General features: G+C 37.8%; 1 protein-coding gene across 1 annotated transcript; it reads left to right on the top strand.

Moving 5' to 3' along the window:
* Nucleotides 1-57,500: 57,500 nt before the first annotated feature.
* On the top strand, nucleotides 57,501-138,525 carry arid1ab (AT-rich interactive domain 1Ab). The gene is made up of 20 exons (XM_084130860.1): nucleotides 57,501-58,579; nucleotides 82,872-83,084; nucleotides 90,719-91,297; nucleotides 91,444-91,560; nucleotides 117,331-117,571; nucleotides 117,686-117,760; nucleotides 118,320-118,484; nucleotides 118,601-118,907; nucleotides 123,929-124,068; nucleotides 124,194-124,291; nucleotides 124,706-124,915; nucleotides 125,091-125,295; nucleotides 132,811-132,943; nucleotides 133,069-133,241; nucleotides 133,725-133,866; nucleotides 134,065-134,175; nucleotides 134,333-134,435; nucleotides 134,523-135,351; nucleotides 135,439-135,569; nucleotides 135,660-138,525. The coding sequence occupies exons 1-20, from the start codon at nucleotides 57,698-57,700 to the stop codon at nucleotides 137,562-137,564; spliced, it is 6,759 nt and encodes a 2,252-aa protein (XP_083986986.1). The 5' UTR covers nucleotides 57,501-57,697; the 3' UTR covers nucleotides 137,565-138,525.
* Nucleotides 138,526-144,179: the final 5,654 nt, after the last annotated feature.

The raw sequence follows: 144,179 nt of genomic DNA, 5'->3' as shown, positions 1-144,179 counted from the left end.
AAAAACAGTAATATTATTTATTTATTTTATTTCGAACAACAAAAAGATACAAATAAAATATATTTTTTTGTTTTTTAATAAAATATATTTTAAGATGTAATTTATTCCTGGATAAATGTTACTCCAGTCTTCAGTGTCACATGATCCTTAAGAAATCATTCTAATCTGATTTGATGCTCAAGAAACATTTCTTATTATTATCAATGTTTACAACAGTTGTGCTGCTTAATATTTTGTGTGGGAACCATGATACACTCTTTTTTTCAGGATTCTTTGATGAACAGAAAGGTCAAAAGAACAGCATTTCTTTGGAATAGAAATATTTTGTAACATTATAAAAATCACCCTAAACATTGTATGCTTTAGTCTATATTACATTTTGTACACTATATACATACAATTTCATACCTCTAATGCAGTTTACACTTGCACTTTACAACAATATCTCATTTATTAACACATAAACTAACAATGAGCAATACATTTTAATAAAAATACAGCTGCTCATTGTTTGTTCATGCTAGTTCAAAGTGCATTAACTAATGTTAACAAATACAATTTTTGTTTTTAAATATGTACTAGGAAATGCTAGAATTAACATTAACTGAGATTAATAAATATATTGTTCATTCTTAGTTCAAGTTAACTAATGTAGATAGCTATTGAAACCTTACTGTTAAGTGTTACCACAATTTTATTATTTGTCACTGTTTTTTCTATGGTGTATTTTAAAAGCAAAATGTCTGATCCAGACCACCAACAGCTTGTTTATCTGTGACAAGCTCTTTCACACTATGATAATAATAATACTATGTGATCAAATTCTTCATATTTTTACTACGCACAAGTTACTCATACAATACGATCTATGTAATGAAGATGAGTTAGATGGGTCAACATATTTTATTGTTCAATAACTAGTTCAATAACTTATCCCTAAAATCAGAGGGAAATGATAGGTAAATAACACTGATGTAGAACCACCTAATCCATGTTGTAAGCCTAAACTTGACATAAACTGTAAACTTGTCATAAACTTTGGAAAGTTGTTCCAGGATCAACACCAATGTTGCGTTTGGTGAAAGCAGGTTCTGCGTGATGAAGCATCACAATGCTGAATGGTTAGGGAACAGTTTTTTATGTCTAATATTAAAAATAAAGCATGTTGGCATGGATACATGGCTCTCCATCTCACTTCAGTGTGAGCACACAGGTCAGGCAGAGAGGGTGACAACACACTGATTTACAGCACACTCCAAGGTCAGGTTGCCCAGCAACAAACACACAGTGATAACAACTCATTAGATCTTTTTACTCCTTTCAAAAGTTTTGCATTCAGATGGTTGTTGTTTTTTGTCATACATCTTGTGGCATAATGTAATAAATATGGAAAATAATCAGGCGCTTCAGATATATAATCTTTTCCCATCATGGGATCATTTTATGGTTTTAGTTTTAATTAATTAATTTTGTTTTAATTCATTGTTTTAATTTTGAATTAAATAGCTTGTAAACATCCTTTATCACTAGAAAAAAAACATGTTCATCATGAAAGTATTATGCAATCATGTAAGACATTTCTCATTATATAGAACATTTTTGGCATAAGGGGTTATATATACACTGTAACAAAAAAAGTTGCTGCTTTAAATTTTTTAATACAATCAACTTGGATGTTTAAATTATATCAACTTAAATTACATTAAACTGACTTATAAAAAAGGTTGACAATTGCTTAACTTATTTTGTTGAGTTAAAGCAATGTAAAAACATATGTTGTCATATTGATCATATACCTTTTTACAGTGTAGAAGACCATAGAGCCTTTTCTTTTTTTTAAGAGATGAGAAAGTGTGCAGAACTGACTCAGGAATCCTGTTGGAACTTCCGTATGTGCCTCAGGAACGATGGTTCTAGAATTAAAAACACATCAGTTCACATGATTCCAGTACATTTTGTATCAAAAACTTTGAAGGGGAAACAAATATGTCCCAAGCCTTTTACTTTATACTTATATCCTTTAGGCCTACAGAATATTAGGCCTGTGATTCTTTTAATAGCTGACAGCATACTCATGTGCTATAAGTGTCTCTCACAGAGTGATTTGATTTTGTTTAAACTAGATGAGTGTGTGTGTGCATCACATGAGTGCAGAGATGTTTCCTTTAGCAGATTTTTCATGTTTTGTGGTGTCTCACTGAGGTCAACACTCACCAGTGTGTGAAAAAAAAAGCATAATTAAAACATTCACTGCAGTCTCAAGCAGACTCACACACACAAATTCTCAAGATAGGGCACAAACTGATTATTTAAAGGAAACTGTTGTCGGTCACTGTTAAAGTTTTACTTCCTCTACCCATGGTTGTTCCTTTATCAGATCAGTTTTGAATATAAACGATTTGAATTACAGTGATGTTCTACTTGAATGCAAGTGGAAACACAGTGTATGCAGAAACATATAATATGTATGCATACAGAGTGACGGTGTAGGTGTAAACCTGAGGCTTCATTTCCTTTTAGCCCTTGGGGATGATGTCATCATAATGACTCCACTTGTAGCTACAGGCTAAAAACAGCCTCTGACTTCATCAAGACCCAGTAGACAGATATTGAAGGCAAGGCAAGGCAAGGCAAGTTTATTTATATAGCACATTTCATACACAGTGGCAATTCAAAGTGCTTTACATAGAAGAAATTAAAATAATAAAAAGAAATAAGAATAATTAAAACAGTTTAGAAAAATAAAAATAAAATACAGTACAGTACAAACAGTCGGACGAACATTGGCACAGTGCTCATTCATTAAATGCATAGCTAAACAGATGTGTTTTGAGCTTTATGTCTTACCACAAATTACCACCTACCATTTTTTTTTTTAATGTACATTTTATTTAGTGTAGTAATGCTACTTCTGATTGGGGTCAATTTGCATAAACATCAGAAAATCAAATAAAACTATAATGACTGTAAACAACTGAAGGATTGTGTGCACTTTGAGAAGATCTCAGCATGTGAAAAGTTTTGCTCACATTTTCACTATCTGTCTGTAACATTTTAACTTTACATTTCCAAGGTATAATACAATAAAAACTCCCAAGTTGAATTATGAATATATATATATATATATATATATATATATATATATATATATAAAATTGGACCCTGAGTCTGTAATAAGTTTTGATTGATTGATTGATTGATATACAGTATATACATACAGTATATATATATATAGTATATATAGTAATATCTAGTATGACCCACCAGTTATTCAAGGGGCAGTCAGTCTTACTTTTCAGTATCAAATTAGACCAATCGACATTTTTATGACTCAAAAAACTTATGAACAGTCTTAGCAATTTATGCAACTGGCCCTATAGGTCAAATTTTACTCAAAAAACAAAACAAAAAAACATTTGTACTGCCTTTATTTTGGTGAATAAATATGACCTGTAATTATTAAAATGTTATGTGTATCCATTGTTTAATAGTTCAATGCTTGAATCATGTTTGTTTTTAATCTGGCCACTCACAGGCATAATGTAGCACTGCTTGATGACACACAGATCTGATACAGTAGCTCTTCCTGCTATAGTTTATGGAAGCTTGAGCCCTACGTGTTTGTCTGTGTAGTCTGAAGCTCCATATAGGATCTGGGGGCCAGCAGACCATAAAACCAGAGCAAACAAAGGGGGCAGGGCCCTTAGCAGGACTCTTTTTACTGCATTCCCACGCCAGCAACAGTGGCTCACTGGGAAGTGTTACCTGCACGATGCTGGATATCCCCCATAACCCCCTATCCACACCACCCACCAGCAGAAGCTCAACACAGCCAGTCCTACTCAAGGGCCGCAGTGACCCAGGTGTACAAACACTAAACGCTGTTCCCAGATCAAAGACACTCATTAAAGAACAATAGATACAGCCCTCTAATCCTAGATCTTTTACCAAAGCCGTGGGCCGGAGTGTTCCGCCTCCCTGTGGACACCTGAGCCATCGCCCCCTACAGGACGGTTTTGCTATTTTATCACCCGGTGAGGGTCAATCAGTTGTGCTGGAATTCTGACCCCAGTGCACTGTAAAAAAAATTATTTGATCAATAAGTTATGACAACATGTGTTTTTGCATTGCTTTAACTCATCAAAATAAGTTAAGCAATTGTCAACTTTTTTTTTAGAAGTTATACAAGATTCAACTCTTGTTGGTTAGGGAATATGTTTTTCATATTTTAAGTCAGTTTAATGTAATTTAAGTTGAAACAACTTAAAATCCAAGTAGATTGTACTTACAAATTTAAGGCAGCAGCTGTTTTTTTTACAGGTTTGTCATGAATCGCTACTCTAACAAGTAAAAGGAATAATGTCGCCACCATAGCGGCGTTGTGCTTTTCGGGCACCCCAGAGTTCGAGTCCTGGCTCATGGACCTTTCCCGATCCCGTCCCCCCTCTCTCTAACCTCACTTCCTGTCTAGATACTGTCCTATCCTAATAAAAGGCAAAATAAGCCTAAAAACAAGTAAAATGAATAGATGAAAATATTGACATGACAAGTTGTCATGTTAGTTTCCACTAAAATAATTTAAAAAAGTTTCCACTAAAATAGCATAGTTATCGCAGTTAATGTCACCACAATAAAGCTATTGGAGTTGTACACTATTGTAAGAACAAAACAAAAACCAAGACAAAAAAAAAAAAGGCAAAAATAAAAAAATAAATTAATACAAACATTTTTAAAGCTTTTTTAACCAAACCAACATGTCAAAATGTCAGTAGTTAGATTGGTTGTTTCAACTTAAAAAAGTAAGTTTTCATGCTGCCTTAAAATTTTAAGATTAGTCAACTAAAATATCCAAGTTGTCACATTTTTCAAGTTAACTAAACTTAAGATTAAGGTAGCACAAACACTTATTTTTTAAGTTGAAACAAATTTTTTTTTACAGTGTGTAAAGAAAACACAATTTTATAAATTGAAAATAATAAAATATTAAAAGTTCTTTCAAATAAAACAAAATACATTATAAAATAAAATAGAAATATTACATTTTTAAAAATAAATATACTTTTTTATAAACATACATTTTACCTAACCCTAAGCAGCCATTATTTGTCACAATGATCAGTACAATTCTATAAAATCCCTTTGTGCAGTTGTGATTGCAAACAATATTTATCTCCAGTGTATATTCACACTCTACTGTCTAATATGAAAATATATGCCGTTTCATCAGCGTAGGCGAGCGGATGGAGAGAATATACTTCATAATAAATGGAATGTCAGCATGAGTCAGATGGAGCTTCATTGCATGTATGTGCGACTCACTCACTGTGTGTGTGTGTGTGTGTGTGTGTGTGTGTGTGTGTGCGTGTGTGTGTAAAATAACTAAGTAATTTTAGAGTCAAAAATATCAGTTACCTCAAATAACACACAGACACAAAATAATCAATTTGATGAACATTTTTAAGCGTATAGAAAAGGAAAGCATTTGTTGAAAATTGTTTATGCCATTATTGCGTGACTCAAACAAAATTATGGAGATTTAGAGTTTGTCATTTAGATATTTACTTCTGATATAATCTACACTCTTAAAAATAAAGGTTCTTTATTGGCACCTTTCCATTTCACAAAAGGTTCTTTATAGTGAAATAGGCTATTTTAGATGTTTTAAATGTTCTTCACACTTAGAAAAATAATAGTTCTTTTCAGAACTGTTTGCTGAGAGGTTCTTTGGGGAACCCAACATGGTTCCTCAAGGCATTGCTGCAAACCCCCCATTTTGGAGCCTTTATTTTAAAGAGTGTACCAAAATTCACCAGCCATTTCTTTATTTTTTCCTCTATGCTCCAATAATAATAAACTCAGGGGGTTAAAAATGAGAAATCTGAGACACTCAACATCCTCTGACATCCCATCATTCCCTGGGAAAAGTGTGCTGTAACCTGTCCGAGGTGCTCTGGTGGCTGTGGCCGGCTTTGATGAAGACTGGCTCTTTGTAGTTGGCGTGGAGATGTCTTGTTAGTCAGTAAAAGTGAGGGCTAAATGGCTCCATGACAGGAAGCTGTTTACATGGGGACGCTCAACCTGCTCGCAGCCCCCATTGTCTACTGGCCTCTCTCCTACTTCATTAGCATTTCCATAAGAAAGGGCCAGTAATTACCCCCTTTCTTCTGACATCCCTTCATCTTTGACCTCTCTCTATCTCTCTGTCCTCTGTTTTCCCTTCTCTTGCTCACTTTCTTCTCTTTTTCTGGTCGCTCATAACATTCTGCAGCATGAAGCATACAGTCAAAGTGACAGACTGAAAAAGGAAATGCTGTCTTTGATGGAGCGCTCTAAATGCAAGAACATTATTATGGGTTTCCATGAATGGATCATTAAAAATATTTTTTAAAACAAATTGTTGTTTTAGTATTATTATAGCATTTATTAATATTTTGAATTAGCTTTTATTTTTGTTTTTTATTTGAATTTCAATTAAAGTTTTAGTAGTATTTTATATGCCTTTGTCATTTTTTAAACATTTCTGTTTAGCTTTCATTTTATTTTTATTTCAGTTTTAGTTTAAGTCATTTTAGTATTTTAGCTCAAACGTTTTTATTTGACATAGTTTCAGTTTTTACAGTGCATGCATTTGCATTCAATCTAACGACACTAAGAAAGAACTGTGATATTACAGAGATCTCAGCTGAGATTTTTCTTACATATGGATCACTTTCAAAAAATGTTATTCTAAATGGTGTTTTTTCACTAATCCAACATCCAATAATGTAGGCATCATCTGATCTATTTGTATGTTGTCATTATGGGATATATAGGGAATGTCTGCTGAAATGTCACAGTTTAAAAAAAATGTAAATAAAGTGACGTATACACACCAACACATACTACCATCTTTTATTTTGACTTTGGAAAAATGTGCACTTTAGAAACATTTGTTTCTGCAACCCAATGAGCACAGCATAAGCGGTGCAGTTCTTTGACGCTGTCAGCTCAGGTTAATTGGTTTTAACCCAGTGTCAGAAAGAGCTATGAGAGAGAGCAGAACTGTAATTGTCTGCTTGACCTCCTCTCGGTTTGAGCGCGCTCTCATTTTGCTGGACCCCGTGTGAAATGTGACAGAATCTCCCAAGCTTTTTTTGTCAGAGAGCTGGGTGACCTTCCATGAAAAATAGTCTGCTTTATCATACACAGCACAAAAAAAGAACCATCTGTTCTAGCTTATATTTAAAACCAGGGTTAATTATATTTATATATTCTAGAAAAGAGGTCACTTTTTCTAATATGGTATGAATATTAATAATGGAGACAGAAATGGCTGTAGCACAATGCACCTCAAGTCTGTGAGAAAGCAACCTCTTATAAAAGCAAAGTGGGCTATTTTTGATGATATTGCATCACCCTTATGAAAAAGAAATACAGAGGGGGGAACATTTTTAAAGAATATACCAGTACTTAAGTGTGAAGTGAATGCAGTGTTTTCAGACACTTAACTGAATGTTAATTGCAATTAAATGAAAATGTATATAGTTTAAATTTATATTAAATATAATAAGTTGAACTTTAGAGTGCTTTTAACCAACTTAAGTAGGATTTAAGTACATATTTATATGCAATTATTATTATTATTTTTTTTACATAAGTTCTATTTGTGATTACACATTTATAATAATAAGTTAAAAAAAATATGAATTTGCAATATTATTTTACATGTGCTTTAGTATGTTAGGCAACACATCAAAATAAGTGTACTTCTTTGAAGCGCAAAACAATTATAATAAAAAGATTTAAATGGTACTTTAAAGTAAAATTAAAGTTATTACAAAGTGCACTTTTTATGTGTTTCGTATACTCTCTTTAAGTACATTTAAGTGGCCTTTTATGTCATTAATATTATATTATCTGTAAGTACAGTTTTTAAAAAATATACTAAGGCTCGGTTTCACAGACAGGGCTTCCATTAAGCCAGGATTAGGCCTTAGTTAAATTTCGAGATTTAAGTAGCTTTTTTAAATGTGCGTTAGAAAAAAAACCCATAACTGTTGTGCATCTTGAGACAAAACATTTTAATATATGTCAGTGCAAGTTACTTTCAGTCAAAACAGCTCAAGTCTGGGACTAGGCTTAAGCCTTGTCTGTGAAACCGGCATAATATTTGAAATACACTGTGCACAATCATTACAAGATATTAGCTCTGTTACTTGTTCCTCCAAAATGTAATTGAGGAGAAACTAGCTGTAAAAAAATATATATTGTCAGGTAACCTAAAATGTGCTTCATGTGGTAATCTAAATTAACTGGTTTATTTGAGTCCACAATCTACAAATACATTCTAAAATAGTTTGCTCCCTAACCAGAGGGCGTGCATAAGCCTTATCTGATCAATGCTCGCATTATGGGACATCAAGTGAGCGTGTCGTTTTAGAGCCCAAAACAAGGTTGTAACCAAACTGTTAAACAACTAAATGAAATGGTTTTATTCAAGGAGTATATGACTGAATCAATCTTTCTATGTTGGGTTAAGCCACAGAGGACATTCTTAAGGGTAAGAAACAGCTCTTGAACTGCACAGTAACCTGTGGTGTCGTCACTCTACCAAACCCCTAACAAGAGCTTCTTCAGTTTCAGTATAAATCTCTCCAGATTAACCAAATCTAAATCTGCAGATTAATCCTTTAAGCCATAAAACCGAGAGCAGTTATTAAGGAGGTAATTCTGCCTCTCATGGGCGTTCATTAAGAGATACGGCATGTTAAGATCAGTAGATAATACTGCTAGGAAGAGAGCAGGAAGCCAGAGATCACTTCCCCTCCCCTCCAACGCCTGCGTCTCTTTCTCTTTGAACTGGGAGCGTGAGAAGGGCCGAGCGGAGGGGATGTTGGACTATGCGGAGAGAACGATCAGCCACCTCTTAATCTCGTCAGGTTCACCGCATGCACACATGCAAACACACCGAGTCCGTAGGATACCTGCCACCCGGCCTGATGGGCAAACACATCCCTATCACACCCCGACGGGGCTCTTTTCCTGTTCCGAGGGTATGCTGCATCATATACTAAAATATCAGTTTGGCACTTCCTAAACCAAAGTGTTATCAGTTGGTGTTTATGACATCTTACACTGTGAAACGTTCTATATCATGCTATTCTTATTGCCTGTATGGGTAGTTCATTTTGTACACCATATGTAACATCTGTGTTATTATTAGTTTAAGGGGCTTCTTCAATTTGATCTGTGGAGACATTTCACATAAGATTTGCACCTTTCTATAGCCTAACTGAGTAGGTTCTACATTTGAGAACTTCATCATATCTGTGTGCATGTGTATAGTATGAATGCAATCTGACATCCAAATTGTCATGTGGACTATAGAGTGAGTTGTGTCATTTGCCTGCCATTCAAGACTCCTCTCCCATGGATATTGTCCATTGGATGTGAACTTCAGAATCTTGGCAGAATTATTGTATTAGGTCATCCAGATACTTTTTTGCCTGTGGTTTTATGAAAATTGTGAATGAAGTCATACTAGCAAATACTGCTTTTCACCTGTAGTCTGGAGATATTCACGCGTATTCAGACACGTGGTTGGTGTCTAAGGCAAATTCTTGGTTTAGAGCAAAAAAGTCAGAGTTTTTAAGTAATTCACAAAGTTTCAGGAAATTAAATATTATTGACAAAAATGTATCCAAATATACTGTGTTGAGTGAAACATCCATATAGGAAATTAATATGGGTTAATCTGACCTCTTTATGCCAAAGTTGCATCAGTCATATTAAATAATATTTTACTTACTTGTATAATTCAATATTTTAGCATGTTATTTCAGATATTATGATGTAAAGAACATTTTGTGTTATCCGAAAAAATCATTTGGAATCAGTGTCAAATATCAGTTTTCCTATTTCAGATTGGAATTGTATTTATAACGCATTTGATGTATCTCACATTAATTTCATATTGGAGTGTTTATGTTTTTTGCTGTGGGTAAATCACACGAAACCTGTCAAGAACATGACTGGGATCACATTTTACATCAAAATCATAGATATTATATTTGCATGTAGAAAATGAAGCCTTTAGGACAAGTTTTTTAGTATTTAAATTTGAGTAGTTAAGTTTTTTGGCATGTTATTTTCTATTTTCAGGACAATTAAACACATAAAATTAAAATCATACACACAAACACACATTTCTATGGCTGGCGTATGTTCACTAATTGTATGTTCTATAGGATTCTTAGCATGAAACTAATTTAAATCAGTAAAGCTTTCAGATCAGTACAGAAGTTGTGGACAGCATTATTTCTCTGTTTGCGTTATGGATTTAGACCCTGCACCGCAGTGTGAGGATGTCCACATTCTCATCAGCTTTCCACTTCCTGTTTGTTCTCTCTCACCGCTGTCTCCCCGGCCCTGCTGATGTGTCCTGACTCATGTGTGTGCGTGTGTGTGTGTATGAGTGACCCCCTAGAGAGAGTTTAGCTGTGTTACCTATTACCCCTGGCCCCATGTGGACGGCTACAAAAGCTGCAGGCCAGAGGCCGCGTCTGCTCTATTGTTGAAGGGGGAGCCAGAGGGACTGAGACTGGCTGGAGCTCAATGCTGTGGGCTCTTACTGCTCTCCTCCCACTATCATCATCATCTGTCTGTTTGCTCTGCTGATGGGATTGTGTTATACGATGCTCCTGCCAGCTGAGGATGTGGCCATCATGTAATGTTAAGGGTGATTTTGATCTTACATCATTGTTATTGACATCTGGTGAAGGGTTTGAATAACAACGATTGAGGTTTTGTATCCTGCAGAGTCACCTTTCACCTTTCAGTCTTCCTTTGCCATGATTAATCTATCTTGTGGTGTTACCTGAGAAGAAAATGATTCAGTCAATATCTTATAAAACTTAGAAATACAGTCAGCTAATTTTATTAATTATACAGTCAATGCAGAACTCATAATTATAGAACAAAATGTTATAAACTTATAATTATAGATTCAATACATTATAGAATGTGGAATTATAGAGTTAAAATATTCTAGAACGTGTAATTATAAATGTTACAGAACTCGCAATTATAGATTCAATATGTAGAATGTGGAATTATAGTCTAAATTGTATTGAACTTGAAATTACAGTGTGAAAATGTTCTAGAATTTGTATTTATAGGTTTAATAGATTATAGAATGTGGAATTATAGAGTAAAAACGTTATAGAACCTGTTATTATAGATTCAATATATAGCTGGTCATAACATGGAATTTATTATAGCGACAAACTGTTATAGAATTTATAATTATACACTATTACAAAACCTGGAATTATGGAGCCAATATAAAGTATTGTAGAATTTGGAATTATACACTTATTATGTCACATAATTCACAGGACTCTACACATTGTTGTCTGTTTTTGTATATCTCGGTGGCTCTCAACCATGGGGTCAGGGCTCACTTGGGGGCCTCAGCAAACTTCCAAGGGGGCCACAGAATGACTTACAATTATTTAATAACTATTGATTTCTATTAAAGAACATACCCAATCAGAATCTTGAATCTTATAGAATCACAAAATGAATCTTGGTTAATAATTTTCATATATCAACACATATACACCAGTTTCTGTAAATAAAAAAGTTTGAAAAGTAAGCAGCATGGTGTATGTATATATATATATCGTTTATTAACAGAAACTGGTATAAATGTGTTGATGCATTCAAATTATTCTTCTATCTCAAAGAATAACTGTAAGAAGCATTTGACACTGTTTGTGTAAATACTACTCATCCGTAGAATTTGTGAGCCAAAGAATTTTTCAAGCTCAAAACTGTGACGAACTCCTAAATGTGTTTGAGGAAACTGTTAGGAAAGGCGGAACACTACACCTCTCTGGTTCTACATTTCAGACACACAGCTGTGGATCTGTTCATGGTTGGGTGACACTTCTACAGATCCCTCCCGCTCACCCTGTTCAAACTGTCCCTCAGTGTTTATCACTGAAAAAAGCATGCCGTGCACATCTGTACAAATGGGAGAGAGATTAGAGGTTTTAATTGGCTCGGCCTTCCATGACTCTTGACTAAATCTGAGTAATGTGTGTACACACTACTGGAAACAAATAAAATTGAAAGGACTTGTGTTAGTGCTTTGAAGCCTTTGTTGGACATCTAAAGCAGGTTTTAAACACTCTCTTTGAAGGCTTTACAGTGTTCAGGCTGATACGCTGATATATCAGTTTGTTACTATGTGTTAGACTATACTACTTTAATTAATACTTATACCAACCCGATCGCATGAGAAAATGTAAATACATGGTTTGGTGAATTGATGGGGAATTTATGAATAATAAAAAAATCTATCTATCTATCTATCTATCTATCTATCTATCTATCTATCTATCTATCTATCTATCTATCTATCTATCTATCTATCTATCTATCTATCTATCTATCTATCTATCTATCTATCTATCATCTTTTTGTCCCATTTGGTGCTCCAATTAGTTTACTGAATATCACTTTTAATAGCCTAAATGACAAGCAATAAACTTAGTAATGATGGTAGCTGAAAGAAGAAAGAAAAGTGCAGCTCATTTTGACCAGCAGTAGATAGTGGACGTTACATCCTGCAGAAAATGTGTAGGCTGCATCATTTGTGACAATGGATTGTCACAAATGCTGCACTAGCTTCCTCTGCTGGACAAACAGTAATATTACAAGTCCTAGTCAATTTCATTTTTCAAAGCACTATATTGACATTATCGATTTTCATACAAAATTGCAAAAGCGTCAGTACATAAAATAAACAGTGACATGATAGATAGATAAATAGATAGATAGATAGATAGATAGATAGATAGATAGATAGATAGATAGATAGATAGATAGATAGATAGATAGATAGATAGATAGATAGATAGATAGATACCATCATAGAAATGTGCAAAACACTAACTTCAGAGTTAGTAAAAAAAAATAGACTAAATAACACCTGAAAACAGCTGGTGTGATGTGCGGTTTGATACAAAAATAATTCTTCCAGTCTCACAGGCAGAAACACAAACAGGGTGATTAATCTTAACATAGCTTGTCATGAATGAATGAATCCAAACTCAGAGTTGCTTTATTTTATTCATGAACATTATATCCCTCTATACACCTCTCACCATGTCATGGAAACACACATACATCACATTAAATCACTGCATGTGCTGATAGTTAATCCTATTGAGAGTATTGTGCAAATGTTTACACAAAGACAGAAATAATTGCTTGCCAAGGCAGGAGTTCTATTACGTTTAATTAACTTACCATTTTTGCCTGGTGAACAATTTTGAGTCTCACATTGAAGGGACAAAAAATGTCATAGAGACTTAGAGGTGGCACTTTTAACTTGAGCCAGTAGAAAACCACATAGCAACCACTCAGTACACCCTAGAAAGAGCATAGCAGTGCTAACAACCACTCAAAATACCTTAGCAACCACTTAGCAATGCCTTATCAAATACTTATAGCACCTTTGATTAAAGCAAAATGTTAACAAATACTCAGATTGCAAATGCATAGCAACACATCACCCCCTGACAACCACTCATAACACACCCGGAAACACATTGCAAAATCCAAACAGGACTTAGTAACGCCCAATCAACAACCACTGATGATATGCCCACAACCACACTACAACATGCTCACAAGACTCAATACAGTCAGAACTCCCTGACAACCACTCCCAACATCCCTGTAACTTCAGTGCAATATGCTAACAAAACTTAAAAAAGTCAAACACCTTGGCAACTACATAGCAACACCTTGACAACGACTCACAACTCCCCCTTAACTTCAGTACATTGTGCTAACAAAACTTAAACAGTCAAACACCTTGGCAACTGTATTGCAACACCCTGACAATGACTGACAACTCCCCCTAAACCTAAGTACAATTTGCTAACAAAACTTAAAACAGTCGAACACCTTGACAACTGCATAGCAACACCATGACAACGACTCACAACATCCCCGCAACTTTAGGGCAATGTGCTAAAAAATAAATAAATAGTCAAACAACTTGGCAACCACATAGAAACACCCTGACAACCACTCACATCAACCATGCAACTGCATTGCAACATATTAACAAGACTCAAATCAATCAACACAGCAATGCCCTGACAACCACTCACAACATGCCTGCAACCAAATTGCAGCATAATAACAAGATTCAATACAGTCAGAACTCCTTAATAACTGCAAAGCAACGCCCTGTCAACCACTCACAACATCCCTGTAACTTCAGTGCAATAACAAAACTTCAAACAGTCAAACTTGGCAACTTCATAGCAACGCACTGACAACCACTCACAACATGCCTGCAACATAATAAGACTCAATACAGTCAGAACCCCTTAACAATTGCATAGCAACACCCTGACAACTATTTACAATATGCCCGCAACCAAATTGCAACATACTAATAAGACTCAATACAGTCATAACACCTTAGCAAATGCATAGCAACACAATGCATACAGTAGAGGTCATTTCAAAGTGTGGATTGTACTCAGAGCTCACTGTTTACACATTCAGCGACACAGAGGTTTTTTGATGCTCAACAACAGCGCTATTGATCCATATGTTAAAGGCCATTTTTCCACTCACTACACTTTCAGCATTGCTGTCTGGGGTCCTGTGCTATTTTTGTCCCTCTACCCATCCTTCCCTCCTTGACTACACCCCCACCCCTGCTCCTTCGTCTCTTGTCATCATCCCTCCATCAAGAGTGCCTCCATTCTTCATGCTGCTTTCAGGCCCTCAGAAGCATGACAAACGGGTGCATTAGTGGGCTAATTAAGGGAGATCAGGGAGTACGAAAGTCTTATGAGGCGCCCAGGCGTGGATTTCCAAATGAAAGCGCCCATAATTTGCATGAGAGGTAATTGAATTGCCTGCAGTGAGAGGTGAAGTGAGTGGGAGGGGAATGGGATGGAGAATCTGGCTCTGTGCAATAATATTCCAAAGAGCCCTCTAAATACTCTAAATGCCAAAGGTTTCGCATCAACTGTTTGGTTGGCACCTGACTTTTACTGGATATATTGAGCTTCTTGACTCTGTTGTGCAAACATGCATTCTGTTTGTGTATTGAAAATCTGCCCTTGGAATTGATTTTCAGGGGCATTTTTTACTTTATACAGGATTTTTTTTTTTTTACTTATGTGAAATACTGAGTCTGCATGATTATGGCTATTTATAATAAAACATCTAATAATTTAAAACACGAAAGTTGCTCAAAATAATGCACAAGATACAAGCACAAGATACTCAAGTAAAACATCACATAAAAACATATCTGCTCTTAAAAAAGAATTTGATAGATTCTCACTTAAACTCCCCAGGTTTTGTGCTACAGTGCTATGTAGCAGTCAAGATCTGTTATTGTTTCATTTTCATGGACTTTTAGTTTGTTTTTCAGTTTCCTGTTTCCTTTGTTCCATTTTCTCACTCATCATTGTTACCATGGTTTTTGATTAGTTACTCACACCTGTTTCCTTTTAGTTCATTACCTTGTGTATATATTGCCCTAAGTTTATTAAGTTCATTGTATTTTCTACATGTATTCTAAATTATATTTTCATCTAATGGCAAAGCTGAATTCTTATCCAGCGTTCAGAGCTGCATGATCCTTTAGAAATTTTATTTCTGATTTGGTGCTCAAGAAAAACATTTATTTTCATTATCAATGTTGATTTTTTTTTTCCATGTGACATCCTGATATACCTTGATAAAAACATTTAATGTCAAATTTACTTGAAGTATGCATAGCCTACTTTCCAAATACATTTCTGGAAGTAGCTGTTGTACTCATGGTCACTAGAAGAGCATCTGAAAAGGATGGTTCTAACCTAAATTTGGGTGGTATGATTGGTTGAAACTATGATTGTTTACATGACAACAATATGCTTAAAACGGAGAAATCTTTCCTTTGACTTTTCCGTGTACAGATAACACCATTGTCAAAACGATCCCCATTCACGGATCCGCAAAAACGACTAAAAACCCTGTATTCTGCTTCCAGGCCGCTAGATGGCGATGAAACACTATAGACTGAACATGTAATACGCATGCGCATGACGTCATCAGAGATTCCCGTTTTTGTTGTTTACACGGAGACCATTTTCAAAAACTTGCACTTTGAAACCCGTTTTCAAAAGTTTGCGTTTTCAGGCACCCAAACCGCCTTTGTCGTGCAAATGAACGGCCAAAACGCATAAAAAGTTTTGTTTTTAGTTGAAAACGGTGTCATTTAAACAACCCCTAAACTGACATTCAAATGACAAATAGATTAGCTTAAAAAACTAAAACTATCTATCAACAAAAAAAAATGCAAATGACAGGTAGCTTGATGATGCCACCTCAAAACTGAAGCTAATCAGTCTGCATATAAGTGTGTCTGAGATATTGCCATGATGACTATTGAAATTAATTTTTCATCCCTTACTCTGTTGACTTGCTGTTATTTCAGATAAGCACATGTGTATGCTACTGATTTGCATTTGTTGATTTCTAAGTAGACTGCACCAGAAGGATACAAGCCAAAATACCCTTCCCTGACCTGCAAATTTAAGGACTGGAATGGAAAAAATAGCGATTACACTTTCAGGATTGACAATTACATGGTGGCAAATTAAAAAGAATCTTCTGAATTAGCAAGATAATTGTTCAGCGTCTCTTTTAATGGGCTTGTCAATGATTACAGTCTGCCTCGGCCAATCAGATCACACTGCCACAGGAGGGTGAGAGGAGGGAGGGGCTACCACACAGTGTGATAAAATGAACATGTCAATCATGTTAATTTCAATGAGTAAATTAGAGAGAGTAGCTCATTGTCAGCATGAATAAATCTTGATGTGTTAGCCGTGACCTGGAGTCATGATGGGATGGTGAAGGATGGATGCAGATATTCAAATGAGAGAGAGAATATGAAACTACTTGATGAGTAAACTAGTTCAATCATTTTTCCGCTGATGACTTCGTTTAATGGCGTCAGTAAAACCTTCCCACTTGCCTTACATGAGAATCACACCACAAAATGGCAATTCCCCTTAATTAGGTCGACCTGCTTCATCAGTATGTATAGTGGTTAGTGATTGTTCTGTCTTCAATTGGTGTAACTTTACAACAACATAGGCTCCAGCCATTTAAAACATTATTGAAATAAAATGAAAATTGTTCAAATGATTTATGTGTACATAAACTGCAACAAAATAGGAATTGTCTTTTCACAAAATGAATGAGGCATTTTCTTGTGGCATTGTCTATGCAACATCATTTCTATGCAGTGCATTTCAATGTCCCATTCATACATTGCAATACAATTGGTTATTTGCATTTCTCAATTCTATAATTGCGGTTCATTTCACATCAACAATAACACATATCACATCAACAAAACAATATACTTATTCAATAAACTGATCGTTGGTTTTGGTTTAAGTATTTCATCTTACATATCTACCAAGATTACCCATAAAACACCATTTTGATATTACAAAAGAAAGAATGTTTCCCTGGTGAATTTGTCAACTAGAGGACAATGAAACTGAAACACTGGGCAATAGAGTGTTGGAGGTTTCACGCCTATATATGTGCGGTTTGGTGGCCGATCTTCATGATTTTACATTCCATCAGTAAGAGCAGAGTGTGAAGGATGAATTAGAAGAGCAATTGCACAGCTGTACATAACATATTGCAATCCACACAACATAATGGAAGACATAACAGAGTTCAAAAGATGAGAAATTGTTGGTGCACATTTCACTGGCTCATCTGTGACCAAGAGCTATGGTATCCAGGGTAATGTCGGCATACCACCACGTAGGACGACCCACATCCAGCAGGATGTTAATGCAAGAGGAAGCTGTCTGAAAGGGATACTAACCCAGATTGTATACAAAAAACATAAAACACAGCTGCCCAACTTACTGCAGAATTAAATGCTCACCTCGACTCTCCTGTTTTCGACAAAACTGTTCGTTGGGAGCTCCACAGTGTCAATATTCATGGTTGGGCTGCTTTAGCCAAACCTTTGGTCAGTTATGCCAGTGCTAAATGTTGGTTCCAATGGTGCCAACAGTGCAAATCTTGGGCTGTGGACAATGTGAAACATGTTTTGTTCTCTGTAGCCTGAACTTGGGGCCGTGTATCAGCATTATAATGCACTAATACACACAGAAAGACTTGTGACAGAATGGTTTGATGACCATAAAAGTGTTGTTGAACATCTCCCATGGCCTGCACAGTTGCTAGATTTATTTTTTGAGCCACTTTGGGGTGTTTTGGAGGAGCAAGTCAGAAAACCTTTTCCTCCACCAGCAACATAGTGACCTGGACACTGTTTTGGAAGAGGAATGGCTCAAAATCCCTCTGGCCACTGTGCAGGACTTATATTTGTATTGTCAAGACGAATTGATGCTGTATTGGCCGCAAAAGGAGGTCCAAAACCATAAATTATTGTGGTCTAAAACCAGGTTTTCTTTCAGTTTAATTGTCCTACCTGTATGATACAAATAAACTGTATTCAAAAAAACAATTTGTTTAGTTAAATTAATGCAAATGAGCTAAAGTAACACGATTTTTTAACATTTTGTCACAACTTAATTTAATTGTGTTAAATCCACCCAATATATTTAAAACTGAAGTTTACTTAATTCCTTTGTGTTAAAACTACATTAATCATTATATATATATATATATATATAGGGACTACATTCGGAGAGTACATTTAGTGATTAAGTTTGAGTTTTTCAGTAAAGGGAAAAACAATGTTTAAAGTTTAGTTATGTTGGACATTTATGGAGTTTTGTGGAAATTGGACAGTGCTGACACCAGTCTTTTTTTATAAATTCATTATATGAAGAGTTCAGATGCAAAAGCCTCTAAGTGCCATCTGAAATTTTCTTCTAGAATGATAATTTTTATCAAGCTTGTATATTTAAGTTCAGTAATTTCACTTAAATGACAATTAATAGGTTTAAAATTAAAATTAAAATTTAATTAATTTAAAAATTAAAATTTTCATTGCCATTTAAGTGAATTTACTGAACTTAAATATGCAAGCTTGATAAAAATGATCATTCTAGAAGAAAATTTCAGATGGCACTTAGAGACTTTTGCATCTGAACATATAACATATACAGTATGTGTAATGATGAATAAAACGGCATGTTTAAAAAATAAAATTAATTAAACCTCAGTAAGTTAGAGCAACATAAGAAAATTTAGTTTGACGAATGTAATAATGTAATAAATGTAATAAATTTTACCAAGACCAACTAAATTGTGTTAACCCAACTAAACTGATTTAATTAATTAATTAAATTGTGTGTAAAAACTTTCTTCGATTAAATTGTTGCATAATTCTTCAATTCAATAATTGTTCCGCTGATGAAAAATTATTGAATTGAAGAATTATGCAACAATTTAATCGAAGAAAGTAGTTTACTCAAGTAGTTTCATATTCTCTCTCTCATTTGAATATCTGCATCCATCCTTAACCATCCAGGTCATGGCTAATCTTATCTGGCCAACCCTGTCTTAACCATAAATTTGAATATATATTTGAATTAAAATTGTACAATATTTCAAACCAGACCAGTGTACCCAACATAGTTCACAGTATTAATATACTCCTTGACAATAGTTATTGTAGATAAAATATTGAACAAAAATAGGACACTAATGTGTTCATAATGTCCAGCTCAGAAACTAGCTATAACATCATATGATGCTGCATGGTCTTCAAAAATGTTGTAGTGGCTTCCTTTAGTTTGTACGATAAAACTATGATTAAAAGGTAGTTGCAATGCAGGACAAAAACAAGTCTCCCTTCCCACAACCCATTGCCACATCAGTTCATCTGCAGGAAATGCCAAAACAGATGCAATTCGTCCCATTTACCACAGGGGGAGTAAAAAAAAACTAAGACATGGCTGCTTCCGAAATCACACTCTCTTGAGTATTTTGAATAAGTACTTACTTTGAAACCAGTGAAGACATTGTGTAACAATATTAGTGGCTCCTACAAATGAACACGGCAAAAAAATGGACACTTCAAAAATTATTAATTTAAAAGACATCAAGGCAATTTCAAGCAAACCGAAACATTGGGATTATTATTATATATTATATTTGATTATAATATGCTTCCCCTCAATGTGTAAATGATCACCTGGGCTTGTTTCTGTTTTGGGTGGGTTTTTGTCATGTGTTTTAGTTCTGTGTTCTAGTTGTCAGTTCGTTGCTATGGTTATTCATTGTTTGATTCATTTGCACACCTGCTTTTCATTTCATTTATTTGATTAGTTTGGTCAGTGCTCTGTGTTTCTTTTAGTTCTTTGTTTGTTATCAATCAATGACCTATCCGTCATATTTACATTGGTTGTTCCGTGGTTGTTTTCTCTATCCTGACTTGTTTATTAAATGAATTCAAAACTGCTTGCGATTAGATCCTGCAGTCATCATTACCTTCACCCAACTGTAACAGAATAATGAACCTTAAGAGAGGGATGCGCTGCACTGTAAACCTGAGATGATACAGAACAAGACATAATCAAGTTATCACACAATTCTTCTGGCAGGATCATTTTATTTAGCAAAATATCTCACCATTCACTGATGCGTCCAGGTCGCAACTGCTGTCATGTTTTGCCGCAGGACAGCAAATGCGAGTGAAATTTCTGTCATCTTTGCAGGACTGTGATATGAAGAGTGTGTAAAGTAACATATTTTAGCAACTGTGCGAATAGTGAATAGCACATAACAATACCGCACAATACCGATATATGAATAACTATGGGTTCAATGTGCGTCACATGGCTAAACTTATGTCATCGTTTTTAAATTCCTCCGTTTTCACAGTCCACACACTACAAATGCGTTTTTCAAAAAGCTCCACTTTCGTTGCTAAAAATGGCATCTCAGTGTGGACGGAAGGCCAAAACGGAGAGAAAAAGATGCATTTTCAAATTAATCGTAATGTGGACAAGGCCAGTGTCTGTTATCATTACTTTACATTGGTTGTTCCTATGTCTCTTGCTATTAGATCCTGCACTCTTTACTTGAATCCAACTGTGACAACGTTGTACAAGTCACTTCCACAACAAGCAGCTTTATATTTAACCTGACCGTTTCGAGTGTTAACCGTTTAACAAACTTGAATCTAATTTTGTATTTTTTTTTTACTTGTGTCCCTCACACGAAAATTGACTATTGTGTGGATTTCGCCGAACAAAAGGCAAATATGAGCACACCTTTAGAGTTTTGTTTTCCTGTTGGCAATGTCTTATTTAAGGCAAAAACTAACCTTTATCACAATTAACAGAGGGGATGCATTTTAAATGATTTCACTTTTCAGTTTGTCTTTTTCCCCATATCCAGAGGTGCAACTTCTGATGTGAAAATCTGGCAATTAAGTAAGAAATATTCCAGGTGTTTCTACATTTTTTCCTTAAACTAATAGAAATGTGTCTTCAGGCTATCAGTCTCCTGGTGCTGATTTTATTATCAAAATGAACTTCAATAACGTCCCCATGTAAGTTAACTTTCAATCTTTCACTGAGCAATAGTTAACTTTATTTGGCTATATATTTATTTATTGGCTAATTTATCCTGTTAATGTTTGTGTAAATAATCAATACATTTTAAGCCTGAGCAGCTCAGGCACTTAAAATATGAGCTTATCTAGACTAGGGCATATTACTCCAAGGTGTACCCAGAAATACTTGCTAAAATTACAACAAAGCTAATTTATTACATTTATATTTATATTTATTCATTTAGCAGATGTTTTATCCAAAGCGACTTAAAGGTGAAGAATACTTGGCCTTATATGATGACAAGAGAAGTGCTAGTAATACACATTTTCAGATAAAACGAGAGATTAAGAAATAGTGAAGGCATAGGGGAAGTTTTTTTTTTCAGCAGGATGCAATTACAGTAAGTGCAGATGGAAGAGATGGGTTTCTTGAATATTGTCAGGAATTCTGCATTCCAGATATGGTTGGGAATCATTCCACGAGCAAGGAACAGTGAACAAAAACGTTCTGGAAAGTGATTTTGTGTCTCTCACTTTCCGTCCTGAGGCTTCTGGAGGGGATGTAGAGTCGTAAGAGCAATATTTTATTGAAGAATTTAATTTAAACTGAATCAAATAGGCAGGATTTTTTTATTTTTTTCCCATAGCTTCTCATTTAGCATCAACATGCATTTGACACAGGCTTCTTTCTGGTCTGTTCTCCATTAGCCATGGAACAAGACTGTAAATCAGGGAGGGTGTTTTGATAACGGGATACTTCATTGTCTACAGGAAGAAGGAAGAGAAGGAGAGAGTGAGAGGTCCATTGATCACGCTTCGGGTGGCTGTTCACGTGCCGTGGTGCGTTTAAGAAGGAGAGAGAGCGAGAGAACGAGTGGCTCTACAGGTCCTTCAGTAAGTGGCCTTTTCCTCCAGGACCATTGAAGAACACAAGAGGCTTTAGAAGGAGTGTAAGGAAGGAACCGGCTCTGTGAACACTTTGGTTTCAAGTGCGCTAAGAAGACTTGGCGTTTCTGTTGAAATGTGATTTAGCACCGAACTGTAATTTATTCAACAAAGAATGATCAGCTTATAATGCTTGCTTTATAATGCCACCAGTAAACAAATGCAGACATTTCACTAAATTAGAAATATGAAAAACTGGGGAAAAATGAATTCATATGTATTCATTGTCCTTGTGAAAGATAATCTGTCTTCCAAGTCTCAGTGTTATTGCAAATCCCATCATATTTTCCCAGAAGATTTAGCTCCATCCATTTTTCCTTCTAACTTTATGAGTTTTCCAGCGTCTGCCACAGAGGAGCGTCCCAGAGCCCCAGCATCATGCTTCACAGTTCAGACTCTGTTCACAGAGTTATGTGCTGTTGTGTTTGCAGAGCTGTTTGCAATGAGATCCGAAATGTATGCCTTGGGTCTCATCAGACTATAGAGACTCTACAGATGTTGTGTCTGACATTTGGCCAAACATGATTTGAGATGTGCATCTACTGTACACTATACCAGTCAAACATTTGACTAAATATATCTTTGTCATTATCTTCAAATCCTGTTTAAAAGCATGATTCACTGCTTTATGAACCTCATGAAGTTGGTACATAAGTGTATCAACGTTATGAGGTTCATCAATCAGGCTGGGTATCGATTCAGATGTTCCAATTCGCAAACTCGCAAACTCTCAATTCGATTCGATTTAGATTCTCGATTCGATCTGAATTGTAGTTATGAATATAGTGAATGAATATAGATTTAATCCTATATTCATATAAAAGAACATAAGTTTACAAGTGGTTACTTAATAACAAGAAATTAAGAGCCACAAACCTGTATATTAAACTTTTTTTATTTTAGGTCCACTTGAGTACAATAAAACAGAACCCAACTCTATATTTCAAATGCTATGAATAGACAGGATTTTGATGCAAGATGAAAAATCGATGCTGAAAATTGGACAAGTCAGAACAGTCGCATGCCTTGATCAAACAGGATCAGGTTATTTTATGTTTAAGATAAAACAATCATAGAATCTCACAGCATTAGCTGTAACATGGAGGCTGTAAGCCTATGAACAGTGTAGGAAAACTAATACTGGCTTTTGGGTGATACATAAATAAATATGGAAAAAAATCGACCACATTTAAAAAAACGATCAATCGAAAAATATATGGGTTTTTTTTTGCCCAGCCCTATTCATCAAGCAGTGACAGTGAAAAGTATTTGAAGTTTCTTCTGCTGTAGTAATTTTTTGGACGATGCTGAAGATGGAAGGAGTCTAGGCATTTTTATTCTGTAATAAATAGAAAAACTGCAAGCAGGTGGACCTGGTGAAGTAATATATGATCTGGAAAAGAGGGTGATTTACAGATGAACAGACATGTTTATTGTGTCAAATTAAGAGGGTAAATACTTGCATGAAGATGAAAAATGATGTGAAGACTCAATGATGCCTCAATTTTTTTAAGACACATCATTCATTAAAGGGTTAGTTCACCCAAAAATGAAAATTCTGTCAGTAATTACTCACCCTCATGTTGTTCCAACCGCGTAAGACCTTCGTTCATCTTCGGAACACAAATTAAGATATTTTTGATGAAATCTGAGTGCTGGATCACTTCTCCATAGGCTGCTAGGTGACCGAAACTTGCTGGCCCAGAAAAGTTATTAAAGAGATCGTTAATATAGTCCAAGTGACTACAGTGGCTCAATCTTAAGTATATCAAGCGACGAGAATACTTTTTGTGCGCAAAAACAAACAAAAATAACGACTTTATTCCACTATTCATTTCCTTCTCTCTGGGCCTCTAGTTGGTTCACGTAGTGTTTTTGCGCTGTGCGTCTGTGTTACACGTCACCACGTAGGCTCACAATTGGCCAACGCTGGTCATGTGTGTGATGCGTGTTGACGTGCAACACAGACGCGCAGCGCAAAAACACTACGAGGCCCAGAGAGAAGGAAATGAATAGTGGAATAAAGTTGTTATTTTTGTTTGTTTTTGCGCACAAAAAGTATTCTCGTCGCTTGATATACTTAAGATTAAGCCACTGTAGTCACTTGGACTATATTAACGATCTCTTTAATAACTTTTCTGGGCCAGCAAGTTTCGGTCACCTAGCAGCCTATGGAGAAGTGATCCAGCACTCAGATTTCATCAAAAATATCTTAATTTGTGTTCCGAAGATGAACGAAGGACTTACGCGGTTGGAACAACATGAGGGTGAGTAATTACTGACAGAATTTTCATTTTTGGGTGAACTAACCCTTTAAAAGTGTCGTTTTATGTCATGCAGTGATAAATGCTGTTATGTTAAACTTTCTGTTTAAAAACTGGTCAGCAAAAACTGTTTTCAACATTGATAATAATAATAAATGTTTCTTGAGCTGCAAATCAGCATAGAATGATTTCTGAAGGATCATGTGACACTGAAGACTGAAGTAATGCTGATGAAAATTTAACTTTTTGACACTTTCATCTTAAAATATATATTTACAAAGAAAAAAAGTTATTTTAAACTGTAAATGTATTTCACAATATTACTGTTCTTACTGTATTTTTGATCAAACAAATCCATCCTCGGTGCACAAGAGATTTTCAGATGGGAAAGTGCTTGTGAAAATATGCAATATTTGTATGTTGCATGGAAAAAAACACAGGATGTGCCTTGTCTTGTGCATATTTTGCTGATAAAGTTGATATTGCATTCATATTGATGCTTATCAGAAATGCAACATCTTTTCCTTTCAGCAGTTTTAGTTCACTTTGTCATAATAAAAGTTTACTTCCGCGCTTCAACCACTAGATGGCAGTGTTGAATGCACCAGTGTAATTATTGCTTTTACATGCTCAGACACTTAATTACACCCCTGAAAGATATTGCTGCTGTCTGAAATCCTTTATGGATCTTATCATCGCTGTATTTCCTGATAGAGGTTTCCTTTATGCTGTCATTGCGTTTCTAAATTGTAGAACCACCATTTAATTAATTGAGGCGAGAGCACTATAAAGCATCGCTCAAAATAGCACACCCTCATCACAGCCCTTCTTCTTGCCAAACACCCTTCTCTGGCTTTCTTTTTTTACTGGCTTTCTTCATTTAAACTTGTTTCTTCTACAAATATTAACATGCCAACATGACATAGAAGAAAGCAAGAATGAGCACAGTTTGAGACATTGTTGAGATCTAAACAATTACTGGGATTTTTTTTCTCTCAGGATATAAATCACAGGAGACTCCATTTGCACTCCATTTAATCTCATTGCTGTCTAGAAGAAATATCTGAAATATTTACACTATTGCCTACATTACTCCACAAATATTGAAGGAGTGAATGAAAACGAGTGAGGGAATTCGGACACTGAGAGCGCCGGCAGGGCTGTTGCTTTTGCATAGTTTGTGCTTGTCGTTTAATAAGTATTTGGCAGCTCAAATAGTAAGATGAAAATATCTTGATCTCTGCCATGGAAACTATGTATAAACCTTAATTAAACAATTTAACAATTGGCACACGACCCTCACAATGCATTATGGGTATTCTCTAGCCGTTTAGCGTACATCAGTTGTACACTTGTTATTGCGGTGCATTGTGGGATTGAATGAGTGCACTCGATAACGCCCACTATGGTTTTGGACACCACTACAAATCTCTTTCCCTTCAAATAGTGCCCTATTTAAGGGTAGCTATAGGGGGTGATTTCGGACACAGCCCAGGTTGCTATGACACAACTCCAATGACCTCTGACCTGAAATCAGAGAAGCACAACAGAGAGCAGGTGAGGCTCACGCTGACAGGTGCGTGAAATCAATGATTCACTACTACATCCCAGCAAGCAATAGCCGTCATTTCACCGTCTCGGGTAACTACAGACCTGATATAGTCCGGCTATGAGTAATCCACTTCTAGCCAAAATAACCCTGAATTTGGTTACATGTCGTTTTTGCCAAAATAACTTACGAGATATTCCATCATGTGAGCAAAGTCAACAGTGATTACAAGGTGTTTGGTTTCATTTCTTTGACATGTTCTATGCGTATTCTTGGGCTATGGTTAGACATCTATAAAATTTTCACTGACAGCCCAAATTCTGCCTTGTTTTTAGCCTAGACGTCAGGGCTGTGTTTGGACGGCTATTAGATATCTTTTAAATGCAAAATTGCTTGCTCGGTACTGACAAGCTGAAATTAAAAACACTGAGCAAAACATGGTAAAATGTGAGTAGGCCTTAAGTTAAAGTATAGCCCATAACTTTGAAATTTCAAACCTAAACTTGATTTTTACATTTTCTGGGACTGCCTGTGCAAATCTCAATGTCATCGTCTTAGTGCGTTGTGGGTAGTTGCAACGATGTTGCTATGAGGTTGATATATGTTTTGGGCTGTTGTTAATGAGTTGCTATGTAGTTGCTAGGGTGGTTGCTATAGTGCCTAGTTAGGTTTATTTTTTATGCTTGTTTTATTGTAATCAAGCAAAAATCATAAGTCAGATCATCACATTAATAGAACTCTTCTACATGCAGACAAGCTGAAATGCAAAACATGGTAAAAGGTGAGTATAGTCCATAACTATGAAATTTCTATGCAGAAGTCTCCAGCATCATGGTAGTGTTTTGTATGTGGTTTCCAGGATGTTGCTAAGATGTTTTGGACTGTCTTAATGAGTTGCTATGTGGTTGCTAAGGTATTCAGGCTGGTTTCTATGGCCTAGGTCTGTTTTTTTTTTTTTTCTTGTATTATCGCCTGCAGGTACAAACAGGGCCTAAAACTAACCCTCGCCAAATGTAAAAATCGGTGTTGGTGAGAATATGAAACGGTGTAATTGTTATGAATTGACACCGCAATATTTTTATCACTGCTAGAAATGCAATGTTGTGAAAACATGAACGTGAACAAACGTGATCAACGTTTGGGACAGTTGACGGGCCACTGCTGCAACGTCATGAAAGTTTAAGCCATGCCAACTGAAATATTGAAGCGCAAGAAGACGCCAACGGGAACTCAGTTAGTTACTCCCTGTGTGGGAAGTTTTCCGCAAACATCCTAAGCGCGCGTCCAGAAATCCAGCAAGCGAAAACTGAATTGAACTCTCTTTTACATCTTCTTGCACTTGAAAATTCCCGTATTGGTGAGTATCCCTTATAAACATAGTCAGTTGTGTCTAAGTAGACATAAACAGTTGAGAAAGAAAAAGCTCGTCTCAGTATATTGGATCCGTGCATTAGCTCTTAAAGTGACAGCAGCCTAATTTCTTCTGCCGTCTGTGTCCTTAATGTTAATCAAACACCAAAAGACAAATACAATTTGTCTTTTGCTGCTCTTGACTGAATTTGTAACAAGGATTAATCTGTTTAATTTATACAGTGAAGACTATGTGATATTTTGCATATGATTACTAAATTGTGAATTTTCATTGGTATCCAAACTTTTGGTGTCATAACTGCCTGTTTTTGCAAAAAAAAGTTTCATGCCTGGTAAAAAAACTAATATATATTTATAAGTCACTGCATGGCCATTGGCAGGTGTGGTAAAAAGTGAGTTTTAGGCCCTGGGTACAAATCATAAAGAAGATTGGTTAGAAAAGTAAAAGAACTCTCTTCAACAAGATGTACAATTTGAGACATCATTCATGTCCGTAGCACAGACGGCACAACCAGAGTTATACAGGTTTCATTAAATCCCTAACTGTAAGTATGAGCAATAGTAGTAGTGATGCTAGCAAACACCTCTTAAAACACCTCAAAAGAATCAGTGCACAATCCTCAAAGCTGTCCTTTTTTGCATTGGTTTTTTTGGATTGCAAGGTAAACCCTGCTAACATGACATATACACAAAGGGATTAGTCTTGTATGACCTGATTTACACCGCAGATGCACCGGCCCGCTCTCCCTTTGTCTGGTTGGTGTTTTTGTTTGAAGGTAAAGCAGAAAGATCTCCAGGATTTGTACATTACAACAAAGGAAATGTAAACTATGCCCTATTTCTTTTCATAACACACCAAATATGCTATACTCCAAACAGACAATAATACGAGGCCGGTTATAAGATCATACAGACCAAAGATGGGCTTCAAGAACTACACCGTTTTACCCACGACATCAATCTAGCTCTGAATTCCAGGATTATGTGAAATTAATTCAGTTTTAGCGGGCTGTGGAACAGATGGCTGTTTCATTCAGGACTCAGGCTGGTTTTGTTGCCTGGCAATCTCTTCCCAAACCAAATCAGAGACCGTAAACTGTCACTTAGGGCCACTGGAATCTCATTTCCCACCACAACTCCAGCCATGAAATCGTCAGTCTCTCCTCACGTGGAGCTGCCACTGCTGCCCCCTGTTAAGATCGCTATGCAAAACAGCAAAGGCCTTTGGATTAATTGACATTTCATGAAATTATACTGAGCAAACCCCTTTTAAGATAGGGCGAGACTGAGGGGAAGATATATCGCTTACTTTCTGTTCCGGACCTTTAAATCCGAATGCATTGTGTTAATAAATGTTATAGAGAAAAGTTTGAAAAGAAACTGTTTTGAAGACATGACTGAGGTCAATGGAGGAAAACTGAATCTGATTGGAATGCATCTTGATAAATGCAAAAAAGGAATAGCACCCTCATGTCATTCCAAACTATGTCATACTCTGGAGCACAAAAATAAGTTTTAAAGAATATTCAAGTTACACTTTTCCATACAGTGACAGTGACCACATGTGTTGACCTCTTAAAAAAAAAAAATGCATCTAATAGTGCAAATGACTTGTGCACTATATTATATGTTTGCCAGAATGTGATTTGAGAGCTGCAGCGGAACTGAATATTTTCTAAGAATAACAAGTTACATTTTGTATGTTAAAAAAAGCTTCACGACTTCAGAAGACTTGGAATTATCTTTTTGTCTTCCATGAAAAAACTAAAACTAAAAGCATATTGGTATGGAATAACATGAAGATAAGTTAATAATGGCAGCCATTTCATTTTTAAGTTTTTTAACTATAAAATATAGAAATATACTATGTATAAATTTCAAATAGGCCCATTATCTTTCTGAAAAAATACTGTAGTTGTGCTATCAGATAGTAATATGGTACTATATTAACCACGCTATTTACATTGTACTCCAAGGTACATCGAAGAATACCTTAAAACATGGTAAACATGATAGGCTAATTCTTGTTCACTTCAATTACTTTTGCTTAGTTTTTATTAATTTTACTTTATGTTAAAGTGTTGTATAAGTGTTATTTAAAAATGCATTATTTATAACAATAGCCTCCCTGATATACACAGCAATACAACTCTCAGTATAACGTGTACAGAGGAACACTTTCTATCACACAGCTCTACTTCAGCTGCATTTCTCTCTGCTTCAGTCTGCTTTAGTTAAGGCGGGAGTTTACAGGAACAGCAGGCAGGCCCGGCCACATCACGCGCGGAGCAACACAGGAATGCATTGTATGTGTAAGAGACAGGGCAGATGAGCGAAATAGTGCCTAAGTTAATTAAAATCCTTCCTCTCTTGAATGTCTTAAAAATACATAATGGTCCGTAAAAAACATGCCACGTAATATTTTATGGAAAGGTTCTCTCAGACATACTAACAACACGTCGAGTGGTTTCACTGCATTAAAAAACACTCACTGTCACACATACACACAAGTGAGGCGCGGAAGAATCCAGAAGGTTGTCAGTGCGTGCTTGGGCCCTGAAAGCACACACAGTAAATTGAAGCGAGGATCAAACTGAAAACCCGGAGTGGAGTATGATGTTATCAAGTAAGAAAAACCTCTGATAAAGAAAACTGAGACCTTATTTTAAATCATAATCGGTTCCTTTAAGTAATGAATGAGTATAATATAAGTCATAAATAGTTGTTTTTATTATTACGGTCGTCTGAGCACATGTGGAGCGTCTTTAAACCTCCCCAGTCCGAGCTGTAGGCTGTAGTCTTTGGGGAGAAGGATTCTCTGTACTCTGACCTCTAGATACATTGATAGTTCTGTTAATGCATCGGGAATATGCGTGAGCGCGCACCTCGCACTGGTGAATTAGACGAGTTGTAAAGTTTTAGAATTGAAATAAGTCAAACAATTCCTAGACGTTTTCCTTGAATCTACTAAAAAGGGCATCCAATAAGTTATTTCGGTGATCAGTATTTTATAATAGTAAAATTATAAATTGAGAATTATAAAAATCAGATGAACGGGGGAGTCCTATGAAGTCTCTCAATAGGTATAGGCCTGTTCCCTTTTTTATACAAAAATAATTATATTTAGCATAACAAACGTAAGTAATTTTGAGACATTTCAGGACAATTAAGCTAATTTTACCTCACAAATTTTCATTTAATCACTTTAAATATTCAAAATGTTTATTGTTTCACATTAAAAGTATACCAAATAAATAGTTACTGTTAAAAAAGTTGGGTAGCTATGTCATATTAATGGTACGTTTAATTATCATATAACAATGCAAAGAAAAACTGTAAATGCCCATTCACACCGTGGATGATTAGCCTACTATCCATTAAGGAAAACGATAAAGATTAAAAAAAAAAGTCCACACTATAATGATAACGGCAGAGAGAAATGATATTGATGGAATCACTCACTTTCAGAGTGATTTTTTTCCAATTGATGAATGATAAAAACAATGACAGCCAATCAGAATCCATTCTTTAAAGAGCTCAAGCATTTAATGCGGCAGATGACACAACTGCAGCACATAAAAAGAACAATATCGTCCACTGGTGTGGACGCTTATATAGTTATCGTTAAAGTTATCTTTATAATTATCGTTCTTGGTGTGAACGGGCCTTAATGGTCTTAATTAATTTATACTTTTTTATGAAATGGCTTTTATGAATGCCTTCTTCATGTTAATAGGCCTACATTGGTGTTAAGACCTGTGAGGAACCCCTGTTTGGTTTTGGCATCCAATCACACTAGACAGGGGTTCCTCACATTCATTTCTGTCATTTCATTCAAGTATTTGGGATTCCCGGCCAAATCTTTCTGCTTCCTGTTGATTAGCTCCTGCTATTCTGGCTCCAGGAGCGTCTGCCAATAACATGCCTTTCTGGCACACGAGGTCTGTGAGGCGGCTCCTAAGAAACGGCTGGTCATGTGGAATGCGACAGGAATTCAATCAAACATTTGGGTGCCTCTGAACACTGTGGCACCATGTCACCTTTTACTTTATACCTAAGAATAAAGAAAAGTCAGTTCCCTATAGTATAACTAGACTTTTGGACCTTCTCTGTAAAGCTACATGCTGACAAAATTGATTGTATGGACTTTATTTATGTATTCAGTGGACGTCCTGAAAATGTACAGATGAGTCTCATCATGAAAACATGTTCAGGTCACATTTCAGCCAAAAATCAAAAAGAGGGAAAAAAAAAGCCTATTTGAATTGTGACTATTGTGATATACCTTTAATGGTCACACTTTAGATTAGGGTCCAGTTCTCACTAACTAACTCTTAACTACGACTTTTGCCTCAATAAACTCCTGCTTGTTAATAGTTAGTAAGGTAGGTGTTAAATTTAGGAATTGATTAAGGATGTAGAATATGGTCATGCAGAATAGGGCCTTAATATGTGCTTTATTAAGTACTAATAAACAGTCAGTATCCTAGTAATACACATGCAAATAATCAACTAGTAAATAGTGAGAATTGGACTCTAAACTAAAGTGTTGCCATTTTAATTAAATCCCTTTTTTTCCAACTTATGATTCTCAATAGATTATCTAATAGAGCATTTTTTAACTGTATGACAGTAAAATATTATAATACAATGATTTTCTATGCATGTAAATCAAAAATGTTGACATAAACAAACAAGCTAAAAGCTAATAACTTGCTCTCGCAAGCCCATATCAGAACTTTCTTATCAAACTACACAAATGTTGCACCGTCACACTCAAGGCCTGGACGCTTTTTTGTCTGCGTGATCGGCGGCTAAGAAAAAGGTCAACATCCTTATCCTTCACGCTGGATGTGTTTTGATTCTGCCTGCATTACCATAAGCCACATCCATCCTGTTTTATCCTTAACACCCCCCACGTATTCCCCTCTCTCCATTCACCGTCCTTGGCCTCTTCCTGATTGTCACGTCTGGGTGACACAAAGTGCTGCCACAACGACTGGGTCACCCCTCCTCTGCTCGCCCAGCTGTCGGTGGTTACATAATAGCAAGGCCTTGTTGTGCTTGGTGTCTGGCTTTGTGCGACTGTCACTGAGCATGATTGCGAGTGAGATTAAGCAGTGGGTGAGAAGACGCCACGAAGGGGTTTCTACCTGGTTCCCAGCAGTGGAAACACAACACACAGGCTCATATTTGAGGGCTGTGGATGAAATTAGCTCTTTTAGCGCTTACTATCACACTGCGATTTGTTTGTGATGTCTCGCCTGTCATGGTGTCTTAATATCTTGAATATAAAGGGGGAGAAAGCACACCATGAGCACCTTTTGATTGTTTTTGACCTTTGGTTCCATTCTTTTTTGGGAAACAATGCGATACATGTTGCGAGGAGCTGATCTATCTTGTATCTTTTTGTGGATGTTGTGTTTTTGGTCACATTCATATTACAGCAGAATATGCATTCAAAAAGTTTGCTCGCTGAATTTGATTAAATTAAGGAAAACTTTTAGTTTGACTTTTAGAAGATGGCTGTGTCTCATGTGACCTTGTTATTTGTACACACTGTGACTATACAAATCACAACATGTAAATAGGAAAATGTTGGCGTTATTTTGTCACTTTTGTCTCCTTAGTCTTTGTGCTAAGCTAGGCTAGCGGTGGGTGCGTCAGACAGAGTTACGGCACGCACAGAGATGAAAAGGGTGTGTATGGCCTTATCTAACTCTGGGGGATACGGTGAATAAGCTAAAGTCCCAAAAAGTCGGCGTGTTCCTTTAAGTTCCTGTGTTAGATAATAACTAGCAATGGCTCATGTTAGAATAGTAAAGGTAATTATGTTAATTATAATTATTAGCAACATATGTGGTGAGCAATTAGAGACTGTTCTAAAAACTTAGTACAACGACTCATTGAGTGAAGCAACACACTAGTGATGGGTCGTTTATGAATGATTTGTTCATTTTGTGTCTGTCACGTGACAAATGAACTAAAGACTTGCGAGATGAACTAATCAGTCGTGTTGCTCATAATTCGTCTGCATTATAATCATTCAGAATATGATCAAAGTTTGCGGATGTTAATTTCTACAGGGAATTGGGCTATTGAAAATTAGGCTAACCAATCATTATTACATGTTCGGGTCTTAAGCGACCCGGATATCTAACACGGATGGATCTCTACCTGTCACAATAATACAAAACTCTCCTGATATTAGAGTAACAATTACAGAAGAATAAAATAAAGCATATTTTGTTACCTTAAGGAGCTTTGAAGGGTTTAGTTTGAGCAGATGTTTTATATCATCATCACTGTCCTCGTCAGAGCTCATTTCCCAGTACATTCAGCATCTGGCTCATATTCACCATCTTAAACATTTTGTCAAAACTATAATTTTCAACATCTTAAAAAACAACATTTTGATCGCTGAACCACCATCAAGTGACAGTGACACTATAATATTTGATTGCTTTCAGCACTTGCTCTGCAGTAAATCTCTGAGCCATTTCAAGTTTTGCTGATGATACTTCCTATTCTTTTGTTTTCTGCCTGCGGTAATTATGAGTGAAATGTCACCATCATTGTGTATCAGAGATTTCCACCTTGTGGAATAAAGGTGAATTGCACTTATTCAGTTATCAAAGATTAAATTATTGTTGTGCAGAAAAAAATATACTTACAGTATTACACACCTCGGTTGGTTAACTGATACAATTTTTACCAAAACATTATGTGAAAACTGTCTTGTTATATTGTTTATAATGAATTGACTGAGGAATACTAAGAAGATTGATGTCTAACTTGAATGAGGAGGAGGATAGTGAATGATGTCTTGGGTCACTAAATAATGGAATGGAGTGTATGGAATGCAGGAGTCACTCCTGAACACTCACCAGTTGATAAAGTGATAAACATAGCAACGTTTTGGTGTTTCTCACAAATGTAATAAAGAAACATTAATACGAACAGTTCAGTGGTATTTTTTTTTTTTATGTATTATTTTACAACAATATTTCGCAAACTGCCTCTTAGACTATAATGCAGTGGTTCCCAATTCCAGTCCTCGTGACCCACTGCTCTGCACATTTTGTATGTCTCTCTTATCTGACACACTCAGTTCAGTTCATGGAGTCTCTCCTAATGAGCTGATGATCTGGTTCAGGTGTGTTAAATAAGGGAGACATACAAAATGTGCAGAGCAGTGGGTCACGAGGACTGGAATTGGGAACCACTGCTATAATGTATGGGCACCTCCAGATTGGTGGGAACAGTTTGGTTCAGTTCACACTATGCAGATTTAAAAACGTAATTAATTTAATTTAATAGTTACAACTTTTATTTTTTATAGGTATGAATTGTAGGATGTACTTGTCACTTGTGTAAATAATCAGATTCTCTTATAGTACATAATGGGATTAAACACTCACAACATTAAAGTTACGTATGTGTACAAAACCAAACTTTTTGTTAATGCAGTGACGTAATTAAAAGCATGAGACAGTCCATGGAGAGCATGCAGCTTAATGAGCAAAAATCACATACATACTTGTATGTTGAGGACAGTTGACTGATAATTGCTGGGTGATAATGCTAAAGTAGTTTAGTCTGAAATAGGTTTTGTGGTTTACACCTCTGGGTACTTATTTAGGGTTTGATAATTTCCTAGATCTACTATAGGTCAGAGTTTGATACATATAAGGGACTGAATATGCGGCCTGTTCAATAGTACTTCAATAGTACTTCGCCAAGAAACTGCATGGTTCACTTGTCCCTTCCTGAACAGTTTCCTCAGCTGTCAGTTTTAGTGTGAATTTGCATCATTGCAACTGGCATGTTATTCTGTTACAGCGTTCCTTTTATATCAAGTGGACAGTCAAAAAATGCATCCAGACATTCCCAAACCAAATTTTTTATAGGTTGTACATCAGTTTTGATTGCCACTTAATGCATCTTTATTGAAAATGAAGATCCAATTGAAGTGTTTGCTTCAACTTTGCTCCGTTTGATTAAATTGATGTTTATCGCTGTGGCAGATGGCAACCTTTCTACTTCATTCATCTAATTCAGGGATGTATGCGAGCTTCTTGTAAACCTTCTTTAATAACACGGTTATTGAGCTTGAAACTATAAATAAGGGAGTGGAGGGGTGTGGGCATTGTCAATTTACAGCAAGTTTCCCTGATTTCCCCTGGGCGTGGGTTGTTAATTTAATGCAAGATGACATTGTGGCCGACCACATTGGTGAGCAAAGACAACAGGGAATCCTAAAGGCCTTTTCAAAAGCAGTCCACCACTATGGCCTTTGAAACGCTACTCATTTGTGAGCAGATTTTACAGCTAACCTGCATGGCAAGAATCGTCAATTTACAGCTGTCCTGTATTGAGCACAGGAAGCTGTTTTCCCCCCCATGCCTCTCTCCTTCTCCGTCAGATCCAGCCCAGCTTTTCCCTCTCTCTACCGACCATAACAGGGAGCCAAGCCTTACATTAAATCTGTGTTTCTGCATAACGGGGCCTCTAGTGTTTTTTTTCTGGGCTGCTGGGCCTCTCTGTCTCTCTCTTTTGCTCTCCTTGCAGAGCAAGTGCTTTATTGCCTTATACAGGCAAATCCAGCTGTACTCTTTTTATCTCTCTTTGCATGCATATATATAAAACACTAGCTCTAAATGATGCTCAGATTATAGGCTATTTTCTTGTTAATAGTGTTTGTTCAGGCAAGCATCACTTTTATCAATGCTCATACTTAAGGTTAATGATTTTAATTAACCCTTAACCTTAAGTATACAATTTTTGCGCGTAGCTCCCGCACCATTTGTGCTACAGACATTAATGATATCTCCGATTGTAAGGGGAGATGTGTGATTGGATGGTTTTCATCGATACACTCTGCAGATTACACCTAACAACCACTGAGAACACCCTAGCAACCACTTAGCAATGGCCCAGTAATCAGCTAGAACTCCCTGGCAACCACCTTGCAATTGTGTAGTAACTACTAAGAACAGCCTTGCAATGGCTTATCAACTAGAACACCCTGGCAACTACCTAGCAATAGAGCGGTCAGTTATGGAAGTAAACATTCCATTTGTTTTCTCCATAGGGAAATTGGTTTTGAACAATATAACTTATAAAGCCTTAAAGACAGACCTACTCTGAGCTACGAGATTGTTAAGCGATAGTATTTGCTTCTGTTGAAGCTTTCAGCTCTCATTATTTCAGCTTAGTTTTAAAATAATCGTGTTTGACAGTGGAATTTGTGGTGGAAAAACTACATTCCCATGATGCTTTACAGAAAATTCCACCAATTCCCTTCATGGGATTGTAGTTCTTTCCATCACTAAAGCCATTAAGATCATATAGCTTTGTGTTTTTGTCTGATTTTCAAATACTTTTTTGCTTCAAAGTTTGTAATATTGGGATTCACCAGTTTCACCTAGCAGCTGGTTGGCTTTGTTCGTGGCTTATACCGCTTTAACCAAGACTTTTGAAATCCCTATGGGAAAAATAAATGGAAAAATACTTACGGAAAAACACAGCTGAAAAAGTGGGAGGGCACTAATGCACTCTATGGTCTAGTAACTACTTAGGACACCCAAGCAACAGCCAGAACACCTGGCAAATACCTAGCAACGGTCTACTTAGAGCACCCTAGAAATGGTCTGGTAATTAATGAGAACACCCTGGCAACCATTTGGCAATAACTTAGTAACTTCCTAGAAAACCCTAGCAACAGCCTAGTAATTAACTAGAAGAGGGATGGGAAACTCCAGTCCTGGAGGATCACTGTCCTGCACAGTTTAGTTCCATCCCCAATCAAACACCCCTGCCTGTATTTTTCCAGTATCCTGCAAGACCCTAGAAATGGCCTAATAATCAACTAAATCATCTTGTCAACCACCTAGCAATGTTCTAATAACTACTCAGAACACCCTAGCAACAGCCTATTAAATAGAATACCCTTGCAACCTCCAAGAAACAGCCTATAGTTACCACCTAGAACACCCTAGCAATTACATAGTAACGCCCTGGCATCCACCTACAACATCAAATCATCACTTTTGGATGGGTGCGCACCACATGTAAAAATCTTTTAGCCTCATTGTACTTTTTGATCTGGTTGGTATATTCACTTCTCTTTAAGATAAGCTGTTTTATAGCACAAATTAAATTGACTTGAATAAGTACAAGCTTTTTCATGTCAAATCTCCCCTTTCCATATTCTCTCATCTAAAAATGTCCCTCTGCTGCCAGAAAAAAATAAACTGAGGATTTTGCAATGTAACCTTGTTTCTAAAGCACTCTTCTTTATTGTTGCAGCTTTTGTTGTGATTGTGGCACCTACTGCCATCAAAAAGAAAAGATATCAAAATGTAGTGTTTTCTTCTTTCTTTCTTTCTTTTTTCAACAAAATACAATCCCACAGCTTCTGGTGAATCTGTGAAGATGCTCATGAATATTACTCACTTTATTTTGAAAGTCAGTCATTCTTCATTAGAGGACATGCACTGACAGCAAGAGGTTTATTTGTTTGTTTACGTGCTGCAGTTCTGTGCAATGACCCGCTTAAAACAATAGACGGTGACATCTGAACATCAGCATCATCAAGTCAATTTTTTGTTTTCATAGAGGGGCAAACATGACAAACAGTGGCATTTGCCAAGCAACTCCATAGTGGGCATCATGCCCTTTGCCAGGCACCATGTTCAAGGGTTGGATGCCAGCATTGAGCTAATGCCCGATTAGTTAAGAGGCAATCCCAGCATCCTTTCCAAATGAGCACGGATGCTGTCCAAAGCTTGGGGATCCCAGATATTTCCAATAACACATGTCAAAGGTCAAAACCATCTGGCCATGATAATCCAATCTGAATCTGCATACTTGATTTAATTGAGTCTGATTTGGAAGGAAATCAGTGAAATTCAACAGGATCGATTTAAACATGATAAAATGTATTAAACAGAGATGCGAGTAATAAGTGAAATAAAATTGAATTAACCAAAATAAGTCAATGTTCTAAATCGGTCTGAATCCCTTCTGCATGTGTAATATTTTGTGTAGCCATGCACAGTTGATTGAATTGTGAAAACTGTGTTACATCCCACAATAATACCAGGTGGTTGGAGGGGAGGTGTTGAAAAATAAGAGCAATTTGAATGATTTGGTTTTTGGTGGTTGCCAGTGTATTACAATGGTACAAAACAGATATTAGTACCTCAATAGGTTGGTATATTAACATTATATCAGTTAATGAAATTCGGGTTTTACTGTAAATTTAAGTTCAATCTGTAAAACCTAAAATGTTGGTTTTCCTAAAATTTCTGGCAACAACAGCTGTTGTTTTATTACTGTAAATTTCACATAATTGTTTTTACAGTGAAGTTATTACATTCTGATGAAACGTTCTTATTAATATATCAATATTAATAAGAACGTTTCATCAAAATGTAATAACATGTTATAATGTTATAATAATTATGTTATAATTACAATTTCATTTTGAAGAATGTGGACTGCTGAATTGTTTTTCATTTATGTTGATTGTAATAAACTAACAAACACCGGGATGGGGAAACATTTATAGATCTCTTAAATCTGTTTCAATTCGGAGAAAATTCGCAGGCGCAGATTTCACTTGTGGAAATATGTGAAGAAAAACCCTTGTGAGAGGAAGTGTGCTTAATTGTATTGACTGTGCACTTGTAGTGTACTTCAAATCTTAAAAGTATTTTAAACTGTACTTTAAAAAAAAAGCGAGTTCACTTTCATGACTGTTTCTTAACAAACTTAAGTAGACTTTGTCTATAAAGTGCACTTTGTAATAATTGTTTTTCTGTAGCAATTTGGAGGTATGGTTGCATAAGTGCAATGGTTCATCAGCATTTCAATGAGGTATTAGAAACCTTAATCCTGCCCACCTATACCTCTCAACCCTCACCTTTTCCAGCCTTGCCCCCAGGGCAAAACTTCACATACTCCCCCAAACAAAGCCCTCAAGGAGTATGCAGACCCCCTGTGGGGCCGCAGCACGTTTTGTTTTCACAGTTGACCGCATGCTGGGTGGTGCTGGAGAGTTCAGCATGCGACTTTATGCCTAAAGTGTGCCAGTCCATACAGAGATATCCCAGCTGTCCCTGCAGTGGACCACACAATGACCCTGTTGATTAGGGTTATGTGATTCCCAAATATGCCAGAGTAGCCTACAGGGCAAATAAAATATGTCTACTAGATTTTAAAAAATAACTAAACTTAAGAATATGTGACTAGTGCTTGTCTGCACCATTATGTTGCCATGTCGTCGCTAGAATGTTTTTGGTGGTTGCTAAGATGTTGCTTGGGTGTTGTTTAGGATCCCACACCTGGTCTCTAGATATATATTGATTCCCTTATTCGGTGTGAGATTTGCTTAATTGCTTGATTTTCTTTTGCTAGTGCTACCTTGGTTTCATGTATAAACAATATATTTTCTGTATTTTTTCTCTCTCGATTCCTCTGTACCGCTGTATTAGTCTCAGTCTCCATACCGTGCTGCCTCCCCTCCCCCTTCCTCACGCAGATCAAACTGCGCAGTTAATATATTCCCTGTATTTGAATTTTTGGGCCCTGGGTGCACAGCGCTGCTTACACGGCAAACAAGATAAAGTCTAAAGCAGAACCCTACATGAGCCCAGGAGCACAAAGGCACTTCTGCACACTAGCATCCTCTTGAGGGACAATGAGCGATATTATACTAAAAAGCAGGCAGAAGCAGCAGTAAGAAAACTGAAACACACTGAGTCGAAAGTATGTGAACGTAAACGCTTGCAGCTAGCTACCCTTGTGAAAAAGAAGTGCTTTGACTGTGCAATTTAAATCGTAAAAGTATATTTTGTAAAAACAAGTACTTGCAGATAATTGTAAGGGATCATCTGTATTTCTTGTCTGTTTGGGTTGGTTTTGCACGTGTTTAGTTCTGTTTCCTGTGTTTCTGTTAGTTGTTATGGTTCCTCATTGTTTGATTATCGTTTGCACCTGTTGTTCATTTCGTTGATTGGTTTGTATTTAAACTCTGGGTTTCCTTCTGTTCATTGTCAGTTCTCGTCGTGTGTTTAACAGTTGTTTTGTTTCACTGTGTGTTTTGAATTGTGTTAAATATAGATCCAAACAGCTGCAAATAGATCCTCTCTCACCTTTATTGCAACCAGACGTGACAATAATAAAATATTACTGAAATAAATGGCCAGTTAAAGAGAGTATACTTTCATGTTTTTAAGTACACTTTTAAAAAGTGCAATAATATCAAATTAAAGGTTTTACTTTAGAGTACACTTGAAATCATTACGTTTTAAAAAAATTGTAGATTGTCGAGATTATTTTGATGAATAGCCTACTAAATAACTAAATGACTAGATAATAATTTTATTATCATGCATTGTAATTCAATATTACATTTAAAGATAATAATACAATTTTATTTCAAGTTATATTATATTCATCATTACAAATGTGTAATTAATTACAAATCAAATGCATGACATTTGAGTTTCAATAGAAATGGCATTAAAGTATGTTGTAGTTTTCCATAAATGCTTGTCAGTACATTTGGCAGTATGTTTTAAATACAATAGAAGTAATTGTGAAATTGAGGGTGGGTCAAAAAAGCACTCTAAAGTTCAACTTATTTTCAATATTTTGATAAATAAAATAAAAAATTAAATTTTAAACAAATTGCAATTAATTTGCATGTGTCCGAAAACATTACTTTCCGTTCACACTTGTATTCATTTCAAGTATTTTCCTTAATGAGTACTCTTTTTAAATAGGCTAAAGTGACACAAGGGTATTCACAAGCTTGGTTTCATCCAAATGAATCAGAATGAAATTCATAATCGCAAACGATAAATTGAAAGTATGTGTTGCATTGTCTGCAATACCACAAGGGGTGCTATAGTGGGCATTAAAGCAAACTACTTCTTCTGTGGTCAGTTTCTCGATTAGGTCAACTACTGTCATGGTGCAGCAACTTCAAGAGAATCTTGCTGAGCAAAGTTAGTAAGTTAGTTAAACAGTAAACATATTTATAGCTAGCTAGCTGAACATTGATATATCCGGTTTAACGGCGCAGACATTTGAACCTAACTCTATCGCTGCCTTGAGTACTTGTTACTATCACAGAAAAGCATATTCACATCTTCATTTGCGTACTTGTGTAGAGCACATTTATCGCCACACTCTGGCTTCAGAAGTTTTTTCCATCCTGGATAACAAAGTCTTTCTTTGGGCTGTCGCTGCTTTTTACTAGATCCATCCAGAGTGTGACTAACCCTTTTCAGAGTGTCGGACTCAAGACTGACTGGTGGCTGCTCAGTCTTCCCATCTGTACTATGTCGATAGCATTCCAGGGGCTGATCTCTTACTGGTCATTTGAACCATCCAAAGCTCAATTGACACTTCCTTGGCTTTAAGATTACAGGGATTATTCATCTGCCCGACAAGTGCCCATCCAAGAGTTTTAATGATCTTTGGAGATGCACAGCAGATGTTGTCAGACAAACCAGCTTGTTTTGGTTGGGCCATTTGAAAATGTTGTATATGAAATAAAGGAGAGATGATTATGTTGTAAAACATAGGCTACATTTTATTGTCACTGCTGTGGATTGAGAAGCACCCATAGGAAATTTGTGTTGGTCAGAGTAGATGCAAATACAATTTTCAGTTATGTTGTATTGAAGAATAAACTTTTTTTCAGATTATTATTAATTCGTTTTTAAATAAGAGACAATTGAGACGCATGTTGACATACAGTGCAGAGTACAGAGCTGTAAAATTAATAGAATAGCTCAGATCATTTGGTCTGGGAAGAATTTGATGACAAATGACGTAGGCTACTGACTTTTGATTACAGATTTTTCTGAGAAGCAGCATATTTAAGCAAGTCTCAAACTTGGTCTCTCTTTATCTCGATGTCTATGAGACATTAAAAAAAGAGATTTCTGTGATTTTTATTTTCTTCTGGAGAATCACATGGAGCAAAGCACATGATTAAAAATAAAACATAAACAGAAGCCAGAACTGCCTTCTATTCTATAGCTATTTTACTCACAGTAAAAAGACAGTTCAGCACTTAAAGACTGGTTTGACAAATGTCATTTTCTTTCCGTTGTTGTATTTCATATTGAAACAGGAAGGTGGACTGGTCTTTAAAAAAAAATAAAAGAAAAAAGCAAATATCCTTTTATTTAAGACACACCAACAAACTATGTTTTGCAACTTGCACTTTTTTAGCAGCCTATGTGCTGTATTTTAGCAAAACTATTTATTTAAAGATGTTGATTATAAATAGAAACAATATATTTCATGTGCATTTCAAAATATAAAAAATAGGGTGTTGGAAATAAACACCCTCAAGCCATCTATATACAATAGGAGCGAATGAATGATATTTTTTTTTACTTCAAACACTAGTAGCAGGAAGTACTGGGGGAGGGACATTCTAGAGAGCAGCCATTTGATTGGACAAAACATTTCATACACCTCTGAGCAGGAGATTGTGTCATTAGTAGTTTTGCTCCATTTTCTCAGATTAGTTTTGTTCACTCTTCAGTACTTTGTACACTGGATTACTTTAAAGGAATAGTTATTTTACTCACAGTCAGGCCATCCAATATGTCTTTTCTTCTTCTTCTTCTTCTTCAGTAGAACAGTAAAGAAGACTTTTAGTTGAAACTCGTCCTTGGTGATTTATATAATGCAAGACAATGGCTACCATCACTTTGAGAGTCAAAAAAACTTGGCAAAAACAAAATTAATACCTGACCGAAACGATCGGTCTGTGCAAACTTACTAACTTACTATAAAGTTATTACCTGTAACCCACAGCCTCACAAACGGTCCTGAGCGCAGTCACGGCAGTCTGGAGCGCGAGCTTCCTGTCGCATAATAACATTGAGAATCTGTGAAAAGTCAATCTTCCCGCTTGAGATCGCGCAAGCGAGTGTAATTTGAATTATTATATAGTTTGTGGCATCCAGGATAAGCACAAGTACCATTTTGATGAACAATACAACAAACGCGTCCCCTCTCTGTTGTAAACAAACACAGCGTTACAGCTCACGTGTGAGTTTGCTCCCGCGCATACGTCATTATGCGTCAGGAAGCTCGTGTTTTAATAATCTGCCGCGAACGCGCCCAGGACTGTTTGCCGAGGCTGTGAATTACAGTAGGTACTACCATAATGTTGTAAATAATGTTCAGATTCTTGCTCAGACCGACCATTTCGCTTCATAAGAACTCAATGTATCACCAGGGGCCACTGGTATTAATTTTGTTTTTGCTAACCCTGCATGTTTTGTTTTTTTACTCTCAAAGTGATAGTCATTGACTTGCATTATATGAATCACCAAAGGACAACGGTTTCAGCTAAACAACTTTCTTTACTGTTCTACTAAAGAAAAAAATACACCTACATCTTGGATGGCCTGAGAGTGAGTAAATTAACAGTAAATTTTAATTTTTTTGGGCGAATCTTTAAAACTGATAAACATGAACTAAAAGCCACAAAACTCCCATTATGATTTAATGGAGTCTAAAACAAGTGAGTAGTACTCTTAACCTTGCAGTGTTTTGTCATGTCCAGGAGGGTCTCCTCATGTTATCTGCATGTCCCCTGAGGGATGGATCATGGATGATACCTTCAAATTTGTCTCGGACTGTTGATTACGAGAAATATGGGCATTCCTAAGAGTTCCAGTGTGAAAAGCCCTGGGCGAGGTGAGTTTACCTTAAAAATAGAAAGAGGAGTCCCTCTCACAGAAAGATCTTACAGAAAGGACAGTGCTTTATGTAACCTGAATATGTAGGCCTTCTATTAGCTTTGTGTTGGTGTTTGTCAGCGTGACAGTTACAGATTTTTCTGGTATATTTTCACTCTTTGAAATGGATGACATGCCGATATGATGTGCTCAGGCCACACTTCTCAGCTAAAGAGGGATAATGTTTAGCGATAAAGCTGTCAAAATGAAGATTCTGTCATCATTTACTCACCCGCATGTCGTTATAAACCCCTAAGACCTTTGTTCATCTCTGGAACACAAATGAAGAAATTTTTTATATTCTGTCATCATTTTTTCCATCTATTGAAACTAGTCCAGGCAACCACAATTTTAATGCTTCAAAAAGTTTAAAAAGACATTGTAAAAGTATAATCAATATAAAACGAGTTGTTAATTTAAATTCTTCGGAAAAGAAGTGAACGTGTGATAAAGATATTTCATTTATGTTTAAATTGATTTGGAAATGACATGAGGGCAAGTAAACGATGGCAGAAATTTCAGTTTTAAATATACATTGTTTTAGGTTATTATTAAAAGCCATTATTTAGCCATTTTTAAGTCTTCTTCCCAGAGTGTTTTGATAGTTAAAGATCATTCATTGTGCTATAGCAGCTGCCATAGCACTATGTCAGTTATGTAAATTTCAGGTGTTTCAACCAAATGCTAAAACGGTTCTAGAAGCTCATTGTGATACACAATATCACCAATAACGTCCAATGAAAATGAGATTGAGAGAGAGAGAGAGAGGTCTGGTTAGTTTGGTTATCTGCTTGTCTGCACTAAGTAAAACACTTTTTTTAAAGTTAAGTTTTATATTGGTCAAATTGAAAATCATGGTTTCTGGTTTAAAACTGTTTGTCTAAAAGCAAATAACACTCCCCATAGCACCGGACTGTAGATGTGAAGAACACATACTGGCTATCTTTACTGAGAAATGCAGAAATTATTGGGGGTTATATTCATTTTTCTCTCTTCTTTTATTAAAACATAACTGAAAATATGATGCATATTTTAAAAAGACTTAATTAAGACCATATAAAAAGCCACAAAAACTATTGTATTGACCTAAATTAAGTAATATTTTTTCTTATATCTAAAGAATGAATTGATTTTATTGATTAAGTAAGTATATTGAATTATTAAGTATATGAAATGAAGAATAAGTATATTGCCTTCATAGTGAATAATCTTTTTGCCTTTGGGAAAATAAATATTTTTGATTAATATTAAATTAAAGTATATTAAATTAAAAGGTTTGATTTAATTCTCCATATTATAGCCTAAATATTTTGAGAAAAACTAAATTTGGCAGTAATAATTTAGAGTAGGCTATTTGTTAGTATTTGGTCCAAAGTATCTCTTTTTTTTTTTTAGTGTGGGAATGAGCTCAAATTAAATTGCTCTGCTCAAAGTGCCACTTCCTTCCTCTGCACACTCCATATGATGTGTTTTACTGCTACCCAACAATCCAGTGGACGGAGCTCATGCAGCCACGCTGCTGTTTGTATGGAATTTTGTTCACTCGGAGAATAGTGTTCACACCCAGGATGTTGCTTAACGTGCACAAGCACAGTTGTGAACTCAGTGTGTTTTTATGCCAAACTTGACTCCACTTTTGTTAGAAAATTCCACTCTGGATTGAGTTGTCTTGACAATCCAATGGCTCCATTCCCAGACTGGATTCCACAGGGTTTACAGAAAACGGGGAAAAAAGGTACCTGCCATGAGAACTCTTTTTCTCATGCCTGACTGACTGTTTTACTGTCCTTTGACTGGGTCATAAATGATGATTAATTTACAGTACACTGGCATTATCTACTCTTGGTTAATATTTGTATTATTATTATTATTAAAAAAAAATTTGCAGACCAAAAAAACCCAACTGTGGTTAAAAACCCTTTCTGTGAACTTTAACCGTGTACGGTTTGAGGAAAACTGCAAACGTAGAAAGCATGCAAAGTTGTGTGGTTAAGTCACACTATGAAGACAAAGCTATAGCCTCAGATGCTTTTGGTTTAGGATCAAAACCTGTGGTTTTTACCTCAGAGCCCTATAAACACAATGTGGTTTATAAAGTGCCAGCAACAAGTGGTTTTGAGCATCATATAAGAAAAAGAGTGATCCGTTGTCTTTTGAAAAGCTTAAAAGTGAGAGATTTGATCAAATGTTACCTTTGGTGACATCTTGATGCTCTAAAGAACCACTTGACTAAATCAGTTGCCACTATAATACAGAACACGTCACGCATGTCTACATTAAAAAGTCATTGGTGTTTTAAGCTGAATACTGTTGGTTATCTCTTGGCCTTTTTGATTCCCTTCTATTAGGCTGTGACCATAATAACAGTGGTGGCATAAAAACTGTTTGGACATCTTACTTAAAAATGAATAAATATTATGTCATTGCATTAGACAACAAATGATGTGTCATTTATTTGCAAGATAGCACAAACACAGTTTTTTTTAAGAAAACATTTTACAAAAAGATGCCTGTTACAGTATTTTACAGTAAATACTGTTCAAACTGAAGCCAAGAAAAAAAAAGTATTTGAATGCTTAAAACTATGAATTTCATTAGACGTCCAAAAATAACACAAGGACACATTTTAAGTTAAAGGTGACATATTATGCCCCCTTTTCACAAGATGTGATATAAATCTATGGTGTCCCCAGAATGTATCTGTGAAATTTCAGCTCAGAATACCCCCCCAGATAATTTATTATAGCTTGTCAAATTGCCCCTTTTTGGGTGTGAGCAAAAACGCCCCGTTTCCCTTTAAATGCAAATGAGCTGCTGCTCCCTGCCTCTGTTCAGAAGAGGGCAGATGCTTTACACGAGCTTCGGATACTCCAGCAATAACAAAACACGTGAAATCGCGAATCTCACTCATCCAAAATCTCAGAAATCGCCAGTAGCGGAGTGCAGCCTTATGGAGAGACTCTTCGGAAGATGCACCTGGACGTTTCTGAATGGTTAGTGGATGCATGTAGGCTATGCAGTTGTTGTGGAGTTACATTGATTCATCTAATCGACTTGCATGTACCGTCATCATGTTTAACTTTTACACAAGTTGACAGTTCCATGAGGTCTTTATAAAACAGCTGTGACATTTTTCGGTTAAATAGTGTTCTGTGCTTGTCTGTGCAGCAACGACAGAACAGTTTGCATGCTTTGCTCCAACTTTTGCCATTGCGTTAGAACTGGTCAAACTACTTTTGTCACTTGTGAAAACCAAATGGTGGTGCAGTGGGAGGAAAAGTGCAGATTAAGGGGCGGTAATATATTAATATCCCCTTCCTACGTCAAAAGGGGAGTGAAATCTGATTGGCTTAATTTTTGACATGCTTGCAGAGAAAGGCTTACCAAAACAAAGTTACTGGGTTGTCACTTTTCACGTTTTCTGGGTTGGTTGATGCACCGGGGACCCGATTATAGGAGTTAAAGCTACAATGTGTAATTTGTTTAGCTGCTTTGGGTCGCTAACCTCTTACAATAACAAAGGCGTAGATTGATGACACGCAGTAAATAAGCGGAATTATGGAACTTCGTCATGCCGATAGATCTAATAGTGTTTATGGGAAATAATGTTTATGGATGAGTGAATACATTGATGTTTTTTAACATGACTGTGGTATGAAGCCGGTCGCGCTTGCTAATGAGAGACGGCCACACCGGGGTCCCGGGGATATAAAGGAATGAGGACATTTCATTCTACCGAACTACCCGCAACTACCCTCGTCATTGACAGGCAAGTGACAAGGGTAGGGACAAATTCTTGGAAACATTTAGGATAATGCAAGTACACAGTTGTAAGAAATATATAACACTGTGCAAGTGGTTTTTGGATATTTTGATACAAAATTCTTACATATTGTACCTTTAAACAGAAAAAGTCAGATTTTCATGATATGTCCCCTTTAATATTTTCACAAAAAATAAGTTTGTTTTACATGATAAAACAATAGATATTGTGCTCAAATTCAAGATGGAGGAAAAAACCCTTCAAAACGTCTGAATCAACTTCTGTTAAAAAATTTAATAGATCTGCGTATTACATTTGTGTATTATAATTGAAAACTAATTGCAGATAATATATTAAATAAAAGGCCACTTAAGTGTAATTTCTTGACTACACTGAAAATATTTTTGTCAGTGTACAATGTACTTCATGTGGTAATATCTACAATAAAGGGGTTTGTTAAAATGCAATAAATTATTGGTAACACTTTACAATAAGGTTTCATTTGTTAACATTAATGAATGTATTAGCAATGAACTAACCATGAGCAGTACATTTGTTAATGTGTTAATCTTTGTTAACGTTAGTAAAAAAAAAAATACATTTCATGTTACTTCACAGTGCATTAATTGTTAACAAATACAACTTTAAACTCAATTTTAATAATGTATTAAATGTTGAAATTAACATTGACTGAGATTAATATATATGCTGTAAAAGTGCAGTTTATTATTAGTTCATGTTGTTAACTAATAACCAATGCTAAAGCTGCAATCTGCAATTGCAGTTATTCATGGAATTATCAACTTTACGTGGGTTGTGCCTCGGCATGGCACAGCGCGGATGAATCCTGTCATTCGGAATCACAGATTCTACTTTTTGAAAGTATGACCAACATAAGAATTTTCACCGGAAAATGTCATCTGAACAAGTAACATACACTTTTGTTCTGACCAACTAAGGGGAAAAAAGCATTGCAGTAAATCACGCTGATTAAATCGATCGCTTATCATATCACGTCAAACTGTGCAAATATACTTTGTTCTCAAATTGTTAATGTTAACAACATCAGCATTGCGTGACTACATTTAATGCCCCTCTGATATTTATCCTTGTTTTCGCATGGGCCCGGTTGCAGTCTCTTTTTTTCTGTAGCCCCTCCGAAGTCCGAAGTCTTTTGCATTTTACAACGGGTGAATCTCCAGTTGTCACTGGTGATTGTCGTTTAAACCTTTCTGGATCCGCCATCAAATTGATAAGTTTAATTATATCAAGTGCTGTGAGAAAAGGCTATAAATCTCCACCTCCAACATCCTCACACTCATAGGCCGTGTGTCCACCAAAGCGTTTTTCCACGCGGCTGGCGTGTTTTTTCAATTGTTTTCAATGGGAACGGCGCGTTTTTTAAACGCCATGAGCGTAACGAGGCGCTGAGCGTCTTTTTCACGCTGAAGCGCAGAGCGTTCGGCGTTTTTTACAGGTCGCCGAGAGTTGAAGAATGTTCAACTTTGGGTAAAACGCTGCGCTCATCACTGTCACTTTTTACCCAACCGACCAATCACAGTGGAGGAGGGGCGGGACTAAAACCTCACCGACCAACTGTCACAACATTCTTTCTGTACAACGACATCAACCAGCAGAGCTAACCAAACAAAATGAATGAAAAATAAATTTTTAGTATGAAACAAATTATCTGCGAACTCAGTTACAAGTAAACTGTGCTGCGGATATTCTGTATCATAGCAACGAAGCGTCTCAACTGAAAAAACACTGCGCTGCCAAAACGCTCTCAAGCGCCCACAGCCAGGCGTTTTCAGCAGAGCGTCTAGCGTTTTCAGCTGGCTAAAAACGCTTTGGTGGACACACGGCCATAGCCTACTAGCCGAGACACCTTCTTGATGTTTACAGATGTGACGTAATGACGCAAAGACATGCTCGAATTTCCCGCGGAAATCCACCAGTAACACTGGAATTAAAAACATTATTACAAGCTTACCGTTTTGGATCGAGCTAAGGCAAGCAGATAGTTTTGAACACTGGCTGGTTATGTACTTGCTCAAAAATGTATGGATAATTTTTAACCCAAAAAAGTTACGGACTGCAGCTTTAACTAATGAAACCTTATTATAAAGTGTTACCAAATTATAACTGACTGAATTCAACCAACTTGTAAATAAAACAAGGTTTTACTGAAGCATAACTGTCAGTAGATATAACCTGCAGGGTAAGTGTGATATACTCTTTTTGTTTTATATGATGAAAGTTATTTTCCATCTTGATGTAAATACACTCACAAAAATGAAGTTCATTCATAATAAATCAGTTTAGTTGGGTAAACTTAATTTAGTTCTACTACAAACCACTTTTTTTTATTTTTTTTATGTTGATTTAACTTAATTTTTTTAATTAATTTACTGAGGCTTAATTTTTAATCAGGTAGAGTTATCATCATTAAACAATGTATATAATGAATTCCTAAGAAAATACACTGAGTGCCCACAGCAGCACAAGCACTACTCTTCAGCACAATGCCAACCACAAAATTCAATAACAGAAACTCCTCTAAATGTCCAACATAACTGAACATTAAACATTAACAAACTACCAACATCTTTTCCTTTTCTGAAAAACGCATAAAATAACACTTAATCCCTAAATTTACTCTCCTAATGCAGTCCCTTGCAAAGCATGCTGTCTTTCTCAAAAGCATAGTGAGCTAAGTTGATTGTATGTGGCAATGGTTCTACGATCTACTTAGGCCTACGATGCTTTTGGGAAACGCAGCCCACTTAGTTATGTCAATAAACATTATTTATGCAGTTTTAATACAAATGAATTGAGTAAACATCACTTTTAAATAAGGTGGATTGAACACAATTAATTTAAGTTGTGATAAGATGTTAAATTGTGTTGTTTTAGCTCATTTTAATTAATTAAACTGAAGAGGCAAAAAAACAACAACAAAAAAAAAACTTTTTTGAGTGTATATTTGTTTTAAAATGCCAATTATGATTTTCACTTTTATGCAACATAATGTGTATAATAACCTCAAATCACAATTTCTCATTGAAGCAAAATTCACCAATCAGCAAGGAGCAACCAATCAAACCTTTTCTCCTTCTTTGTCCTTCAGCAGATGTTCTTACACGAGTCACGACTATACTACACTCTATAGGTCTGGTGCAATCAGTGTGCATTTGTCGAATGTGTCTATCCTGTGCTTTATTGGAAATTGTATATTGGGTCAATGTAACTCAGTTAAGTTAAAACAGCGTTCCCTTGTTTTATGTTACATAAACATGATTGAATTAGGTAACAACAAAAGTAGATTTTAGGTAGAATCTGGTAGAAATACCTCAGCAACAACCACACGTTCACTTTTACAGTGTGTTTAACACAATTAATACACTTTTAAAAAGTGCACTTTGTAATAATGTCAAATTCAATATTTAATTTACAGTACATTTTAAATCATTGTTTTAATAATATTTTGTTGTGTTTTAAGGAATTACACTTATTTTGATGTGTTGACTAACATACTAAAGCACATAAAGTACTTGATTATGATTTTAACTGTAGTTTATTATTCAATATTACATTTAAAGTTAACATAATACATGACATTACAAGTTCATTAATGACATTGAAGTATATTTTACTATAGGACACGTGTGTGAAATTTATGAGAACTGACTTCATACATCCAATAAAAATCATCTTTAAAGTCCTGTAGTCAATAATTTTATCCATTAAACTCATCTTTGATCATCCAAAATGACATATTTAAGTGTTTTTTCATTGAAAAAATTCTTCATGCCTTAAAATAGCTTGAATGTTACTCTACACCCTTGCCTCATTTAGGATACACGGTTCTATGAATATGCAAATTAGCCCCGCCTCGACTCACTCACACCAGCTCAGATATCCACTCGTTGACGATCACACGTTGACGTGATTGGTTATAAGGTAGTTTGTGGCGTCAGAAACACCAGCGATTTCAAACCGCGTTTTTGAGGCTGTCTTTGGTTCACTGCAGTTTTAAGGAGAAAATACTCAGCAATGGTGTTGACTTATGAATTTACACATGGTTTGTCTTCAAGCATATTAAAAACACCACATAGATATATAAACAACATTAAAAACTTGATTTTCACAACAGGGGGACTTTAGGAAATGTGAAGAAATGTGACCCAGAATTGTGAAGCTATTTCTGGGAAAAGCACTAGCAGCATTTGTGCCACTTGATTTCATATTTCAGCGTGCACACATTTTACTGAAGCCCAATGTTTAATTAATTTTAAATGTTATTATCTTTGTAGTTAAAGTTGCTGGCTTACAATTTATGTAAGGTGAAAAATATAAATTTTAAGCTAACAGACCTTCTCTTAACTCTAATCAGTGGATGATCACAGCTTATCAACAGGTTGTTGTGATAAATAGCTTCCACTTACTATTCCAGTGAGTGTATGTGCTTAATATTTAAGTAACGGCGTAAATCTTGTGAATACAGTGTATTTTTGGCCTAGGTTCCTCTTGGATGGGTTCCAGGCTCGTCATCGCGGAGACCGGGGAGAGCCCTCGGCAGCGGACCACAGGTGATGCATCACGCTCAGACTCATGGGTAGGTGGTGGAGGGGGACAGAGTAAACAGTCGTAGATCACAGGCTGTCACAGATGGGCTGTGTCACGGTGCCCATGCGGCGAACTCACAGCCAGAGGCCTGGTGATCTGACTTTGAGAAAGCTTTTAATCTGAGTTCATTAGAAGGGTTTCACAGCAGAAATTAGAGGTAAAGACACTTATGCAGAAGCTTCATTTATCCTTTGACAACTATGACTAAGAGAGTGAATGTGAAATCCATGTAGGTGGAAAAATCTCTGATTCATTCTTTTCAAGTGGGGGAGAGCTGGTGGCCAAGCATTTCTGTTGCTATACAACCTGGTCCCTCAGTCTGAAAGCCCAGGACTTGCAGCCAGAGCCAAATGTTTCAAAGAAAAGTGGCCCCTAAAGTCAATGGCATTCAATGAGCCCTGGATCTAAAGGCCTTTGTGCTGGATTCTTAGCATTCAACTTAAATCTTCCCATTACAACTGCCTATCTGCTAATCATGTTCATTCTTTTTGTATTCTTTTGTTCATTGGCAAACAAACATGTCCATGAACTTCATTTAAAAAAAAAAAAATTTTTTTTTTTTTTTTTTAATCAAAATCTAGATTTTAGCTTAACCCTCCCTTGCTAAAAAGAAGTATACTTATAATGGAAATAATACACTTTACAAGAATAAATTTAAGAGCAAAAATGGATAAAATGTTTTCAGACACTTAAGTGAATGTTAACTGCAATTAAATGAAAATGTATTATAGTTTATATTAAATGCAGATATTTAAACTTATAAGTGTTCTTTTGACCCACTTAAGTAGACTACATATTTGAAGTAGCCTACACTACAATTGCAAATCCAATACGATTATGCACACTTCATTTTCACAACGGTTAAGGAAAAGTGTGTATTTTATGTGCTGCAAAAATGCTTTATCCGTATTATAATGACTCTTCCCCCTTCATTATAGTTCATTTTATATGAGGGCAAACAAAAAAAGTCTTAAAGCCAATGTGAATGTCAAATAATTCGACATATTTATGGGCAAAACAGGATATTCCCCAAGAAAAAGTGTAGGGTCGGACTTTTGTCCATTACAGAAAGCAGTCTGGCTGCATGTAAGTATGCTAAAACAATGCCTAATTAAACATGTTCCTATTGGTTAACATTATCCGATAGCCACGTACCATATGCGAAAAGGGAAAGGGAAATCATATATTCTGATAAAAGATTACAAATAAAAACACATTTTTCCCTGTGAATAACATGCACCAATGAATTGTACACAAGACCAGGGACACACATTAAGAAAACAAATAGAGTCAATTTTGATTTCATGTTGACTTTTAAGCACCTATTGTTATAGTAATTTGCTAGAGTAACTGGAAAAATGCTTTGAAACAAACATTAAATTGGTTATAAATGCAAAAAAACGCTGGAGAGAGTTCCCAACCCCCTCTGCTGCCTGCATGTCTACATTCTAGCCGCACTACACTCGCAATTCTGCTGATATAGTCAGCGACTGACCCCCCTCCTCCACCTCGACACACACTCAGGCTCATTCGCACCAAGCACACACACACACATGCGCACAAACATGCGCATTTAAAAAAGATTTTTGAGTCTATTTTACTTTATAACAGTAAAAACTTGTTTATGAGCACTGACACGGGTCAGGCTACCTGGCGTCTTTCGCAGGCGCAGGTTCTGCATTGTAGCGAGAAGGCGCTGTGCGTGTTTGCTGCCCATCCCCCACAGCCAGATAGCAAAGTTCTGCTGCTTTTGCAAGCACAGAGCCAGCCGCTGCTGCGAGAAGCGAGGGAGAGAGAGAGAGAGCGAGAGAGGCAGAGGCAGACAGGCAGAGAGAATGAGAGGGGGTGGGGAGAGAGCAGCAGTGTTTGAGTGGGGGAAAGAGCATGGCTGTTTCCATTTGGTTATTTACTTTGCCCTGCCTGTCTCTAAGCTCTCTGGTATCTCTTTACCAAACCAAGTACATGTTTCGCTGTAGAATTTGGTGTGCCAGATTTGATTGCTGCGGCCTACGCAGTTTTTTTTCTCTCCCTTTCTCAATGGCTTGCGCTGCATTTCACTTTTTTTCATTTTCACTTCCTGCTCTCGGTCCATCCCCCATCCTCTTTCCCTTTCCATCCCTCTCTCTCTCTCTCTCTTTCTCTGAACACATGCGCACATACACATTAGCACACAGGCTGTAATTTCATGCTGTCCTCTGCACAGATCAAGCATAATTCTGCTGCAATAAACCCTCTCATTTGCTGTCTGAAATATGCAAGAACACACTTGGTTCTAAACGCTTGTTTATATTTTGTATAGTGTTGTACATTTCATGTTATAGTTCTGTAAATATGATGTAACTGTTAAAGTAGTATTTTTTGTACAATTGTATTTATTCCATTCTTAGCGGTGCCCACCAAAGCACAATTTGAACAATCCCCTAATTTAAGCATTAAAGTGTGAAATGTTTTATGTTAAAATACTTTGTCCTATTCCAGCTTAATATGGTGAGATGTGTATGATTTCCCTGAAAAGTGTAAACAACGTGGCACTGTCGGTATCCGCAATGTTGTTATTAACTAAAATTAAATGTCATTTGTATTAACTATTAAATATATTTTTTTTTGTGAAGATGAAATTAAAATATAAATATTAAATGAACAGATTAGATGAAGTGAAAAATTTACTTAAAATTAAATAAAAAATAGAAATGTTGCTTATATGTGTTATAAATATTATTTATAAAATAATTTATATGAAGTAGGCCCACTTAAATTACTAAAACTGAATAAAAAATAAAGCTAAATAATATGTAAATAAACAAATAAAGATGACAAAAGAACATACGAAAATTACAAAAATAAAATAAAAATAAAAACAGAAGCTAATTCACGATATGAGTAAATTTTATAGTATTATATAAATAATACTAAAATAACAGTGGTATCAGGACAAACCCAACACAGTAACATGACTTCAACCAATGGCGTGAGTTTGGGGTGGGATAATCCTTTTGGCTGACCAATGGCTGATGGGAGGAGTGTTCATGAAACCTGTTTGAAAACAGTCATTATTCTCGAACATTCTGTTTGGTGACAGGAGTGGCACCATAATGACACACTTCCCCTTTAGAGATAGGTGTGCGAGTCACACAATTTTGTGTTATGGACGTGTATGAGATTCAGATTGAGAAAAGGTGTGCTAAGCGATCAGACTTTGCAGATGTTAAATGGGTGAAAATGCCATATACTATAAAAGGAACCTGATGCAAATCGACAGAACATAATATCATAAATACATAGAGGTAGGCCAGAACCCAATGGACCCTTTTCACAGTCTGTGATGATGTGTTTCCACTGTTATCAACATCACAAATCTAGTAAAATTGTTCATATTTTCATTTTTTTTTTAATTAAAACACATTTATTACGCTATTGTGTTATATTGTTAGTAAATGTAAAAACGAATTAACGCTGCTGCGAAGGTGTTTCTAATAAAATGGAATGATGGCAAATTTGACACCTTTCTCTCTTCTAACCAACATAATCGATCTTTCTTTTTTCCTCTTTTTTGAAAAGTCGTGGAAACTCTATCACAGATTTTTTTCTTTTGCTATTGGAGCAAATGGAAATACAAAAATTATATTTGCTGTCATCTCCCGTTAGCCGCTATAGAAGTTTACCTAATTATAATGACTTCCGCTTCTGATAACCCCGGAAATGTGAAAAGGGTCCATCACCCAGCAACCCCTCGGCAAAGCACTCAACACCATAGCAACTGCATAGCAACCACACTGGCAACTGCATAGCATCCTGGAATCCCTAACATTGTGGCACTGAGTTTTGCATGGGCACATTTTTTTTTTTTTAAATTGGCGTGAAACGGAAGTTGAGATCCCTAATGTGACATATATCTGAGCGAACGTCTTTTTGAACAAGAAATAATGTAAACTCTTCTTTTCTCATTTGTATTCTGATGCCATTGAACATATTGCTAATACATTTTGTAGACTGTATACAAAGTTGTATGTCATAAACATGTCATCTCTGTATGTTTTGCAAGAAAAGAAAAGAAAAACAAAACAAAAAAACAACAACAACAAGAAATAATGTAGGGCAGACTTGATTTTGTCAATGGGGAATTGTCCCGCCCGTGTTCCAGTAAACACATCATCCGAGAAGTGAAGAGATGTTGCTGCAAGTGAGAGGATAGGCTACGTTATTTTGGTTAAAGATTATGAGGGCACATGAATAATAATAATAATAAAAATAAAATAAAACATATTTAAAACAGTTAAAATTGTTCATTGCACTCCACCTAATTAAAAAACAACAGCAACTCTAGATTCATTTAATACAATACAATCTCTATGTTATGTATTATTTCATAATAAAACCCAAAGTTCACACGTATTTTGTGTTCATTCCACGAACTGGAGCCAGAACTTGTGAAAGTACCTGATGACATACTTCTCCCTCTCGCTCCGGATCCGCATAGCGCTCCATGACGCATTTTGCATGTGACCGCGCGCTTCGGTAAAATGGCTGTGTCTCGCGGAGCCTCGTGCTGGTTTGATCGGTTTCTCTCTCGCGCTCTCGTTCTGTAAGAGGCCCCCCCTTCACATACACACTCACACACACATTTGTGTCGGTTAAATTCATTCCCGGGACCTTTATTTATATTCTCCAAGAAACTTTTTATACTCGAGTCGCATTCGGGAGAGAAGACCGAATTCGGTCTGAAAGTCGAAGGAATGATACGGGACACGGGCACGTCTTTATAAGAGCGTTGTATTTATATTCAAAGTGACTCGCGGTGAAAGAGAGGGAGAGAGAGAGATCATGGCCGCTCAGGTCGCCACTCTCAACACTAGCCCGCCCGTCGAACTTAAAAAGCCGGAGCGGGAGCCGCAGGACGAGTCGGTGCTCGGAGATAAGCAACAGGAAAGCAAGGAGCCGCGCTCCGACGGCGGATCCCCGGGCCAGAAGGAACTACAAGACGGGGCCGATGTGGGAAATGCTGCCGGGGGAGGAGGAGGAGCAGGAGGAGACCCTGACATGAAGAACGGCAACGGGAACCCGTCCAGGGTGAACAATAACAATAGCCAGAATGATTCCGAAGGAAACAACCACCCCGGCATGGCTCCCCACCACACGGGCGCCTTCCCCCCACCTCCATACAGCTACAACCAGCACTACAACCGGGCCCCTTTTCATCAACATGGCGGACAACAAAGCCCTGGCATGGCAGGGCCGGCGGTGATGGACTCATACCCGCCCAATTCGCACGAACACGGCTACCCGAACCACTTCAACAACTACAGCCCCTTCCCAAACCGGACTCCGTACCAGCAGGGCCAAGGCTACGGCATGAATTCCCCGCGAAACAGCCAGCAGCCGACGGCCGGGGGGCAGCCAGGCAAGCAACCGCCGCCAGGAGGAACTACTGCTGCTGTTGCTTCCTACAACAACCAGAGGTATAACATGGGAACCCCTCAACCCACGTCCACCCCAACGCTGAACCAGCTTCTGACTTCTCCCAGCTCCACGAGGAGCTACCAAAACTACCCGGCCAATGAGTATAGCGGCCAGGACGGGGCTACCAAAGGACCGGGGGACATCAGTAATCAGTACGGTGGCGGCCATCCGGCCTGGCAACAAAGAAGCCATCACCCTCCTCCAATGAGCCCGGGAAGCACTGGACAAGCCCTCAACAGGACCCAGGTAAACTTTGCTTAACTCGCTTGGCTAACGCTAGAGCTGTGTGCTTCGGTACGGGAGTCTGCTATTGTTTCTTCCGAGGTGCGTCCAAATTCGCGTACGTAGACACTATGTATGCTGTTTTGTATTATATAAACAGTGCGAATAGTGTTCACTGAAAAATCTAAAAAGAACAAGTGCATTTTAAATACCCGGATGATGCACTAATTTCACCGAAAAATAATGAAGTGTGGAACGCTGGACACCTCATGCACCCAACGGTCGCAGCTTTCCTTACTTAGCGGAGGTGGAGGGGCTTTCAGACTACTGCATGACAAAATAACCGTATAAAATTCATACAATATTAGGTTGAGTACGTTACATAGTGTAAACGCATAGTGTATAGTATGACATTTGGGACACAACTTGAGTCTGCTCTAAAATGGCTGCCTCTGTTTTTCCAGCGAACTCAGTCCATGTAAGCAGCTTTTATTGTACTGTATTTCTGTGCCTTGTTGGCTAGTTTTGGGCTGGTTGTGCGAGACAGATGTCCAGAGCTCGGACAGGGCTGATGGGGGCACGAGTTTGCATGCTGAAATTGAAGTAATGCTAATTTTTGAGGCAGGGCTCGCTGCGTGCATGCAGCAAAAAGTCCAGCTTCGTGTAAGCCAAGATTCACATGATTTGATAATAGTTTTGTCGGGAAAGTTTTGAACGTTTTTGAGTAAAGGTTGTTGGTTTGGTTTATTCTGTTAAGATATTCAAGTTCGTTAACGGCTCGTTTATTAGCCCCCAGACTATCATAGTAACTGCTAGTTAAAAACCGATGCTAAACACATCTTCAGCCCGAATATAACACAGTTCGTGGGGTAAAAGTGAACATTAACGCCGCATTAACAGTTAAGATCGGTTTGATTTGAAACGCGTCGCGTTTGGGAGTGTTTTGAGGCGTTTTTTTGGGCTGTACGCGTGTGTAAACAGGCTGAGTGATGTGAGTAAGTGCAGCGGGCTGCTTTGCTTTGGGATTTGAATTATGGAGGTAAAATCCTTCTGTCAAAGGCAGAAGACAGTTGGTCTTAGGTTGACACGCGAGCTCAAATCTGATTGGCTGCCTCTTCTCCTGCGCCTGGCCATTTATAATTGCACCTAATGCAGCAAAGAGCCTCGCCGAAGAGCTGCTCTACTTACACTCACTGTGTGCATGGGCGCCTTTTAAAGCGTTTCATGTTTTAAATGTATGCAACTTTATGATTAATGATACTTTTTTTTTTCATTTTGAGTCACTTTTGCATTGAAACAGGAGAATCTGATTACTGGTTTTTCATTTATGTAGCATTTCATAAACGGGTCATTCATGCACAAATCTGCTTTGTTTTTAACAGTCATGATTAAGGGATTTTGCAACTTTGCTTTAAAATGTGTGCAATATAGGCCTAGAGCACATTTTAGTGATTCAGTGGTTTGCAGGGTCTGCAATGTCCAATGTTAAGAGGTATTTGCATTTCATAAAAAGGCATATCTTAATGAATGTCATTTACTAGGTTGCATTATGAGCTTTTGGCATTTGGATTCAAGTTGCCTGCATCCAGGTTTTCTGATATTTAGAATGCTTCTAACTTATTTGTTTAGGCACTTTGTTTTGCAATACTAGCCTAAACAGATTGTGGTATTTTTATGAGAATATTTGTAACATCATAAGGCCTCAATTCTTTGTTCATTTAAGAATCTTGATTGCCTATCTGAATCTCTTTTGATATGAAACTTAATTCTTCTAAATGACATGCATTTTGATGTTAACTTCTTTCATGCATACTATTTTTCTTTGCATGTCGTGAAATGTTCATTAGCAGTGTATTATTATTACAGATTAGTATTTGTAATATGCAGAATTATATCATAACTTGAAAACCATGTTGTAAGGTTACAGGGATGTTTATTTGCAGCCAGGTTTCTTGTTTAAATTTCAGGTTGCAACTCATTAGATGCATTAGGTGGAAGCGTTCCTACTATATACTGTGTCACTGATCCCGGTCCAGGTAATATTGAAAGTAGCATGCTTGTTCAGACTCAATGTGTGTCTGTGTTTACAAGCAGTGTAGGTGTTAGCCAAGTGTCACTGCTGTTATACTACCATCCTGTCCTCATTGTCAAACTCTTTCTCAGGCTCACACCTTTCTTGAACCCTCAGACATTTATCTTGTTCTGAGATTCTTGTTTTTGAATAAGAGAATAATGTTTAAAGACTTGCTCGTGTATTTTCTGTGGAAGTGAAGTGTTTTAAGACCCTCAGCCAATGCAACACATATTTTTTTAGTCTGTCTACTATGCCATAACCTTGATGGGAAGACGAGAATATGTATGTCCTCCTCTAGAGTGCTTTAATTTTCAGATGAGAGTTTTGTGGTGATTCTTTCTGTTAATCAGCGCTTGTGCCGGATGAAGCGACATTCTCTCTTTTTAGATGAACAACAGGTGATTTAGTGTAGATGTGACTCATGAATGCACAAACTTATTTCTGAGTTTGATTGTACACAGTATAGTTTTAAGATTTGAACATTTCTTTTGTGAGCAACTTTTGTGTAGGTAGCTGAAGACATTGTTAAATGAATAGATATTTTATAATATTTATGTAATGAATATTTAATATGTTGAAATTGAAAATTGAATCAGCTTCTCTGTGGAGTTCTGTAGGTGCTGGACCTTTTTGGACCTACAGTAGTTAGATACAGATGTGCATACAATTTTTACATAGATTACTTCATTTCTGCATAGATTTGTGTATTTATAGTTCTAATTTGTGGTCCAGATAAATTGTGCGATGTTAAAGATTTTCAGACTGCAGATTTGCATGAATGATGCAATGGGCGACTTGAACTTGATGATGGTGTGGCATTTTCAAAAGCAACTAGCCGTGGCGTGCATATATCTGTGCTAATATTAAAGTGGGACTTTTTTGTGTACAAATAGCAGAACTGCAAGTTAGTTGAGTGTCAAAGTGCACTAATCAGTATTAATTAGCCGAGAGATATATGTATCTCAAAGATAAAATGAGTAAAAGCTTGAGAGGAAGCCATGAACAATTTTCTTTAGCTGATTTCTTTTAAAGCCATAAAATATGGAATAAATATCTGTGTTTGACAAATATTACTTGAATGCAAAAACTGAAAACTATTCAGATTTGTTGTAGATGACACTTTTCTTAAAAAAAATGAAAATACTATGTTTTCCCCCCCAATTACTTAAAGAGTAAATTTTATTTATTTTCATGCACCACTATGTTGACTGAAAAGCTATTGATGAAAAGTAGATTTACAAAAAAGCAATATTTAGTTTTTAAAAAAAAAATTAATTTAACACTATTTATTAATTTTACCATATATACACCAATATTGCAGATTAGATAAATTATTAATAAATGTAATATTATTATTTTTTTCAGAGACTTCTGTGAATGTTTTGAGTGATTAATGTGGATTCTTGACAGAGTTTCTAATTTATTAATGGAAATGGACAGTCTGAATAGATAACTGGAAATTAATCTCTGCTATCAACATGGTACTAGGGTTGTCACAGTACCAAATTTCAGTAGTCGGTGCCAATACCAGTCAAATTTCACGGTTCTTGGTAGGGCTGGGTGGTATGATGATATCATTACCACGGTATAAAATGTCTCGTTAGAGATTTTGCTATATCGTGTACATCACAGTATTTAAATAAATAGCACTATTGACAGTTCAGAGTGATGGAATGCGTGAATGAGAATATAAAGAGCGTGCCTGATGTTACAAAGAGTTATAAACTCAATATATCATGAAAAGGATCCTGGTGCGGTGCTCTTGCTGAATGACACACAGCGCAAACTGGCGCACAGTAAGCCGCGTCTCAGCATGCGATCGTGAATCCAGTTCTCTTTCACTTCTTATTGCACTTGATTGGTCAAATGCACACATAATTGTCAAAATGTGTGGAGTATTCATGTAAACACAGCCGGTTATGTCTCATGTAAAGGTAATCAGTTGTGTGTAAACCGGATGTGTGTCAGTATAATGGACCTGTGCGTATGGTCTTAGTGACAGTAGCGTAATATACCTGCTGCTCTGCATTGTTTAAGGGTTAGTTCACCCAAAAATGAAAATTATGTCATTAATGACTCACTCTCATGTCGTTCCAAGCCCGCAAGACCTCCGTTCATCTTCGGAACACAGTTTAAGATATTTTAGATTTAGTCCGAGAGCTTTCTGTCCCTCCATTGAAAATGTATCAAAGTAGTCCATGTGACATCAGTGGGTTAGTTAGAATTTTTTGAAGCATCGAAAATACATTTTGGTCCAAAAATAACAAAAACTACGACTTTATTCAGCATTGTATTCGTAGTTTTTGTTATTTTTGGACCAAAATGTATTTTCGATGCTTCAAAAAATTCTAACTAACCCACTGATGTCACATGGACTACTTTGATGATGTCTTTATTTCCTTTCTGGACATGGACAGTATACCGTACATACATTTTCAATGGAGGGACAGAAAGCTCTCGGACTAAATCTAACATATCTTAAACTGTGTTCCGAAGATGAATTAATGTCATTAATGACATCAGAGTCATTAATGACATCATTTTCATTTTTGGGTGAACTAACCCTTTAATGTTAATCAAAGAAAAGAGAAAATAACTTACTGCTCTTGACTAAATGACTTGTTTCAGCTTAGAATAAATGTATATTGAATTCACACAGTGAAGACTGCAATATTTTATTTTTTACGTTTGTTACATTTCTGTACTAATTCTAACTATTGTACCTGATAAAAATGGTTTAATTCTTTTTTTATATTGTTTGTCCTATTGTTTGTAATTTGCTGCTTTTTTCTTATTTTTAATAAAACAAATTATATAAATTAACACAAAATTACTATATCATAATATGGAATACAATTTTTCATATCGTGAAATAAAAATTTGTTTGTCGCCCACCCTTAGTTCTGGGTACTGATTTCATTACCATAGCTAACACTATTGTAACCATTTTGTTTTAATGTTTTTTTAAAACATGTAATATGTTTTTACTGAATTTTTTTTTTAATAAATGAAATTAGTGAATTTTTTTATACTATTAATGATTATAAGTAAATACATTAAAACATTAGCAAGTTGCCTTCAAATATTGTTCAGTTAAATCTTTTCTGGGACAAAAATGGTCTTTGGGGATAGCGGATGAACACACAGACACACACACACAAGAAAGTACCCTACCCATGTGAACTACGAGTCCAGTACTGACAATAAATCCAAAGTAGATGCAAAGAAATAGTTTGTAATATTAACGTATCCTATTTATTCATGAATATAAAAAATAATCAATGTCAGGACACATCATAAAACATTTGTTATCTGTAAAAAGTCAATGAGTGACTGATTTGAAAAGTTAGTAAGAAAAACACTAGGGCTGTCAACTTTAGTCGTTTAGTCGACTAATCGGTCGATGCCGTCTTGGTCGACTGACATTCTCATTGGTAGACCAGTCGCATAATTATTATATATATTTTTTTCACCAATAAAGAAATTTTCATTGATTTACTCCTTGATATTTATTCCTTTATAAGCAGTTATATATTACTGTATTCTAAATATAATTAGCCTATGTTTTATCCCCAACTTTAAATGCTTTAATTTAGGCTATTTTGTAACAGCGCCACAGTTTAGCGCACCTAGAACTCTCGGGAACCGCACCTGTGGCTGGCTGCACTGATGCTTCGCGCTCAGTAAGGAATATAGGTAGTAATCTCTATGTGTCTGTCTGTCCGTTTGCATTTTGATTATTTCGAGAACCGTTCATCCAATCGACTTCACAAGGGAGTGCAGTGTCGCATTTGGTGCAATATAGACAAACACGTGAGACACGACACGTTCAGAATTAATAGTAAACTACAGAACAGCGCGAGCGGGAAGCGGCACACCTCACGCAAGCAGGTTAGGCTATATTCTCCGAGAACGGACACTGCACTAGTGATATAAAACGCACACAGTCTGTTAACTTAAGCAATACTTTTAAGGTAGTCTAATATTTTTCTGACTAACAAATTACTGACACAGTAAAGGGTAGATTTAAATAAAGAAAAACGAAATTTAAATAAAGAAAAACGAAATTTAAATAAAGATAAAAACAAAATTTAAATACAGAAAAAATGACATTTAAATAAAGAAAAATGAAATTTAAATAAAGAAAAACGAAATTAAGTTAGCCTAAATTAAAAACGAGTTTAATTTAGATTGATAATAACGGGTAAAAAGTCTAATACATTTTGTTTCTATTATTCTATTTTCCACAATGTCAAAGCAACAGCAGCAATACAAGCTCAGACATGCACTTCGGTCCATACAAACTCCGCTGTTCTGCGCTCTAGCCAGAAAACATTCGTTATTGTTTTATAAATGCTCTATGACAATTGTTTAATAAATGTTCAATCAAAATGCAAAACATCGCGTCTTTTTTTATTTATTTTTAGTCGACTAATCGTTGTGCAGGGCAGGACTTTGGTCGACTAAGCATTTCTTTGGTTGACTACAGCCCTAAAAAACACTCACATGAGCGTTTTAAAGCAGCCGGCTATCAGCGGGTACCAGTACTGCAGAAACGGCAGTTATCTTCACATTTACATGATAAAATTAATCTTTGGTAGGACAAAGATTCATTTTTGGGCGGTTGCCAAAATATTAAGGTTATAGGAAAAACCCTGATTGCATACTTTAAGACTTAATGCACAGATCTATTTTGACACATCATATTTTTTTTGTTCTGTCTATTGTCAATCATCAAAATTTCTGATTCAAACCCACATTTTAAAAAGGTTTTCACTCCCCAAACTTTTTGGTGTGTACTTAGCAGCATGAAAAATAAAACTTTTGTTCAAATAATGTATGGGTTATAGAGAAAGCGAGGAAAGAGCACTCCCTTTATAATCAATGAAGCTGATATGACTTAAGTTCAGTCGCTGCGCGAGTGAAAACTCGTTTTATAATAAACAATCTGTTTACTGCACATTGGATCTCTTATTTATACTTTGTTAGTTATAACAAAATTAACAATGTTTATACTTTGTTAGTTAGAACAAAATGATGCACAACAGCATGCTGAATGAACTTAAATGCCTCTGATTGGCCATTGCATTCACATGCTAAACAAAATTGTCTCGGATTGGTTGCAATCAACGCTGCAAAAAACGTTGTAAATAGAAACATTTGATGCTATTCAACGAGCGCCCACACAAATAAGCACGGCAACGTTTGAAAGCAGCCGGCCATCAGCGGGTACCGGATTGACCCAGTGCTGCAGAAAGGCTGGTACCGTTACGTTTTAACAATTTAAGTATCGACTTGGCACTGACAACCATATATGTACCGAATGATTTATATTTGCATGGTAGTCCAATATTCTTCAAAGGATGCTTTTGGTTTACCATGAAGCATACAGGTCTGTTTGAATATTAACTGGATGCCCTTTGAACTGTTCTAAGACTAGCCTTTCTGACCCAGACCTTGGCATTGACCCATCAGACTGCCCTGAGAGCAAAGAGTTTGTTTAAGAGGGAGAATCCTATCCCAGCATCCTCCGAATGAAGGGCATGGTCTCAGTTGCCTGCGGGGTAATGAGTGAACTGTTGCTGCCACAGCACACTGTCTGCACTGCTGAGTAATGAATCTCCACATGCTGCCTCACTGTGAGTGAGTGTGTGTGTGTGTCACAGATACTTAGGGAAACAGAGCCGGGAGGGGGGTGTTTTTGTGAATGATCCTTTGCTGCCTGCCGGTGACAGCTGTGCGCCTGTGAATGTGGGTGGGTGTGTGAGCATGCACATGTTAGCGGACGCTGGGAGAAGCACTCTGACCGGCTCATGCTTCATGCACCACCAGCGATCCGTCTATCTTTTCTGGACTGTTTAGGTTGACCAAACTCTGCACAAATTGGCCTCTTGTACGCTTGCTTTACCCACGCAAAAGCACTCATGTAGCCCTCAAACTGTTCTGCACATCACATCCATTCCTCATGTTTCTCTCTCTCTCTTTCTTTCTTTCTTTTTTGAAATACTTGCTCACACTTTATGCCAGTTTGCATGCTCCTATACACTAGACGTATCCGACTGTGCTGGTGATTGGGAAGTACGTAAAGTGATTTTTGAAAGTAAACATACATTTAAGATGCAAACATGCGGTAGGGATGTGCAAAAAATATATACTTTCAAAATGGACTAGTCACTGGATTGCCTGAACGAATAGTTGATTAATCAGTCTAATTTACGCTGGCTTCACTTGACCCCGACTAGACATATTATTGTGGGAGTTTTTACTGTGCAAACTCAGTGGATCTCAGTCCTGGTCCTGGAGGATGCCTGCTCTGCACATTTTGGATGTCTTCCTGTGCAAGTCTCGTACCTCTACTAATGAGCTGGGTAGAGTTGCACCAGCCATTCGTCATTCGTAAGTTCTTACTTAAACTGGAATATAAATTCCAGACTATAGGCTTAGTAAATACTAGTTAGTTTGTAACTAACTCTACTTTTTTCTGCACTATTCATTCTTAAAGCAGAACTTGTCTAGTACATGTAAAATCTTACAGAATTAATGTGTAGTCTCACAATGACATTTACCTTCAATGATGAATTATTAATGATAAATAATTGTTAGGTTCAATGTACTTATTGTGTTGTATTGCAAAACACTTCTGCTGCTATTGAGGTGGGATACGGCAGGTTTGGTGGTATGGTTAACATAAATGACACGTTGGAAGGACGGTTTGTCGTAAAGATCTTTCAGTTTTATTTTCAATTCCAGTGTGTTTGATGGTAGTTTTTCTCAAAAGAAACCGAAAGCTTGTGAATTTACTCTCAAAGCAGCAAGTGGCAGATGCTGAAAACACTCAACGTGTCACGTGTGTGTGTTTGTGTATCAGATGAAACAACGCCGTTCATTCAAACAGACACATGCAGAAATTACTTAAGCGACATGCACTGACTGGCTCTTGTCACTTTCATTTTCACTGTGTGATAGGCTGTTAGACTAATCCATATCAAGTAAAAAATGTCCTTATGAGCTTATCGTTATCAGCATAAAAGTTTATCACGATTTCGATATATTTGTTGGTTTTTCATTGCAATGTGTCTTTGTTTGTTTGTTTCCCTTCCTTTCTTCTTTGGAAGTTCTACATGTACGTGCAATGAGAAATAGGCTTGGGCGCCTGTCTTAGAGCCACCTTGGCACAATCAATTGCTTGAAATGGTGTACTAATCATTTGCCATAGCATACCGTTGATGATGAGGTGTTCCCTTTCTCCTCTGTGATTGGGGAAATGTCACATTTAAGCAGTTCCACAGGGCTGTTTGGAAATGTGAGGGTAATGTATTTTCTTTTGACATTTACTTTTAAAATGTAGCAGATTAGCATAGTAATTTCCTTCTTCAAACTTATGGTCCTGGAGTCTGCAGGCTTCATTTACATGACACATATATGTGTGTGTTGTGTGGAGAACCGAACGCCATTAACCTTTTACGGGCTTCTAGAGTCTGCCACATAAATCACACTAATCCCTAGTGATATCAGACCACAACTTCAGTGAGAAAAGTGGTTTCATGCCCTTATTTGCCCGTTTGCTTTTTGGGTTATATCGAAATAATGCATGCCTGAATACTGTAGGCTAGTTGTTTGAATTACAATCTGAAATATTTTTACTGCTATTGAGCACTTAACTGTACTTGTATATGGCTCAAGTGGCTTTTACTGCTTTTTTATTTGTCGTCTGTCAGTGCTGAATGTCATTCTCGGCCCACACTCTTGTTTTGAGTGAACTGTCAAAACGCCTATACAAATAATCTGTAGGATTTTTGACTCCCTGTTGGAAAACACACTCTTGAGTGGCCGTTAAAATAGTTTTTTGTCGTGGATATTTTTGCGGTATCAAAAAGGTGAACTTGTGGTCTTCATTATGTTGTATGTGGAGTTACAAAGTCTTTCCATCCATATAAACATCGGCCTAAGGATTTGAATGCCCACAATCCAACTGTATCTGAGAAATATGCAAAGACTGTGCCGCTAAACAAACCTGTTGTTGTCATGATGACCTGACAATAAACTAGCGAATCCCTGTAATAGCATAACTTTGTCCTCAGGACTGTGCCTTTTTAACGTCTCTTCCTGTAACAGCTTGCTGAGGGCATCACTAACTTGCAGCTGTCACCACAAAGCAGTGAAGCTAACCATCTTCTCCTGATGTTTCAAAAGCACTACCTGAACAACTGGCCTGGCTGACAGGTCCAAATCAACGGAGTAAGAGAAATATGCCGTCTCTGCTGTCGGTGTAGTTAGCTTTGGTTGTGTCTCCTAAAGCAATGCTTATTCGGACAGTTTTTGATTGACATGGACAGAGTGCACCTAGAAATGCATGCCATTTTATCACATGGTGGCTCCATATTCTCCCACATTGGTCAATCATGTTGATATGCTATGGCTGGATGCTAGAAATCTGTCTGGTGGAGATTTTGCTTTTCTTTTTCCCAACGGGCCTACTGCATTTTAGATTATGGGTGGCACTTCCGATTTGGGAAAGTTCCACTCAAAAAGACTAAAACAAATCATTTCAAATCATAAGGTTGCGCTTCAAATAATCTTTATCCGTCAGTTTGGCTGAATGGGCTGTAAAATTTCCTTCATGTTTCCTTCTAGCTGCATTATTTCCCTCCTGATTATTTTCTTTTTTTCCATTATTCCATCTGTAACAGTATAAATAAGGACAACATATACTGCACATTTGTGGTCTGCTCTCTTAAATTTAATTTACTAGAATGCACTAAGAATCTCGTTTTTCTCCCCAAATCCTCACGTCTCATTCCAGGTTTGTTTTCACATGGATGTTTTAAAATGTAGCCTAATTGTCTCCTCTTTTCAGTTCTAATCCTAAAGCAGTTGTTTCTAAATGTTTCTAAAGCAGGTAAATATAATATTTATTGTCTATCACAATTAACTTTGAATTATTAGCACTCAATGTTCCATGTGTGGTAGAAATTTAAGGAAAGGGAGAAAGGGTTAGTTCACCTAAAAATGAAAATTCTGTCAGTAATTACTCACCCTCATGTTGTTCCAACCCCGTAAGACCTTCGTTCATCTTCGGAACACAAATTAAGATATTTTTGATGAAATCTGAGAGCTGGCTCACTCCTTCATAGGCTGTTAGGTAATCTAGCTGCCATCCCAGAAAAATTATTTCAATTTTTCAAATTCAATTTTAATGAATTCAATTTTTGGTTTGCAGAATTAGTCAAATGAGATTAATTGACTTTTATAATGTGTTTAATTCACTGAATTATGCAAAAATTGGTGTTCAAGCCCATTCACACCAAAGACGATAGGCTAACCGTAATCAAAGCTATAAAGTTTTAATAATCTTTCTAATTCTATGAGAATAGCAAACTCAGTACCACAGTTGTAATGCTAAAGATGGAGAGGAATGATATCATTGGAATTGCTGTCAGAACAAAAATGTTTTTGACAGCCAGAATTTAGCCGATTTTAAAGAACTTTAGCGCTTTAAAGGGGCAGATGACAAAACTGCAGCGTGTGCTTTTAATAAACAGAACATTATCGTGTTGTTGTGGACAGAAACCGTAATGGTTATCATTATTGATATCATTCTTGGAGTAAGCGGTCCTTCATTCCATCATTATTTATTATAATTTATTATAAATTATATAGTGAATTTCCAGGTTTCCCAGTAGCGAAAAGAACTATATTTGTGATATTGATAAAATTACTCATACCACTCCTTGTACATATGTGAAATGCTGGATGTGAATATCAGCAGGTCAGTTAACATCTCTGTATTACTTTACTGAATTCTTGAGGGCGTGTAGCATGCAAAGTTTTTTCCTTTGCTCCATTTCTTCTGAATTCTTCAGAATAGTTGGAGAAACATTAGGGGTGTTGAGTTTATCTGCAAATGTGTCAGTTGTTGACTGTAAAAGCAGTGTTTCTCCTCAGCGTGCTCGTTTTTCCAGGCGCGCATCTGTTCATGGTTGCATAGCAACGACAGACGCCACGGGAGAGCAAGCGCTTGTGGAAAGGAGAAAGCGATCCGAACTGAGAAATTGGTACTGAGAACCGTGGGTTTTCACTGGTATTGGTACCGAATACTGAAATTTTGGTACCGTGACAACACTATTAGGTAGTTATAAATAGGCTAATCACATACAGACCTTTTCTACTCTTAAGGCATTAAATATACTGTAGGCTACATTCTCTTATCACTAAGTAGAAAGACATGTTCCGATAACTTCCACATTCTCTGACGATGAAACGAACGGTCGCTCAGGCGCACTTCAATAAAGTAGGTCAGCTACGTTAATATCGAGGAAGGTCTGTAATTGAATAAGGTTAGGATAGCTGCGTTAATATTCTTTACTGGGTTAATTGCGAATGAACTGTATGGTAACTGAGGGAGTGACATAGAAGAATAGTGAGTATTTACTTTTTTATACATGGGTTTGTTGTTTTGGGACAACTAATGGCCCCCCCACAATAGCATTCAATTACCAAAGAGCCTTAGAGATCTTCTATGAAAAGCCCAGAAAAATTAAGTGCTCACAGATTGGGTGTGGCCTTTGCCATTAAGATAAAATTTTCAATAAATTGTAAATAATCTTTTTCTGGGTTGTGCCGTTTCATTTTTCCCCTATCAATTTCTACCTTATAGCTGAAAATTAACACAAAAGAAAAACATGAATAATCCTGTTTAAAATTCTAAAATGAAGGTTTCTGTTTGTGACCAGTTCAAGGAACGTGCTGCAATAATCGTGCCTTGAATCTGTTAATGGTATGTCATATTTGTATGCCTCAAAATGTCCGTTTCTATCCACAAAACTTGCCAGAAGTCATGGTTTAAGGGGTTATTAAAAAAAAAAAAAAACTTCCGGAGGTGCATGCCCCCGGACCCCCCCAACCCCCCGTGCGGGGCTCGGTAACAACCTCCGGCTCATAACAGCACCGCTGCTGGAAATTTTTTTAGGGGGAAACACTGAAAAGTCACTAATAATTCCTCCTTCCCGTGTCGCCACTGGTGGTAGTTTTTTCAATTTATAGCTTTGATATTACTCAACCCAGTGAGTTGTAATTGAGAATTGAAGGAGTACAGCTTTCTCCTACAATGAGCCCTTTACTCAACAAATGAAGGGAATTTTCTGTTTAAATTGCTGTTGAGAAGATGGGACTTGTCTCAGTGAGTACAGAATCTCATTTGCAGTCACACTCCCAATGTGGAGCAAATCAGGGAACATGAGTTGAAGCGTTCGTTCTGACTTGTGTTTTCAATGTTGTTTGAGCTCACAGCATGTTACACACGTGGAACTGTATGGTTGGACACACGGAATTTTGAAAGGTTTTGAAAATTTAAAAAATGTAACAATCGAAACATTAAACTGATTTTATGCTTTCAGGTACCAATAGTGTGAATCTCATGAAAATGATCATGAACATGTAAAAACAAATCAAATCTTAGTGCTTCTAAAATACTTATATATCGCAATATGATTTTTTTTTCAATAACGGTGATATGATTTTTAAACACATTTCTGATATTTCAATTAGGGCTGTCACTTTTGTGAAAAAATCCTGTTCGATTTTTGAGACATAAGTGTTCATTGAATCGATTGTAAAATCGATTTTCCACGTCTAAAGAAATCCACGGACAACTAAAAGGCATTAGGACGAACGTTAAGAGGGCGCTTGAGACGCACACAAGTCAGCAATATTCCTGATGATTTATTGGCGTGAAGTTTCGTGCACAATGACAAACAGGAGTGCAACATTCTCGAAAAACAATAAGCAGAGTGGACTGCCATAACATCAATGAAAAACATTACTGCAGGCTTCAACATAGCTGTGTTTACGATTAGAAATGTCAAACAAATTTCGCCTACATAGGCTATTGTAGACTGTAGCCCGAATCTGTATCTGTATGCATGAGACTGTCTGCATACCGGCAGAATTCACAGTTTTGTTGTAAAAAGAGACACATTATGCAGAAGTATAATTTGCTGTTATGCGTGTTTGTCAGAGCCTGCAGTTGCTGTGTGACGCGCGTTCCCTGCGGGCGTATTGTGACGAGCTGGACGCGCTCCGAGAAAAGACCGTTAAAATCGATTCCCTATTTTTGTTTTCGAAACTTGCGTTGGTTGGTCCGATCGACTGTGCAATCGATTTTCGAACGTAAAGTGACAGCCCTAATTTCAATATACATTAGAGGCAAGGGCTACGTTTACATGCTACCAACTGTTTTTACTGTGTGATAAATATAAGCAGCATGGCACAACGGTTCATATGTTCATTGTTATGACCAGAAATGGATAAATATTAAATCTGCTGTTTAAAACAAATAATCAATGTAGGAGAATAGTAATCATGTGCAAAACAGCGGGAAACTATTTTGTGCAGTGTGCGCATGTCAAAAAATCAATTCCGATTTGAAGCTTGTGACATAGCCTACATCAACCTGATCACTTGTTTAGCACTCATGTGAACACTACATTCAGGTTCATCAGTCGGAATGAATTCAGGGTGTCATCAACACTCAAAATGTCCCTCAGCAACATTTGTTTTTGTTGTTGCTCACTTTTTCTTTTCTTTTTTTCTACAGCAACTCTGAGCACTTTTCATATTCTTTATTCTGGCTGAAGCACTTTTGTTTCAATCTATAAGAATGTTTTACACGAACATTTTATCACGAAATTCAAACAATAAATGGTGTTTTGACGCTCTTAAATGTGACAGATCGCTGTCGTGCCTCAGTTCAAGCAGCAGTGTGGAGCGTAAGTCCTTTTTCTTCCACTTTAATACAAATTATATCAAGAAAAACATGCATGAATATCAAAAGGTAAGTTGAAAGGTACAGTACAACTTAACGAAATCTGTATCATGTCTCATGTAATCACTTAAAGATGTCAATAAAACAGCTTGTGAACAATATCACAATGTTGCATTTACCTCAGGAAAGTCATCCGTTTTTTAGTTAGCTTAAAAAACAAACAAACAAAAAGCAGGAGGAGATTTACTGTTAATTATATATGTATGTTTGAATAAATTTGCCATGACAAGTGCTTATGAAAACTACCTTATATGTGTAACTGAGTTTTATACAAACATTCCAGCTTTTATTTGAGTGTAAATATTATATCTAGAAATAAACAGCTTAGCAGTTGAATATAATAGCTCTGTTAATTTTAACCTCTTAATATTATAGTGTACCAACTGTGAGGTTCCCTGTATAGTTTGCAGCATTATTTGAGAGATTTTTTTTTTATTTAAATCATCAGCCGATATCATTCTGAATAATTGGTATCGGCTGAGAAATTTTATATCGGTGCAGCTCTACTAACAATATTTAAAATTTCTGAGTTAGGTTAGTAGTTTTTGGTGTCATAACCTTATTTATAACAATAACCAGTCCTTTTTTAAAAACTTTATCTTTTTTTTTTTTTTTTTGTGGTGGGGCTAGTGAATTTTGGCAAGTAAAAATTTGAACCACTTCTCCGACCGCAACCCTCTACGCACACCTTGGCAATAGAATCGTGATTGGCTAGTACATGTTTTAGTTTACTCTCCAGACTGATATACTATATATATATAATTTATCTATCCAGCCAAATCTATCTTCATGAAATGGCACAGCTTTTTAAATATCTGAACATTAGGGCAGGGCGATATGGCCTAAAAAAAAAAAAATCTGTTTTACGATTTAAATCGATTTCTTTTCTTTTTTTTTCAAAACATGTTTTAACTTAATTTTGTTTTGATTTTTCCCTTCTGGGATTTGGGGTTAATCAGAAACAACAAGCCAAAAAGACAAAATGGCAGGCCCTGCCTTTGTAACCAGTGAAAATGAAACACAACATAAATACATAAAATAAAATAAAAACGCATCACAAGAAGTGTATTGTGATTGTCAAAACATTTGGTAACTAAACAGAATTTTATTAAGTTTAGTGACGGGTATGCTACGGTTTTATTATTGCTTGACGCAAATTTCACAATTTCAATTAAATTCTTGTGTATTTGATTCTGATCTTGATTCAATATCGATTCCTTTGGATAAATATTAGGTACAGTAGATACGTTATTTTTTTCCAAAAAAAAAAAAACCCTCACCTAATGCTGGAAACATACAGAGCCCTGTCAACTGGTATTATTCTTAAAGGTTAAAAATAACATCTCAAATTAAATATAATGCGTTTTTTATAATAACAACATTATAATATTTTAATGATATAGGTAAAAATATAATAAATATGTAATATAGTTATCATATTTAACAAAATACTCCTCTCTATAGCAATTTATTTTTTTTAAGTCCAACTAACGTGCTAAGCCCGTACAGAACTACGGGAGCCCAGAGGGGACCGTCGGATGTTAAAGAGAAAACCGCTTTTCATTCAAACGAGTTGACGTAAACTACACATTCGAGTTAATCGATAAAATCGATTTATCGCCCAGCCCTACCAGTAGCTAATGATAGGCATTATTTAGTCGCCCAGAGTGAAAATTTAGTTGCATATGCGAGTGATTTACTTGCATTGTACTGGGCCAGTAGAAAAATCATAGTGTTGATCCCTGAAATATTTCTTGTTTCACCCAAAAAATAGAACAAAAACTTTATAACCCATTGTTAAATCACTGTTCAGTGTTTTATCAGTCTTTGTTCTATATAATTTACTTGTGCTATTGCTTTTAATTTGTTGTTTTATTACTGACTGTTCACTGTGGTATTGGAATTGTCTAAAAATGTATCTAAAATTGTGATGTCATAACCTTATTTTTTTTAGAATACAGCAAAAACAAGTGGGCAAGTGAAAACCACTGACACTGACTTGTAGTACTCTCTCCTTCAGCACGTTTTTATGTATTTAAATGTGTTAAATACATCAAAATGTAATAAATATATAAAAGCATCCAAATTCTGTATGAACCTAGCAATAGTGTGGAACCTAGCACGTTGCTTACAAGTTTCAAGGATGCCGTTTTGGATATGACCGGATCCTTTACGCTACTTAAGAGTAGAAATCTTGTTTCCACGTGCATGTCCAGCGCTAACTGTTCCACACTTGCGCTACTGGATAAACCTGCACTGGAGTGATGTCATTTGTATTAGTGTGTGTTGGTGTTTTGGCACAGCGATAGTCCTTTGCTGTAGGCTTGGACTGTTTGTTCGTGTGGAGGATTAAATTAGCAGCAGTTGTTTATCATCCGTACCCAATCCATCTGTCTGGCTCAGTAGAGCCGGCGCTATCTGTGCTATCATACTTCACTCCAACGCCCGACCTCTCAAACACACACACACGAAGCGGTCCACACCCCCTTCCCTAACAGACAGTGAGACATTCCACCCGGTGTAACCTCCTCTGCCAAGAGTGCTTGGCTTTCCTCTATGCAGATTAGCCATGTGCTAATTGCAGTTATTTTTTTTTTTTCCCTGCCTTTTTGGATAGAGAGTGAGAGAGGAAGGAAATCAGCCATGGACGAGCGATTGATTGGTGGAAGAGGATGAGAGATGAACCGAATAGCATGAGTGTCTCTGAGCTGTAACATTATTTTAACAGAGAAGAGATGTCATGTCCAAATCACTTAAGAGATTTACAGATCCTAATGACAATATTTGAATGTGTTTGAAGTCATGGAATCAAAATGAACTTGCATTCAAAAATTTGAGATCAATTAATAAATTAATAACTTATTCAACAAGGATATGCATTAAACTGATCAAAAGTGACTATAAAGACTATAAATGTTTTGTAAATTATTAGTTTTTTTTTTTTTTAAATGTTCAAATACAATTTTCTTATTATTTTTCATCTAGTTAATTGCTGATAAGTAATTCCTTCCCTGCATTTATTTCTCCTTAAACATTCTGCTTTAAATGAAATTTTAATACCTGTTTCAGGTTTCATTTGATTTAATTTCACAGTTTCATTTCGATTTCTGTATGGTTTTGTTTTTAGGAACAGCCAGGGGTGTTTCAAGAGAAAATCCCATGACTGGCTCCTTGTTATTGTTGCTATGAACTAGTATCATTCATTAAAAAAGTGAAAGGGGATACTCTCGCCCTCAGTGAGTAATGCTGCAGTGGGAAATCCTTGAATTCCCCTCAGGGATCAATAAAGTATGTCTTGTCTATTTAAAAATGAGACTGCGAGATATGGTGCTGCTTATCTTTGACCTTGCCTGAGGATGAATTAAAAGCACTTCATTTCTGAACAACTGTTATTCTCTCTCGCCGTCACATCCCAGCCTCATTCCCGCACTTACGGGAGCCCTGGGGTAATTCAAATACATAATGCTGTGTGAAAGCAACCTCAGCGTTTTCAGACTGCATGCAGGTATGTGCTCACAACTGCATGTTTACCACGGTCTTAGACAGAAAGAGGATTTAGATATCTTTTGACCTGCTGTCTTTATTTGTGAGCCATTCCCTAAAGGCAACATACAAAAATTAATTTGTTGTTCTTTTTCACTGGATAGGTACTTATTTAAAGTTCTCCTGTGGTGGAAATCAAGGTTTTAATGTTGTTTATATGTCTATGTGGTGTTTTTAATATGCTTTGACAAACTCAAATTGTGTAAATTCATGTCAACACCATTGCTGAGTATTTTCCTCTTAAAACTGCAGTGAACCAAAGATGGCGTCAAAAACGCGGTTTGAAATCGTGTCAACAGCCAGCAGCCATGTCACCCTGTAGCCCAAGACTGGTTGCCCACTGAAGCTAAGCAGGGTTGAGCCTGGTTAGTACCTGGATGGGAGACCTCCTGGGAAAACCAGGTTGCTGTTGGAGGCGGTGTTAGTGTGGCCAGCAGGGGGTGCTCACCCTGTGGTCTGTGTGGGTCCTAATGCCCCGGTATAGTGACGGGGACACTATACTGTCAAAGAGCACCGTCCTTCGGATGAGACGTAAAACCGAGGTCCTGACTCTCTGTGGTCATTAAAAATCCCAGGATGTCTTTCAAAAGAGTAGGGGTGTAACCCCGGCATCCTGGCCAAATTTGCCCAGTGGCCTCTATCCATCATGGCCTCCTAATCATCCCCATATACTGATTGGCTTTATCACTGTCTCCTCTCCACCAGTAAGCTGGTGTGTGGTGAGTGTTCTGGCGCAATATGGCTGCCGTCGCATCATCCAGGTGGATGCTGCACATTGGTGGTGGTTGAGGAGATTCCCCCATCTATGTGAAGCGCTTTGAGTGCCGAGAAAAGCGCTATATAAATGTAATGAATTATTATTATTATTATAACGTGTGATCATCAACTAGTAGATCTCTGAGCTGGTGTGATTGAGTGGAGGCGGGACAACTGCATATTCATAGAACTGCATATACTAAACAAGGCAAGGGTGTAGTTACATTCAAGCTATTTTAAGGCATAAAAAAATTCTAAGAAAAACGCTTAAATATGAGATAAAGATGAGTTTAAGGGATAAAATTATTGACTACAGGGGGTAGTCAAAAACTTAATGATGAGGCATTAAATCTTGCATATTCTGATATGCTGATGGAAACTTGGGGTCAGAAATTTACTCAGATCTTTGTTCAGACATGATTCTTCTCCTTTATCTACTTCCATTATCCTTTTGGTCAAGGGCCTCACTGATCTCAGCCATAACCTTGTCTGGACTGCTTTATCACGGCTTGTAGATGCCATCTTCCATTCTTATACAAGTAAACACGGCTGTACTGTCAAAAATTAACTCAACACTATCTCCAGTCTGGACTTGTGGGCTACAAAACTACATCTCTCCCATTAATCAACATGAGCAGACACTAGAAGCATCCGCTGCGGCCCATCACTCGTCCATCTGAAATAACATTTAATTTTTTTCTCCTGTTCTTGTTTCTTTCTCATATTGATAGAAGAAAAAGTGCCCAGATTTACTTCAGCTTCTGGAGGAGCAGTGCCGATTAAAGATTTGCTGTGGTCACTAGGGTTGTGCCGATGGACGATATCATTGTCCATCGTGATGGCTGACCGACATCACGATGGAGAGCCACCATCGTGATGCCACGCCCCCCACCCTGTCAGACCAGCCCAGGCTCACGGCAGTTCATGAAATGGTCACGTAATTGATTCGTGTACACCAGTGGTTGGAAACAAGTCTCTCACCTTTTACCAACAAACAATCGGTAAAAATAATAAGACACATCAACAGAGATCGTCTCTCTGCAGAAAAAGCAGCCAATTACAATTCCTTTGTTGTACAGCCTACCGAAGTTAATGAAAAGTTTGATGATAATAATATTCAATTTATACCAGCAAAAGTGCGTGTTCAGTGCTGTTCGTGAGTGTCACGAGTCACCACAGCAATCAACTAACCGCTTACGTTTCTGTGGTAACCTACAGCTCCTGCACTGGATTCAAGCTGGCGAAAACCATTCTAGAACAGCAGCGAAAATGTAAAAGTAGGCTATATAAACTATAATATATCCTTTTATTGAAACGGGTGCTTTGCTGTGCAAAGTGACATTTCGAAACATTTCAGCCGCAGGTACTTTCACTTTTGCCGCAGAGACCGTTTATGTCTTAATGTCGTAGTTTTGATAATCCATGCAGATTTCAGTTGACGATTCTGTTTAACGATTCTGTTTATTGATAACGAAACATGAACGAATGAGAAAGAAAAGAGCAGGATGTGCTTTATATTGAAAATAAATATTAAAAGTGCATTAAGTCGCGAAAGAGAACTGAATTCTACTGACAGGATGCTGTGCGCGCGCTCCGAGCGCAGCACGGACAAGTAGCCTTTGTCTTCGGTTGCGCGCTTAAACTGCCAAATAAACACAGAAATATATCAAAATGCCAAGTCGAGTATTCCCGTAAACACAGTAGATGTAAGTACTGTGTGTATTCTCTCTCTCAATTAATTCCATGCAACTTATTTATTGTTTGCTGAATATATGTTTGTTTTTAGTTGTCTATGGACCTAATAATTACTACTGTTGAAATTTTTGAAAGCACGTTTTTAATAATAATAATATTATAAATTAACCCCACCCCACAATATCATCGTCCATCGCGATGTTTTACTGTAAACATCGTCAACTGCCAATTTAGGGGACATCATCCAACCCTAGTGGTCACAGCTGTTACCACTTCAACTGTCCTGCCTTGTCTCTCTGTGCCTTTACTGGTCCTAGTGATCTTTGAAAAGTATAGTCCAAGACAAAGAATAGCTGAATTTATAAAATGACCCTGTTCAAAAGTTGATGTACCCTTGATTCTTAATACTGTGTGTCGTAACCTGGATGATACTGGATTTTTGTTTTGTGATGGTTGTTCTTGAGTCCCTTGTTTGTCCGGAGCAGTTAATTTGCCCAAAGTTCTTTAGAAAAATCCTCTAGGTCCTGAAAATTCTTCAGTTTTCCAGCATCTTTTGCATATTTGAACCCTTTCCAGCAGTGATTGTATGATTTTGAGATCCATCTTTTCACACTGAGGACAATTGAGGGAATCAAACACAACTATTAAAAAAGGTTCAAACATTCACTGATGCTCCAGAAGGAAACAAGATGCATTAAGAGGAGTCTGACAACAGCCGGTATGCTCCACACGGAGATCTGATCTCACCATCATCACGTCCATCTGGGATTACATGAAGAAACAGAAAAAACTGAGATGGACTAAATCCAGAAGAACTGGGGTAATGTTTTCAAGATGCTTGAAGAAACATTCCTGCAAAGCTACAGTACTGTGTTTAAAAATGCTGCAAAGTGAGGATGCTTTCAAAAAAAATATAATGTCATAAATGGATTTTATTTATCAATTAACTTCTATTAACTAAATCAAATCAATATTTGAGTGACCATCCTTTGCTTTTAAAACAGTTTTTGTCCAGGTACGCTTGCAAGTTTTTCAGATAGCTTTGCAAGGAAGGTTTCTTCAAGTGTCTTGGAGCCATTGCCCACAGTTCTAGATTTAGTCTCAGTTTTTTTCTGTTTCTTCATGTAATCCCAGATGGACTCGATGATGGTGAGGTCAGATCTCCGTGTGGAGCATATCGCCGAACGAGAATCGCAGCACAGATCAGCAGCAGGAGTCAGATATAATTTATCACGAGAGTGAGGAACTGACTGACAAGGTGACGGCAGAATATTTGGTGACAAAGCGAAATGTAAAAGCAGAACAGAGCGAGCGTTTTCAGTTCGTTCCTATAGAAAAACACTCGCTCTTTTCTGTTCGTGCGTGGACACGTGTGGCCATGCGCATTTCAGTTTCGCTGTCAAATTAGTGCCAATTCGAGGCGGATTGCTTGAATGGTGAGTTCATAAGCCTATTATTCTTAATGAAAAACACAACAACAAAACAGTGCTGCTCCGCACCATTATGAATACCCTTGTGGATGGGTGCATTTTACTTTGCCTTTTAAATTAGCAATTTAAAAGGCGCCGCAGGTGTTACCGTGTTGTCACACATCGATTAACCGGTGGGAAAATATCCTCACCGTCACATCCCTGCTATATATATTAAAAAAAGGGTGAAATGATACACACATTCGTATTGAAACGTTCAGTACGAGGCTTTCGTTTTGGTACGCATTACAAACAGAACGATTCGTTGGACCATTTTTCCTGCCGGTGCGACCAAAATTTTGTTAGCAGTCGCGCTGGCGCGACCACCACAACGTTGCCGAACATCAAATGGCAAACGTAATGAAAGCGGAATGAAGCTGCGCTACTCGTTATTTTGTGCTTCACTGACCGTTAACCGTATATCTCTTTATAGATCAAACAACGCTGATGTGGAAACCAGGAGAAACATTGTGCCATGAATAAACTAGTTATAGGCTTTAAGTCCACAGATCGGCAACATTCACCATGGAAGTTTGGCAGGAATAGTAAAATGATTTCAAGTAGGCCTATGTCACGCATCTTTTTCCAGCACTTTAAAACCCAAATATTATCCTGTTTAAATGTTATTTTGAATGTGATGACCAAAACATTATTTGTTCATCCTTCAAAGATTACCCCCATTTATAAAACTAAAAGTTTCAAGATGTAGGAAAAAAAATGTTTTTTTAAAAGGAAATTTCTCTGGCATTTCTTTCTTTTTGCCATATCAAAAACGTACCGAACTGTGACACCACTGTGTCGTACCGAACCGTGAATTTTGTGAACTGTTACACCCCTAATTTATTTTATTTATTTAGTTAGTTAGTTAGTTAGTTAGTTAGTGTGTGTGTATATTATGTTTGTATGTTTGTGTGTCTCATGTTTCATTTACCTCACTGTCATCAGTGAACTTCTGTCAGGCAAACGTCGGCATTAATTTGCCTGGTTCAGCATGTTGAATCGGCGTCGGGTCATCAGTGAGAGAGTTTGCTCGGATTCAGTTTAGCGAGTCGGTGCACGAGAATAAAAGCAAGTGATGAAAGACTGCACAGACAGAAGGCAGTTCTAATTTTACGTAATCTTGCCTGAGCATTCCAAAATTTAATAGTTTCATAACGAGCTGCCTTGAATTTAGAAAGTAATTGATAATTAAAATGGCAGGCAAGTGCTGGTTTGTTTACGTTTTTAATATCTACAGTCCTAGTTTCGGTCTCCCTTTTTGATTGATTAATATATGATACCTGCTGCAGGCGTGAGAACGCACATGACATGATTTCACAATTTCAGTTGATGATCTCAGTTTCTGCCTAGAAGTGGAAGTGTCCCTGTCATCTTTCCCTAATTCCCAAGCACTGTATTCTTGTAGTACCAGAGACTTTATTCTTTATCTCTCTCTGTCTTGTGCTGGTGTTCAGGTCACCCTTCAGTCATCATACACATTTGTTTCCTCTTGTCTGTTTTCAAAGGGAAGTTCAGTGTTCATCCAGTCTCCAGCCGCTGACACTCAGGATGGCCTGGCAGATAGAACCGCTGCTTTCATTCTCTCATTCATTCCACGCCAATTTCCCCTCCCTTCATTGGCACTGTTTTTGAAGCGTACAGATCTATTTTTGATTTTGGGTGGTGTCCCTTTGCTATGCTCTAGCTAATACTGTTGTGACATTGTGATTGTTTTCATTCTTAACAGTGGAAACAAGCCTCTCTTGATATTGATCACCATTGACTTCATTTTAACCAGAGATGCTTAAGTGAATGCTTCAGAAAATGAATGATCCAAATGCTTGGTGTGCAGCTGGATCAATCGTGTAAGGAAGCTGAATCGTACCACAGTAATTTCACTTCCTGTATGGCACTAGCTGATTTTGAACTGTGCAGCTGAATTATTAGCTCTTACCTTTATTCATTTTCTTTTTTCAGCCTCCCGTCCCCATGGACCAGGTGGGAAAAATTCGAGGGCAACACTACGGTGCTGGAAACCCCTACTCTCAGCAGCAGGGACCTTCCCCTGGCTCCCAACAGGGTCCTCCTTACCCAGGACAAGGTTATGGGCCCCCGGGACCCCAGAGATATCCTATGGGCATGCAGGGCCGCACTCCTGGGAGCATGAGCGGAATGCAATACGGACAACAGGTCAGCTTAATGTATTTATGTTGTGGTGTTTTGTGTCATTTTGATGCATTACATAGCTTTGAGTTGTTTTCCTGCCAAGTAAAATAGTCAGTTGTATGGCAACTATAGAACACGGTGCTCAACGCTACGGATTTTTTATCTGGACCCGCCACGCAAAAGTCATAAATAAAATGCTGACGAACAGGAGAAACACTCTGCAGCAATACAGTCAGAAGGCTTTTCAATCTACAAATCACCATCATTTACCATGGATTTACTGTAGTAACACTAACTGCACCATGGTATTGTGGAGGAAATGTGGGATATTCAGATCAAATTTTACTATATTATTAATGTAGACATGTTTTAAATGAGTAATATAATTACTGTGTTTTTTGTGATTTTAAGCTATAGCATTTGTGCATTTATTCTAAATGTATTTAGGCTACTGTTTTTCATACAAATACCATGGAAACCATATATTTAGATTTTACCATGTTAGTGAGGGGCTATATGCATGGTTTTAACTGTGGTTATCATCTAAATGCATGTTACTATGGAAGACCAATGGTTAATTTTAAGAAAACTCTGAATATTTAAAGGGGTGGTAGAACGCCTTTTTTCGAAGGCTTGATTGTGTTTGTGGGGTGCACTGTAACATGTGTTCATGCTTCGTTTTTAAAAATTCGCATTATTTTTCACATATTTAACCATTATTCTACACTGCTCTGTCCCTCCCTGTAAAAACGGTCGGATGATTTCCGCGTTCTATGAAGCCCCCGCCCTTCAAAATACGCAATGGGCTCAGATTGGTTAGCTGGCCCAGTGTGTTGCGATTCGCTAACCGCCAAGTGCACGTTGTTCGGACACGTCACGCCCCCTTATCTTTACCGGTAGTTTGTGCTTCAGTAAAGAACGGCGTCAATATTGCCATACCAGTTTGAGCCCGAATCAGACCCAGGGAATGTTAGTGGAGAAGATCGAGCAGAACCTGTTCAAGAACGGCTGTTAAAGGACGTTTCAGAAAGGTATGTTTTTTGAAGATCACTATATGACACTGTTACTTTTGTATATTTAGAACGATTGTAGCTAAATATCTGTCGCCTGAACTATTAATCCAATACGAACACTAAACATTGGCTTTACAACAGTAGCCAAATCAAACACAAAACCATGTTTAGCATGCCTGTAGATAAACAATACATAAAAGCTATAATCAAAGAATAATTTACACTGATCACATAAACGACAACACAACAACCATGAACATTCCAAGTTTGCTGCGCTGGTGACATTAAACAGAAGTTTGTATGTGTTTGTCGGATAAGTATGAATTAACGTTAGCATTTAACAAACTGGTTTGTGGAGCCAAACAGCGTTGTCCTTCGTTTACTTCCTTGCTACAACGTACAATTAACAATACGAACTATTACAGGAAAACACAACGACGAAAAATAAATCATACTTACAGGTTGTGGCCCGTAAACAGTTTCTGTTTTTAAAGTTGGAACTGCTCCATCTTTCAGGACTAGCCGTTGTGCGAATCCTTCATCGGAGGAGGGGTTTATGTAAATATTGGGAGCAAGCCCGCAGGAATGTCGTGTAGTCCCTACTGGCCGTTTTTTGTAGTTCTTAGAAATTGATTTCTTTAAAAGCAAATATCTCCCTTTGCTTTAAACTTTGAAAGTTATAAATTTGCAGATGTTGTTTATGCTCAAACAGCAGCATTACACACTAACTAAATTTAGAAAAGTGAAATCGTGTTTTACCACCCCTTTAAATTTGACCATATAAAAAGTAGGTTTTTACATTTTTTTTTTTACAGATTTTACTGTTTTTGTTAATGAACATAAATGTACATCAGCATCTTAACTCAAGCTACTGTCAAATGTGCATTTCTAAGATATAAAACATGTAATATTAATATTGCAGCCTGCACTGCAAACTGTGCTGAAGATGTCATCAAAGTCAGGCAACACAAACCTGTGTCATGATTTGAAACAATATCAACCACATGTAGAAACTAAGAATTGTTTTTCTATTAAGATATTTATTGTAAGGAAAAAAGTCTGGAAAAGTGCAAAGAAAAATGTTCTTTGTCATGTGCTTGTCAAGTGCTTGTCATGTTCTGACAATAAAGAGTAGGCTAGTTTAAAACCACTATTAATGGTCTGGTTTCTACAGCTTTCACTTAGAAGCAAAAATCTGCTTTTAAACTTGAAAGAAATAAAGATTTGACATGCATCGTGATAATTATCAATATCGACTGATATGAAAGATTTCATTGTGATACATTTTTTTGGCCATATTGCCCATCCCGACAGGTATCCTTGTATATTTAAATAAGGTTATAACACCAACATATTAGATAACCATGAAATTTTACAATTCTCAATTGTAATTTCGATACCACAGCAAAAACTGCTAGCCTAACAAACACAAATTATTAAACCTTATTAACGACACTTAAATCAATTTGCAATAGCACAACTAAATACAATAAAGCACTATTTATTAGGGCCCAAGCCCTGAAAGGGCGAAGGCCCTATTGTTTTCGGTAGGATTATTTTAAGGGCCCAAGCCCTGAAAGGGCGAAGGCCCTATTGTTTTCGGTAGGATTATTTTAAGGGCCCAAGCCCTGAAAGGGCGAAGGCCCTATTGTTTTCGGTAGGATTATTTTTTTTTCGACTTCTCGAGTACTTTTGGGGCCCTTAACATGCTCAAACTCTTGAAACTTTGCGCACAGGTCAGAACCCGCGGCCATCAGGGCCGGGCTGAAGCTGGTACCCGGGCGTGGCAGGTGGGCTCAACAGCGCCCCCCTTGAACCGGGTCCAAAAACTTGGTCCATATATCAAACACGCTTGCATGAATTAATATGAAACTCTGTACACATATAGATCTCATCGGGCCGAACCACTTCCACACTCTGTTATTAGCTCTGCCCAACAGGAAGTCGGCTATTATGGGTTGTTTGAAAAACGCATGCTGTGGAATTTAAATAAATATATATAAATATAGCTGCGAGCAGCGATGAAGGGCCAAAGCCGGCGGCACCGCCACCCCGGTGCCTTTAGATAACTAAAGGCACCGGGGTTGCGGTGCCACCGGCTTGGGCCCGTATTTTTTTTTTTATTATTATAAAAAAATAATTTCACATACAAAATTGCACTTTCTATTTAATTTAATAGACACATAAAATTTTAAAGAGACCCTTTCCATCACTCTTCTGCAGCACTTGCTTGTGCATTAATGCCACTACGTCACGTAATATAGACTGCACTTTAAAACAATTTTCTGATTTTTGGTACAGCGATTTTAACCAAGGGTGACAAGGAACGCAACATTTTTGTGTAGGGCACCCAAAAGTATGCAGCTAGAATACTCAATTTATGGATTTTACAAAATATGATTCATAATTGCAGGAGCTAATTCACATTCACAAGTTTGTCAAATTAGTTTTGACACCATTTTATCTCCATACTGTAGAATTCAGGTGGTTCTGGTCTAACCATTCGGTTTATTAACATAGTGGGCAGACCCTTAAGTCTGCTGCCAAATTTTATTTCCAGGGTCTCAGCTTGAACCTGAAGGCTTCTGACAGTCCTAAGACGTTCTTGATCATAGCAGCATGAGCTCATGAGTCTTTTCATCTGCACTTTCAAAGAAGGTTGTTATGAGGTCACAGTGAGCCTCGGGTTTGTCACATGGGGATTTCCTTGCAATGGTGTATTTTTGTATGTGGCAGTCTTCAAGTGTCTGCCTTTCTTCATCCTGTTGTCTGTGCACTTGTGCTAGGTGCCCCATTGTGCTTGTGTTGAGTAAGCAGATGCACTGGAGTGCCATCCATTTGTAGACTGGCGTAGAACATGCTCCTCAGGTTGTTTTTATTAAACCTTCCTGTCAGAGGTGTTTTTCTTCCCCATTTTTATATTTCCTTTTTTCCTTGAGAGAGAAAGTGCCCAGCTTGTCACCATCAGGCTTTTGTCACACAGTACATTCACCAGCAAGGTCAAATTTTTTTGTAGGCTGACTAAAAGTAATGAAATTCAAGCATTTCCCTGAAAGCCCATGTATGCCCTGGTCGTTCAAATGGATAAGAGCTCTGTAGAAAATACTGACCTCAGTCTTAGTGAAACCTAAAATGTATTTTTGCTGCCATTGTGAGCCTTTTGAAAAAAGTGGAATGAGAACACATCTCACAGTGCAACTCACATTAACTGCTATTTTGCACAGTTACTTGCCAAGTTGATTCTCATAATTCAGGGCTCCAGACTGCGACTAAAAATATTAATTTGTGAGTGATATTTTTGCTGAGATCGCCACTGGCGACTATATAAATGTACATGTTATGATTTAAAAATGTTGTCTTTTTACCTGCTGTTCTGTGATGAGTAGCCCATCACATCTTTTGTCTTGTTGACGTAGCCTAGTAAAATGAGACGAGGCGCAGCAAAGTTGCAGTGGAAAAAAAAAACGAGCGCCAAAATTCACTCGGGGACAGCAAGGATCATCGTTCTGTGTCAGAAACGCGCGTCAAAACAAAAAATATCAGGCTATTTCAAAGAACTTTTGCCAGCATGTGAGAGAGAAAACGACGGAGACGTAAGTGCAGGAATAAGTACAACAGATAAACATGTCAGATGTGTGGACGCAAACTAATCGTTAACAATTCTAGTTTTTAATTGATACTGAATTGGATTCTTATTCTCAATATCGTTTAATCTTTGCTGTTTTCTGTTACTGCCTGAACTTCACATTATTTGTCACGCAGCCATCCATAATCGCAGTAAGATTAGCAGTTTTGCACTTAATTGTCACCTTTTAATGTATTTAATTTTATTAAAAAAATGAACAAACTTTCAGCTCTCAAATTCTGTCAATTTTATCACGAAATACAAGCAATAAATGTAGTTTTGGTGCTGTTTATGTGGCCTGACAGATCGCTCAATCAGCATTTCGACCTTGGAAAGAGCTTGTATAAAACAGCTTGAGAACAACCGTCACGTAACGTCAAATTTACCCCAGGCTCAGAAAAGCCATTCAAAGCTCATACACTTGTTAGTCAGCTAGAAAAATAACTATAGAAAGGGGCATTTTACAATATGATCACACAATCCTCATATTTTTACTTAACCTGTTGTCTACATGAGAAAGAATGGAAGGAGCTAAAAATGAAATTCAACAACGTCTGTATAATTGCTTATAAAGGGCTGTCTTTCACCAAATTTACCTCTCAGATACTAATGAAGAAAAATAGATTGGGTGTGTGTAGGCATGTGCCAGTATCAAATTTTCATGCTGCGATTAATTGATTGAGCTTTTATCACGGTATACGGTATTATCACAATATTTTAATTGCTATAATTATTAAAGGTTAAAAATTAACAAATTAAATTAAATACAATTTGGTTTTCATTATAATAAATTATGACAAGTAAAAATATAATACAAATGTAATATAGTGCACATATTTAGCAAAATACTCCTCTCTGTAGCTATTTTTTCTAGTCAACTAACGTGTTTGGTCATTAAATGGCTTTCCTGAGGTAAATGTAACGTTCTGTGACATAATTGTTCACCTGCAGTTTTATTGACCTCTTTCCGTGGTTGAAAAACACTGATTGATCGATATTATGTATGAGGCGTAAATACCTTTCGGTAAGTTGTACTGTATCTTTAAATAAAAAGTAACAGATGATCGGTTTACTTGAACTGAGGCGCTACAGCAATCGGTCACGTCACATTTACAAGCACCAAAACGGTATTTATTGTCTGAATTAATAAAATGGACAGAACCTGAGAGCTGAGAATTTTTTTCATATCAAAAGTAACCTGCTCTGTCTAGTCTGTCAGTGTCCTCTTTGCTCCGTGATTTTTCTCTGCGTGAGAAAATGGATGTGTGGCGCGAGAGCGTGTGAAAAGTGTCGATTGCGTGAGTCTCACGCTGACTGCGTAGAGTTGAAGGGGGATAAATCGTCGGCAGCGTTCCTCCTTCCGCCATGCTTCTCTATGTGAGGATTGTTTACATTAGACTAGAGTGCGCACTGCGCCGCATGCACACAGTGCTTCATGTGGGGATTGTTTACATCAGAGTGCGCACGTGTTTCACACAGCATATACACAGTGTTTGTTTAAGCGGTTGATGGAAAATAAGCTAATGCGCATTCTATAAATATAAATTCTGATCTATTATTTTTCACGGTATTTTGAAGTGCCCGCGATAACAATATCGTGCATATTCATTACCGCGATTTATCGCATTACCGAATACCGGCACATGTCTAGGTGTGTGCAAGACATACGACAACGTTTATAGGATGCATTAGGAGGCCACCAAACTATACTCAATGGCCAAGTGATGCTGACATTATTATGGTGACTGGCTCAGTTTCTGTGTAAAGAACAATTCTTTGTAACTGTATATGAAGTTGGAAAATAAATTCAGTTCCTACTTTAAGTGAATCTTAGTTCTCAGGACATCCACAAGATGGATGAAAACACTGATGCTGTAAAAGATCATGACAAACACATGACAATTTAAAAAAAAAAATGTTTTGTGGCACTTAAAAAAATAATTTGGTGCTTATTTATTTTGTTCCCTTATATGAGCCAATGACTCTAATTGTTTTTTTGTTTTGTTTTTTTTTTGGTCTGGAGCCCTGTAATTATATTTGGATTAATTACATTTCATTATTTTCATGTTATAACCTGTAACTGAGAATGAGTAATGTTATGAATTTTTTATTTTTTTTGGTTTGGCTTTTATTTTTGAATGGTAGTGATAATTTGCTCTAGGGATTGTTGTTGTTGTTGTTGTTTATTATTATTATTATTATTATTATTTTATTTTTTTATTTTTTTCATTGGAAGCTTTAATTAGCTGGTGAATGTTTATTTGTAGCAAGTCTGCTGTTTTGCAGGTTGCAGACTGCCCCTGCACAGACTTGCTTGCAGACACACAGTCCACCCTACCACTCATCTGTTTCAGTTTTATTTACGGGTTACGCTGGCTCTAAATTGAGTGTCAGTTGACCCCTCTCACTAAATGTAAACAGTGTCCTACCGGGTAACTTTTTCAAGCAGTTCCTTGGGCTAAACTTTCCTCCCTGCCTTCTCCTCACTCCCTTCTGCTGCTATCGTCTGGCCGTTTGCCCACATGCCCATGAGAAAAGCTTGAGTGAAAAGCACTTCAATCAGAAGTTTTGAAATCACAGAATAAAACAAAAAATGCCATGATTTAATAATGAAAATGATAATAGTGAAAATATTTATAATAATAACACAGCCTCTCCACAATTGACTGCAAGCTCAGGTTCACTTTTGAGTGCAACGCCTACATCTCTAATCCAAATGTACATCACAATACAGAAGAAATGATCTATTGCTATAGCCAATTCATTGCAATTTGGTTGTTTGTCATAAGAGAATATCTTAGTCTTGTTAAAATAGAATTGATAGTTTGTGAATCAGAATCAAATCATATTAGTAGCAAAGACCTGCTCAAGTTTGCGTGCCTGGTGATCAAGAATTAATATGTATACGGACAGTTACAGATGGTCACAGATATATCATGTCCCTAGTTTATAGTTTTACGTTGCAAAATTGATGTTTGCTTGCTAATTGGAGTACTTGGTTCTTATTGTGTTCTCTTTAGATGAGCTATGGACAGCATGGCCCAGGTAGTTATGGTCAGAACCAAGGTGGCTACTATGGACAACAAGGCCCTTCACCTCACGGAGGCCCCCAGCAATCTCCATACCCCCAACAGCCCTCCACTGCTCCAGGCTCTCAGCCCCCTTATTCCCAGCAATCCCCTGGTCCTCCCCATGGCCAGAGTGGGCCCTCTTACGGGCAAGCTCAGGGCCCCCATGGTCCCCCTCAGGGCCAACCTCCATATTCCCAGACTCCACAGTCACAGTCAGGACAGCCTTCCTACCCCCAGTCCCAGGGTCCCCCTCAGTCACAGGGTCCTTCTCAAGGCCAGCAAGGGTCTCAGTCGCAGCCTGGATACTCTCAACCACCCTCCGGTCCGGTTCAGCCTCCTCAGCAGCAGGGACCTTCACAACAGCAGCAGCAGGGCCCACCACAATCACAGCCACCCAGCTCAGTGCCACCTCAGTCATCCCAGCAACCTTCAGGACAGGGTCAGCCCTCACCTTACTCCCAGACCCCTCCGCTGCAGTCTCAACAACAACAGCAGTCGCCCTTCCAGCGCTTTCCTCCGCCACCTCAGGTAAAAACAAAAATAAATCTGACAGGTTATAACAGTGTCCAAATACTTGGAGGTGCTTCAATGAACGCTATCCTTACACAAGTGCTGAGTTTGTTGCCCTTCTACAAAATGATTCTACATTTTGTCGTCATCACTTTGTTCCTCAGGAGCTTTCTCAAGACTCCTTCAGCTCTCAATCTTCAGCTCCTTCCTCCAATCAGCCCATGGTGTCTGGTAAGAGTGGTCCAGAGGAGACCATGCAGGGACGACCTTCCAGTCTGCCTGTGAGTACCACGAATGTTTCAAACCAGAATAACGTAATGCCGTGCTAGCTTTCAAACAGTTTAAAGTGCTTGAGAGGTAAACACTCTTGCATCAAGTCTATGCAACTGCTTTGGTTACTCATCAGACTAATTTTAGATTATTTACCACTGCTAGCTTATGCTTTTGTGCCTTAAATGTATACAGACTTGTTCAAAATGTCTTTGTCTTTGGGATAGTGATTGGCTGGAAGGCAGTAGTCATAGCCAGTATTACACAGGGATCGGCAGGGATCAGCTCCGTGGCTATAAGGTAGTTTACGTGGGAACTGGCATTGAGCCTTTAATCAAGATTTGTGAGTTGTGAGGCCTGTGGTAAATATTTTACAATGTGTTCCTAAGTCATGGCTGTCCTGTCCTGCTCCAGTAGGGCCACCATCCTGCACAGTTTAGCTCCAGTCCTAATTAAACACAACCTGAACCAGCTAATCAAGGTCTTTAGGATTACTTAAACCCTCCAGGCAAGTGCATTGATTCAGAGCAGGTTGGAACTAAACTCTGCAGGACATTGGCCTTCCAGGAGTAGAATTGGACACTCCTGCCCTAAGTGCATCAGAATCGTGAAATTACCTGATGTTTTGGATTTCAACTGGGGTCAACTGCACTTAAGCAGCATATAGCATAAGCACTGCCTGCTAGACCACATCTCTGATATACTTGTTACTTTTGGATGGGTAGAAATTCTGAAAGTCTATGCTGCTAAATTTTCTGGTGGTGTTCTGTACAGCCTTGCATGAAAACGATTGCAGCAGGGCTCGGCAATAAGGACTGCCCGATGGCCTGGGGCCATTGTGAAAGATGCTCGGGACAGTTGACGGAATTGCCCTGATCAGGCCAGTGCTGCGTCATTAAGAAAGTTAATTTTTTGCATGTGTTTTTAAGTCGTCAATTTAAACGTTCAATCGATTTTAAGCTATTCAATCGCAAAAAGATGCGAAACAGAACTTGATCCAGTACTTGTGTGCTGTTTTCTGTGCACGCACACATAGAGAGCCTAACAGCTCTTGGTGTGGTTGCCAGAGTACGGAATGGAGTTCTCATTCGCATCGTCTTGTGCTTGCACGGAAAAATACACACACAACAAAAGTATGTCAAAATCCTGGCGAGTATTCTCGTGAACAGCCTTTAACAACGTCTTAACGTTAAACAGGTGAGAAACTAAACGCATGCATTGGCTCTTAAAGTGACAGCAATATAAAAAGACAAAAAGAAAATCACTCTCATCTTGACTAAACAACTTTTATAGCTTTAACATGTTAATCTATATTTGATTTATACAGTGAAGTCTGTGCAGTGTTATTTTACGTTTGTTTGGTTTTTCAGTTTCTGTAGGTAATACTTAATGCTTAGAATACCACTGTGAGACCTACTGTTTAATTTGTATCTTTTGTTCTTTTGTATATTTATTTTTGCTGTTGCCTGTATTTTTTTCTTTTTCTTATTTTATTATTGACTATTCACTTGTCTTCAATATTGTTTGAAGTTTATTGTAGTTTTTGCTGTGGAATCAAAATTGAATTGGAAAATTGTGACATTTCACTGGTATCAAATTTTGGTGGGTTATTTATTAGAATGTTACATGGGTCAAAACAACAACATATTTATTTATTTTTTTTTTTATTTTTTTTAGACTATTATTTTATATATTATTACTAGACATTATTTTGGCAGGGCAAGTAAAAATTGGAACCTCTGGCCCAAAGGGCAAATAGAAGAAATCCTTAGCATTGTGCCTTGTGCATCATTCTTTGAAAGAACTTTTGTTTCATTTCGCAACTGAGTGTTATTGTGTGATCTTGATTTGTCTAATTTACCCAGCATAAACCTTTTATCATGCTACATATTGGTTACTAGGTTTACGTACAGTCCAAGATCAGCGTGGATGCCAAAAGTCGGCTATGCAAGATTAGTTGCTTTTGGAAATCAGGTCAGCAAAAACCTGGAGGTTTGCACTTCACTGTCACTGTGAAAAAACATGCAGGATATGGCGCATGCGTGTGTTTGCATATAAGGTTAGCAGATACAAATAGCTCATTCAGAGCAACAGTGTGTCCAAAATTTTCAAATAAGCTGAGAATTAATGAGAGTGAGAGAAAGTGTCTTATAGAGAGCTGGCAAATGACTGGAGCTCAAGGGCTTGAGAAGGTAAAAGGGGGGATGAGTGAGTGAGAGAGAGAAATGAGATCGTTTGGTATCTGCCAGTGGGGGATGCCCTCAGGATGTGATGATCTCTTTATTTATTTATTTATATATTTCTCTTACGTAGCCAGTGACTGAGATTGGCCGAGATTTTATTCAATCCAAGGAATCCCCATGGTTGCCTGCAGGAAAGGCAATAATGTAGCCCTCGATTGACCCCTTCTACCATCAACATCTCCCTCATGCTCTGCTCTCACGGTAGATTAGCCCCTATTGCTTACTTTAGCCTGGCTGACACCAAAGGTAAAACCCCTCCAAATCACTACCTGACCTGCATGGGAGTTATCCAGCTGTGTAACAAAACTACTAGAAGCTTAATGGTACTGCTATGCTGAGAAAAAATACTGGGCATATGCGTATTGTTACTGGGTTTATTTGTTTTAGCATCTTCATTTTCCACTCCTTGTAGTCTAAAAGTCTTTAGCCATACTACATATATATAGTGCTTCCACCTCCTGGAATTATTAGACTTTTAAGATCTTTTAGATTAAGTCTTCATTTGTTGGTTTTTGAGGACTGATTTCATGAACGTTAATGTCGATTAAAGCTGCCAACTGCTGAGACATTTCAGAGAGTGAATAGGGACCAGTTTAACTGGTTCAGCTGGTTTCCTGACAGTTGTTGCTTCACACTGCAACGAATGAACAAGTCTAGCAACTGTACACTTTGTCAGCTCTCTGTGAACTGTTTGTTCTCATGCATGTTTTGCCGTCTTCACTGAAGGATATTTACAACATTCTTTAACGTTTGATTTAGTTGTGGCTGCTGTAGCTGAATTTCTAAAGCCATTTCTTTGTGTAAATCAGTGAAATCATTGCACACTGTTCAAAGAATAAAAAACTTTGTCCTTTTTAATCTTTTAAAAAATGCATCTCGCTCCACCTATTAAAAAAAAATCTGTTTCGGCTGATGTCACTGAGGCCACACACATAAACGTGAAACGTGAGTATAAGGCTACTGATTTTAGTATTGCTGTTCTAAAATCTTGCTAATGGTTAAAACAGTAACTTCTCTAACCTTCAAAACACTCAACCATGGTGAATGAAGATATATTCTGTTGCTTGGCTTGTCATGTGCTGTTGGATAGCCCTGTCCACAGTAAAGCCTCATTAGATAAAAACCTGTCAGGTTGCGCAGTATTTTTGCTTTTAAAGTGTTATTTTAATTAGATTAGAGTTGGATTGTTGAAGTGTTGTGTTTAGATTAATTAATTGAAATACTTTTAAATCATCCTGTGCCCCCTCATGGATGTTTGCTGAGGCCCCTATTGGGCCCTGGTCGAGAACCACCATGTTAAAGGGATGTTAGTACCTTTTTATTAAACCAGTACAGCGCACAACCACAGTTCACTGTGCCTTATATAACCTAGTGCACTGATGCTTTTAAAAGTTTTTCTGCTGTAAATAAGTGTGAAGCCACATTCAGTGATTGGCAATTATATTGACAACAAAAAACATTGGACTTGTGGGTTTATGCTGGCAAGATTCTACCTTCAGACAGCTTTTTCATGAGCTTGCATTTGTCTTAGTTAATACCCATTTGGCATATTCCTCTGTAGACGCACTCTGGTTTACCATAATGTCTCAGTCATATGTATGCTGATACGTGCCAAGATCGGGAAAGACAGAAAGCTGGAGCTGATCAGATACTGGGGAGAATCTGAATCCAAAAAACTGATTCCCCAGATTGTGTCTTCATAGGCAGAAAGACTGGGCATCTTTTGCTGTGATCCTGATTAATTAGTTTTGAATTATGTTTTTTCTTTTTCATTTCCCAAATTAATCTCAATGCAGTGTGGTTCATATCAGTCGAGGATCAAATCAAATCCTCTTCCATTTGGTTGATGATAATGGTGTTTATGTCCGCATATATGAGTGAGAGAGATCTGGCGGGGGGAGATTTCCAATAGCTTGGGATTTCAATGTGGGATGCCCTGGAAGTGATATATCCTATTTGTGTGTGAGAGAACATGAACACTTCCTTCAGTCTTTTCTAATCTCCTCCAGTTCCTTTCTGATGGGCTTTTGTGCTCCTTCCTCAAAGTGCGGCTAATCCGAAGCAGTATCCGCCTCCTCTCTGTACTTCTAAACTCCGCCGTGACTTCAGGGGTCTGTCACCCCCGGCCCCTTGTTTCCCCCGCTGCCTTTATATATCACACACTCTTCCTTTCTAAGGAAATATCCTCAGTGTCCTGTAAGTGCTCCGTTTGAATCGTCCCTTAAACTTTGTCCATGATCTTTTTGCAGGATCTTATTCTGAGATGCATAATAAGTAAATGTGCTCAGGCCTGGAGGGGAAGGTCACATGCTTGTCACATGCTCGTTCGTTTTTTCCCTCTTCCTCCCATTGGAAAGGTTTTATGGAGTAGTAATTCTGACTCACAGGGGCACGGACCGTTGGGAACGTGAGAGGCGCGAAGAGAAAATTTGGGTGGAATACAGTGAGATGACAATAAAACTCCACAGTAAGGCCTGGTATCGGCCACTAGTTCATGATACACATCACAATATCATATCATATCTTATATGCAATCTTAATATGTAAAAAAAATATATAAATATTTATTTATTTATTTTTATTTTATTTTTTATTGTTGGATGCCCGTCAATCATGTGCAACTGGGCAACACTCTTGCAATGCACATTTTAATTCAGTGTTTGCAGATGTGGTTTAGAATTAATAACTGGTTCTTATACCGAACTAGTTCCTTAAAAAAAAAAAAAAAAAAAAGTTGAATTATGTAGGAAACACTGCTAGGAATGAAAGCAAATAGATATTAAGTGGAGAAAGAGGGCGTCAGGATGGATTGAGGCAGGAAATTGATAATGAAAAAAGAAATGGAAGTAAATGGAGGAAAAGTGTATTGGAAAGAGAGGGCAAGCAAGTTTCACACAGGAACCCCAATGGCTGACATCATTTTAAGACCACCCGCATTTTCTCCAGCACTCCCACCCTGACAGACCACGAGTGCCAAGTGCTCCAGTACTGTCGGATGTCTGCGGCTCTTTCCATCCATCTTTCCAATCTTTCTGTCCTGTTCATTTTCACTTAGTTTCCCATCTAACAGTTTTGTCTTTGTTGCAGTTTCCTTTTTTTTATGCTCTTTGTTGTGCTGTCTGTTTGCAGAGTGGTGTATTTATGGGCATCTTTTTACTCTTCAAATTTTTTTTTGGTATTCTGTAGCTTTTATATTTATTAATAGCATTTGCTAAAGCAAGCCTAACTATTACTCTTGCTCATGCTTAGGGTTAGGGATTTCAACAATTGTTGCTCAACCCTCCACTGTTTGAGGTATGAACATGAATGATGCCTCATAAATTGTGTCTTGAGATGGGGAGAGATGGTAATTTTCCAAATAATCAGATATAAGATTTTTGCCCGGTGGAGATTAAAGGAATGTTATGGAAGCCCGTTTCCACTACGAAATTAAAAAATAAAGTAATAAAGACCTTTTAATATCACAATTGTAACTTTATTTCTCCAAATTCTGAGTTTATATCTTGTCATTTTTAGTTAATATCTTGCAGTTCTGACATTTTTTCCTTCAAAATTTGCAATAGAAATGTGCAATTCTGAGAAACAAGCCAGAATTGAGGTATAAACTCACAATTGTGATCAATCCTATTTTCCTGAGTATTACACAATTATAGATTTATCATAATTACAACTGTTCGTATATATTTTGAGTTAAGGTAATTACAACCTTGTATCTCATATATATATATATATATATATATATATATATATATATATATATCTCCATCTATCTGTATGTGGTATCACGTTGGCACTCTCGCAATGTGGCGGCGTTTTGCACTTTGACATGCACTACTGCAGTGTTTATCACTGGACACCAGATTGAAGTATTTAACTTTAAAATGTAAAAAATTTTCTAATGGGAAACAGACATTTTCTCTTGACAGACTTATGAACTAGATTACAATGTAATTAGTTTATAAGTCTATAATTCTGCTGCAGTCTCTTTTTAACTTTTGCTCTCTGTGTGATCTGAATGTTGTTCAGAAGGCAGCGGTTCAGCGTAGATCTCGGCCTGTTTTGTGATGGCTGTGCCTTTGCAGTATTCAGAGTCTGGGGCGTGTTTCCTGTTGCTATTCTGGGTCTTCCTGTGTGCGCGTGGCTTATTCATGTTCATGGGCTTCAGGTTGCTCTTGTTCATGCGCTCTCTGTTGCACAGTTTTTCCCTCATTCTGTGTGTTAGCTTAATTAACAGAATCAAGCACGGTGCAAGAAAAGCTGCAGTATTAGATTGCATTTTGTGCTTTTCCAAGAGATTTTTTGAAAAAAAGGATTTGTGTATCAAATACATTTTCACTTGTATTTTTGTCTTTTCGTGTTCTCCCTCCCTTCGTTGTCTGTCTCTCGCACTCTTGTTCACACACCCACTCTTAGCCCTCCAGCCCCCCCCCCCCCCCCCCTCTCTCTCTCTCAGCGCTTCTGCTCGGCTGACGGCAGCACAAAGGCCGTGTCTCACTGCAGCACTCTCTCTCTCTTTCTGTCTACTGCCTCTCCCATTATTTCTATTTTTCCTCATCTTTCCTCTTCCATACTTTTCTGAATTGCATCAATCCAGTGTTTTTATTTAGTTTTTTTTTTTTTTTTTTCTTGTAGATTTGCAGATGGGGTTTAGAATTAAGAACTGGTTCTTAGTCAGAATCAGAACTAGTTCCTTTTTTTAAAAAGACACCGTCATCCATAATATTCATGATGTTCAGTTTCATTAGTGGCTCTTAAGTGTCAGCCTCCATCCTCAGGGCTGGGTGGTATGGTGATATGTACCGTGTGGTGGTAGAAATGTCAACGGGAAGATTCTGTTATACTGTTTACCTTTTTATATCTTTGGTGTGATTTAATTCAAGCGGCAAGCAGAAAACTATAGTGTGGATACAGATGGATGCTTCCAATGTAGATTGATTATAATGAAAGTGCGTTTTCATGTAGGGATGTGCTGCTGTAAGTAACAATTGCAGTGCTGTATTACTATTGGAATTTTACTGGTTTGCACATTTATTTTCGTAAACTACTTAGAAATGTGGCTTATGCAATCCTATTTCTAAAGGTCTACTGAATTAAGCCTGTTGTTTTTAACTTGTAATGCTGGATGCACCCATTCACAATATGCTCCTGATCGCATTAATGAAAATTTGCTGGCAAAAAAGGTGCATTGTCTATTGTCATTAGTTTAGCGATGTATGAAGCACCATTCATACAGAAGTCACTTTGAAACCAGCCAGCTTTCTGTTGGTCAACACAGTGAATCTTTGTGACCAACTGAACCTGTTGCTAAATCTGTGTGGGGACATATTTTGGCATAATTTGAAATTCACGATTGTGTGAATTCCTATTGAAATGGCTGTGTTTTGCGCACAAAAATTTGCTGAATGGTAAATGTGACCGCGCTTATTTATATTGCAAATAATTAGTGTTGCACGATTAATCATATCGCGATGTCAAGCCTATGTGATTATATGACGCAAAATGCTGCGATTTTATGAAATTAATAAATGCATGTGTGGACATGACAACCCATTCTCTCTGAGAGCTGTTTGCCCATTTTCTACATACAATATAAAGAAGACCAGACAGTTTCAGTTTAGGCAGTGGCACGTGTGGCGAGTATGGTCACGTCATATGTGCAGCGCGGAGAACAGGTGAAGATGGATGCCAAGCAGACGGAGACTGAACTGGTGTCCAGAAAAAATTCTACCTTTATATGGCGATATTTTGGTGATAAGATAACTGAAACTGAGCAGAGAGAGCAGGACTGCAAACTCTCACTCATTCAGCGTGAGACTCAAGCAATTGACACTCTTCACACGCTCACCCCACACATCAATTTTATAACGCAGAGAAAAATCGCGACGCAAAGAGGATACTGACACCAACAGACGAGACAGAGCAGGTTACTTTTGATATGAAACTAATTCTCAGCTTTCAGATTCTGTCAATTTTTTTACGAAATTCAAACTATAGCGGTTTGGCGCTGGTAAATGTGACATGGCAGTCAGATCGTGGTCGTGAACCGAACATCTCTTACTCTTCACTAGTTAATAGTAAATAAACACGAATGAACAACTTACCGAAATGTTTATGCCTCACATATCGATCAATCAGTGTTTTTCAACCACGGAAAGAGGTCGATAAAACAGCTGGAGAACAATGTCACATAACGTTACATTTACCTCAGGAAAGCCATTTGATAGCACGTTAGTTGGCTAGACAAATTATATATAGTGTATTTTGTGAAATATGTGCACTATATTAAATATTTATTATTTTTACTTATATCATTAAAATATTGTAACATTTTTATTATAGCCTAGTAAAAATCACATTATATTTAATTTGAGTTATTATTAACCTTTAATAATACCAGCTGACAGGGCTCTCTGTATGTTTACAGCATTAGGTGAGTTTTTTTCTTGAAAAGGATTTATATGTACCTACTGTCGCTAATATTTATCCAAATTAATCGATATTGAATCAAGATCGGATTCAAATCACAAGATTTGAATTGAAATCGTGAAATTTGTCAAGCAATAATAAAAACAGTAGCCTACCAGTCATTGTACCATGTAAATATTGTAACATGTTATCACTAAACTTAACAAATTTCTGTTTAGTTACCAAATGTTTTGACAATCACAATACACATCCTGCTTGAATGTTCAAACTATCTTATTTTCATGAGCATACTTGTTCTTATTTATTGTTCTATTTATTTTATTCTATTGTACTATTTAGACTAACAAGTTTGCAGTAATGCGAAGATGTCATTATTTCATTTTGTAAAAAAAAATATATATTTTAATTTGAAAACACTGTGCATTTAGTTGTTGTTGCTAGTTTGAGTTGAGAAACACACATTTCAGCATTATCACTAATCTGTGTACGTTTTCCTTGATAACAAAGCAAGTTGACTCATGAAACCATTTGTTTATTATATCGCTATCGCAATATTGGCCTCAACAATCGCAATATGACATTTTCCCCAAATCGTGCAGCCCTACAAATAATCTTATCTATCAACATCCAAATAAAAAAGAGAAAATAATCAAATGAGAGAAAGTACATTTGTGACCCCGCCTGTGAAAACCCAGCTAAAGTAAAAAAAAAAATTGTGATTCACAGTTTTCTACGTAAAATCATCCTACATAATGTAAAGAACATTCTGTGAAAATATAACCTTGATACTTGATATCTTTAATATTGACTAAGACCATCATCAGAAAATCATGTTCTTGAGAAATTCCAATGTAAAAACAAGTAAAGCTAATTTTAAATTTTTTTTTTTTCCCCAATGCATTTGAATCATAATTATCTTGACTATATGCCATATACCACATTACAGCTGAAATTCTCCCATTTTCAATGAAATTATGATAGTTATGGGAAAATGATCATATGTATATTAAATGACATTTTCTACTGATATTTCACTTTACTAATACATTTATACAAATCTTTACAGTGAACTGACTTTGTAAATCAAGTTCATGACATTTTCTACTGATGTTTCATTTTACTAATAAAGTTATACAAATCTTTACAGTGAACTGACTTTGTCAATCAAGTTCTTATGGTTAATATACATATTCTCAAATTCTGGGTACCATAAGAACTTGATTTACAAAGTCAGTTCACTGTAAAGATTTGTATAACTTTATTAGTAAAATGAAATATCAGTAGAAAATGTCATTTAATATACATATATAAATTAATTAATATATAAAACATCAATAGAAAATGTCATTAATCTCTTTCTGGACTGTTTTGTAACATTTGTAGTAAATCCGGGACAAAAAAAATATTATTAATAATTACTAGGCTAGATTAAAAATCCCAATTACTCTTTTCAGCGTGAGTAACACATTGAGAGATTTTTTTCGTGGCTTATTGTGCTTCTTAACGTTTTTTCATTCGTGGATGTTCTATTCGTACAAACTGAAACGGAGGATAATTACCATTATCCTCCAGAAAGTAATCCTCTGTAAGACCAATTAAGTCATAATTTGGGACATTTCCACCGAAATGTATAGCATACAAACTGTTTAAACAATCAGCTATCTTCTGTTCCTCGCTCTTCGTGTGCCACCATGTCAGATAGGGAATTAATCATCCCAATGCATCGGCATCCAACAACCGAATTGTTTCGACACATAGCAGGCATAAAATGTCCTTAAAATAAGATGCTTATCTTGGCAGAATATGGAGTTACAAAACAAATAAGCTGTTCCTGAAATTTCGGTGATGACACGAACAAATCCACACAGAAATCGGAACCCGGCTTAAGTTGCAATTTTCTTGCATTTCCCGAGACTGACCTGATTGTTGCTTGTGTGGATTGATATTAAGGTCTGTTTGCTCTCTCTAATTTTAGAAAAGATGTTTCTGAACCAAATGATACAAGAATCAGCAGGTGTTTCTGTGACGAAAGTAAACCAGAGATGATTAAAATCAATGTTTAGGAAGCCAACTTTCTTTTTTTTCTTTTTTTTTTCCGCTAAATATTAAAACGTAGTGTCAATAAAATCATTAATTTCAGTATTTATCATGTATCTCAAAGCCCATTGTATAATCTATCATTTAGGTGGGGTCACATTTTATTTGTAAAGTATTTATTTGCCTGAAAGATACCCGGGTTTTGTATTGAAAAATGTCCTACATAAATAACTGTATTATACAGATATAAATTTGCAACTGTGATATGATTTGAAATCTATGAAAATGCAGACGAAACATCGCACTGAAATACTAGAAAGCCATACTTATACGGCAGTATTTCCTACACTACTTTTCAGGCATGTTTGTTCTTTTTCATATACATAGGCCCGGTTTCACAGACAGGGTTTAGATTAAGGCCTTAGTTCAATTAAAACATTTAAGTAGCTTTTTTAAATGTGCCTTAGAAAAACATTACTGGTGTTCATCTTGAGGCAAAACAATTGCTCTAATATATTTTAAGATATGTCAGTGCAAGTTGCTTTCAGTTAAAAAAAGATCAAAGATGCATTTTAGTCTGGGACTAGGCTTAAGCCTTGTCTGTGAAACCAAGATATGTTAATGTAAACCAGGTTAATGTATTTAGTACTTAAAATCGTACAAATACTTAATGATTTGGGGTCTGTAACAATTCCTTAAGTGGATTTGAAACCAGAAACCCATTAAGTTGCTTACGATTCCTATCCTTATTTGCAAATCTCAGTTCTCTCGTCTCTTATTCTCGGCCTACAGCTCCAGCAGTTTTTCCGTGTTGTATCCGCATCTCCGGCCCTCTGCTCTGCTCAGCTCTGACTCTGGGGCCGCTCTTCTGTGGGAGGGGCGTTGCTCTGGAGGAGAAGAGGCAGACAGGCTGTTTTTTTTCCTCTGTCAGACACCCAGCCCCCCAGTATCCACCTCTCCTCCCTTCTCTCTCCCTCTGTTTTCACCCAGACTGGGCGGCTGCCTCCCTTACAGAAGCATCTGTGGTTCCCGCTACTATTGTGACCCACACAATAGACCCCCTAATGCACTCATACAGAGAACCCCTCCCCAATGAGAGAGAGAGAGAGAGAGAGAGATTAGTCCAGATGCTTGTGAATAGATGTTTTTATTTGCCGCTCTGACGGTGGTGCCCATATGATGTGGTTACGTTTGGCTTACAAAATTGTTCAGTGTGTCACTAAAGGATATTTTTACTTGTGGAAACCCTTAGTTGTTACAGTAATCTGAACATATTTTATATGGTACAGTTATTAACCAAAAATGTAGGATAAATACCTAAAGACATCGAGAGTATTCATCAGACTTTGGCTGTATCTGAAAGCTTAAAAAGGCTGCCTTCAGATGATGCATCAAGGCATGTCCGAATACAAAGTTAGCTTCACTTCCTGTCTCCTGAGATACCTTCATCTGATCAATTTTTGAAGGCAGCATAGATGTGTCCTTCGCTTCCTTTGATATCACACAATCCTGTGCTTTCCATTCTGAAACAGTTGAGCTAATAAACAAAGATGGCATCTGAAAGTAACGGTTGGTGGTCACTTTGTGTGTAAATGTACATTTTTGACAACGTTTTCCACTTTTGATGTAATTTCTATCGAGAAATTACTATTGTACTAATTAAATATTCTCTTGGTTTTCACCAAAGCTCTCTATTTTGCTGTAGATCATTAAACTGTTACGTTGCCTCAGAAGTCTGCCTGAAATCAGTTTCGTACGATACCTTCATGTGCAAACGCTGCCTGCAAAGTCATTGTCTGATAGGGCAGCGAGGCAACAACTCAACTGCCTACGTTTTTGGACGCAGCCCTTGGCTCTATGGCTCCAGCTTTGATTGGTTTACTGGTAAATCCAATCACAGACATTCAATCACCCTTAGAGAGAGTGACCATGGCATATAGCGCAACAGTCAGGTTCCGGAAAAATCCCATTCATTTTCCCTAGGGAAAAATTGAGTTGTAGTGATTAATGTGTAAGAGGTTTCAAGACGCGCCAGGAGCTCTGAGGTTAAGTGATGATATACGTTTCCGAAAAAGCCGATAGTCAGTGTGATTTTTTTATTTTATTTATTTATTATTTATTTTTTTTATATTTTTTTTAACTCGCTTGTACTACGTCATCATCAACCGTCATAGTTCAATTTCAGTACTCAAGAACACAAGTACAGTGGACTCATGAAAGTATACCCAGATGTGTTCTGGATATCGAGGATGCATCAAATGCAGACTTGAGAGAATCGAACCGTTACAAATACCAGAAGAGGCGTGGCAGTCGAAGTACGGAAGCCTGTAAGCTTTAAACTTCTCGTTCTCACTTAAGATATTCCCCCCGTTGCAAGCTTGCAAATATGTGACGGCTCGTGAAAGTAAACATTTGTCCGTTTGTTTTGCTTAATTTGAATAAATTGATAACCTAAAGAAAGCCTGCAGTATTTTTGTTTGCATATTGAAGAATCTTAACATTGACCAAACATAGGTAACACATAGGCTACTCATTTTCATAAATACATGCGGTAAAGTAAAAAAGATATCAAAATATATAAAAGCAATGTCTATAATAATATGAAAGAAATGTTTTAATAGGTTATGACACTTGTTTGTGATTGTTGTATTTATTGTGATATAATACCTTATACCGATACCTATATCACTGGTATGTACCGGACCGAATCAGAACGCAGATTTCAGTGCATCATTTCGGTGCCACTTAAATGCCTGAGCTGTCGAGGTGGCGGCAAGGGACTGTCTTTGAGCGAGTCGTTAAACCGTTCATTCAACCAACACGTTCAACAACGCAGATTCATTGAAAGTCTAATGTAATGAAACAAGGTGTTGAAATTATTTTACCTTTGAGCGCCACTTTACAAGGCTCGGCTGAGCAGCAATGCACTGCTTGGTCAACACTGAAACTGATGTGTCACTTCATAGAGACCAATGGCATTGATTTAATGAATTTTCCAGCGCTGACGCCATTCATGGGAAATACCCTTAAACGTTAAAAGGATGATACGATAAAGATTTTGCTCTCCGTGGACATGGCAAACTTATTATTTTTTTTATGAATATATGACTTGACCGGAAGGACAGACGCAGGTAATCACACGCGCTAAGTCGATCTCTCTCGTTCACTGTCTGTTTAGGCTTGTTAAGTGCAAATCCATGGAGCCCCTGTACAAATCACCATGATAAACAGTCTTGTTATCATTTATTTATTTAACATTCAATACACATCCACGAAGTGCAAAACAAGGGCATAGCCTCATGGGAAAAAAAACAACAAAAAAACGTGAATATCGCGGTTGCATGCATTCCTCTACTAATGCCTATTATTAGTACTGTAACTTATTTAGTGTTAAATTATTGTAATTGGATTAGGTGGCTTAGGTTTTATTGTGAATTTATGTAAAGTTGTTTTTTTGTATTTCTTATTTTTATATATTTAAGTATACTTTACACTTTTAATATATTGTTCAATTAAAAAAAAATCCTTTAATGTCATCCATTGTCGTTTTGTGGCTCTTTTAAGTATCAGTTCAGTTACCATTTAGGCGCTGGTACTGTTTTAAAAGTATCAATTTGGCACCGGTATCGTTAAAAAAACACACAAAAAAACGGTACCCTACCCTATTTATGATATGCTGGGACGGTCAGTTGAGCAAGATCGCAGCACATCTCAATTCTCACAAAGATCGCATCCTTCCAAGTTCGCCTAGCAAGACTGGTCTCAACGAGAACACAAGTCCGTTCTTAGAATTGAGAAACAACCCCAGTATAGAACTCCATTACCCATAATATTCAAAAGAGATCCACCAATCAGAGAATCAAAATTAGCAGTCTTTACTAGCAAACCTATTTTGTGACTTGATGTATTTTTTTATTACTTAAATTAATTTCACAATGATTGAAATTCAGTAACAAATATACACAGATGTTCCAAAACAGGCTTAATTTATTTTTATTTTTATTTATCCAAGAGCAATTTTGCGCCTGCACTGTTCATGGTGACGTTCAGTCCGGGCCAGCACTCCAGAGGGGATTAGGGGGCGTTCACATGGGACGCAGTGCCAAGACCCCTGGGGTCTTGAAGTGTTTTTTATAGAATGCATGATTTAACAAGAGTATTTATAACTTGGCACAAGATGCTGAAACAATGCAACAGCCAGTTTATTTGTTGAGTATTTGAGATGAGAAAATTGCCCTTGGAAAGATCCGTAGTTTAGGGTGACGTGAGGATATGATCATGGAGTGTCAAAAGTGAGTTATCAGCTATTAGCAAAGCTCAATAAATGAAACCAAATCGCTTATTTTCTTCTCAATGTCTTTCTGAGCTAGTGCAACTTGTAACTCTTTACAATGTGAGTGGAAGGGCTGCACAATAAATAAAAAAAATTAAAAATCGCTATATGGCTCCTTTTTAATTAAATATACTCACTGCACGTTTTGAAGCACAGCACCGTAGCCACAAGCAGCTCATGATCTGATGTTTTCAGTATCTCAGACTATATATCTTTATTATATAATTATTATATAGGGCTGCAACAACTAATCGATAAAAACGATAGTGAAAATCATCGACACTGTGCATGGAAAACTTCCGCCAGTCGCTTCAAATTACAGCACTGAGTAATGCATTTCTATGGACAAAATGTATCTAAAGACAGAGTGAGCTGCTGCGGGAATATGGTACGTGATCCAAGCTGCCCAAAACATGAGAATTCTTTATTTTAATCTTCAAACTAATGCATTTAGCGTAATGTTTAACATGGCTTGTCCTGTCAGGTGCTTTGACAGATGCGTGTGCTGTTTAATGTATGATGTTTCCTCAGCGCAAAACTTTTATTTTACGGTTATATTCTTATCTGTAAGTGTAACACATTCACGAGTATTTCCATTTTGCATGAAGGTTCGTCCTGACAGTCTGCGTTAAACAGACAAGGACATATTAGAGAGGGAGACAATTAATATTCAGTGCAAAAATGTTCATCCCGCTGAAATATCTGTTGTTGGGCGTTAAATTTAGGTTTAACCCTCTGAGGTCTGAGCTGTTTTCTGGGCCCTGGAGGTGTTCTGACATGCTCTGACATTTCTGGTTATTTCTGTTACTTGTGACATTTTCATGGCTAAAGTCTAATTACACTGTATTCAGCACAAACTCTGCTACAATAATATATCAACAGCATGTATGTAAAAGTTTGTAGTTTTGAGATAATGACATTTATGCGTGGTTTTTGAAAATACAAAAAAAAATTCTCACTGAAATAAGGCCATGAAACCCATACTGATTATTTCTTCACAAGACTTTTGAAAATTGTATGACGTAGCCTAGAATATTTGCTGCAAAACTATGTGAAAATCACCCTGACTGCTCATTCAGATAAGACAATATATTGATTTAAAATTTTTACGACGTGTTTTGTGTGAAAAAGCCTTATGCGAGAGCTCATTAATATGTAAGCTTTTCTCACCTGAGAAAGACAAAGAACCTCCCCTAACGGCCCTATTAGGAGCTATCAGGCCCCTATCATTCTGAGCAACCTTGCACAATACTGTAAATGAGGAGATTTAAAAAAGAATGGCTTTTAAATTGTTTGGATTTATTTACAACACAACATAATCCAAAGATACACAACAAATGCCAAAAAAGCACTTCAAAGACAGAGACCTTTGTGCCATTCCTAAAAACACTGTACATACCTTTCATTTCCAAGATTTTCACTTTACCATGTTCACGTACTGAGACTCATGTGAATGTTGAAGTCCTCAGTGGCATCTGGGACCTGAAAAAAAAAAGTGAACATACTGATATCAAGAGAAAGGCCTGCACGATTTTGGAAATAAATATTAGATTTTTCTGGTTAAAATTGCTTTTTAAAATTCCTTTTTAAAATTCACAGAATACACACACACACACACACACACACGTTTCCAACGATATATAATATAATGAACACCAGGTTTGTTGTGCCTTGTAGGCATAAGGTATATGCGCAGTGCGGATAAAATAATAATAACAATAAATAACCTATAGCAGCCTATAAATCTTCCAAAATATTTCAGTAACAACTAAGCTAGAGAAAAATATATTGATTATCATGTTACTTCAAATGTTTCCATCCGTTATGATGATATGAAATGAGATAATAATAAAAACATGAAGCCGTTTGGTGCGTTTTGCTTTCATCCAAAATATGATACATTCAAACGCGATCGCTTGCAAAATATGATACATTCAAACGCGATCACGCTCAAATATAAAACATTATGGTTACCATAAACATATCTATGTTTGAGCAGATATCCACAAACACAGTAAACACGGGTCTAAATATTATAATATTCCCCATATATCTAGCAACAGTTCAACTGCAACGTGACATTTATGCAACAATAACAAACTAGGCTATGTAAGAATTTCTTACCTTATCTTTCTTGTCTTCAAATCGCGTTCTTCTTCTGAGGTAGCCTAAATCCAATGTAAGCTCAGGCACGTCTTTCAAACTCGACGAAAAGTGAAGTGAAGTGTTTTGTTGTTGAGGTAACGAGCGCGTTCGCGTTCCATGTGGAGATTTGCATGTGAATATCTTTTGCGCGAGTAGGCGTGGCCAAATTAACTGTAATGAGCAAGCGTTTGAGAAGCTGGACATCTTGTTGGTTTTATACAAATTACGTAAACAGAGAATATTTGTTTTCGTTTTGAATCCGATTATTTAAAAGTACACACTTAAATGTTTATAAAGGTATATGGCTCATAAATGTGTGACAAGTATTCGCTGAGTTTTGTTTCAGTTTATAGACGTGCTCAAGAAAAAAAAGTTCACCGCGACAGAGAGGCAGAACGCACACCCTGTTTATTTTCTTTATTTTACAAAAGCACAATGTTTTGATTTGATTGTAAGTGGACACATACAAAAGGAGAAATATCACAGATTCTTTTTTTATATTTCTTTTTTCTGTATGACCATAATTGATGGAGTAATTTAAGTTTATAGTGCTACAATGTGGAGAAAATCCGGCAAAACGCGCCCGCGCGTTTGTCGACCTCAGAGGGTTAAAAGTCAACATGTAATTCAAGTATTTTATGAGAGTAGTAACTGTAAAGAGATAGCAGCATGTAATTGAATATAAATATAAGGATAAAGAAATGACAGTAACAGGTTACTGTGTCCAGAGTGAATGTGTGTGTTGCTGCAGAACATTCCTCTTATCTGTTAACACTGAGTTTGTGTTTTTCTTTTTCTTTATTATCTTTATTTTTAAACTGTCCTTTTGCTTTATAGCTCTTTTTCATATAGCATATATATATTCACTATGTTTTCATAACATTCAGTTGGCACGTTTGTTAGAAAGACAGCATTGGGCAGGATGTGTAGTAGTTGTTTTGTCAACAAAAGAAAAAGAAAATCGGGCCTTTTTTATCCGATTAACCGAAGAAATAATTGGCCAACTAATCGATTATCAAAATAACCTTTAGTTTCAGCCCTATTATTATTATTATTATTATTATTATTATTATTATTATTATTATTATTATTATTATTATTTGTATTAGTAGTATCTAACTTGATGTGATTTATTTATTTATTTATTTATATATATATGCAGTGCTTTTTTTTTTGCAGGACATTACATTTTAAATAGCTAACTTTCCCCAAATTGCGCAGCCCTGGTGAGTGGTGCTTGCCCATGCAGACGTCACTGCCACAATGGTTGCCAGCGCATCGCTAGACGTTTGCTAGTGTGGTGTGGGTGGTTGCTAGGCTGTTCTGTAGTTTTTAGGCGTTCGCTTACTGAAGTCAAAATAGCCCACCTATAAATCTGTATGGTATTCTCGTCTCTAGCTATCCATTGAACTTCTCAAGCCATATCTAAAGCCTGATCACATCCTTTGTGCACATCCCTAACCCTAACATGAGCAATAGTAGCAGTGATGCTTGCCTTCGCGAGAGGAGTATCTGTGTATGTGCTGAGAGTGAGGCAGTAATGGCCGCTGGTGGAGGCAGGGCCCTCTCTCTCTCTCTCTCTCTCTCTCTCTCTCTCTCTCTCCCGTCACTTTCACAATCAGTGGGCTGGTAGCGCCCCCTCATGGCTGACATCTGCACAGACACAGCACACTGTACTTGGGTCCTCCTTTACTTGGGTAGAGATGTTTGTACTGCTCTGATTTGGTTTGAGCAGCAAAAATGTGTGTATTGATAATCTACAATTAATCTGCTGTATGTGTGCGTGCGCACGTCCGTCTTGGTGTATTTGGGTTTGCTTTAACTTGACGTCTTCGAGATGCGTTGCTCATCCAGATACTGTGATGCTGTGACTGTGTTGACTGTGAACGCCTGTGTGTGTGAATGCACTGTGACCTCAGCACCAGAGAATGGGAGCGGAGGGGGAGGGGGTGCTCTACTTTGCACTAATGTGTCAAGCACGTGGAGACAGTTGCTATGGCAACCTCACAGATGCAGCTGCGCGTGTGTGTGTTTTTCTTTTCTTTTTTTTCTGTCCCTGTCTTCTCCCTCCCTCTCTGCCTTTCCTCATTCTACTGTTTTGGCAACAGATGAATGGGCATGTGTGTGTGTGTGTGTGTGTGTGTGTGAGTGTGAACAGGAAAAGGAGAGGGAGTGGATAGCATCCTGAGCCAGCAAGGGTCAGACAGAGTCTGTAGGTGCGTCCCAGTTTGCGTACTTATGCACTAGTCTGTGCCGTTTTGTAGTAAATAGTGCACACACTGAAAATCACAAAAAGATCAAGTGAATTTTAAATACCCGGATGATGCACTCATTTAACCGAAAAAGTGTTGAACGTTGGACTTTTACTCAACTGTTGCAGGATTCCTTGCATTAAGACTCCAATTCTGGATGACAAAATAATCTTATACAATTTATACACTAGGCAGTTGAGTACATGGGGCATAGTACAAGTGCAAAGCGTAGAGTGTGTCATTTGGGAAACAACTTGTGACTGCATTCTATACCGTACATCCCTCTGCACATTTTCTTACCTCTGACAGGATTTTCCTTCACTTCATTGTGACTGGGGTAAATAACCTCACAAACAGCATTTGCCACATCAATGTATTTCTGTTCAGTTAGTATACTTGAGTTTTTCACTATGGTGTCTGTGAAACTACCTTACATCACAACTCACTGGCCTGTTTTAAGATAAAAATATATTTAGATTATATTTAGAGTGCAGTCCTTTGCTTTTGAAAATCTTATTGCCACAAACCGATGTGTTTTAAACAAACTGCATTTTCTTTGTTTTGAGTTGATAGACTAGTCGGGCTGGATATTGAGACATTTCTAGAGATATTTTTTTTAAATAACCAATACCGATTATTTGCGTGTTTATGTGCCTGATAACCGATATAGAACCAATATTTATTTTACTTGTTTTTGACAATCATAGCAACAGCACTGAACTGAATAAACTGTCTTTCTTAACACTTTTTTTTCAATAGTGTAATTTCACTCCCTCCTTGCATACAAAACACTTCTTCATCAATAAATAGTTGCCTGAAAGAGTGCAAAAAATAAAATGGTGCACTGTCACTAAAGTGTTTTCTTAAAGCTTTGATCAGGTGAACAAACGGGTAACAAATAAAGCATGTAAAAAAAATTCTTAACAAATAAAAAAAAGCATAAAACATTTTAAACTGCCTGAAAAGGTGTATTCCAGCTTTGAGATGCACATATTTTGAATTGGTTTTGAAACCCAGCCAGAGAGTGAACAATAGGAGAGGCAAGCAGAGGTGAAGGCTGGAGGGTCAGTCTGTAAATGCATGCTACAGTATGATGAATTGCTGTGTTCAGACAGTGTAACATGTTGCTCAATGCTGCTCTCATGCCATGAACTGAGCTGCTACTCTTGACCTCTGTGTCGTCAGGAGAGCCCAGTCTGACCTCTCATGACTCCCTGACATTTAGAGATCACGGGGTCAGACAAGTTCATGTGACTCTCCTGTCAGGACAGAAGGAGTTAAGAAACCCTCAGCCATCAGTCAGATGACTGGTCTTGTGATAGCAGAGTGTGCCTGTGTGAAGCCACAGTAAAAGAGTGAGTGTGATAGAACGGGCTGGCTTTGAAGAGGATTGGATGTTTCAGTATTTCCCAGTTTGTTTGAACTTGAGATTAAATATTAAAGTCACAATAATCTAGCATTTTAGCTCTTAAATTTAAAAGATAACTTACAGTAACAATACAGTGCTGGTTGAAAATTGGCAATGTCTGTAATATATGTAAATGAACTGGTTACATGCACCCAGATATATTTGTTGACAAAGGTCCGGACTGTTGCTGAATAGGTGCTATGTAATCATTGGAGATCAAACACAGATTTTTGGCTGTTTGAGTTTTGCTAATAATGGATTTATGCATGGTAAAATGTATTAAATCATGCTGAAATTATGATATATTGATAGGTGAATGCATTATCAAACTAGTTAAAATTATTAGGCTAATAAACTCAAGTCCTTGGACATCTTCAGAGTTCTGTGGTTTCGGATCCTGTGTGTGCTTAATATATAGGAAAACATGCATATAAATGTGACATCAGTCCCATGATGCTTCCTGAAAAGTCTTGTGTTTTTCATCCGTTGCACTTTCCACATTCATTTAATTGAGTTCTGTGAAGACCTAAACTCGTGTCTGAGCTAAATTAAATTGTAACAGTTCTTTGGTAAATTGCAGAAGTTTCCTTGATGTGATTTGTTATTGGGTTAGTTTACACACACACACACACACACACACACACACACACACACACACACACACACACACACACACACACACACACACACAGTTTCTGTCCTCAGGGTCTCCATTAATTAATGCCTTCTCTTTGGGATCAGTGATACACTCTTGGGTAATAAACACCTTCCTCATGGGTCACATATACACAGGAATCTCCTAGTAGACGCACACATGCCAACATTAACACATCCACAGAGGATTGTTTCCTGTTAGGAGAGCAGACCTGGGTCATACAAACTCTCTCCATGGATGCAGTAAGCGTGTGTGTGGCAGTTAAAACAGGAGCCTGAATCAGCGTTCTCCTCCTGTCTCTCCCTCTAGGGTTCCTCCAGCAGGTCACGGCCCAAAAATAGCAGCGGGCGCCGTTTCAAGTGCAAAACCGCCGACTTTGGGGCCGCAGCCAGTCTGCGAGTGTGAGATTTCTATGGGAATACTTGGCTAAGCTCCAGTCGGGCTCTTGAGTGTGTGTGTGTGTGTGTGTGTGTGTGTGTTTTTCTCGTTCCACTCCCACTTTTTTTCCCTTTCCCTCTCTGATCTGACTGGCAGATGAGCTTGCAAATTTTCACTGAACACATGCTCTCCACGTGACGACAGTTTAGTGTGTAAATATTCCCACACACACGAACTCCTCCGCTGGGAGGCTTTATGACTGACTGCCAGATTGATTTCAGCATCACACCCCATATGAACTCACTGCTCATTTTGCTCAGGCTTGCTTTCAGGCAGCCAGTGTTCTGTAATGGGCAAAACCATCAATAATCAAAGACACATGGTAGCACCAAATATCCATGTTTATTTCATGTATATTGAGCGAACATTTTTCATATCTAATAGTTATTTTATTTTATTTTTTATACTTGTCATGTTGTATTTGTAATGCACCGTTTGTGTAAATGTCGCTGATGTTTGCCCTGCAACTAGATTTATTTTTGAGAAAATGTGAAGTGTTTGCCTGTCCAAAACTTTGACGCAGTAATGCTAGTTTGTTGTTGGTGCTATCCAGATCTTTGCTATTAGGGACTGATCAGGATGTTTTGAGTAGCCAATTCGTTACCCCTTATGTTGTTATAAACCCATAAGACTTCTGTTCATCTTAAGAACACAAATGAAGACATTAATATTCTCTCATTGTTTGTGTTCATCCATTGAAAGTTCAGGCAACCAAAAAGCTTTAATGCATCAAAAATAGGGCTGCACGATTATTGTATTTGTCCTATTGTTTTTACTTTGCCCCTTTTGTTCTTATTTTTAATAACAAAGATAAATTAAAACACCTGAAACTAGGGATGGACGATCAGTTATTTTTGTTATTTTAATTTATCTTTATCACGATCGTGCAGCCCTTATCAAAAAGTACAAAAAGACATTGTAAAAGTAATCCATATGAACCAGACAGTTTAATCCAGGTCTTTGGATCAGATACAGTCACTTTATATGATGAACAGATTTAATTTAGGCTTTTATTAACACACAAACATTGATCAACGCTCATCAAATATGGTAAACATAAACATGCTTGCTTGCTGCTGTAGTCAGTGTTCAGCCATACACAGATTACATGACCCATATACACAAATTATAGGCCAATTATGATATGATTATGATTGTATATTATATAAATTATAATATACAAATTATATTATTATTGTTGGTTGTATGGACATAAATGATGTGAGAATATTAAAGATATCTTCGTTTTTGTTCAGATGTCTTTTAGTTTTTACAACATTTATAATGATAATGATGATGACAGAATTTTCATTTTTGGCTGTGCTATAGGCTATGTGCACAAGCGTCGCGACGAACTTCTGCTATTGTCAGAAGTCGGCATATCAGTTTCCGGTTTATGGCTGTCTTCATCGGCATCCGCTGTAAACAAACAAGATGAGTGCTGCTGTTGTACGAAATAAAGAGATACTATGTGCGTGACACATCTAAGTTTCTAAGAACTGTAGGTGGATCTTACGGCCGTTTCCCACATACTCCGTGTGCAGTGTGTGTGTGTGTGCGGTGCAGGAGCAGCACGCGCTATAGTGCTTCACATATGGTGCGTTTGCAGTGAATAACTGATTCACGGCTGTACCACAAACACTTACTATTTTTATTTAAAATCCAGAAGTTACGCTGCAACTTTTATTTAATAAAATGTTTTTTCAGCATTGCGATTCTCTTTGTACACATATAACCTACACTCTTTAATGGACGCATGCACGTTTAAACACAATTTAAACAACGTAGGGCTATTATTCCATGCATTACTTATATTAAGTTGCTCAAGCAAGTGGTCAAATATTTAACTGTAAATTGACAAAAACAGCCGACTCTCATGCCTTTTCTTTTCCATTTAAATTTTAATAAAATAAATCTTGCATGTCACAAAGAACTTTTTTTTCCACCTCCACGAATGAGACTACAATTTATTTAATTAAACGCATTTATGGTGAAATTACTACATTTTCATGTCAATCTTTGTTAATTTTGACCACGAAACATGCGCTGTCACTTTAATTCAGCGTTTGCAGCACAGCAGAAATAGACTCGGTGCGGAAACGATCTAGATCAATTGTAATTTGTCAATAAATTGTAGTAATCTCACCATAAATGCATTTAATTTTATAGGCCTACTACTATTTTTCACAGTCATCTTTTTACTTTTAGAAGACCGGGGTAAAGCAAGGTAAACTACAATTTACTTCAACAAGGCGACATAATGATCAACACTCTCATTCGTGGAGGTGGAAAAACAAGTTCTTTGTGACATGCAAGATTTATTTTATTAAAATTTAAATGGAAAAGAAAAGGCATGAGAGTCGGCTGTTTTTGTCAATTTACAGTTAAATATTTGACCACTTGCTTGAGCAACTTAATATAAGTAATGCATGGAATAATAGCCCTACGTTGTTTAAATTGTGTTTAAACGTGCATGCGTCCATTAAAGAGTGTAGGTTATATGTGTACAAAGAGAATCGCAATGCTGAAAAAACATTTTATTAAATAAAAGTTGCAGCGTAACTTCTGGATTTTAAATAAAAATAGTAAGTGTTTGTGGTACAGCCGTGAATCAGTTATTCACTGCAAACGCACCATATGTGAAGCACTATAGCGCGTGCTGCTCCTGCACCACACACACACACACACACACACACACACACACACACACACACACACACACACACACACACAAACAACACTGCACACGGAGTATGTGGGAAACGGCTGTAAGATCCACCTACAGTTCTTAGAAACTTAGATGTGTCACGCACATAGTATCTCTTTATTTCGTACAACAGCAGCACTCATCTTGTTTGTTTACAGCGGATGCCGATGAAGACAGCCGTAAACCGGAAACTGATATGCCGACTTCTGACAATAGCGGAAGTTCGTCGCGACGCTTGTGCACATAGCCTATTCCTTTAAGATTTAAATTGCAATGACAAACATCTCGGAGAGGGTTTTAACATATCTATTATTATGTTAGTAGTAACCATAAATGGAAGCAAGAAACTCATCGCAATATGCTTGAAGTATAACCATAGACCTTAGTTAGGGCAGCGTCATAGTATGTTTTCGACAGGAATGAAAACAAGGCTGTGAGGAATAGAGTGCGTTCAATGGATTGTACTGTTGTTTAACAACAATCCGATTGTTCAGCTGAAGAAATGTTTCCGGGGAGAAAAAAGTTCTAGGACCTTGATGCAGTGTGTGCTATTGTTAACCTAGTTTTTATCTGCGTTAAATTCAATATGGTGGCTAACCTGACTAAGGTCTATAGCGTGCACATGCTTATTTGATATAACATTGCTTAAGTGTTCTGAAGGAGCTTTGTGTAACATTGGCCAGCACAAGATAAAACAAAACTTACGACAGCTGTGGAAGATCCACTGGTGGAGTATTTGTTATTTGTTCGTGAGTTAGACAGTAGCAAAAACAACTAATCAGAGACTGATATTGGTCTAAATATAGATAGGCCTATCATGGTTCTCATCTATGGCTTTAATATTTCACAATTAATTTGATAGAATTATGTAATAAGAAATTCTTTTTTTTAACAGCGAATGCAAAAGTTTTGCGAGCGAACGCAAGAGCATTAAAATATTTATTTTTGGGCCTTTGTAGAAAGTACTAGCATACCTCTCGATTAAATCACATGATTTTATGTATTCAAGTCTGTAGCACAAATGGTGTGGCACAGGGACTCGGGGGTTTGTTCAGATTGCTTAGAATAAGCAACAGTAATGGTGAAGCATGCCTTATCACACAACACTTTTTCATTTCCTCTTGTTCTCCTGTGCAGGATTTGTCGGGCTCCATCGACGATCTCCCCACAGGCACAGAGGGTGCTTTGAGCCCGGGCGTGAGCACATCAGGTGTGTCCAGCAGTCAGGGTGAACAGAGCAACCCAGCACAGTCGCCTTTCTCTCCCCACACCTCTCCTCACCTCTCGGGTATCCGTGGCCCCTCTCCCTCACCTGTGGGCTCCCCTGCCAGCGGCCCGGCCTCGCGCACGGGACCCCTCTCACCTGGAACCATGCCTGGTGGGAACCTCATTTATATAATTTAATTTGATAATGCAGTATTTTTTTTTGTTTTGCTTATTTTTTGAGATTGAGATTTTTATTTTTAAACTATGTTGTTTACATCACCTATAGGAAACCAAATGCCCCCCAGACCTTCGAGTGTCCAATCGGATGGTATATTACATTCCTCCATGAGTCAGGATAGAGGTGAGTCTTGATAGTTTTTTAAATTACTGTGACATTTTATGATTTTTACAATTTGACTAAGGGCTGCACTATTAATCAAAATAAAACTGAAAACGTGAAATGGGTGAGTGTGATTACAAATCACAAAGCCTGCGATTTAATTAAATGTATGCGCTGTGTGCCTCATCGGCAGCGCGCCGACATATAGCGCCTTTGCGCTTCTGGCAACCCAAGTTTGATTCCCGACTCCCGATCCTATCCCTCTCTCTCTCTCTCTCTCTCTCTCTCTCTCTCTCTCTCTCTCTCTCTCTCTCTCTCTCTCTCTCTCTCTCTCTCCCTCCCTCCCTCCCTCCCTCCCACTTTGCTTCCTGTCTATGTACTGTCCTATGATAAAAGGCAAAAATGGCAAAAAATAAATCTTTAAAAAAAATATTGGTATTGTAATTTTACAGTAATGTAAAGTAAAATAATTATATTTATCTTTAATATTTGTTTTATTTTACAGTGAAATATTATTTTGTTTTTAATAATTAACGTCAAGGCTAGTTAACCATAGCATAACTGTGTCCGCTCTCTGCAGTATATATGAGGAACCCTCAGATGCCATACGGCTCTCCTCAACCCGGGTCAACTTTATCCCCACGGCAATCATCTGGAGGCCAAATGCATAGTGGGATGGGCTCCTTCCCCCAGAACAACACCATGGGTAACTATGGACCGCAGGGTGCCCAGTATGGACCTCAAGGTGAGAAGCTTTGTTTTGATTAAATATTTAACTGATGATTTTTAAGAACATCAAAAACAAATTTCACTTTTATTACTCTAGCCTAGTTTACCTTAACCTCAAAATCTACTTAACAGGTTACCCGAGGCCACCAGGTTATGGAGGCATGCCAAATGCTAACTATCCAGGTGGTCCTGGCATGAGTGGCTCCATGAACCCTATGGCTGGGCAGGGTGGAGGGGGGCCGTATGGAGGGATGCCTCCAGGACGCATGGGTCCAGGTCAGATGGGTACGAGGCCATACGGCCCTGGCATTGCCCCCAACATGGGCGGCATGCCCCCTCAGGTGGCATCTGGAATGTGTCCACCACCGGGAATGAACAGAAAGCCTCAGGATCCTGCTGCAGCGGGCATGCACCATGGCCCATCCAACTCCATACACAGGTAGAGTGCACCACATGCTGCTTTTAAACTTAAACTCATTGAAAAGTGCCGTGCAGAATACAGGCCCTCTTGGACAAAAAAAAAAAGTTTGGATCTGATCTGACAATGCCAGTTCTTCAGTGTGAGAACAAGCTCATTGGTCAGTGCCATTCACACAAGAGTCCATTCCACTTACTGTCAATGCAAATTTAAAAAATGCTTGATTATAGGGTCGTAGTTGCCATCAGCAGGTAGTTGAGTGTGATCATATACAGTAACAATAGCCATTTATATTGCGGAAAATATTTTAACGTGACTTCAAGAAAGTATGCAATCTAATTAAAAATAACACAAATATATTTATGAAGCACTCAAAACTGTCATTGAAGTAATTTGCATCACTCAGTTAAATGATCTTGGAAGTCGGGAGTTTTTCCAACTGAGCATCTATAATGACACAATTCCTGTAACCCTGGTTGGCAGAAATTTCTATTCTAACCCCTTAACCCGATTTTGCTTCTCTGTTCGCGATCGGATCATTTTAAGCAGCTGAACTCCGTGATCTTTCAAACAATCAGTCCAAAAACAGCGCTTGTAGGTAAAGAAAACAAGGCTTATTTCATCAGAGATGTCAGATAGAAAAGTGACTCATGGCCAGTTTTCAGTGAATTATTCATTCCAGTGTGTTTCTCGCTTTAAATATTCTGTCAAACTCTGTGATTGTTTCTGAAGAGCGTGAGCCCTCACGCGTCGCACTGTGTGAAATACAGACTGAACGGAACGTCAAAACATCCCACCATGGCCAGATGATATGCAAACTACATTTCTCAGCTGGATAAAGCAAACCAGCTTCTCGCTAGTAAAGTTTTGATGGATGCGAATTGTAATCAAGGTAAATACGATTGCAGAGTCGTACAGTAAGCACGCGTGAGTCCGTTATTATTGATGCGCAAACAAACCAAACCGTGAATGTGCGCTCTTGATGCACTGATCGCACATTGCATTTATGCATTGACAAATTTTAGTACATTCACGTTGTTTTTGCTCAAGCATTCAGGGTAATGTTTTTATCTGTCATGTGTATGTTGCTGTGTTTAGTAATTCTGAATGGATCCGTGTACTGTAGTAGGCATATAATGCAGTTATGTCAAGGCAGTTGGTTTAAGTTTTTTTTGGGCATCTCCATGTGGTCCTGTTCAGGATCCAACTTGACATGTCTAAAATGTAAACAAGTTCTAAAAATCTCTAAACAAGCTATTTGCTCTTGCACTGTACACATACGATACACTGTGAATTCTGACTTTTTTTTCTGTACATTTTTTTTAATCTGTGTGCTTTGGTGTGCATAAATTTATGAATTATATGGACTCCTTATACACTCCTGAACAAAATCTTAAGGCTGGGGGAAACATTACAAGTATTCACATTTCGCGCTGGTGGATCGTAACCGCGTTGTAAGTACTGCTTCAAAATGCCAAAAGAAGAAACGAAAAATGGAGAATAGGCAATTTATTGAGAACTGCATTTAAACTCAAACAGGCTGTTCATCAGCTCCGATCAACTGCCGAGATTGGACGCAGTAAAACAGTCATTTTACATTTCTTAAAAGATCCTTAGAGTTATGGGACAAAAAAGTCAAGTGGTAGACCCAAAAAAATTTCACCTGCTCTGAGCCGGAGGATCCGATGGGTTGTCTGTGAAGACATGGGCAGATCCTCGACCCAAATTAAGGCCCTTACTTATGCTGACTGCAGCCCAATAGCCATAAGACGTCATCTGCGAGAGAAGGGCTTAAAGAACAAAAAACGTCTTCAAAGGCCAAGTCTCCTCCCATGCCACAAACTTGCCCGTTTGGAATTTGCAAGGGAGCACCAAACATGACACATTGAAAGGTGGGGAAAAAATGTAACCTGGATGGTCATGATGGCTTCCAACGTAAGTACATGACAAGGAGATCCAACTGGATATGTTTTCTACGTGGCACAGTGGAGGAGGCTCCCTCATGATCTGGGGTGCTTTTTCCTTCAATGGGAAAATGGAGCTTCAGGTTGTGCAGGGGCGTCAAACGGCGGCTGGCTATGTGTACATGTTGCAGCGGGCATCCCTCTTGACTGAGGGCCTTCGTCTGTGCGGTAATGACCGGGTCTTTCAACAGGACCAACACTGCAGTTCACAACGCCCGCCTGACGAAGGACTTCTTCCAGGAGAATAACGTTGCTCTTTTGGACCATCCTGCGTGTTCCTCTGATCTAAATCCCATTGAGAACTTTGGGGATGGGTGGCAAGGGAAGTTTATAAAAACGGACGTCAGTTCCAGGGCATGGATGCCCTTTGTTAAGCCATCTTCTTCACATGGAGCGACGTTCCCACCAGCCTCCTGGAAACAGTCGCATCAAGCATGCCGAAACGAGTGTTTGAAGTGATCAACATAAACATTGGGGCTACTCACTACTGAGTCCTTTTTTGACACTTAGTTCTGTTGTGAGTTTATTTTTGGGCTATGGCCTTAAACTTTTGATCAGCTGATGAACAGCCTGTTTGAGTTTAAATGCAGTTTTCAATAAATTGCCTACTCTCTATTCTTTGTCTCTTGCTCCTGTTTCTTCTTTTGGCATTTTGAAGCAGTACTTACAACCCGGTTACGATCCACCAGCGCGAAACACGAATATTTTTAAGGTTTCCCCCGGTCTTAAGATTTTGTTCAAGAGTGTATTATTTGGTTAGCTGTCCTTTTGTAGTCTCCAAATTTCCTCTTTTTTTTTTTTCTTTTTTTTTTTGGAAAGGCACCTGCATTTACTAGCTTGCAGGAAATAGTTTTGTGAGAATCACCCTTCAGTCTAATGGTTTACTTTGCTGGATATAGCAAATTATGGCAAAATTATCATGTTAAACAAGATAAATGGTCACCGTTTTGTGCTCGTACTCATAAAAATGTTCTGATACCAACAGCCGATACCGCTCAGCAAGTGTACAGTGTTTGTGTCCAGACAAAGAAACACAGACAACAGAGAACATAATGGGGGTAAAAAAGAAAGCTGTCTATGAAGTAAATGTATCTAATTAGTGGAAAATTAAACTAAATATATTAACGCCTATAGCTGTGGTACGCAAGCTGATAAGGGAAAAATCGCGCAGTGGAGTAAGCGACACAGACACGCAAGCTTGTCGAGCGCATCCCCTTTTCACAGACATCACTGGAATGTTTGTAGTAATGTCAATTGCAAAGAACTTAAAACGAGGCATTAGGGGTGTGACGGTTAGTATATAACCGTGAGACCGACGGTTATAGTTGAACACCGTCATTACAACTCTATAACCGCCAAAACCGTGTTATTAAAATATTTTTTACAAACATTTTTTATCATAGAGAATGTTTAAATACTAATTAAAAACAATTGTTAACAGTCTGTGTTATTAATGGTCTACGTCGTTTTCAACTGTATTTGTTTCTTTGCCAATCAGCAGAGCATTGCATCGTCCATAGACCGCAACACGGATGGCGGGCGGGTGCGGCTTTGAAATCTGGTTAAAAAACGTTGGTGCGGATGTTGAGTTTTGTGACGCGGTTGCGGAAGAACTAATACCCCATCCGCGTATCTCTATTGATAACAACATTGAACACTACACAAATATTAATTTTATTCAAACTAAGTTGTCCTATAACAGACGAACGTCGCAACCCCCCCCCCCCCCCCCCCGTTATGTTACGAACCGTCACATTTGACTCACGTCATAACCGTCATCACCAATTCTGAAACCGGCACACCCCTACGAGGCATGTATTAACGTAAACTGACGGTGTAGAGAGAGAGAGAGAGCGCACTTCTGTTGCATGCTCTTGATTGCTGATCATTCATGCAGCACACGTGTCATTTGGATTAAAACTAAATCGGATATGCAAGTAAAACATGAACTGTTACCTGATTTATGTATAACGAGTGGTTCCCTACATTATTACAGGACGTTTGCAGGTCCAGAAGTTTCATGAACGCAAACAACAACGCAACTAGTAAAAATAGTCGGTTATATCTCAAGTAAATGTAGACTGTATATTCATATTGTGCCTGTGCATTCGGTCTTAAAGGTACAGCACTCTAATAAACCTGCAAATAAATCACTCAATGCTCTTATACAGTGATGAATATGCAGTGATATTTCACATTTGATTACTTTGTTCTATTATATTTATTTGTGCTATTTATAATTTGATTACGTTCTTATTTTATTACTGACTGCTTGTCTTTAATAATGTTTTAAATTCACATTATGCTAGTAGTTTTTGCTGTAGTATAAATTTTATCAAAAAGTATCTAATGTTTTAAATTCACATTAAGCTAGTAGTTTTTGCTGCAGTGTCAGAATTTTTACGTACAATGCGAAGTCTAACACAACCTCTGGTGTTGGAATGCTCACATAGCTGGATCTCTCTCGTGCCTTTTGGAAACAAACAGGTTGGTAACATAATAGGCAAGTGTATGTCGTGAGTGAATGATATGTAGAGATCACTTGGAAATATTAATTTATCGCTTTTCTTTAAACGCTTTTATACAACCCTGACTCTGTGGAAGTCCTGGTGCTCCATATGTCGATCCATCCCTGCTCACTTTACAATGAAATTCACTGCATTACAGCATCAGTAAAGTTGGAACACGTATTGATTCATTTGTTTGAGCTCAGAATTATAGATTTCGATTAGCTAGTATTGTTTCCCCACCCTCAGGTTAATGGGTTTTTTTGCAGAAAAAGGTGGAAATAAGACAAATAATGCAGAGTTTGCTTGATATTACATTTAAATTCTGCAGTCGCAAAACCATAACATCCTGGAGGGACTGCCGGTAGAATCAGACTTGCAGCAGAGATTTTACATTCCAGGGGAGCACAGCTGGAGTCAGTCTGATCATACTGTGAGAGCTGAAGATGAGATCATAACAGTGAGAGTGAAGGCAGTGTGTTGAAAGAGACAATGGAAGATCATCTGAGTCATTCATACCTTTTAAGATTTTTCAGTTAAGTCAAATTTTTTAAATTCGTTTCTCTCCTAGACCGCCTGGATTTCCCAACATGAACCAAGGAATGATGGGAGCTGGATCTCCATATGCACCACCCATGAACAGCATGCAGGGTATGATGAATCAAGCAGGACCGTACCCCATGCCTGGCAACATGTCCAATAACTCTGCAGGTAAGCACTGAACTTCCTGTATTTTTCTTTCGTTTTTCTTCACACATCAGTTTTTGTCGGCACATTTTTCTAGATGTTTTCTAGTGTTAGCCCACAATGACAATGTTTTTCAATTTGTCTCATAGGCATGGCTCCCAGTCCAGAGTTTGGCATGGACAAACTCAACCAATCTCAGAAGTTGAATAACAAAGTGGATGGGACTCCTAAGACTGAATCAAAAAAGGTGAAGAGCTATTAATATTTAAATGGGTCTCGGCCTTAGTTTTGTTGGCCGACATGCCTGTCTTAAGCTCAAGGACATGGGCCTCTCTGAGCTTTGTGAACAGCGCTTGACTGATCATCTGTATGGAGGGTTGTGAATGCCGGAGAATGTACATGGGGAGGAATGCACATTCAGGGGTTTTGAAATTGCTCCCTGCAGTCCTGGCTTTATACATCATTAATGAAAATGCTTTTCCACTGAAATGCACATTGCACATATACACAGTGTTGATATATCCGTGTATTGATAGTGTGCTCCCCCTCCCCCCCCGGTGCTTCCTGTTTATGAAAATTGCATGTTTTTTCCCCCATAACTAAACAGCAGGAATCTACTATATGCATCCATTTTTCCATTTTTGCTTTTTCATCCTTGCAGAAGTCGAGTTCCTCTACCACCACTAATGAGAAGATAACCCGTCTGTATGAGCTGGGTCCAGAACCAGAGCGGAAAATGTGGGTGGATCGTTACCTTGCATTTGCTGAGGAGAAAGCAATGGGCATGAACAATCTCCCTGCAGTGGGCCGCAAACCCCTTGACCTCTTTCGCCTCTACGTGTCCGTCAAAGAGATTGGCGGCCTCACTCAGGTGTGGAGATGAACTTCTCCTGATATGGTAGCTGTAAATTACAGAATGGTTTCATTAGGAGTTATTTGTGATTTGCATATGAAATGCTTATTTTGGTTTCTGTTGACTTTGGAGTTCACTAAATGTCTCTTCAGCCTGTCACAGTCATTAAATTGTGTCTGTCTGCTGTTACCAGGTGAACAAGAATAAAAAGTGGAGGGAATTAGCCACTAACCTAAATGTGGGCACATCCAGTAGTGCGGCCAGCTCTCTGAAGAAACAGTACATCCAGTGTCTCTACGCCTTTGAGTGCAAGATCGAGCGAGGGGAAGACCCTCCACCCGACTTCTTCAACACTGACCCTAAAAAGAACCAGGCCAAGGTTCAGCCCCCGTCACCAGGTCAGTGCAGACATGCCCAACAACTGGAAACTGTTTTTTTTTTTTGGGTCATAATACCTTGATCTGAAACTAAATCCAATGTCATGCCATAACCAGGTGTGATGCAAAAAGGCATATTTCACATGCTAGTTCTTCAGTCTTTCATTTTTGCCATGTTGCACTGGGTAGCTCTGCTATTGTGCAATCTTATTGGTCCACAATCCCTCTTCACAGAGATGTGTATTAAACATCAAATATGTTCTCACTATTTGTGAGATTTGGTGCTTGCTTTCAGCATTTCTCTTTCTGGTGTAAGATTACCACAGTGTTGTGCAGATTTGGAGCATATGAATTTGAAGGAAAGGTTAATGTGTTGTTGTTCTGAGTCAGTTTCCCAAATGCAGGTCCAATGTTTTCATGATGTCCAGGAAAGCTGACATAATCAGACTTGAAAGACGATAACTGCCTGGACATAAACCTCTTCCCATTCCCCTCATAATGCACCTGTAACCAGCTAGATTAATGTGGTTGTAAATGTGACATTATAGTGTGCATGTCTTGTTTTAATGGAATTTTTCTTTGATGTGGTTTAATACAGCTGGTAATGTTTGTACGCCAACATTTGACGTTCATTTCTTGTGTCGTTTATAGTGATTTACTGCACTGCTAGCTACCTCTACTTTCTGCTGCGATATCATAGTTTATTTATACCCTTCTGTCTTCAGGGCTGGAAATATATTGATGAATTTTGCTGCCGAAATTAAAGTTTTCATTTTGCCAAAAACAGGAAATAAAGTTTGGACAGTTCAATTTGGGTAAATGGGTACTTGAACTTGGTATTCTGTTCAGGGCATTGTGCACTCAGATGAAAATTAAATCAGTTTTAGTAAAGTTTTTCGGCAATGAGCTGCCTCTGTGTTTTAGCCAAACAAGTTCCTACTTCACCATCCTTTTTGGTAATGAAGTGCATCCACACTGCTTAATTGTTTACCTGTTGTAAGTAGTGTTGTCAAAATACTGAAATTTCTAATTTCGATACGATACCTTGAAGTATCGATATTCAATACCTTTTTCAAGACCACGGGGAATTTGCCACAAATAGTAGATATTTTTAATATTATCTTGTCATTTTTTGTCCATCCATTGAAAGTCTAGGAAATAATTTTTTTCTAAATGCTCTAAAAAGTATGTAAGCATATAAATATGAATCAAGTGCTTTAAAGGGCACCTATTATGCAAAATCTACCTTTGCATGGTGTTTGGACATAAATGTGTGTTGGCAGTGTGTGGACACAATCAACCTACATTGATCAAAATCCACTGCTTTTTTTTTTTAAATCCCCATTAAACCAAAGCAGTCATTAAACATGCCGTTTTAATTCTCTGAGCATGGATGGATTTAAGAGTGAACATAAGTCTTAATTTTCTCCAAAGATCCGAGCCACTGAGGACACACAGTGGATTAGTTTTATTTTTGAAGGTAATGCGCCCCAAAATATACCTAAATTCATTTATGTCTGCACAAATTATTTCTCTCCAGACTGCTTTGTGAACGAGGGGCAATGCAAGGCAAGCTTTGCTAAAAAGTTGTTACTCGAGGATGGATTAGTACCAACTGTTCGTGATCCAGCTTATGCCGAGTTCACTGAACGATTTTTGGCCCGATTTTCTCTCGCCGACAGGTTTTGTGAGATTGCCGACAAATGCCCGAAACCATAGGCAAATCGGTGCTCGTTCATGTGAGTGACAATCACGCAGTGTGAATGATCAAAGACCCGATCTGAGACAATCGCAGACGAGTCGCAGACATCTGTGAGATATCTGGCATGCTAAATATCTGGACCTGCCGGTGATTCAAAATCCTGCGTTCTGACTGAAAACTACATCGGTGATATCCTACAGCCAATGAGAGAGTAAGATACAGGGCAGCGGGATGATCAGGGAGGAGTTATAGACCAGAATATCAGTATTTTAATAGATATATTTACAATTATATCAAACAGAAACAAAGCACAAACATTTGCTTGACCAGCCAGCAACAGCAGCACATTGCAAAATTATTTACCCCCAACTCTCTGCAGAACACTCAATCCTTGCTCCCCTCGTCTCCCCAACCATTTCCTCCTGCATAATCAGTTTTTTTTTGTTCTCCTTTTCGCTGCAAATTAGCGCACAGACAATTTTGATCGCAATCTTCTTGCAGGCTATCATTTTTAATAACAATTTCAGTCTTGCGTTATTTCCTTATCACTTCTCAACTTCTCACTTCACAATGTGTTTGGTTGTGTAACGTAGTTTGCGGACCAGACAGAAGTTGTCTGCAATTCATTCTTTTGTAAAGTCATGCAGTTTGAAACCTCCTGTCAGCAACTGAATGTTATCCCAGATAGTCATGCAGTGTGAAAAGAACAGTGACCCGACTACTTTGAAAATCGTGCAGTGTGAACTCGGCATTACAGTCTCCGGAGCGATACTGGTCACGGCAGTAATGAAAGGGACAGCACACACTTTATGACAGTTCAAGGTTTACAGATATAAAGTTTACCAGTTAATTAAGCACCTCCTGAAAAGGCATAAAGTCTGTATATATTTGTTTACTGTTAGTTGTAACAAGTAGTTTTGTGTAATTTGCTGTGTATGTTGATGATAATACAAGGGAGAGAGAGAGTTTATGGATAAGACTTTAATGCGCACTTCTTGTACTGTGATTCATTCAGCTCTTACAGTGATTTTGTGACGCTTCATCTTTTGTGTGATGTGCAATAAACTTCATAAAACTCATTATTAAAATTTTGGCCATCATTCAGATGGGGTCTACTCTGCTACAACAGGCTTGTAGTGTAAAAGGAAGGTGACAACTTAAGTTAAAACCATAATTAAACTAAACCATACCTGTTAATAATAAATTAAAAGCATAGATAAATACAATCTTGCTCTCTTCTCATGACAGCAACTTGACAAGTACCAAAGTGTGCTTAAACGTCAAGTACACTCAAAATTGTCAAAATACCCATCTCAGCAAGTATTCACGTAAACAGTCTGTTATGTCTTAAGTGAACGTAAACAGTTGAGAAAGAAAACAAATGTGTAACAATATATTGGATCTGTGCATTAGCTCTTGCAGTGACAGCAGCCTAATAAACCTGCAGCTGTCTTGTGTTAATGTTAATCAAACAACAAAAGACAAAAAAAAAAGAAAAGAAAAAAATCACTCACTGCTCTTGACTGAATAACTTTTGTAACTTCTGTATTTAATTTTTACAATGAAGACTATTCAGTTATTTTACATTTTGATTACTTTATTCTTAATTTCTGCAGTATTTCTTACCTGAATACTACTGTTAGACTAAGGCTGCAAAATATTTTGTTTTAGTATCGATATCGCGATAAGTGCATCCGCGATGTCAAGTATAGGGATACGTTAATACGTAGGCTAATCCGCACAGACCAGGCACCTCGGTTCGAAACACGTGATTCTCGGAATAATTGCAAAGTTTAACCATCATAGAGTGAACGTTTATCATTTGCACGTGTTTTAGGTTTAAACATTCAAGCAATCTAAGTGCACAAAGATGCACGAAGAACTTTCGCGCTATTTTCTGTGTGCACAGACTGATCGGGATGCAGCGATTAACCGCAATTTAAAACATCATGGTTAATTATTCGCAAAGGCTCCGCAACACTGTTTCTGTTGCAACTTGCATGAAACGAAAACAGTTACACCAGCTTAAAGTGCTGTGCTCCGAGACACAGAGGTTATTTTTATTTCATTTTAATAAATTATAATAATATAGTGTAAATAAAGTGTATTTATTGTATCAAGCATAGCATTTGTCTGCAATAGTGCCAGAGTGTCCAGCCTAGTATATGAAACTGGCAAAAAGCCTTGGTGTTACGTATGCTTAAGGAGACTGCTGGGTTATGCACATTCTGTTTCAGTCCATCCAGCTGTTTTTCAATCCAAGAACACGTTAAAGAGAGTAAGTTCTGTTGAAACTAAGATTTATGAATTAAAGGGGAGTCCCTGTGATGTAGAGCATGTCTGCTTGGCACAGTGTCATGAGCTCCCCCCCTTTCCGGCAGATTGCGTTCTCCTGGCCTTAGGATTCAGAGGCAAACCCCTGGAGGGCTGAACCGAGGGGAGGGGGGTTGGGGGTGTGTGAACGAAGGGGTTAGTGATATGTAAAGTCAAGCTGGGTTTTTCTTCATCTTTTTTTTTTCCCACCCTCCCCCCTTTTTATCGGTGTTTGAGGGATATCCTTGCCCAGAGGAGGGAGGCTGAGGTATTGTGCCATGTGTTAAAGAGCATGTGTGAAGTGTGAGATACGGATACGTCTGACCTGGCAGTGACCCCGATGTGTGTACGAGTTAATGAATGAAAGCATGAGTCATCCAACAGGCATGCCAGTAGTAATCGTCCTCTAGCTGGCCGCAAGATGAGCTTCAACATGTGGTGTACAAACATGCTGTTCATCCACACACATTTGTGTCTCTCTCGTCATCATTCCCTGCACTCTCTGACATTTACACACATGCACATTGGCTCAAGTCTATTTAAACATGGTAATTATGTTGGTTGGGATTGGCATGAGCACTCAAGTATTTAAAAAAGAGACAGTAAAGTTCGATAAGGAAGTTCAAAACATTTCTCTATCAGACTATCAAACACTCTTATCAGATCCCAAAAGCAAACAAATGGTGCTAATGCTGAAACTTTGATTGCAATAACAAAATGTCAGTTAGCCAGACACTGATGAATTTATGATTCATTAAAATATTGGTTTCTGGGTTGTTCTAAGCGCAGGGCTCCAGACTAACTTTTTTACTAGGAGCACTGTAGCCGATATATACCACAATATAAACTAGTGTCTGTGAATATTAAACCACAAAAAACTATTTAAATATTAATCCTGCATGTTCTGCGTGTCTCTGCATGAATGAATGTTGCAGACACGCCGTTTGATTTACCACACACACACTTAAGCAAGCTTGACGCTCGCAGTGTTTTCAGTCTCTGCTGCCTCACGATATGAGAACATGAATGCATGAACTTCATCTCCAGAGCCGCTCTGAGAGTCACTTCATGAGCATTTTACCGTTTCATTTCAGAAACTATCATCATATACACACACACACAAACTCAAAGGTCTTTACGGCAACCTGTTAAAATAATAGTTTGGTTTAACTTGAAGAAATTGACAGAAATAATTATATTAGGCTACTGTTGTACAGTAGATTTAGCTACGTCTCAATGTAGTAATAATACTAATAATGTGTGAATAGAAAGTTGCTGCTTTTTCACTTTTTATAAACAATGTTTACTTTTAAACAGCATGTAACCTTCAATGTTTATGTATTATTTGCTTATGATTACCGTCATAAACTCATTGAATTTAATTTTTTTATTTAAAATAGTTAAATAAAATGGAAAAATAGTTCCAACATATTTAGCTGTGGTACTGATATTGGTACAGAGAACTGTAAAATGTTAATGGTATTGGTGCCGACTACTGGAATATTGTGACATCCCTAACCGGATGTTTTTTAAAAGCTGTGCTTAAAGGTCCCATGACATGAAATTTTCACTTTCTGAGGTTTTTTAACATTAATATGAGTTCCCCTAGCCTGTATATGGTCCCCAAGTTTCTAGAAATTTTAATCGGTGTAAATCGAGCTTTTGCTATCTTTCTCTGCCTTTGAGAAAATGGAAGCTCAACTGCGCTGATATTGAATCTCCTCCTTATGATGTTATAAGGAGGAAATGTTACCTCCCCTTTCTCTGCTTTGCCTGCCCAGAGAATATTTTCCGCCCATGAGAAAATGAGCTAGGAAGTAGAACGCGCGCGCGATTTTAGTTTGTCCACGAGAGATATCATGGCTTTTGAGCGAGCGAAGCATATTAATTGCTCAATAATTGGATGTACACCGAATGGTCAATACAGAGCTGGGCTTGCTGAACGTCTGAAACTAAAGTCTGGATCAGTACCAACTCTCTTTGGCTCAGCTAACGTTACACACCTTGGACAAGTAAGTCAACTAATGATATATAAGTGTTGCTTTCACTGTTTATGGTTACCTAGCTTGTTACACATAGAATGTGGCTGTAACATTAGCTATGCAGTTACTTGCGCTAATGTAAAGGTAGACAGCATCAAGTATGTGTGTGAATACACACACTGTAATGCGAGTGTTGTACACTTTGTTATTTGGATAACCGTTTTCCTGTTGGTTATATGGCGCGCGCGATATCCGCATTTCAAGATCGCAGAGCTTGATGTAATTGTAATAAGATAAATTACAGACGTTACAGATCTCTCATGAAAAGGCAACAGTAGGTTAGCTTTAGCTACATGATAATAACTGTAAACCATCCGAATAAAGTACCGTATCCAGACATAATATTTTAAACTAACCATTCGGAAACGTCCTGCTGGAGCCGCTGAGTTGCAGCTTCTTCATCCGTTGCTTCTCCATCTGGATCAGATTCTGGGTCAAACTGAAATGCTTGAACGACTGCGTGTCTTCGTGCCATTGCAATATATCCAATGTAAACATGCATGGTACCGTTGCCGCAAGATGGTCAAGGCCACACCCACCCTCCACCTTGTGCTGCCTTTCTCCTCCTCATTAACATTTAAAGCTACAGACACCGAAACGGCCCGTCTGAAGGAAGCTCATTCTGGGACTGGCTTGTAGTGGCTATAATTCTGCACTGAGGCTGAATTTTTGGAAAGAGATTTCAGATACAGTACTAGGGACCACTAAGGCCTATATTAAAGCCTACAAAAAGTAGCATGTCATGGGACCTTTAAATGTGTGCTATAAAAAAACTGCTCATTAACATCTGTTGAAATAGTGTTCTCAATTGAAGAATTGAGACTTGGACTTGGAAAACAGTATTTGATACGTCACGACTTAAGCGGATAGCTAAATGTGAAAACACCAAAAATGGGGCCTCATTTGTAATGTTATGAATTGCATTTGAGTACTCTGCCTGATTATCTGCATACTCAAGCGATCCAACTGACCACCCATGAGGCATATTGCCTCATCTTTCTCGGCACATGACTAAGCACTTAGCTGCTGGTTGAGTGGTAGTAATGGAGACTCTGTCATGCTGGGATAAGGAGTTTCAAACCTTAGGATGCTACTCTCTGAGCACTTAGCTGGCAGAGCACCTCTACCTGTGTCATCGGTGGGGGAAAGTCATCAAATGAGATGAAGTGCCATGAAAAGCAGCTGATTTCAGGCTGGGGAAGGTTGCCAAATGAGCCAAGCTCAGTACATTTCCTTGAAAGTGTGTTGCTGCATGTTGGCATGCTGTCTGTCCACACTGATGGTGAAAGTGTTGTGGAAACAACAATGCAGCACTTCAGAACATATTTGATGTTTAAATTACAGCCATGTGGAAAGGGATTTTTTTTTTCTGGTTTGTGTTTCTTAAAGCACAGTGTTTACTATTCACACAATATGACCACCTAAACTTCCTTTAGGATTTGCTGAGTGACAAATCTGATATCTCTCCCCCCCCCCCAGCTGGATCAGGATCGTTACAGGGTCCTCAGACGCCTCAGTCGACCAGCAGTTCTATGGCCGAAGGTGGTGACCTGAAGCCCCCTACACCTGCCTCAACACCGCACAGTCAGATGCCACCCATGCCTGCTGCTAGGTACATGTCAATACTGTGCCTCTCTGTATCAACTGTATTATCAGTTTTGGGACAGGACATTCAGAATCAATTTCAAGGGCCACAGTCTCTCTCATTTGAGCTTACTGTCATTATGTCTCACACAGGAGCAGTGTGAATTTACAGGACCCGTTTGCTGATGGTGGGGATCCAGCTTTTTCCAGGCGTAACTCTGTCACCCCCAATTCAGGTTATCAGCCTGGTATGGGTGGACCAGACATGATGGGCCGCATGGGGCCTTATGAGCCAAATAAGGACCCCTTTGGTGGTATGAGAAAAGGTGACTCTTCTGGTCATATCCTTACAAAGTAATATTAAGGATCTCTTTTTTTCTGTTTGTTTTCTTTGTAATATGAAGTTATCTCTCGTCAATATGTACTAGTCAGTTATATTCTGGCCCAATTTATATGATGAAATCTTTATAGTTGTCCTGCTATAATATTGAGCCAACTCTGTTACCAGTTTACTCCGTGTAGCCAGTTTGTATGTACTTTGCTACATTAACATTTCAAACTTTCAAATTGTCTGCTCTCAGAAGAATTATGCACATCCTATGATTCTTATCCCAGTTGTTAAAAGGCTGGACAAAACATTTATTTTTTTTTAAACCTGAAATTTACTAATTATACTTGTAAGTATAAGTTGTACTTTTAATGATTTGTCATGTAGTAAACAACACACTATGATAAGAATTATAAGTGATGCATAATATTTTAGTATACAAAAGAGGATGTTCAGTGTGTCTCTCTGCTTGCATTTTCAGCGGGTGAGCAGTTCATGAGTCCAAGTCAAGGCCCAAATAGTGGCATGGGTGAACAATATAACCGAGGCGCCCCAGGACCTATGGGCAATATGCCGATGGGTCAAAGACAACAGTACCCATATGGTCCAGGATATGACAGAAGGTGAGAGCATTTAGTTGTTTTACCTTTTTATTAAATGTAGCCATTGAATTTATCACCGCTATGAAAACACTACTGAAATCTGATGAAGTGTTAATATTTAGTAGCTTTGCAGTGATTTTGACATTCCAACACAACCTAACCAAGGAGTAGTGTCTTCATTTGCGATTTTTAAAATGCCATTTCTTTATTTCCTTACAGACCAGACTCAAGTATGGGCCCAGATGGCAATATGGGTCCACAACCTAACATGATGCCTTCTGGTGCAGATGCAGGGATGTACTCACCCAACCGGCCCCCACAACAGCAGAGGTTAGCATTTAATTAAACTACACATAAAACTTGCTAAATGTTTATAGGCTTAAAATTTTAATTTCACAATTGCTTATTTCTATTGTTTGCTACTCACTATTAAACATCCATGCTTTTTGGGGCTTTCTGAAACTGGATGTATTTTTTTGTTTTGCAGGCATGATTCTTACAGTAATCAATACCCTGGCCAAGGTGCTCCCCCTTGTGGACCATACCCAAACCAGCAGTCAGGAATGTACCCACAACAACAACAACAACCGGTCAGTGCAAAACAACCTTTAAAAAATTATTGCATTATTGGTAGCTGTGTTATTGCCTAAGATCTAAAAAACCTTTCTCTCATATAGAATTACACACAGAAGAGACCGGTTGATGGTGTTTATGGTCCTCCTGCAAAGCGTCATGAAGGGGACATATACCCGTTTAGTGGTCAACAGCAGGGACCCCAGGCCCCAGGTGGACCTCAGTCCCAACCAGATATGTATAACCAGTATAATACCTATCCAGGCTCAGACAGACGCCCACCTGGCCCACAGAGCCAATTTCCTTTTGGTTTCGGGAGAGATCGAGGACCTAACATGGGTGGTCCAAACTCCCAGCCCTCCATGCAGCCGCAGATGATGGGTAGCTCCATGAGTGTGCCCTCAGTCCCCGATGGACCCCAAGGTCCCATGTGGCCTGGGCGTAATGAGATGAACTACCCAAACTATCATAATCGCCAGGGGCCCCCTGGTGTCCCTTCTCAAGGTCAAGGCTACCATAGCATGAATCGTTCTGAAGACATGATGCCTTCAGATCAGCGCATGAACCATGAGGGATCTTGGCCTGGCCATGTTAACCAGCGTCAGCCCCCATACGGGCCTGGAGGCTCTGGGCCACCAATGTCCAGAACTCTTCAGCCCAACTATCAATCCTCTCAGAACCACATTCCACAAGTGTCCAGCCCTGCACCCATGCCAAGACCAATGGAGAATAGGACCTCACCCAGTAAGTCTCCATACATGCACTCGGGGATGAAAATTCAAAAGGCTGGACCTCCAGTTCCTGCGTCACACATTGCCCAACCGTCAGTGCAGCCCCCTCTGATTCGGAGAGACGTAGCATTCCCACCAGGTTCAATAGAGGCATCGCAGCCCATTCTGAAACCGCGTCGTCGGCTTACCATGAAAGATATTGGTAAGAGGGTCATAGCATCGTTCCCATGAATACTTGTGTCTTGGTCCATTTGTAGTGTTCTGAAAGTTGGGTTTTGTTTTGTTTCAGGAACACCAGAGGCTTGGCGAGTCATGATGTCCCTCAAATCAGGCTTGTTAGCTGAGAGTACGTGGGCTTTGGATACCATTAATATTCTTCTCTATGATGACAACAGCATTTCTAACTTTAACCTGAACCAGGTCAGTAAAATCTATAGACTATATGACTAGGGATGTGTCAGGTTGGTCAACTAGTGACTTATCTATAATATATCTCTGTTCCCATTGCAGCTTCCTGGCTTCCTCGAGCTTATTGTTGAGTACTTCCGAAGGTGCCTCATTGAGATCTTTGGCATCTTGAAAGAGTATGAGGTTGGAGACCCTGGGCAGCGTACCCTAATTGACCCAGATGCCATTGACCCTGAGATGTCTGATGAGGAGGGGCCAGAGGCAGAGCAGATGGAAGAGGAGGATGAGGATGATGATGATGTCGAGATCAACCCTGTTCAAACGTCACAAGTCCAGGTCAAGCAGGAGAAAGAGGAGTCTATGCAGGGTCAAAAATCCAATGAAAAGAATGACACAGAAGAGAGGGAAGGTGATGATACTTCATGCAAAGATCATCTCAGATCATCTACCCCACTGCAGGACACGAGTGCCTCCCAGGAGAGGCCAAAGCAGGCTAGTAAATTTGACAAGCTTCCCATCAAGATATTGAGGAAAAAAGACCCGTTTGTGATTGGGCGCACTAGTAAATTGGGTCGGCGGCAAGCCTTTGATAGTGGTCTTATCCATTGGAGTGTGGGTGGTGGTGACACCACCGAGCATATACAAACCCATTTTGAAAGCAAGATGGAACTCTTGAAGCATCAGAAACGGGTGCCAGTGAATGTTGAGCCACGTAAGAAGGTATCTCAAGTAGTGGAAACTGTTATGGATAATGCGCAGAAGGCTCAGACAAATGAAGAGCAGCAACAAGTACAACCTCAGTCATCCTCAAATCAACCATTGTCAGAAGGTAAAAGTACTACAACAGCAAGTACGTCGGCAAGTATAACGGCCACTATTGATGACGTTCTGTCGGCGAGGCGAGGCTCTGTGACTGAGGAAGCAGTCAGAGGCAACCTGAATAGCGACAAGGAGAAAAATACGTTTCTCTTTGGAATCGATCTTGCACAGCAGAGTCGCAATATCAAGATCTTGGAAGACGAGCCACATAGCAAGGATGAGACGCCGCTCTGTACACTCTCAGACTGGCAGGATGCCCTTGCTCGTCGCTGCATCTGCGTTTCCAACATTATTCGCAGCCTTTCCTTTATTCCTGGCAATGATCTGGAGATGTCAAAGCATCCAGGGCTTTTGCTGTTACTTGGTCGGCTTGTGCTGTTGCACCATCGACATCCTGAACGCAAGCAGGCACCGGTTACCTATGAAAAAGAAGAGGAGGAAGATGAAGGTGTCAGTTGCGAGCGAGACGAGTGGTGGTGGGACTGTCTTGAGGTTTTGCGGGAAAACTGCTTGGTCACATTAGCAAACATCTCAGGTCAGCTGGACCTCTCCATCTATCCAGAAAGTATTTGCTTGCCACTGCTGGATGGCTTGCTCCACTGGGCCGTGTGCCCTTCAGCCGAAGCGATTGACCCCTTCCCCACGCTGGGGCTCAACGGGACACTGTCTCCCCAGAGACTCGTCCTCGAAACCCTTAGTAAGCTTAGCATCCAGGATAACAATGTTGACCTCATTCTGGCTACACCACCTTTCAGCCGCTTGGAGAAGCTCTATGGCTCCCTTGTGCGCATGGTCGGTGAGCGCAAAGTGCCCGTCTGCCGGGAAATGGCGGTGGTGCTGCTAGCTAATCTGGCACAAGGCGACAGCGTCGCGGCCCGGGCTATTGCTGTGCAGAAAGGAAGTGTTGGAAACCTTCTTGGCTTCTTGGAGGACAGTCTTGCAGCCACCCAGTTTCAACAGAGTCAGGGCTCGTTACTGCACTTACAAGGTGCACACTTCGAGCCCACTAGTGTGGACATGATGCGGCGGGCGGCACGAGCCCTGTACGCTCTTGCCAAAGTGGAAGAGAACCACTCGGAGTTCACGCTGTTTGAGTCACGGCTACTGGACATATCGGTGTCCCCACTTATGAACTCTTTGGTGTCCCATGTAATCTGTGACGTACTTTTTCTGATCGGCCAGTCATGACAGCCGTGGGGGTGATCATGTTTTTCCCCACTCGTTTTTTTAATGTGTGTGTGTCTGCGTGAGTGGAGAAAATTTAACAGCGAAACTGACTTGACTGTATGTTCATTTTTTTAATTTATGCAAAATCACCTCAGATTCCACTGTCTATCCTGTCTATCCTTGCTTTGCTCTAAAGGAAGGATATACCATTAAGTCCCGATGGATTTGACATGTATAAGAATTAAACTAACAAGGATGTGCCGATCGAGATCCTTACCTGCAAGAGTGCGCTGCCCTTTGGACTTTTTTTTTGTAAGGAAAAATAAAATTACAAAAAAGACACAAAAAACAAAACTGTAACCAAAGTTGCTGTCACGTTTACAGTGAGTTTGGGGAAAAATTGTGCCCATATTCACCTTCCGGGTGAGGAAGGGCATGGAGACGACCATAATCTGGTTCTTGGAGGCTAAATGGACTTGCAGACTCTGGTGTGTGGTATAAATTGCTGTAACTTTGATTAAATATATACTTAGCCCTAAAGGAACCAGGTCGTTGGCTGTGAACAGAAATGTAAATGGGAGGCCTGTGCAGTAGATTGTAGGACTTTTTTTCTGTACTGTACACCTTAAAACTGTAAACATACTGTAATAATACTGTTTCACACTGAGATAATGCTGGCTTGGCAGCAAAAAAACTGTAGTTTTTAAAAATGATTTTAGTTCGTTGAGAGAGGAAAAAATGGCTTTCCCCCCAAAGTTACGTGAACCTACAACACCCCGACCTCTTCTTTGTCCCTCGATTGTATGACTTGACCCTTAAAGAAATCACCTCTTAGGACTGGTCTTGAGCTCTAGATGCAGTCCAGGCTGCAGTGTATATAATGATGTTGTAAATTACACTTTGCTCTTTTTCTTTCTCTCTCATCTTATGGCGCTCTTCACCGTTTTTAATCTTTGACGAATTAAAGGTTTCACTCAACAGATCTCTCATTGCGCATTGCCATGTGTTTATTTACCACCTTCCTCTCCTTACATCTCTGGTTGTAGGGATGCAATCTTTTGCCCTTGCGATCCCATACACATAACATTTCAATTCCTTTTTTTTAAAGCTGTAGAGGCATATATCAAACCAGACAAGTCCATTAACTCCAACCGATTTCATCATCATTCACCGGAACAAAGATACAATAAACAAGTTTGTTTTCCCCTCTTTCCCAGCGGTTTCCTTAGTCGATTCCAGTGCTATGGATTCATATTTGTATTTCAGATGATGTAGCTAAAATCTTGTTGTAAATTCCTTTTCCCCCCCTTTTGGCTTAATGAATATCATTTATTCCGTATGAAATCTTTATACTATATGTTCCACGTGTTAAGAATAAATGTACATTAAATCTTGGTAAAACGTTTGTGATTGATTTATTTATATAAATTATCAGTTTTGCAGTTTATGAATTTATACATGTTAAGATGTATGCACTGCATTTGTTGCATTTTACATATATTTTTCCTCAGTAAAAAAAAACCCAATTGATACAGTTGTGGTTGGAACCAAGTAAGGCAGTTATAATGGAAGTATGCGGTAATGCTCGGATGCTAGTATTTGGCAAGTATAGCCACAAGTCTTAAATGTTATACATGTTCAATTGTTGTTACAATCCTACAAACTGTATGTGCACAGTTGCTGTCCAGTAATTCCACATCATGACTCTGTCAACACATTCATTTTTAAATTTTCAAATGCACAAGGTTACCTTAAAGGTCAAAATCCTAATATGTATAGGTGACAGTGACACAACTAAAGTTTGTTCACCTAAAACCTTAGTCCCACTGCAAAAGGGATTTGGCCTAATAACTCCTATTCAGGTAAGTGCTTAAATAAGTCTCACATTTCTGCTGGTAAACTTTCAAAGTGAATGCCCCATTTAATTCCATTGCAAATGTATTCTGCAACCTGTAAAAATGTATTTCTGTTGTAATCAGTTATCCTCAAGTGCTGTTGATAAGAGTATGAATTATACACTTAACGGCTTCAGATTAGGCATCTATATGCATTAGTCTTTAGCTGTTTGGCCTACTCTACATAAGTGTGTCTGTACTGTAGTATGGAAGATTCTATGAACTGCAAATTGCAAGTCACATTTTGTTTTTTTCCCCTCAGGATTAATGGTGTCCAACCCAAAGAAAACACCTAGGCTGTTTGAAATGGAATAATTGCATACTGTAAAAATACAGGCTTCTTTAGGCTGCTTACATTATTAGTAGAATAAGTATATGAAAGTAGAATATGAAATGCATGCAGTTTTCAAAGAGAAGTTGATTAGCATAGTTAGGTTTTGCATTGTAATTAATTTGAGTAAAAACAAATCCATTAACATAAGACAATCCAATCAAATAATGAATCAAATCAATTTTAAACTTGCAGTTGTAAATTTACTTTATTACGCTGGAAAGCGAAGGTCAAGTCGAGTTATGCATACACCAAAGTGCATCCTGCTCATGCAATCCCCAATGTAGCCCTGTTTTTATGAGTAACGAGCACTTTAAATGCAATACATTTTATCAATCTCTCTCACATAACATACAATCCAAATGACCGAAATGATAACGATAAAATAGCAATGAACACGTGGTTACATCTCCTTAGGAATATTAGAGCACGCAATGTTAATCCCACAGCTCCATCTAACGGTTACAAGCAGATGACTACTTCACAAATACTTTTTTTTTTTCATTTATTTTTTTAACCAACCGCCTACTTACTTAGAAATAGATTAAAGGCCGGGCAGGGATGAGTGCAATGGATGCTGTTTCTAAAAATCGTAGCTATCTTTTTACACACTGCCGAAAGCTACAGAAAAGACAAGCAAATGGATCGCTGCAATTCGCAGAAACAGCTGGAATCCAGACAGCGAAACGTGGATTTAGGGTTAAAATTATACCCGAAATATTGTATAGTTCTTTAACATGTTGGGCTAGGAAATTTGACTATATATAACAATGATATATAATTGATCATCCGGATTTAGTTCTACCTATATTGTATAATAGTGTTAGTGTAGCACAAAGCGTTTTCCCCGCGTCAAAATGTAGACACATAACTTAGTCGATTTCTGAACACGTGCCAAGATCCATGGGACACTGGTTCTTTTGTAAGTTGTATGGAACAGTGTCGAGGCCAACTTCCTTTAATTTAAGAAGATAATCGTTTGTTTTACTCCTGTTTTCGCTGTTTCCCCTATGAAATCCAGTCATGCAGCAGGATGCTCTGCCACTCAGTCCGGATGAAGTGGGAGTGTGTTCCGGCGGGAAGGTGACGTCAATGCTCTCCTTGTCACGTAGTAGCTGTTACTTTTCTCAGCGCTGGTCAACGTGGACAATTTACAGTACACTGTAAAAAAAAACAAAAAAACATTTGTTATCACAACATTTTTCTTTTGTCAAATCAACTTAGATAATTAATGTGGTTCAGATAACAATATTTTGAGTTTCTGTTGATTAAACCAATCTCCATTGTGTATTGACTCAAATGTTTAATTTCAATTAACTCAAAATTAAGGCAACCAGGTTACTTAGGCTATTTTTCAAGGTAAACAACGATACTTTTTATTTATTTACTTATTTTATTTTATTTATTTATTTTAAACAGTGGTGATTACTGGATGAGGGTATTTTTTTCTTTCGTTCTTTTCTTTTTTCAAAGCTTAGACATCATGTCATAGAATGTGTAAATTATTATCGTATAGTCTTTTTCTTATAATAGAAGTGCACGAATGTCTCCAGCGTGACAAAACGTGTCCGGAGGTTTGAATCATAGATATCATAAAGGCTAGATGTCTCGTGCGCGCTGCTGGCCAATGGAGGTCGACGTCCGCACACGGCGGCCATCTTGCCACAGTGTGCTCGCTCACTCGTAACATGGTGCATGTACTTTTAAATAACCATAACTTGCTCAATTTTCTACCGATTTTCAAACGGTTTGGTTTGTTATAAACGTCAGAGATGTAGCTATGACACTGCATACATATGAATAATTATAACATACATGTTCAAGCATTCGGAATTATAGCCACGTTAATAACGTTTGTAAGAAACCAAACCGTTTGTAAATCCGTCAAGATTTCAGCGAGATAAGAGGATTTGTGTGCGTGCTGATCACTCACCTTAATTCACAGCTTCCCTGTGTTAAGATGGCCGCTGGTGATGCCGGAAGTGACTGCGCCTTAAGACATCTAACCTTTATTATGATATCTATGGTTTGAATCATAGATATCATATAATAAAGGCTAGGGGACATTCTACCAGAAACGTACATTATCTGTCCTTGAATTGTTACAGTGAATAAAAAAGTATTTCATCCAAAAATTTCTAAAACTGGCTCATAGTTGATTTCTGTGAGTTGTTCTGTAAAGGAATATGACATTCATTAGGTTCTCAGATATTTTTTTCTTTATTAAAAACACTTTTGAAAATTACAAATCCTGTCAATGTCCTTGTCCCCAGCCAAATTGGAGCTACAGCTTTCATAGTTTTGTTATGCTAAAAACTGTTATTTATTAAAAAAAAACCTCATCAATAACAAGTTTAAGCATCTAGCATCTAGAGATGTCTCGTCCGCGCTGCTGGCCAATGGAGGTCGACGTCCGCACACGGCGGCCATCTTACCACAGGGTGCTCGCTCACTCATAACATGGGCATGTACTTTTAAATAACCATAACTTGCTCAATTTTCAACCGATTTTCAAACGGTTTGGTTTGTTATAAACGTCATTGATGTAGTTATGACACTGCATACATATGAATAATTATAACAATGGACTTCCATATGAAAGAATTATAGCCACGTTAATAACGTTTGTAAGAAACCAAACCGTTTGTAAATCCGTCAAGATTTCAGCGAGATAAGAGGATTTGTGTGCGTGCTGATCACTCACCTTAATGCACAGCTTCCCTGTGGTAAGATGGCCGCTGGTGATGCCGGAAGTGACTCCGCCTTAAGACATCTAGCCTTTATTATATGATATCTATGGTTTGAATCATATAGAGAGCCTAAGTCCCTCCCCTCCGCTTCCGGCTCATGGGACCTTATTTCGGAAAAAATATGTATAGAGAGCCTAAGTCCCTCCCCTTCCGGTGGAACACCATGGGACCTTAATTCGGAAAAATATTGTATGGTAGTCAATGGCGAGAGACGACAAATATTTTGGAACTGATGGTCTAACCTCAGAATTTTAGTCTGTTATTTGCTGAGCAACTAGCCCCTTTTCTTCTTTCAGTTTTTTGTGAAAGCTTATCTAAGTCCAGCCTCCCATCTACCATGACTCAGGGGTTAATTACCCTTATTCCTAAGTCTAAAAAAGATTTGACTATAATTGATAATTGACGGCCAATTAGTCTTTTGAATAATGATTATAAATTAATTGCCTCTATATTTGCTAAAAGAATCAAGTAGCCTAGTCTATGTATTAGAATATATTATAGATGAAACTCAGTCAGGTTTTATGAAAAAACAGGCACATTTCGAATAATGTAAGGTTGGTTTTAGATGCATTAGATTATTCATATTTGATTGATGAAAATAGTTTTATTTTATTTTTAGATTTTCGCAAAGCTTTTGATAAAAAAAGTATTCTTAAAGGTATCTCAATTGCAAATAGAGATATTATTATAAGCCAGTTAGCCGATGATACAACCCTTTTTAAAAATGTTTTCTTATGCCTCTGGTTTCTATCTCAATGTCAGTAAGTGTGAGCTAATGGCTGTTAAAGACTGTGATTTAACAAGCATTAGTAACATTCCTGTCAAGGAGAGTGTTACATACTTGGGTATCATTATTGTTAAAGACCAGCTGAAAAGATGTTCTTTGAATTTTAACCCCATAATAGATAAAACCCCAAAAAAAATTACTTCTGGCTTCAAAGAGATCTCTCCTTAAAGGGAAGAGTTCTCCTTACGAAGGCTGAAGGTATAGCCCGACTAACATATGCCTCCTTATCTTCACTGTAAAAAATGTTCGTAATTTTAACTGTAAAAAACTGTAAAAAAGCAACGGAAAAAAAATGTTAATTCCTTAACGGTATGTACCCTTACTATATACAGTGAAAAACTGTAATAGCTCTCACGGGACATTTCATGTAATTTTACATTAATATACTGTTAAATGTACGAATTTTGGAAGTACACTGTAAAAAAAAAACTTACCGTTGCATTTACCGTACCTTACCGTAAAAAATACGGTAGCAAATGTTTACTAATTTTACAAAGTTTTACATTATCGAACTAAAAATTACGGTGAAAAACTGGCAGCTGGTTGCAGGCGATTTACCGTAAAAAATATGGTAGTAATATTTTAGGTTTTACGGCAGTGATCTAAATATTACGGAAAAAAACTGGCAGCTGTGGTTGCCAGTACTTTACCGTAAAAAATACGGTAGAATTTTTTTTTGCTTTTAAGGCACTGAACTAAAGTTTACGGTAAAAAACTAGCAGCTTGCAAGTGCTTTACCGTAAAAAATACGGTAGTAATATTTTAGGTTTTATGGCATTGAACATTGAACTGAACTTTTATATAAAAAATTAAAAATAAAAACCTGCCAGCTGTGGTTTCCTGTAATCTAATTATTGAGAATTACCAGAGGTT

This window comes from Abramis brama, assembly GCF_963993115.1.
Source record: "Abramis brama genome assembly, chromosome: 12".
NCBI lineage: Eukaryota > Metazoa > Chordata > Actinopteri > Cypriniformes > Leuciscidae > Abramis > Abramis brama.
The sequence above is the reverse complement of the archived record's forward strand: the minus strand, read 5'-3'. Positions and strand labels throughout refer to the sequence as shown.

Bases quoted from the DNA above. Each gene is read 5' to 3' on its own strand.
- arid1ab (XM_084130860.1), top strand. From the start codon at position 57,698: ATGGCCGCTCAGGTCGCCACTCTCAACACTAGCCCGCCCGTCGAACTT. The intron at 132,944-133,068 runs GTACATGTCAAT...TGTCTCACACAG, and splicing joins CCACCCATGCCTGCTGCTAG to GAGCAGTGTGAATTTACAGG. The intron at 133,242-133,724 runs GTGACTCTTCTG...TTGCATTTTCAG, and splicing joins CTTTGGTGGTATGAGAAAAG to CGGGTGAGCAGTTCATGAGT.